This window comes from Sander lucioperca, chromosome 1, assembly GCF_008315115.2.
Source record: "Sander lucioperca isolate FBNREF2018 chromosome 1, SLUC_FBN_1.2, whole genome shotgun sequence".
Lineage (NCBI taxonomy): Eukaryota > Metazoa > Chordata > Actinopteri > Perciformes > Percidae > Sander > Sander lucioperca.
Window position 1 is genome coordinate 43,605,815 of NC_050173.1, and position 109,851 is coordinate 43,715,665.

Consider the following 109,851-nt stretch of genomic DNA (forward strand, 5'->3'; position numbering starts at 1 on the left):
AGTATAATAGTATGTCATAAAAAGTCATAGTATAGCAAGTTATAAAAATGTCAAAAAAGTCATAGTATAGTATGTCATAAAATGCCATAGTATAGTAAGTTATAAAAATGTAAAAAAATCATAGTATAGTATGTCATAAAAGTCATAAAAAGTCATAGTATAACATGTCATTAAGAAGTCATAAAAAGTCCTAGCATCATATGTCATTAAAATGTCATAAAATAGTATGTCATAAAAAAGTCATAGTATAGTACATCATAAAAGTAATATATGTCATAAAAAGTCATAGTATAGTAAGTCATAAAAATATCTTAAAAAGTCATAGTATAGTATGTCAAAAGAAGTCATAAAAAGTCATAGTATAGTATGTCAAAAGAAGTCATAAAAAGTCATAGTATAGTATGTCATAAAAATGTCATAAAAAGTCATATTATAGTATGTCATAAAAATGTCATATATTGTATGTCATAAAAAGTCATCCTATAGCATGTCAAAAGAAGTCATAAAAAGTCATAGTATAGTAAGTCATAAAAATATCTTAAAAAGTCATAGTATAATATGTCATAAGAAGTCAGAAAAAGTCATAGTATAGTATGTCGTAAAAAGTCATAGTATAGTATTCCATAAAAATTCCATATATTGTATGTTATAAAAAGTCATAGTATAGTATGTCATAAAACTGTCATACAGTTATAGTATAGTATGTCATTAAAATGTCATTAAAAAAGTCATAGCATAGTATGTCATACATTTTTTTATAAAAATGCATACTATAGTATGTCATAAAAAAGTCATAGTATAGTACGTCATAAAAGTAATATATGTTATAAAAAGTCATAGTATAGTTTGTCACAAAAATGTCGTACAGTTATAGTATATTATGTCATAGAAATGTCATAAAAAGTCCTAGTATGTCATAAAAAGTCATAGTATAGTATGTCATAAGAAGTAAGAAAAAGTCATAGTATAGTATGTCATAAAGAAATCATAGTATAGTACACCATAAAATAATAACAACAAATGTTATAGTATAGTATGATATAAGAAAGTTAATTAAAAAAAACTCATAGTATGTCATAGACCATTTCAAAAAGAAAGTCATAGCTGTGACGGCCCCCCTGTTGTGGATTTGCTGCTGATATGTTGTCTCTCACTCTTCAGGGCTGCAGAGTCATCATCAGCAGCATGGGACACACCTGGGCCCTGGTGAGCCCCACGCATATACGACGAAGCAGTAGCCGGTCTTTGTGGGCAGTCCCACCATCTTTGTTTTGTTTCAACAACACCCATACACAGCACATTTTCACTCATCCACTCACTACACTATTGACTTAACAGATTTCTCCCATCCATTTGTTCACTTTGTTTGGACTATTTTTGGTAAATAATAAATCACTTTTTTGTGCTAGTATACCTGTGTGTCTCCCATTTGTTGGTCCAGCCTAAGAGATATGATGTGTCATTAAAAAGTCATACATTTCATAGTATAGTATGTCTAAAAAATGTCATAAAAAGTCATAGTATAGTATATCATAGTATACTATGTCATAAAATGTCATATTATAGTATGTCATTAAAAAAAAGTCATAGTAAAGAAAACAAATAAGTCATAGTAAGTATGTCATAGTACATGTCATAAAAAATCATAGTATGCCATAAAAAGTCATGGTTTAGTATGTCATAAAAAGTAATAAAAAAGTCATATTTCATATCATATATATTTTAATCATCCATAATCCATGTCAATACTTAATTTCATACGCTACTCGGCTAATGCGTCAAACCGTGTCTCCCTGACAAGCGTCTGTGAGGTTAGGAATAACAACTTGTAAAAGACTGTAATGGATTTACATTCTGTCATCAATGCTACTGCTGCTAGCTAAAGTTAGAGATTTTGGTGGACAACTCGGCAGTTCAATGTGGAAGTGAGATGGAAAAGATATTTAGTTTTATGTGTGCACTTTTCTTGTGCGGCCCTCAATCATATGCTGGCTCCCTAAACTGGCACTCAGTCATCAAAACTTTGAGAACCCCTGCATTAAATTGAACAAAAGTTAAGTTGCACAAAGTGACGCAAACTGAGCCTGGCAGCTTCTAAATGGCAGATTCCTCACAGCCATGCAGAGTCCTCTTAGCAACAGACAAAACCAGACTCCATTCAAATTCTGCACACACTCTCATCTGCTCTTATGGCACCATCAGACACTCAGATCATCCTTTCACTGGAGTGACTCGAGGACAGAGAGCGCTGAGGCACATGTTCTCCGTCATCCACGATCAATGCAGGAGAGCAGGAACCATCAGGGCTTTATGACTTCTGACCGTAATATTAGAAATCAAGCTATTTAAATTTATTTAAGTCAGTTTGGATAAGTTCTCAACTGAATGCCTTGAATATTTATCCGGCAAAATATGTATACCTCCACCTGCTTTTTCCACTAATTAAATGACCAGGTGAAACTATATTCTCCTATTTAATTAATTTGTTAAAATGTCATTGATTAATCTTTCTTTATTTTTAATGGCTTATATTGGTAAGAAGGTAGGAAATATCACAGCTGTTTTTAAGTCATTTGAGACAAGCCAAATCACAAGTTTCACAAGTCAAAATTGCTATTAAAATGTAAATATTTAAGGTCTTAATGCTGACCATTAGAATGATTTGGCATTCGAACATTTTCCTTTTCTGCATTGTTGTTATTTTTAGTTTCTTTGATGCATAATTACTGTAAATAGTCAAGCTGTCTGATACGGTTTTATTTTATAATTGTCCCATTTTATTGTTCCAAGAATGTATCCGGTCAAAACTTGTGAAACTAATGATTTTGCTTTCAAGTTATTTTTGGAAATCTAATTTAGAGGTCTCAAGTCTCACAGCAATCAAAGTTCAAGTCAGGCCTTAAGTCTTCATTTAGGGGTGTGTGATATGGATTAAATATATTTTATGACTGTAAATCTTATTTTAAATAGCAATATCAATATATGTCATGAAATACGTAGTATAGGATAGTAGTATTAGTATTTCCTGGAAATTCAATTAAAAAACGTTCAGATAAAATAATGGGATTGGATTTTGGGCAATCCAGTGAATTAAAACCGACAAATCCAATATTGCCATTAATAATCAATCATTGATTTCCAACATTGTCAACAGTGGGCTAATACACTCAGAAATATAAATTAGAAAATGTACATACGTATAGTATAAATGGTGTAGCCACACTCAACACACAGGCTTTAAATTGGACTTGAGTCAAAGGTCTATACAGATCTGAGTACAAAAATCAACAGACCATGTAAATATTTCACTATACGCAGCGACAAGAGTACTGCTGTGTTTTTGGCTCTATAGTTGAATTTGAAAATAGAAAAGTCTTGAACATTTTAGCAGTCCTCAAATGACTTTCTAGAGCCAATGTTAAACTTCAATATTCCGCATATTGATATCTGTGTTGTAATTCTGATTGTTAACTTGTGGGTTTTAATCCATAATATACAATATATATATATATATATATAATTTTAACACTTTAGTAGTAAAAATCTGGCATATCACCCATGAGATAACAGTGAAATACAATGTGTGTTTTTAAGCAGGAGCTTGAGGAACTGCGTGTGTGTTTGTGTGTGTGTGTGTGTGTGTGTGTGTGTGTGTGTGTGTACAATATAAACAAATATGCTCGTTTTTCAGCTAAACAGAGGAAAACAGCCCCAGGCTCAGGAAACAGACACCACTGTGTGTGTTCTGCATTGCTATACTTGTGAGGAAACAGATGTCCTCATAAGCAAATACTAAAAATAAAACGTAAATCATCTAAAATAAGGGCATTTATGTAGTTTTAACTGTTAAAATTAAATTATATTTTAGTTATATTTTGGGAGAAGACAAAGAAAACATTCAGTAATCATGAATATCAGTGCTGAAGTGTTCATACTTTATAAATGTTCAATTTCAATTTTATTTGTAAGGGACAATGTGCAATTAAAACATAAATGTAACCATTTGATGCATTGCACCAGGGTTAGCCTTAGGCTAATTTACATCTGCAGTCCCACAGGAAGCACAATGTGTGTGTGTGTGTGTGTGTGTGTGTGTGTGTGTGTGTGTGTGTATGTGTGTGTGTGTGTGTGTGTGTGTGTGTGTGTGTGTGTGTGTAGCAGTCAGTCACAACAGCCTGTTAAAAAGCAGCAGTTTGTTTTATGAGCAGTTGAACTACCTGTTGGATCGGTGTTGGTTTCTGTCGAGCTCGTTGTGCAGACTGTTCCCACAATCAGAGTGTTTTCACTCCAGGCTCTTTGGCAGGATACCTCATCCCCTTTCTTCCACCTTCTTCAGTCTCTTCACACATGTACACACACAGTTCAGGATTTCTTTCCTGTAAAATGAGAAACTGAAGCCCCTCTCACTCTCTCGCTCCACTTTTTCAGTCTGATTTTGAAATATTTTTGTTCCTCTACAGCACGATTTGTACAATAAAAACAACAAATATCTAATACTCCAGCTACTTTGAACAACTTTATCTGGTTGAGTCGGCCTAAATAAAGGCAGCCTTAGAGTAGAACATTTTGTCAAACTACCTCAGACTTTTGTACCCAGTTTCCCCTCAACTTTGCTTCTTTTATTTTTGCTCATATGAAATACTATCTCACATCAACTAAAAACTATATACTGGCCTGTTTTCTCTTCTTTGATGGATGTTTGGCAGCTCAAGAAAGAAGTGATGGTTTCTTTGGTTCTGAAGAACTGACAGCAAAACCTGACCTTTTAGATGAACTTTTAAACTCCTTTAACTCCACCTTAGCTGCTTGAAATATCTCTGAATCATATCACAGATATGTACAGATACATACTGCATACCTCCGCCAGGGCTGAAATATCCTCTAAATTTCCATTTAAACATTTAAGATGTTTGATTTAGTTTTTCTTTTGTTTTTTGTGGCACTCAGCCCCAAGACGACTGATTTCTACTGAAGATGTAGTTCCTCAAAAACAGGTCAAAAATACACTGTAGTTTTTAGCAAGCGTTACTCAAATGGGAAGAAATAGTGCATTTGTTGGGGACTATTTTCAGCAACGGATTAGTACACATTTAGGGCCTCTAGTGAGTACTAGAGTACTAGAAAATGCTTGTCAGCAGGACAAATCCATTGTTAGTTTTAATCTCTTCATAGAATTTCTCAACAGTAGGAAAAATACAGAACATCTTTTTGAGGTGTAAAGCTCCATCAGGCTGCTGAGATCACATCCTTTTTTACAAAGAGTGATCACAGTGAAAAAGGGACAATGTAATGACATCACCTGTCATTTGTTTAGCCCATGATGCCATTCAGCTCAGTCGGCTCACATGTCTACCTTCCCCTGCCTCCCCCCCTCTACTAGTGGAAATGTTCCACATTTGTCCCTGGAAGTTCCTGGATAGCGGCAGCTGATTCCAGCAGCATCTATTGTAATCCCATCGCGTCCTTGCATCTTTTATAGTCCCGTTAATGGATTAGCATCCAGCTCTGCTCCCTGCGGACAGACATACATGTAAACAAGACCTAAAAACAAAAGCGCACTGTCCCCCAACACCCCCTACTCTATCTACACCATTGTATAACTCGGCTTCCTCTGTATATTTGGACCCCAGATGTACGGTAGCCTCAAAGCACACTCAAAAGTCATTTTAAGTTATAATAACATTATCTTTATTTCTGTAAACATGGCGGATATATTGGCAACAACACACAAACACCTTCACATTCCGTACAGTAAGTTAAAATAGCTTCATAGATACAAAAAGAGAGAATGACACATGGAGAGGGGAAGTGTATGAGGAAATAGGGGTAGGGTCAGTTTGTCCAGGAGAAACAAGATCAGCACACAGAGCTTCAGGCAGATTCTTCTTCAGTCTCAGTCCAACACTGATCCGAGTTCAGCCGGAAGACCCTCCGCCTGCCTCCACTGTGCATTACGTAGCTTGAACCATTTCTGGAGGACACAAATAAACAAAAAGGAAAAAAATTACAAACACACCCATGGGAGGTGTTAGAAACAGGTGACAGGAGGTTTTTGTTCAGAGACAAACTGAAACACGAGAGCGATGAGGTGACTGTTCCGGCTGACAGGATACAGTCATGACATAAATATTCCTGAGAAGTTACACAGGTGGAGTTCTTGTAATGTTAGGAATGATATGAACAACTATTTTCAGTTCATTAACTGTAGCGATGTTTCCTTTCTGAATTTCATTATCTTTCATAATCACATTACAGTCACATTTCATGGTGCATGTAAGAGTGGTCACTGACTCATGCAGACACAGCAGTGACCCTGAGGCTGAAGTTGTATCAGGAAAAACCACAAAAGACAAATGTTTCCATCCAATTTTAACAGACTGCTCCACCATTAACTGCTCCTCTGAGACTCTGGCCAGATGATGACTGCGCTGAGTGCCTCGACACACACCCGTGACCCGGCACATTGCTGTATTGCGGTTTGTGTTGTCAAGGGATACACAACAATGCTCACATCATCACGATAACGGCAAGGGGAAAGGGAGGGATTGGGGACGGCGGCCTTAAGACACGAGAGCCTGGCTGGCTTTGTGAGACGTGCGTCTGGCAGGAGGGATGGTTTCCACATTTTGCACTAAAAACACATGAGATTCCCATTTGGAGTCTTCTGGGTTTTCACTTAAGACTAAATCAATTGGCTGTTCATGTGTGTTTTGGGATTTCTTATCCTTGTAGCTCATTTCTATGATGCAGGACATAAATTTGGGGGGAAACGTTACTACAGTTTATCATTACATATTTCTCAATTAAAGAAGATTCAGGCTATAAAGATTTAGTCTTAAAAAAGGCAAGTTTCCCTCCCAGGTTTTGAATGGAAGACAATTTATTTTGTACTTTGTTTTGTTTCTGGTCCTTTTCAAAAGCGCAAAATGATCTTTGAATGTCTTGTAAAAGCATTATGCCACTTTAGAAAAATAATACGATTTATAATGCTGCTGATGCATACAATGGTACTTGTCATTTTTTTCCAATTGGCTAGCCCTGGGTTAAGAAAGGAAGAAAAAGAAAGCTAGAAAAAAAAACTACATCAGCTGAAAATGAAGTCAGGTCTTTTGATGAGGGGCCAGACCTTTACCTCACCCTGGACCAGGCCTCCCCTGTCAGGTTGGCCCAGCACCTCCCACCTTTTGTATATGATGAATGGAAAGTGCAGTTTTAGTTGATAACATTTTTCATAGCTGCTCTGCAGACAGAAAAAGCTGCATTATAAACCTCAGTGGATGGAGCCAAATAATGAAACACCTCTGCTGTTCTAATGAAGATGGGGCTTGGCAGCAATTGTGGTTAGCCAAATAAATAAGTGGGTATCTTTTTTAGTTTGTAGTAAATTCCCTATTTGTTTTGCTGAGCTGTAGCAGAGTGATACGTCCTGATAGCTGCATGTAGGTTTGTTGCCAGGAAGAAAACACAGGCTATAAATCTTCACACAACCACCATGATGAAGGTACCCACTCCGACTGCTGAGGCCTCATTAGCTACTTGGCTTCGGCTAACTTTAGAATGCATTTTTGCAAATAGAGGACTGGATTTTGGTAGTTATTTTAGAGGGGGGCATTTTACAGAAAGTATGGTCACGAATGAATACAACTACCAGTAACCCTTTCAATGTAAATATATGGGCATGGGAGTATCATATCAAGAAAGATTTGAGAAAATCAGACCCCCATCCTTTAAAGGGGTACTACACACTAACAATGTTAAACACAGATATCAGTTTACTTGTCATAAGAAGTACTCAAATGACATCACACTATTGAACAGTAGGATCCAGGGTTTTTGGATCCTACTGTTTAATTCTTTTTCATCTGTCTCTCAAGTTACCCTACCTTATGGAACTGCACTACTAATTCATGAATTGAATTCCCCTTTAAGCATTAAGGCTGGGCTGCACATACATGAATGTTTATGGGGGTAGGAGACATTTGCATGTTTCTTTTATAGTTGTATGTACAGCTGGAATCCCTACACAGGATGTGTTTTGTCGCTGTTTTAAAGTGCCCATATTATGAAAAAATCACTTTTTCTGGGATTTGGGGTGTTATGTTGTGTCTCTGGTGCTTCCACACACATACAAACTTTGAAAAAAATCCATCCATGCTGTTTAGAGTGAGATACGGTTTCTGAATGTGTCCTGCCTTCAGTCTCTGGGTGAGCTGTTCAAAATCGGCACGGCTTGTGACGTCACAAGCCGAAACGAGCAGGCTAACCGCAACCATTAGCTCGTAGCGTTAGCATGCTAACGCTAACGCTAGCATGCTACCTCGTTCTCAGTAGCAAAGCACTGCTACAACACACACAAGTTCACCATAATCTACAAAAGAACTACTTCCATGTGCGCCCTCATTTAGAAGTCCCCCAGCTAATCCTGCCTTGTAACTGACCAAAGTTGTAGAAACAGCCTTTCTTTTACTGTCTATGGAGCTAGCTAGCTGACATGATCTACATCTGAGCTACTGGGCATGTGCAGTGCAATCAAAGATATTACAGAAGAAGAAGAAGAAAAGAGGTCTCACTCTGTAGCTAAAACAGAGACCAGCTGAAAAGAGGATCTGCAGCAGTGAGAGAGAGCACTGCAGTACAACAAAAATATGGTGTTTTTTGAAAATTAAACCATGTAAACCTATTCTGGTACAACCTTAAAATACAATTATGAACATGAAAATGAGCATAATATGGCTGCTTTAAAGTCTTTCATCTTACACACATCTGACACAGGGGCGATTCTAGGATCAGACCTTTAGGGGGGCTCAGCCCCTAATGAGAATGTGACACGGATATAGTGCCATGCAAAAATAAAAAAAACTGTTAAATCAGTAATTTCATTAGCCGATAATCTCTGAGCTAGCTACTGAACAACGTCAGCTAACGTTGTTAGACACTATGGTGGAACTAAACCTGACACGTCACAAGTCACAGTAATGACAACCAATTTGACACGATGTTCTAACATTCAGCAATTTTAGTTGCTTACGTTTCAATTTGGGTTCTAATCTGCACCATGAAATTACCAACTTCTTCTCTGGGGACTACCAACGATTAAACTTCACAATCGCACTCCTGCTCTCCCTCTGACGATCAGATAGAGCAAGACTCAGCCAAAGGAGGGAGTCTGGCACAACCACCTCCGATTGGCCAACACTATGTTTCTGTTAACCCTTTCCTTGACTGGGTTACAGGTGCATAGCATCAGCGACAGCCACACAGGATATTAAACCTGTTTCAAGCCCTTTGAACCTGTAATTGTTTTTCCTCTGTCACTAACAGACACGTTTGCAAACTCTAACTTGAAGCACTAAAATGTATTATTATAATTTTCATAAGATGAAATTGAGCCCCACTAAATAGGGTCTGAAATCGCCAATGATCTGACATAACAGACAGGCTTTAAATCAAGTGCAGCTGACTATACCGGCCACCTAACAGCTTGCTTTTCACTCACTCTTTATGCACATAACTGCAACCCAAAGCATCTTTTCAGGCTTCAAGTATTTTCTTCCGACATGTGTAACTACAGAGCTTTTGCTACGCAGCCGGCATAGACAAGATATAAAAGCCTGCATACAAAATACTTCATCTGATGCTGGTGCAGGTTTTCTGTGCCTGTGTAACTAACTCCAGCCCTGAGGATCTCATCTAGAGGAACTGGTTTCTGGAGTCAAAGTGGAAAAACAAGTTGCAATCATGAGTCAGATGTACATAAGTTATTGACATTAAAATGTGGGCACTGTTAGAGCCAATTATGTAAAGAACACACGTTCCATAACATGTGAGATCTGAACATGTCTGCCAACCTCTCGACAACAAATAGGAGCAGACATTTGCCTATGATGTTACGTCAACTCAAATGACATAATTTACATGTAGGGTTTTTCCTCCTAGTGAATACAGCTAAGCAAATAGTTGTGTTGTTCCTCTGCCAAAATCCTGAACAGGAATACCAACTGACAATTGTTATTCAAAAATGAGACATTCACCATTTACCCTCATTATGGGCAACAACTCGGAGGGCTTTTACAATGATCTATCTATCTATCTATCTATCTATCTATCTATCGGAGGAATGCTACTGGAGGTGCTTCAGTGCACTTCCAACATGTTGTTATCGGCGCTCTGAAGCTTCACATCTGGCTCCTGATGTGACAGCTGCAGAGACTTTACAGTGAGACATTCCTCAGATACAGGGATGGTGGGAGTGTTCACATGTGGGAGAGGGGTGGTGGAGATTAAATACCTAAGTAACAATGTGATGGTTTATGTAATTGTCAGTTGTTGTGTAGTGGCCCTTTCCTGCTGGAGTGGATGTTATGTTTCTGGTTTGATTTGAATAATGATGTGTTTATTTATAAGCTCTAGAGCTGGAATGATCAGTCGATGATTTGATTAATTGATAGACAGAACATTTTGATAATCGTTTGTCACTGGGAAAAATCCAAACATTGTCTTGTTTAAGTTTCTCAGTTTGAAATATTTTCTGTTTTTCCTCATCTTAACAATATAATAGATTGAATATTTTTTTAATTGTTTTGGACTAAACTAGACATTTGATGACATCACATTGGGCTCCAAGATAAAAAAAATTTTTTTAAATGTTATATAGATGAAACGATTCATTAATGTCATGTCACATGAACCCTAACCCTAATTTGTCATGACAAAAACCGAATGACACTTAATGAGAGAAGCGTTATGTCATAAACGTTTATGACTTGTTTATAATGTTTATGACACGTTCATGACAGTGTCATGTCACTCTTATGTAGATACCTTCAAGTAAAGTGTAACTGAAAATATTTGTTGCAGCCCTAATAAGCTTTACCTTTGGCTTCTCCACATCCTACAACGAAAAACAAAATTGAAATATATTTTTCCTCAAAGCCGGACATTTTTCATGCTTTAGAAAAAAAAGAGTCTGAGCATGTTTTGCTGATGAAGATGTGGTTGAAAGCTCTGAAAAAAAGAGATAGTGAGCAGACCTTGAGTTACGAATATTTTGGGTCAAGAGTGTACTTTCACGTGTTTTGTAATCTTTTTGCCAATCAAATCTGTACCTCGCAACTACCAATTATCTTCATCGACTGTTAATCTGCCAATGAATTGATTTGTTTGGTCTACAAAATGTCAGAAAAAAAGTGTAAACTGTCCATCACAATGTCCCAAAACCCAAGGTGATGTCTTTAAATTGTTTGTCCGGAACTCAAGACAAAGAAATGCAAAAACCAAGGAATGTTTAGGGCATTTTTTATTGGGGGCAAGGTTCCATAAACTATTAATTGATGATCAGAATAATTGACTGGTCAATGAATTGAGTTCCTGCTGCATATTATGAGCTTAACAAACACTTAACCACGTGTTTGAAGTTATTTTCTCTCCTGATACATCAAAAGCAGCTCAGATTTTTTTAAAAACACGTTGACCACATCCGACCAAATATGAAAGCAGCATAAACACATAAGAATGAACCCCGAGCTGAAACAGCGGCAGGAAACTCGACTCGGACATGACTTCATCAGGAAAAACAACAATCAATGGGGCGCCGCTGCCTCTGTGGTCAGTGTTACTGTTTACACTCAAATGAGGATTATTTCATCAGACTGTGACATTTGAACAGATATATTAGCCAGGATCCCACTGAGCACTGTCCACAGACCTGCTCCATTCACTGCTAGTCAAGCAGCTCCAGGTTCAACGTCACAGTTGTTTTGCTTTTAGAAAAACTTGTTCTTGCAGACAAATATACACGTGTACATATTGTTTATCTCCCTTTAGCAGTTTGGGGTTAATTCCTCAGAAGACACCTGACTGAGACACTGATAGTGATGCTGACAACACTCAAAACTTCCTCGACACTAACTAGTGATACTATAAAGTCAAGTTTCCTGAGGCTAAATCGCATGTTGTTGTTTTCCTGTCTGTGCTGGTAATTTAAAGTGCTCATATTATGCTTTTTGGCTTTTTCCCTTTCTTTTATTGTGTTCTATATCTTTTTTGTGCATGCAATAGGTTTACAAAGTGAAAAAGCCCAAAGTCCACCCCAAAGGGACTTACCATCTCCAACAGAAAACACTCTTCACAAACTGCTCCAAACAGCTCTGTTGTAGTCCAGCCTTTACTTCAGAGACAAACGTGGTCACTTTGTAACACGTTACAATGCTCGCCTAGCTGCTAGCATGGCACGCCCTCATACTCTGCTTCTGACTGACTAGTAGTCCTTACCTAGCTACTGCACATGTGCGACTCCCAACGAAGATGGAATAGAAGAGAGATGTCTCACTCTGTAGCTAAAACAGAGAGCTCAACACACAGGGTGAAAAGAGGAGCTGCAGCAATGTGCAGTACAACAAATATATGGTGTTTTTTGAAAATTAAACCATGTAAACCTAATCTGATATAACCTCTAAATACAATTATGAACCTGAAAATGAGCATAATATGAGCACTTTAAGTAAAACCTCTCAAATTTGTAGAGATGCAAAGTAACAACATACATTAACTAAAGTACTATAGTTCAGTACAGTTTTGAGGCACTTCACTCAAGTATTTTTTGGCAACATTACATATGTTCCACTATATTTCATATTACTCCTCTGCTAGTTACTTTGCAGATTAAAGTCATAAAAGATGATGTATTGCTTTTGAACTACTCATTGGTTACTCATATATAGATGCACTTCACCGGAATCTGCATTACTGCGCTTACAAAACTGCACATCAACAATTTAACACACTGACAGGGAATCTGTCATTTAGTATTTTAAGTGTGTTGCTCACTTAAGTGCACACATAGCAGACAGAGAGTCAGTCTATGGTAATACGTGATATTAATAATTATTATTGTATTCATGACACATATGGAAGGTCCATAGTACATTAAAAACAAATAGGCTACAAGTCCTTAAAAGACTATAAGGGCTACCACAGAGAATCACCCTAAAATTATAAATGATTCCATGAGAAATCACAATTAATTGGGGTACAAACTAATCTTACTTTGAAGCATCAGACATGGTATCAGCCTCTATAAAAAATATTACAACGATCTATTGGAGTCTAGGCTGTTCAATGATCTCAATATTTCTAGAAATAAAAATAGAAATATATATAATAATAATAATAATAATAATAATTAAAGAGAGGTGCCAGTTCACCTCCTGGGCACTGCCAAGGTGCTCTTGAGCAAGGCACCGAACCCCCCCTCCCAACTGCTCGGGGCGCCTGTCCAGTAGTCGCAGCCCACTCACTCTGACATCTCTCCATTTGTGCATGTATAGGAACTGAGCATATGTGTGTATTTCAGGCCTGTGTGTTCGTGTGTTCTAACAAAAGAGTGAAAAAAATTGTAATCCCCCCCATGGGGATCAATAAAGTATAAATTATTATTATAAATTAAATGATTCATATGTTTCGGCTACCATTTGCTCAGGACAACATAATACATAGCCTACATTTCAGCATACAAACCTACAAATCTAGACTTTTACAAAAAGTATTGGAAACACAAGAGAGAGAGAGAGAGAGAGAGAGAGAGAGAGAGAGATTGACATGTTATGTTACTCACTTGTGTTTCCTCCTCTGACAGCCCGCACTCCGCAGCGATCAACATGAGCGTCGTCCCGTCCGGATACTTGCTGACTTTTTTGAAACTGTCCTCCAGCACTTTGATCTGTTCCTCCGACAGCTTCATACACTCCATCGCTTTAGAAGTCATATTCCTATTTTCCCTTCTGCTCTCCAGTCTTTTTTTTTTAAAACCGTTTCAAGCTTTAGCCCTGGTTGGTCGGGAGCTCCGGAGCGAGATGTGCGCACAGCTGGACGCGCAGAGGAGAAGAGAGGCACCGCGCTGCGGAGATGGAGAGGCGTGGAGCGGCGAGGGCACTCTTGGCAGTTCGGCGGGAGTGTGCGAATGAAGTGGAGGCAGTGTGTGTGTGTGTGTTGGTGGGTGTGCATGTGTGGAGCTTTTACTACTGTCAACAGAGGCTACGTCATGAGGCCATTCCCACCAGCAGATCCCTCCCATAAAAAAACACAACTGCCCCAAACGACATTCCTTAAATGAAAATGATGGGAATATTTGGCTATAGCATCACCACAGCAACAACCAGGAACCAATTAACTTGATTGGTCTGCAGTGTTATCACAAGGAAGTACCATGAAGTGAAGTATTGTTACTGGAAACCAGCTACTGATGTACTTTTCAAGAGATATTAAAGGATACTTTAAAAATAAATATATTATATTATCCTATTACATAACAAACAACAAACAGTGAAATTAAAGCCACTATGTGGAAACTTTCTTCTGTTCTGCCACTGGGGGGCGCCACAGTTGAAACGTTTCTAAATTCTAGTTGTGTTATAGGCTATTTTTATGTTGCCACTTAGATTAAATACAATTTGAATTCATGTGAAACAGATTTTAACGGGCTACTGAAGTCATAAATCAATATTTAAAGGAGCAGTTTACCATTTTGGAAAATAGGCCTATAGCTATTTGCTTGCTGAGAGTTAGCCTAAAGATTCTAAGCAAGGGGGGAGACAGCTAGTCTGGTTCTCCAAAGTTAAAAAATCTGTCAACGCCTCTAAATGCTTACTAATCAACACTTTTTACTAAGCTGTGGTCGGACAAGCCCTGTTTGGGGGAGGGGTTTAGCTAACAGTTAATTACAACACGTAAGTCCCTCTAAAACCACACAATTGCCTTTTTTACCTATCTTTTTGTGTACAGGTTAAACAACCAAAGATAAGGCGTGTTAATAAATGAAATTTTGAGATGTTGGTAGGCTGATTTTTTTTTTTACTTTGGACAAAGCCAGGCTAGCGGTTTACCCCTGCTTCCAGTTTTTATGCTAAGCTAGCTCTCACTCTGTAAATACAAACAGAGAGTGGTATCAATCTTCTCTTCTGACACTCAGCAAGAAATCAAGTAGGCCTAAGTGGGTTTCCCAAAAATGTCCAACTATAAAGCATTATAAGACAGTTATGAAAATGCTAACACTTCATAAGATACAATGAATGCCTTAAAGAAGAATACATGTCACTAGAAACTTACAACTGGATAAGTACACACACAAATATTATGCAACAAAAGACAATACAAGTCATACTGGTTTGCTATTAACTTACTGTACTGTAGCAGGCTATTACAGCTACATATACATAGACCTGTATGGTTCCTATATTACATTTAGAATCATTTTTTATTTTTAAATGAGAACAAGGCTACCAGACTAAAAAGATCAATCTCAATCTTAAATATACTCCTAAAGCAATGACGAATATTAAGACATGTTATACAGTAAATGTACCATAACGCAAACTAAAAGTTGCCTAAAGACATAAATCATTAAATTACTCAGTTATTAAATACAACAGGCATTGTTTGTGTAAAAAAAGGAATATTACGGTGATTTTTTTCAGCTTAATCTCTCCGTTTATGTTCATAAATCTTATCCACTCGTTACTGAACATGTTGTCTGACTCGAGGATACTATGGTTGGCACCTGTTCAAGTATGACTAAAAGATAAGATTCTCCTTTTAAATCATAAGCCTCCTCACTCTCATACATACACACACAAACACACCCTTTAAATGCTTTTTCTCCCTAGAATGTCATGCAATTTTCACTGTGCTGTGCTGTAATGAGTGGAATATTTACAGGACTGAGGCTCACTTTGATCAGATAAATGCAGACTGTTCTGGTGAGTCTGCCACAAAGGAAACATACTGACCAAGCATGTTGAATTTCATGTGGTAGAAACAGTAAATACGGGCCTGATAATGCTCCTCAACACATACACACAGTTCCTTTTGATGCTATCTTTGGATTTTGATTAGACCGATAATTATGTGGTACTCTCACTGAAAGCTCGACATGAGCGACTGCAAAGCTTGCTGGGTGATTTCCTCTTGCCTGGATTTTGGTGGCAAATAATATCTCGCTTACACAAATCTCACCGGTAATACAGACAGCAAGCTAGGGCTAGTCAAAACTATATTTAGCTTTATTTAATCCTTTAATGCCATAGTCATATTTGCACTGTTGTGTAAAATCTACTGTATTTTACATGTAAGCTCGGTCTTTGTGGGTGTTTTGAGGCACGTTCAACATGTTTGAAACTGTTTGTTTTCGTGTTTTCTCCTTAAGTTTGATTGGAAAAAAAAAAATTCCTGTCCAGTGCAGGACTGTTCCTGTTAACAGAGTTGTGGGATTGTTTATTTGTAATGAAAACATAATCTGAGCCAGTTTGAGGAAATGACCCCAAAATGCAAACATTTATAGGGAGACAGATGTTGCTGGTATCTGATAACCAACAGGTCCTCAGGCATGAAAAGCTGAGAAGAACAAAATAAAGGGTGACACCAAAAAAGAAAACAGGATATAAGGCCTGGAAGTGGAATCTAAAATCTCAATGAACCTTTTACCACTCACTGCTCTGCTCACAGGACATTATGTTGAGCTTTGAAGGACTGCTGGTACTTGGAAAAGCATGCTAATGGATATGAATATGATTATAGGCATCAACAATTTAATGAATTGTTAATAACATTAATTTAACTCATCAAGTCATGACCCAAAGAACGAGATCCAGGGTACAAGCGGCCGAAATGGGTTTCCTCAGGAGGGTGGCTGGCGTCTCCCTTAGAGATAGGGTGAGAAGCTCAGTCATCCGTGAGGAGCTCGGAGTAGAGCCGCTGCTCCTTCGCGTCGAAAGGAGCCAGTTGAGGTGGTTAGGGCATCTGGTAAGGATGCCCCCTGGGCGCCTCCCTAGGGAGGTGTTCCAGGCACGTCCAGCTGGGAGGAGGCCTCGGGGAAGACCCAGGACTAGGTGGAGGGATTATATCTCCAACCTGGCCTGGGAACGCCTCGGGATCCCCCAGTCGGAGCTGGTTAATGTGGCTCGGGAAAGGGAAGTTTGGGGTCCCCTGCTGGAGCTGCTACCCCCGCGACCCGCTACCGGATAAGCGGAAGAAGATGGATGGATGGATGGATTAATTTAACTCTCTTATTGGTCTTATTCAAAACAAACGCCCTGGCATAAAAATAATCGGTTACACTTTACTTGAAGGTATCTACATAAGAGTGACATGACGCTGTCATGAACGTGTCATAAACATTATAAACAAGTCATAAATGTTTATGACATAACACTTCTGTCATTACGTGTCATTCGTTTTTTGTCATGACAAGTTATGGTTAGGGTTAGAGTTAGGGTTCATGTGTCATGACAGTGTCATGTCACTCTTATATAGAGTCTAACAGCGTAATAAATCCCTGAAAACATTGCCAAAATGATCTAAAAGGGTCTAACAATCGTCAATTGAGAGGTTTACGAAATCTCACTATAAATATATGACTTTTTTTTTTAAGATTATTTTTTGGGGCTTTTTCCCTTTATTATAGTGACAGTGGATAGATGTGAAAGGGGGAGAGAGATGGGGGATGACAGGAAGCAAAGGGCCGCAGGTCGGGTTTGAACCCGGGCCGCTGCAGGACTCAGCCAACATGGGGTGAACGCTCTTACTGGGTGAGCTAGAGGCCGCCCAATGACATTTAACTTTTTAATAAACAGTAGACCAAACAAAATGAACTGTAAGCATGTGATCGCACCAGTACAAACCAGAACAGTTTATGTATATTTATTACTGGTTTTCTATGTTTGATTTTCAATGAAACAACACAAAATACTAAACGGGTTAGCAGCAAAAAAGGTGCCAGATGTCGGACAATCCACAAGCATGTGAACACAGAAATAAATATTTTAGGCAGCTCAGATGATCACCAAAATGAAATCATCTGATGCTTTGGCTAACCACCATGTGTCCCATTTTTAGGTATTTGAAGGAGGGACAACTTTAGACCTCCTAAAAACTTAACAACTATAAAGTGTTGTCTCACACTAGAGAGACGTGGAAATTGTTTCTAACACACAGAGGATGATTGTTATCCTTGCCTAGCAATACAGCACATGGTGATTCTGCTGATAACAAGCTGTCAGTTTATGACAGACAAACATAATATAGTTCTGTGGGATACAGTGGAAAACGTCCCGTACGTACGGCTAACACTACTGCCGATCGTCCAGGTCGCATTCAATGATAAGAAAGGTAAATCCTATCAGGGTGATCCAAAGTTCACCCTGAGGGCCTGATGGGAAGCGTGACCATATGGGCTCTCATTTGTAAATGATTTCACTGTTTGAACAAGTCGTTAAATGTTGATTTTAGAACCAGGGTGGCTCCCAGTGCGATCAATTCCACCTGTTGCAGGACTACCTGAACGTATCCAAAAGTCATTTAAAATAAAAGGGAAAGACAATAAGACAAGGGGAATGTGCATGCAAGCAAAGGGTCAGAAAAAGTAAAATTATTTTATGTTTTGTTATTTATTAGGTTTTGTATTCTATCTTTTATTTTGGTTTACTATTTTGTACTGTTTTCCAGTGTAATATTATGTATAGGGTAATATTTTTTTGTGCCTACTTGTGTAATTACTTACAGACCAAAATACATTTCAAATCATCAAATTGAATATTGAAAACTATCATATAAATGTGACAAAGAAAAAAGCATATGAACCAAGTCATTGTAACTGTAACAAAAACAAAATAAAAAGGAAAGATTTACTTTGACTTTACTTGAATCTAGCTTCATACATTTCACTGATTGTATTCAACAATCATATAGGCTACTTATATAATTAATATTAAAACATAATGACAGCGTTCTTCCTTTCTTCTGACTAAAAATGACAGAAAAGTGAGAGTTTTAGCGCTTGTATCCAACAGGAGGAGTTTATTTTGGCAACAGTTAGCATTCTGCGGTGTTTGAAGGTAACGTTGTGTCCATAAAACCCTGAATCTTTAGATAAATAACCACAGATAATCTGACAGACTGCTGACACAGTAAAGAGGTCGGTATACCCGCGACTGGTGTGGGATAACAGGGCTTATAAAGAGCCCGAAATAGAGAAACACCATGATAACAGTGAGTGGCTGTGAATCCACAGCGAGAGTAAAAATATCACAGGTCACGGCCCTTTATTTCCAGCCAGCTGCAGGAAATAGTACAAATCAATTGTGAGCCAATGTTTCTCTGCTCTGATGGTCAGCAGCCTCATTATCGCCTGTACGTTAGAGAAACACGTTCGTAACGCTGAAATGATGCTTCTGCAGATACATTTAGATAGTACAAACACAAGTGGTCTTCTAGCAGAGCATAGGAAACGAAAATCCTCTTCAATAATAATTTTGCTCATCTTGATATTATCCCGTTTTTTTATGTTGATAAATCCAAATTCTTTCACGTTTGTTTTACTGATGCAGTGGTTCGTTTACACTGTCACTGGGGTGGAGCCCATTTCCGTTTCCTGAATTCTTTTTTGTTTTCAGTTACATTGTGGTTTGCTTAACACGACACAAATATTAAAGAAACAACGATATCTGATCAGATGTACTGGACAACAATGAGAAAATGTTTAGATGAGGATGTGACTCGCAGCTTTCCAACAGAAATCATCAGGAAAACAAAAAATGACATAAAACACAAACAGCGATGCAATGAAAATACCACAAAATGTCAACTGACTTTACTTCACTAGCATAAATGAGTAGAGATGTTCCGATAGCGATACCAGTATCAGAAAAGCCTCCGATACTGGCTAAAATGCTGGCATTGGTATCGGAAAGTACTGGAGTCTACGCATCGATCCGATACCATGTCATTTATCCGAAGAAAATCTACTTTAAAGTACATTATTTATGTTCTTTTTCTGTTATGACTGTCAAACTGAATAATAATAGAAAGTTATATGGTGTTCACGGTTTGTGTTTGTTCATGTTTCACAAAAAATTTAACCCAAGCCAGGCCGAACAACAAAGATAGAAATCCTATCACATCTATACAGGGATAGTAGTATACAGCTGTTAGCCGTTAACATAGTAAAATATATATGACACACTGGTATCGGATGAGTACTCGGTATCAGCTGATACGCAAGTTCAGGTATTGGAATCGGTATCAGGAAGGAAAAAATGGTATCGGACCATCTCTTTAAATTAGTGGAAAAAGATCTCAAAATCACCTTCCTTCTGAACAAACAGAGTAAGTCTATTTCAAACACTGGTACACTGCTGTGGAAGAAACTGTCCTAAACAACTTTGAAATGCTTTAATAATACTTTATCTGCAGGACAGTTTGCTCTTTGCATCTTCCAGCTACCATATCTTTCTAACACAATCTACTTCGTAGTGACAGTATTCCCAGCGACAGCGAGTAGTCTCAATCCCAAACTGTCCAGATAAGTCGGAAACACTCTGCACTGTATTTAGAACAGTCCGGTCTTCACTCAATAACTTGGTCGTGTATAAGAAACACTCTATAGGTTGTCCACTTTGTTCTGTATCTTTCTCTACTTTGTCGACACCTTTCCAGCTGAATTTACTTCAGACAGACGTTAGCTGTGTCCCACATACTGCCATTTGCCCGATGAAGGTCTAGTACGGAAACGTTGACAGCTATTAAATTTATCTTTCCAAGTTAGACAGTGTGCAGGAGTTTCTTTGCAGCACTATCTGGTTCAAAAACAGCCTCCTGTTCCCTCAGGATGTGATTTCTGTTGGGAAAATAAAACAACCCTGAGGTAATCGCACTCGTGACAAAGTCTGAATCATGAGGATCCCGTGTGGCGTTCCTGCAGCCAGACATGGGATCATATCTCCTCACAGTCTGTAGGTGAGACGGATTATTGCGCCATGCAGGCACATAGTAAAGTGTTGTTTTTACACATAATTACAGGTACACGTGTCAAAAGTCCCGTCACGGGAGCCCCTGTGATTTCTCACAGCCAGACTCACGACTCGGATACAGATGCTCTGTCACATACACAGCTGTTGGCTTCTGAGTCAGAGGCTGATGTCATGATATCAGATTGAACTACATTAGCACATACAAGTCGTATCCTGATCTTTTGCACATCACTCAACATTTTTGCACATCCTGCACTAATCCACACAGCCTCTTTTTTCTTAATGTTAAATACTTAAATGTATGCGTTTTTTGTTTCTGTATTCATTGTTAGTTTATTTCATATTGATGTTTAAAGCTATAGTGCGTAGTTTCCCATGAGGATTTCTGAGTAATGACAACAAAACTGCGTCCACATGATTCAAGCCTTCCGTGACCGTGCACCCCCACCCCTCCTCCACGCATTTGCAAGTAGCCAAGGAGGACAGGGAGGATTAAAAAAACATGATGGACTCTTCAGAAGAGGTCATTATCTTCGCTCGAGCTTCTGCGCGGGAAAGTCGCCGGACGCCACAATCTTCTGAACATAGTCATACTGAGAAATACAGAGAGAGTTGCGTGGAACTGATAGTCTTAATTAACTTTGTAGCAACTCATTTGGCAATGGCTTGAATGTCACGGACGTTCATTAATATCAAAAAGTTACGCACTGAAGCTTTAATATGTTTAACAACCAAAGCAAATTCAGTAATAAATCCATTTCTGATACAATCTACTTGTGGATGTTCCTGCAAGAAAAAAATACTTTAAACAATTTTCAAAGTATTGCTAACAAGTCTTCTGATTATAAACTGCCAATTTGATAGATCTAAAATCATTCCATTGCATAATTGTTGGTATTATTATATCAACATAATTCTTTGGGCATTTATTAGATGAATAAGTGACGATAACTAGTTTGATCCAAGGTGATACTGTTACTACTGATACTAGGACTATTTATTTAAATTTAAGCACAATAACAGTTCAGGGCATTGACATTTTTTCCATCTGGGTGGGGTTAAAAGTTTAAAGGAGTTTTGGTAAAAGGATCTATACAGTTAATCATTTCAAATGGTCACTTTAATAAAAATGTATACTGTCACAAATCCATAAATAGATTGTTCTCCAGAGACCCAAAAAAAGAAAAGAAAAAGAGGCTTCTAAAGCCAAGAGGATGTTTAACCACACTGAAGAAAAGGAGGAGGATTTTCTGGGTTTTGTGTTCAGAAAAGGAGCCTCATCCTCCTCACGAGACAGTAAACCCATGGAGAATCGGAGATGCACGGTAGGTTACTATTATTACATCTGTGTCCTGTGGGAAACAGGGAAAACAGATCTCTGGTCCGTCTCACCAGCCGTGTCCTCCCTCACCGTTTAACCCTCGTACTGTAATTCACAGGGACTTGTTTTCATTAAAGAGAGGCCGTGAATCAGGACCGACGCATGGAAGAGAGAGTTCATTATTGGCCGAGGATCGTGGTCGGCACATGGCCCTTCAAGTCTCACCCACTCCCTTGTCAAACAAAAACATCTGGGAATGAAGAATCTAATTCACATTGACCTGGGAGATGCGGATACAAGGCTGAATGCTGACTATAGGCTGCTAAGAGAAACAGACATGTGCAGTTTGTGTGGTGTTGGAGGCAAATCATCTTTTTGGGGCGCCTGGGTAGCTCGCCTCATAGAGCGCACGCCCATATACAGAGGTTTACTCCTCGACGCAGCGGCCGCGGGTTCGACTCCAACCTGTGGCCCTTTGCTGCATGTCGTTCCCCCTCTCCCCTTTCATGTCTTCAGCTGTCCTATGAATAAAGGCCTAAAATGCCCAAAAAATCATCTTCAAAAATAAAATCATCTTTATGGCCGAATGAAGTCTGAGCAGATTGGACCAAACCAGGTTTTCAGATTTTAATGTATAAGATTGCATAGCTGACCAGGAAATTTAGGATTTTTAAAGATTAGTAGATAGTTTAGATTAGTTGGCTATATAGAAATACAATGCTAGAACAAGAACTGCTAAAGCCGTGTTCAGTATGAAAACAGCAGAGGGTACATAACTATTGCACCAAACTTCATCCAAATGTTTTTCACCAAAGTTTTGGGTCCAAAGGTGCTCGCTAATGCTTCCACATTAGGACAGAAGCTTGGAATCTGACCACCAACCCTTCGACTGATGGCCAATTTGCTCTACCACCTGATACTAGGAGGCATGATTTTACTACCCTGGAAAGTTTGACAGAACCAAAATGAGTGATGTGTCCAGATGAGCGCAGCCTAAATGTCTTAGCAAATTTTAAACGATCTGGGTCAGGGATCTTCAACAGGGGGTCCGGGGCCCCTAGGGGATCCTCAGAGTCAGTGCAGGGGGGCCTCCAAATTATTGTTAATTTTTGAATTTTTTTTTCAAAAATTAATAAGTCTTAACATGAATCCAACATATTATTAGCAAACATAAATCCCCACTGCTAACTGGCATATAGGTAAGGTAGTCACTAAGGCCATCCACATACACAGTTCATCCTAAGGATTCACTGTGCCACCGGCATACCATCGGTTTTCTTTACCCAAACAGGCTTACAACACCATGTGTGGATATATTTTTAGCATGGTTTTCCCCCACTGGGATGGGAACTCTTAACCATGGGAGTAGAAGAGCCATGCTGAACCCATATAGGAACATGGATGGAGACAGAGAGATTTCTATCAGGATATATTATATTCTGTTCTTCTCCGACACTCCTTCATAGAGGAAGTGCTAAAGATGTTTTTAACAGCCAGAAAGGGAAGCCAAGACTTGACGGCAGGAAACGACTTCCTGAGTCGGTTTGGGGATCCAACCAATACAGAGGAAGCAAGAAGCTTTAAATAAGGGCAGCATAAAGGCCAGGATCTCTTACGTAACTGGGTGGATTTATACGTTCCACACCAAACACAGGGGGCCCTCAGTAGGCAACGGACTTCTCTGGGGAAGGGGTTGGAGTCTGTACAAGTAACTGAACTTCAAAAACAAGGCAGTTAAACCAGTGGTTTGTCCATTTAGGCAGCACTGAAAAGATGTACTGTACATTCTCAGTATTTGACACATTTGTTCTACTCAAGCTCTGCTTTGGGGATAGTACAGAATGTTAAGAACAATAAAAGATAGAAAAAACTATTGTTTGAATCTGCACACAACAAGTAGGCCTGAGACAACATTTAGTCGCCCTGGCAGCATTCCCACTCTCTGAAGTCGTTCTGCATGTGTTTCAATTTGAGGATTTGGGCCCGGGGAGGAAAATATAAACTCAGCTGGTCTTCTCCTTTTCTTTTCTTCTGACAGCTGAAAAGCTCCATCAGGAGGCGGAGGTTTCAGCAGAGGGCTGGCGTGTCGCTGCGTCAAGCTGCAGGAAAGCTGAACAAACAACCGTGTTTGTTCATCACAAAGGGGCGCGGTGATAAAGAGACGTGATGAGAGCTCAACACATTAACGATGCTTTGAAATACAGGTGTTATGAAACGATTGTTTGTGCTCATGGAAACGTTGACTCGTGCAGTTCAAATCATGTTTGAGCCGCAAGTAATGAACTCTACAGAATTAATCTTGAAAAAGGATATGGTTCCCTGTCATCAAGACAAAACATGCAACCACATTTGAGTAAACCACCTTTCTGCGTTTTCTACTGTATGAACGCTGTAGGAGAAGCGAGAATTACATGATGTCCTCTTCTGGCCCCAGACTCAAATATTTTTCCTCACTAACTACAAAAAGAAATTCTCTCTCTATTTTGACTGCAGCCCGCGACTATCTGATGTACATCCGGTGCAACAATACCCCATTGTTTGCATACAGGACGGACACAGAAACTGCTTTTGAGTAAAGCCAAGAGTAGACTCCCATAGAAACTGCAGAGCAGTGTATCACTGGCAGATAACCTCAGAGAGCACAAGACTGGAGCTGCGTATGTGTATAACACCGTTTGTATTTTAGACAGGGGAGAAAGGAAGATGTGGAGGGGAGGCAGGGGGCTTATCTTTTAACGGCTGGCTCAGATCAAAACTAAACATACTGTATGCAGAAACCGCCCCACTGCTGCTTTCAACATGGTCAAATGTTCCAACGGCTGGAAAATTAACTTTTTTTTTTTCTATATAAATAAACCACAGATAGAGATTTGTTGCAGATGTTGAGGTTTTGTTGAGTTGACTCTAGTGACATTAATATACAAATACATGTCACTATGCTACTCTTTAGTCCTGGTTGATACAATACCATAATGTAATAATTTCTGACACGTTTCATGAAAGCTTAGATATTTGCAGCGATTTGCACACTTTGTAAAAAAGCCTGGTGCCAAATAGCCTTTTTTGTGGTATGTAATAAATGAACCAAAAAACTTACTAACTTATCTTATCTAATAAGTGGTGCCATATTCAGATAGTTCTTGACAAACGTGTCAAAGGTTTGGTAGTTTCCTTTGGTTAAATTACAATCTGGACTTTATGCCAGAATAGAAAGGTTATTTTAAGGTTTGTCTTAATGTGCTTCCAAAAATATTTCATTCAACAAAACAGTCTACCAGTGGCACATTACGAGCTGAAGTCAAGGCTGCGTTCATGACAGATGGAAGTTGCTGTATATCAACATCACAGTCATACCGTGCGTTCACGGACATCGGAAAAACATTTTTTCCAGTGAAAACGTCATCATTCACGTCACTTCCTGTGGGAATCAGAGGTGGGAAACTCGGGCTAGATTTTGCTAACCGAGTTTCCCAGTTGGTGACGCGTTGTTGACAACTGACGTTTGATGTAGGCGACTTTGGTTCACTGAAAATATTTCAATGACAATAAACTGTTTATTGTGGACAAACGCCTCTGCCAAGAAACATAACATGTTTCAAATTATTCATAAATAGGCCTATGTATAAAAAAACACCTTATCTGTGTCCTTTCCCGATCGTTGTCCTGCAGATAACACAAACACCTGTCCATGTGCTGTTTCTATGCTCGTATAAGAAAACAGCAGCAAATCTTTTGTTATTGTGGCCTCCATGTTTTCACACACCTGATGCTCTAGACTACGCCCAACAGTCGGTGGCCGTCATGCAACAATTTGTTATGCCAAACGCCAATATAACAGAGGAAGAAGAACACGCATCCTGACCGATCCCGACCATGTGAACACTGACAGTCGGAAAAACAACGTAATCACAGGGGGTAGTACCTGATATTCCCAGGTGGCATGAACGCAGCAATAGTTACAACTGAGAAACTCAGAATGTTTTTAGGTAAAACCTCACATCCGACTTTGCACTTAATAAAACAGCTATGCCTGAAAAAGCAAACAAATATTTGCCCTAAAGTCAGCGAAAGACAAAAAGGTACCTAAACCCAAATTTGATGGATATAGAGCTGTATTCAGTACACAGCATATTTTAACCATCACACAACCAACATACAACTGTCCTAAGCAAGTTGTAAACATCGGACTATTTCCAACCTTTCCACATGATGTGAAACACTTAACATATTACACATTTAAACCCCAAATTACATTAGATAAAAGGACGTTATGGATGTAATCTACTTCTGCTCTCACTGTGGATTTTACAATTTCACTCCATTTAGTTCCTACAGGAATCATAGCAGAGTAAATGAGGTAAAATGTACAGCCAGATGGGGAAACTGTGACTAGCCTTGATCATGAATGTATCAAAGAAGGTCTGTAGTAAGAAGGAAAGTTGGACCAGAGTTGTGGCTGAGGTGGGTGAAGGGGGGGGGGGGGGGAGGACTCATTGGAAGTGGGTGTGTGAAGGGTTGCACCAGTCCAAACTGGAGTTTAAATATATCTGGCAGAACAGCACTCACTTGTTTGTTGGGTGAAAAAAGAAAGAGACAGAGACTCCTAAATGAGCGCTGGATCAATGTGCTGTTGACTTTAACGGTAACGGATTTGAAAAGCAAAGAAAACCTCTGAGCTTGATTTGTTAAGGCCTGTGCACATGTATCCGAGTGTGAGAGGAACGGCATCTGGCATCACAAGTCAAATTACTTTCAGATATGTAAAACATGAAGAGTATGTAAAATACTGCTGCTTTGAAGTGCTTGAAATTACTTTTCCAACACACTTTTCCAGCTGGATGTTCTCATACTTTTAGACTATACCACGTTTTCAGGTTTTTCAAAAACGAAAACTAAGAATGTGCAACTTTATGCCTTTTGCCAAGCTGGCACCGAACGCATGATCGGATAAAATATTTGAGGTAAAGGGTGCAGTTTTCCATGAGAACAACAGCAGTCCAGAGCAGACCATGTGGGAGCCAGATATGTTTGCAAATGGAGCAGAGACCAGTTCACTGACTGTTTGTGTGTTTACTACAGGCGATTAGCTTCAGAGTATTTTACAGCGCCTTCTTAAGCAGCTCGACTCAGTTAAAGAAAACAAACTTAATTCTCAGACAGAGGTCATCAACAGAAGACTGTAAACTACTGGAGGTTTTGCTGTTGAGTTTAACAAAAAACACAAACCAAGTGTGGGAAAGATTTTCAAATATGTGCATTCACCATACTACAGTGTTTTTCGATGCATACTCTACAGTCTCATGGGTATAACTTATGTTTCAGATATGTTCCCGCCCTTTCAAGAAATAAAACATTAGAAAAAAATGTAAAGATACTGAATATACATATCTGCAGCTTTAACAAAATATAATTTGATATATGACTACATTGTTGAGCTGTAGCTCGAGTCTAAAAGATTTGCTGATGGATTGATCCAAGATATAATCTTCCCTCTTAAAGTTTTACTTCTTTAATTGGTCTGAAATGTAACCAGAGAAGAGCTGAGCATAGTTTAACACAATGTGCATTTTAAAAAGTGAGGATATATAGTTGTGCGCACTCATTGTTGAAAAATGCACAAAAGATGCAAGTCTCTAGTGTGGGCTGTAGGTAAAAGATGCACCATCACTTCTGTAAACACATATCTTCAAACTGGACTTTTGATGAAATATTATGTAATTTTTTTCTTGCACCTTTCAGCACCATCTGTCTTTTATATTTATACGCTGTATTTTACGAATCTGTTAGGGTTTCCAGGAAATAAGTATGGAATTTGGTACTTGAATTAATATACTTACCTGTAGACCAATTTCACATTTTTCATGTTCAGCTAGCAAGTTACTATTTACGGATGCTATTACAAGTTTGTTTACATCAGTAATATATCTCATTTGATCTGTAAATAGAGTTATTTTGATGAGAAATACAGACATCCTTTTTCCTTCAAAAGTCAAACTTTTCAAATACATACAGTATGTCATTTACGAAGTCAAAAAGTCTTCCTAGTTGAGGCCTCATGCTGCTGTAAAATGTGTGTAGGAGTCATACGATCTATAGAGATGTAAAATGACTGATAATGTAAACGTGTTGAAACATGAGAACAATTCGTCAAAGGTCCAGAAAAGGCACGATGTCTGAGAACCATGATGTTACATCAACCCGTGAGGTAGTTTGTGCATTGAAACTGTTGGGACACGGAGTGTTTTAAAACACATGAAAGATCAGTATAATATATCCTGGTCACTATGTCTGATGGCACCGTCACACGAAACAAGCAAAGTTCTGTTTTTGTTTTTTATTTAATAAGCTGGTTCATAAATTATCGCACATAAAAGATTCTTTTTCAATAGTTACAAAGTGGATAGCAACTTCAGTTAGCGCCTGGAAAAAATAAAACAAATTAAAAGAAGTTTATTGACAGTGGGGGGGTGGGGGACTTTTTTTTTTTTAAAGATTGATCTAATCAGGAGTTCACACAGTGGAGGAGAGAAGGAGGAGCCAACAGGGGGGTTTCAACATCCAACCACTGTCGAAGTATATTCCCGTTACAGACGGATGGCGTCTGTGCTCAGACTAGCAGCAAACAGAACAGTGACATGCGTTTCGTATCTCATGCCGAAAAACAACAAAAAAGGAATTCTTGATTCTGTTTTCCAGTGTATTCAAAATAGTCTTAAAATAAAACTGAGGGAGTAAGGAGGGGAATAAATTATAAAATAATAATAATAAAAAAGACAGCACTAGCTACATGTGAGGCTCACGAAAACAAATCTAACTAAAGACTTGTTTAAGTGGCATCTTCTTGGCTCGACTTTCCCCTTCTTATCTCGGGAGTGAGAGGTTTGACGAGAGGGTTAAAACGGGAGGGGTTTGACGGTGGTTAAGAGGCAGCGATGAGACACTGGAGGTGGAACAAATCCCTGTTCTTCATTTTATTTAATTCTCTTTATTCTTTTCTATAACTATCACCCTTCCTCCCCTTCTGATGGTCAAATCCCGGCTGACCGATGAGCTTGGAGGGTGGATTTGTTTAATGAGACTGTTTGGAGGAACGGGAGGTAAGCCACCCCGCTAAAACTAGTCTGAAGGAGTTTAGTTTTCACTCTACGAGGCCGGAATCCATTCACGCTCTGGTTTGTTGATTCTAGCGGCCAAAGTTTCTCTCTGTATCATGGGAGCCTACTTGGACATTGCCTGAATGTGCTGCAGGAATTCATGGTAGGAAGAAGCCGACTCAGACTGATCCTCCACCAGGTACTGGAAGAAAGTAGCTTTAGCCGAGGTATCGTCCCTGCAGCAGAACAAAGAGAAACAAAGACGAGAGTGTTAAGATGGATAGCAGCAATAAAGTTTTTTTTTTTTATTATGGATTCTATGCAAGGCTGGGTATTGTGTGAACATTTTCCATTGTAGTGCAAACTTCTCAAATGTTAACACAAGAATAACCGGTAAACCTTTTTAAAATGTTAAAATGTTGGATTTAAAAAGGTTTTCTTTCTGCTGCAATTACAGTGTTTTTATTCCATACAGTATATGAAGTTCAAAGTCAAAACTCTGTACCTTGTACTGTTGGAGGAAAACTTCTCGTTTCAGTTATAATGTAACTATATACATTTTGTAGACCACCTCAAGAAATCTCATCCAATTTATCACATTTGTCAATTTGACAGAGCGATGCAAACATCCTTAGTCTGTTTGCACTGACATCATCCACCCTCCACAACAACACTGTGGTGTAAACATGTGGTGGAGCAACAATGCAGTGCCACAGAGGCGAGAGAGCGAGGGAACAGAAACAATGGGTCCCCTGTGGAAGACTTTACAGCCGCTGTCAATCAATGACCTCACTGCTTACTATGTGTTTACACTGGAAATATATTTTCTGTCAACCTCAGACCGAACTCTGCTGGGAGAATGATTCCACTCATTCCAGACACAAAACTGGTCCCACCCTGTTTCTGTGTGGTGCCAGTCAAGTCCTATTGGTGTGGATGGGACACTGAAGTATGGCTGCAACTACTTATTAGTTTCATACAGATTCGTCTGTTGGGGGCGTCTTGGTGGCTTGATGGTTAATAGGATACAAACCATGACATAAACTGTAACTGCAACGTCTCCAGTTCAATTCCAGCAAGGAACCTTTGGTGTATCTCATCCCCCTCTTTCTCACCACCCCTTGATTAATCTGTTGGCTAGTTTCGATTTAATAGTTTAAAAGAAACATGTCAGAGCAAAAGAGGCCGTCTTTAAGATAGCTGGTTTTGTTTGACAAATAGTCCCAAACACAGATATATTCAATTTGCAATGGTATAAAACAGAAAAGCAGCAAATCCTTTTTTTTTTTTTTGAGAAGCTGGAACCAGAAAATATTAGATTTTTTTAGCAATAATCTCAATCTGGGGGCAGTTTTTCAGGTCTTTATTTGTATAGGACAGTTTTAGACTTGAAAGGGGAGAGAGAAGGGAAATGACACGCAGCAAAGGGCTGCAGATTGGAGTCGAACCCGTGGCCGCTGCGTCGAGGAGTAAACCTCTATATACGGGCGCCACCTGGTAGAGCGGGATTAGGTAGACTCTATTTGTCCATTGTTTATTTCTAAAGAAACACGACAACGTATAAAAGGCTCCATTACCTTGTATCTCACGTTATGGCTCCGTAGCAGACGTTTTTGTAAAAATAGGCTAATGATTGTGTCATAACCACGCGACTTACTGTCGCACAGTAGAGGAATTACCGTATAGTACAGGAGAAGCATGCAGGCAGTTTCGTCTCACAGGCGCCCAATCTTGAAGATTTTCATTTAAAATAATATCTATTAAGTCACTATCACAGAATGAGGTAATGTAATGGTGACTGAGCCTATGGCCCACTGATGAAAGCCCTTGCAGTGCAGTATTACCAACAGGATGTCTTTTTGCGACAATCAAGGGGGAAAAAAAATACACAAGCGGTACACAGTTAGTGATGCGTTTTCCATCACCCAGCAGTGATTGGTCCGCCAGTGAGGGTAGCCAGGGCTAACGCAATAGACTTGCTCATCAACTGCCAATTGACTGACATCATACATTGTTTGGATCTCTGGGAAGTGAGATCCAAAAACCCAGCTGTAATGACTGCTTATTGCTATAGCTAAAGAGAACCAAACTGAGATCTTTCAGATTGGAACTTTGATCATTAGTCAATTTCACAACGATGCTATCTTTAAATGTATTGAATGGTATTCAGTGCTAGTTTACAGCCTAAACCATCCTGCCCAAGAAACACCACTACAGGCTGACCATGACCTCTGACCTCAATAGGCTGTAATCTCTGCTTTGGGCTGGATCATTTTTTCATATTTGAGTATCTCGGTATGGTGGCCATTTAGCATTAAACATTTTGGTTGTACATTAATTTTGGGTGGAGTGAAGAACTAAGTAGGCATTGTTTGGCTGCTTCAGGGCTCACACAAAGAACAGCAGAATATCTCTTTGGGTTCTTAATTGCACTCCTCAATTTGAAAAATGGTCACAAATTTGTGCCTTCTGATATTGGCCCCTCCTAATTTCTGGCAGCTGGTAACTTGGTGGAAGAGGAAGTGAAACCCATTTGGCTGTTACGTTATTTTGAGGTCAACTGTCAAAACATTTAAAAATGTAAATAAAAGAAGAAAAAGCCTCTCAGACTTTCTAGAATCCAGCATCTGGATGTTAGAAGATACGTGAGTGTCAGTTAAAGTCAGATGGTAATCCAGATGTGAAGCAGTGCTTACTTGACGACGTGTATCATGGAGCTGAACGCTCGGTTGTCCTGCAGCCAGTCGAGAAACGCTCGCACTCTCTTAGACAGAGGAGTCCCCAGCTCGGGAATGTGACTCTGGGAATTATAGAGAGAAACAACATTGTTTTCACTGCTGTGTGTCTCAGATGGGAAAACAGATTATGTAGATTCACTTAAGTCATCTCGGCTACACAACATGGTTAACAGAAATATGCCTGTGGTTTTAAATGTGGGGTTGGTAGGTGGCTCTTGGATGCATCGACCCCTTTCTAGAAAAACACAACAGGCAGCATAAACAAGTGCTGACGGTTGCTTTGTTCTGGATGTCCCCATCACGCCCACAGTGTGGTAATGATAGAGCTTTCTTGTTAAAATGCACGAGTTGTTTTCCTCTTACAACAAAGAGAATAGCAGTGCTATTTTACTGTGAAGCAAATCTGTGAGTCATTTTCTAGGGGAAATATGTAGAATGCTACATTGCATCATTCATGCAGCAACTGGGCGGTGGTGAGTAAAACAATACCACCATTTCCCTAATCATAGTTCCCGACATGTTGGATACAAATGCATCACTGTTTGCCTACTTTTTAAATGATGGACTGCTCGTTTTGAAAGGACAGCTGCTTGTATACAGTTACAGTCTCACTGACCATGTTGGTGGGTATTGAAGCGTAGTTGGGGCAGCCCAGAACATCTCGGATGAACAAATCGTGGCAGCATTTGCCGATCCACAGATAAAAGGTCTGCAAAGAGAGAAACAGTCAGTCACAGAGTATCTACTCTTCCTGACACACAGATTAAAGCCCCTAAAAGCTTTGTTTCAAATTTCTCCATATTATATCAACATATTCATGACTATATAAGCAACAATAAAAGTTAAAAAGGCTCAGAAAAACATCTTAAGGTATTGTTTAAGAGCTGTTAGACACTCAAAAACTCTTGATTAGTGGACGAAAATGTATGTAGGATGTATTGCTCATAGTAAAAAGTTGATTGAGAAATTAGTTTTAAAATGAAATCAATAGTTGTAGCACCTCATTTCTTTCTTTTTTGACACATTTCTACTACTACTACTACTGACCAGGAATAAAACTGCTCATAACGTTATATTTTATATTCATTGTCTTTAGATGAATGATTCAGTTTCCTCCCTGTTCCTTATTTTTGTCAGGGTGGAAAACCACTTACATTAAAGCATGGGACACTAAACTTAACAAAAACTGGGCTGTAACGCTGCTGTTGCTACTTTAAAAAGGTGCTCTAAGCGATGTCACGTGTTTTTTTAGACTACAACATTTTTTGTCACATACAATAAACATCTCCTCACTATCCGCTAGCTGCCTGTCCCCTGAACACACTGTAAAAAAAAAAACGCGGTCTCTGTAGACAGCCCAGGCTCCACAAACGCCAACAAAAACAAATTGTGCCAACCTGCACCACCAAACATAAGTCTTCAAACGTTACAGCCAATGACCGACAAGAAGGATTTGAAGGGTGGGGGTTGGGGGGTTGGGGGGTTAGTGCGCAGAACCACGGAAGGGAGGGAGAGGGGACGGGATGAGGAGGAGGGTGGGGCGAGCTAGCCTCTGTTTGTTTGAAAATACTTCAAACGTCAACAAGAAGTGCCGTCACCCAACATCGCTTAGAGCACCTTTAAGGCTTATAATGGCACAATAAATGTCCACACACAGCACTCATCCTTCCTATAGGCCAAAATAACACTGCACTTGTCTTTAATTTACTTGAATGGATTTGAAATGATGTTTACACTTATCTACACTTTTTGAAGGAAACAAGACAACTAGAGAGCTTTAGAGAACTAGAAAAAACTGAGGAGAAGTAAACATGATCTCGGACATTCTGTGAAAAACCCTTGAAGAACCACATCCCTGCAGAGTGGGTTATGAATAAATTATACTGAAAGCTTACGTTGCCACAGTCCATGAGGAAAGCTCCATCTCTGCTTAGCGTCTCAGCAGACAGGTGGAGCAGATGAGGTTGGGGTATAACTGTGTTGTTCAGATGGAGCGCCCCCTGCAGGTGGGACACAAAAAGGTGCAATGGATTAGAGATGGAGGACACTCAAGATCCATTTATTTTGGTTTAAATTTCATTTAAAAGTCACTCAGGTACAGTGAGGGAATGCACACTCACAGCTTCAAAAATCTATAAGTAATATTGTCATTTGAAAATAAATTCCCAATTCATTTAAATAATAAATATCCGCTTACTATTTATGCAGCCTGATGTCGGCAAAATATTTTAAACCGTTCTCAAACTTTGAATTAATAAACTGAATAGTCACTAGGGGTGGGAATCACCAGAGGCCTCACGATACGATATCATCGCGATACTTATGTCACGCTACGATATTATTGCGATTTTAAACTTATTGCAATATTCTGCGATTATATTGCAATTTATTACCTTTTTTCCAACTTCACATTTTTCCCAATTTCAAATGCTGTCCCCAAAACTTTGTTAACATCTGTTTTTATCATGGCCGGGTTAGCTCAGTTGGTAGAGCAGGCGCACATATATAGAAGTTTACTCCTCGACGCAGCGGCCGCGGGTTCAACTCCGACGTGCGGCCCTTTGCTGCATGTCATTCCCCCCTCTCTCCCCTTTCATGACTTCATCTGTCCTGTGGAATTAAAGGCCTAAAATGCCCCAAAAAAATAATCTTAAAAAAAATAAATAAAAACATCTGTTTTATCTAAAAAAGATAAATCTGTTGTTTGTTCATCACACTTCAAGTTTATTGCTGCAAAATGGGATTGTCAAGCAGACAAACTGACCAACACATATATATTAACCCTTGTGTTGTCTTCCCTTCAACCTTGAAAAAAATCACTTTTTTTTCCACATTTTTGACGCCTTTTTTTCACAATTTGGGTTTGCTTTTTCCAACGTTTTAAATTTTAAAATTTTCCTTCTACACATTTTCAGCGCTTATTTATACATCCCATATTTTCTGATATAAAACAAAAATTCGATTCTTGGCGTCTGATACCGATACAGTATTGCCACAGAAAATATTGCGATACTATGCTGTATCGATTTTTTCGATTGTCCGTGTCCTACCTGGTCAGAAATGTTGTCGAGCCGGTACAGGTCAGGATGAACCATTCGCATCAGCTGCTGCAGCGGCTGCGTCTTGAACTCACACATGGCAAACACCCGCTCGTCCAGCCGCGTGCTGGTGCCTGTCCGCAAAGCTTTCTGTAAAACAGAAATGGAAATCTTTTTAATGTGTGTATTAATCTTTATTTCTTCTTTCAGTTATTTATTTTGAATTTTTATTTTGCTATTTTCTTGTTTTCAAGCCTTGACATTCACCTCACACTTGGGACCTGCCCCGGTACAACAGTTTTCTAATCAGTTTCTGGTACTGCAGGTTCTAACTGTTGGACAAAATGGAGTTCAAATCTCGTTTACTGCCCCCGAGTTGATTTTCAGCCACTGGTGGATTCAAACATCTGCTAATGTTTTGATTAGATTCATTAAGCACTTAGAAATACTAATTGAATATCATTACACTGTAATAAAGGTGGATTAAGCAGTGACAGTAAACAGTTGACGCTAAATGGCAACTCATCTGTAATTTTACATGCATCAGGAAACAGGGATTTAAATGTTTATGGTGTAAACTGATGTGGTCAGACCCATAGGGGTATTTGTCTGAGATGACGCAAAGACTGTGAGAGTGTGTCTGAATGTGGACACACCCTGGATGTATGAATGAACAAGTCCTGGGTGGATGAATACAGTCATTGAACATATAGGGAGTCTGTATGACTGTAAACTCAGCTTTTACTATGCGATTGTGTGTATGTGTGTGTGTGTGTGTGTGTGTGTGTGTGTGTACACAGGAGGGGTAGTGATTATGTAACAGCAGTTCATATTTTAGGATGCGTAACTGACGTAGGGGTGGATTATTGGGCGTTAGTATGGAATGTGTGTGTGTTTCAGACAGTTTTATGTGTGTGGCTCTGTGGGTGTTTTTAGTCGTATGTGTAATGACGAGTGTATGTGCTGATGCCTGTCTAGCAGCCACACCTGTTTGAGCAGAGCGAGGATGTAAATGGGGAAGAGGCACAAGGCAGCAGGAAAGACAAGGCCGGACTGCTGCAGGTTCGACACGTTGCTCTTGTAGGCGCTCGCCAGATCCACCACCGCGTTCGTCAGGGCATCCCGAGCATCTGTCAGGCTGGACGTTATTGACCGGTCGATAGCTGAAACGTGGAAAAAGATTAGATGGAGACGTGTCTAACAGCAAACAGTATGACATGTTAGTGCATTTCTCAAAAGGCTGTGAAATGCCTGCAACTCAAGAGGAGGACCGAGTTTAATGTTTTTACAAATTTAAACTACAATGACATTAAACCGTTGCTTTCTATTGCATGGAGATTTTTTTCTACTTTCTACTTACCAGGGTTTCCCGCAGCACTTTGCAGTTTAGGCGGCCGCCTAAGCAAGACGTGACAACCCTGCTTACTTTTCTATAGATTCTCCATAATTTCCATTTTTATCCCCTGTTGTGTTTATTTTCATGTGGACAAAAAAGTTAAAGCAATGTATTTAAGAAAAATGTGACAGCTGGTGGCTTACTCACCCATGTCGGCTAGCAGACATGTGATGGCCTGAACATCAGCTCCGGCATACACGTCACTCAGTTGGTTGACCACCGGCAGACACAGAGTATGGACCCGGATTCGCCTTTTTCCTACCGGTATAGATGGATGAATAATCAGAGACGGTAATACTATTTGCATATAGCATCATCAACAAAACCACAAGCTCCTACTGTTGGCTGCTGGAGCAGGTAAGGTTTTTACTCATAAAAGTATTGTGTAGCGGTAAACAGTTCACTGACCCACACAGTGTTCCTCACCATGATCCAAGTGTGTGTGTGTGTGTGTGTGTGTGTGTGTGTGTGTGTGTGTGTGTGATTTTGTGTACCTTTACTGGAGGTGTAGAGCAGAGCAGCCTGGAAGCAGGCCAGAGACGAGTCTGCCAGTGAGTCGTCAATAGACATCTGGACAGCGAAGGCAGAATCCGGGTTGACATTGGCCAGGGACAGCAGGTCGGTGGAGCGCACAAAGAAGTTCCCGTGAAACGTATGGATGGATAAACCTGAGGACGATCAGAGCATGAGGGAAGAGACAAAAACTAGGTTTGAAAAATGTATGCAAAACAAGTAAAGCAGACAACCTGTAATGGAAAAATATAGCACACGTTCAGTTGTAAAGAAGGCAAAAATGTCTGACTCCGGTGACCCCGTTACCTTTAGTGCATCGTATTCTCATGACCGCCTCAAAGCCGATCTTCCTGGTGAGGTAGCGGTCCAGATCCTTCTGGAACTTCTCCAGTTGTGCCGGGTTGTGGATGTAATGGAAGGAGGGGTAGTAAAAGATGCTGCCCGCTGAATACTTGGAGATACATGCTGAAGAACAGGAAGAAGGAGAGAAGTATTTAATTATAATGCAAGTACCAGAAATAAAATAAAATCCCCTATACACTGAAACATTTAAACATGTCTGGTTACCATGTTAAAGGTAGCATTAAGCGTTTAAAAGGAATACTCTCTGGACTCTCTGGAGTCTTTGGAGTATCCAGTGCTCGCTTTCTGTAGGCTTTAAAAGGTGGATTTGAAAAGTTTCTAGCTTGCTCCCCTTGAGGACAGCAGGGGATACAACAGATACCGGTCCTCTATTTGAACCCATTGTTATTGCTGTGAATAAAAACTGACTGCAGCTGCAGCTGCCTTCATGTGCGAAGGAGGAAGCTACCAACTTTTCAGATCCACCTTTCAAGCCCAAAGTCATCGTTTGATACTCAAATGATAGATTTGTGACGAAATTTGTGACAAAGTGAAGGAAAACTTTGACCCAGTAAACCAGTTAAGATATTTAACTTTGAATCGAAGTGTTGGGGTTAGCAGATAGACAAACTTCCCTAGTCCCATGGGCCTTTTGTGGCTGTGACACAGACACTGAATTGAAATGTTGGGTGTTCTTACCTAGCGAAGCGAGGTCAGCGTACTGGGAGCTGAGCAGGAAAAGATCCACCCCAATTTGTTGCCCTGAGCAGTCCAGTGCGAGTTTCTTATAGAAGTCTGTGGCTGGGGCAAGGTGCTGAACTCCCTGAAAAGATACAGACTAATTACAAAAAGAAATCCTCTTGTTCTGTGTTCTGCTCTGTAAAGGAAGAAATTGCCACCAACAGCTTTAGGGAGTTCCAGGGAGTTTTTTTTTTCCCTCAAAGTCTCCTGTGCTATTAGATCATTTTTATTTCGATTAAAGTGGCCACTAAATGATGAATGATATGGAAAGGATGCAGACTGAGTTAAGAGTATATTGTCTTTTATTTCCATGTTTTTTTTTCAGCCCAAAATCCTCCTGAAAGCGCAGAAGTTAACAAAAATCACTTTTCCCTGAGAAAGAAAGCACATCTGTTCTTGCTGTAACTTTTTGGCAGTTTATTCAGATCAAACACAAAACACAGATGATGAAGATCAATAAATCACAGTCCTGGGATGGCAAAAACACAGACTTCAGCTCAGCATCCTCCATGAGTGCTCTCTCTCTGAACTGCAACGTGAGATCCAATTATGACGTTGGGGCTGGTAATAAAAGTGAGTTGTGGCAGGAATATAAACGTAACAGCACTGACAATGCCAAAACAATAAGTATAAATCCACACAGCAGGGGGTGTGGAAGAATCATTCTCTTGCTATATTTCATCGGTCATATGGTTTGTTTTAGGCCTCATAAATCACAGAGTACGCAGCACTACCGCTTTCTATTTTGAAAAATGAAGATGGCTTGTAAAAAAGGTAAAAACAATGGTGGTAAAAAAAAAATTCTAAAAAAACATGCTAAAAAGCAGTAACCACAGAAACTCAAACTTTATCACCAGTACATCCAAATAAAAAGAAAGACTTAAAGGTGCTCTAAGCGATGTCATGCGTTTTTTACGGCTACAACATTTTTTGTCACATACAGCAAACATCTCCTCACTATCCGCTAGCTGCCTGTCCCCTGAACACACTGTAAAAAAACACGTCTCTGTAGACAGCCCAGGCTCCACAAACGGCAACAAAAACAAACTGCGCCAACCTGCACCACGAAACATAACAGTCTTCAGGGGGGGTAGTGCGCAGAAGCACGGAAGGGAGGGGCGAGCTAGCCTCGTTTTGTTTGAAAATACTTTGAACGTCAACAAGAAGTGCCGTCACCCAGCATCGCTTAGAGCACCTTTAATTGTCAGGATGTGCTCACAAAACCATAAAGTGCTCCTCATTGGTACCTTAGTGCTCGAGCGCTGGTTGGGGTCTTCCCTCGACTTCAGCGAACCGGCACCGAGCGTCGGCAGCTGCGTCTGAAACACTGTGACGCGGCCCCCGGTGGGCGACATGAGCTTGAAAGCTGCTTGTAATGCCGGGCCGAGGGCGCTGTGGGTCTCCTTGGTCTGGCTGAACATGCCCGGCAGTGACGTCAGAAGGTCCTTCACCAGCTGGAGGAGGGGAGGGAAGGAGGAAGAAATACAATTGAGAGAGAGAGAGAGAGAGCAAAAGAGAGAGAGAGAGAGAGAGAGAGAGAGAGAGAGAGAGAGAGAGAGAGAGAGAGAGAGAGAGAGAGAGAGAGAATTGAGGACATAATGAGAGAATGGGAAGAGAGAGAATTGAGGACATAATGAGAGAATAATGAGAGAATGGGAAGAAAAGAGTATGACTGTGGCTATTTATGTTAAAAACAAAGAGTGTACCTCCTTGCTCTCCTTCAGGTTCACCATTAGACTGTCATGAGACGGTATGAAGATGTCTGAAAGAAAAAAAAAAGAAAATTACAGCAGAAACATGTATGGCAATTTGTCGTAAGACCAGCAGAATCACAGTGGTGCAAATCCGATATTTTACTAAACATTATTTGATGAAGATGTGGAAAGTGTCTTGCACTAAATTAAAGACATTATTAAAATCATTAAGGAAATCCTTAGGTGAAGGATAAATCATTAAAATGTATAATTCATAAACTAGTCAGCAACACAGTAAAAATCAATGTTAATCATCTTTTTTCTTCATACCCTGAGATAACTTGCTCGACTGTTGGTGAGTCCAATATGTAAATAAAATATAATTGGAAATAGTTACATATCTTAGTGATAAAATCTAAATGATTAATTCTTTTTTTTTTTTAAATGAAATCAAAGAATGAAAAGACTTTCATACTAAGGTAAAGATCAACTAAAAAAAATGTGCATCTGAGGAGCTTTCCAACCTCTTGACTACTTAACTCGTCCTATACACCTTGTTTATTCCTTGATTCCTTGACTGTTAGTGATTAAAAAACAAACGAGTATGCAAACTAAAGCCTGATTTCAGTGAGAAGATGTACCGTCTATGTCCGATACCACCAGCATCTGTGGCTGGGACAGTCCCTCCTGGAGGTTGTAGAAGTGGACGGTGTTGTCGAAGGTGAGAAAGCCCACTCTGGTGCGTGTATCCCCAGGCAACCTGAAGCACATAACAACCCTTTGTCAGAATTGGTTCAGATGCGAAAACCCTAACAAAACTTTAACACACATTTAAACGTTTAATGTATGGATTATCGACAACACGCACTTATCCAGGTTGTCCATAAGTGATTCACAGAAGAACTTAAGGTAGCCTGATTCCACAGCATTGTGAGACACATCGAGAACAAACAGGTAGGCCGCTGGCTGAGGGGGCCGCAGCTGGTCACACAAGAGGTAAAACATACACACATGATTAGTGCGGATGGATGTGAAAATATATGTATTGTTGCATGTCCAATTTGAAGTCTGTAAGATGTAAGAGTTCGTTTTTATTCCAGTGAAGTGTCACTCTCTTTTCCTGCTTCTCTTTTAAATTAAAGTTCATACAGTAGGAAAGCCCTTTGCCTCAGATGTTATAGCACCGAGACAAACACTGCCCTCTAGTGGGCAAACAATCCCACTACATGAACATTCACAACACAAGAACAATCAAAAGTTTCAGGACAGAAGAGACAACTTACCATGTAGTCTGAGGAGGCGATGAACTCCACAGTGGCGTTTTGGACCTCTGGTCTCTTATGGGGCTCGCCATACGACCTGGTGACTGGATTGTACATAAACTCATCTGGAACTGAATAAGAAAGATAAAAAGAGCAGGTATGACATGTGCAAAACTATGTGGGACACAAAATTATGAAGGTATAGAATAATTATAGGACTGGGCGCAAAAATGCATTTCTAAACCCGGAATAACTCATGATTGCATTCATACCATCATTGACCCGATAACAGAGGTTGCACTTCCACCTGCGCTGGTCCAGGAAGGTGACAAACGGATTGATGTAGGTGCGACAGGAGCGACAGCGCACTATTGTGTTCGACGTGATCACCGGTAACTGCTGCAGAGTGAGGAAGAAAGAAAAAAAAAGGGAGAGAGAAAAATGGAGTAAACACTGAGGGAAAAGTACACATGTGACTTGGGAGCTGAACATTTTACAATTTGTGCTTCTTTTCAAGTTTGGTGGTGACCTTTTGCCGAACATTCCTCTACTCATGCCTCGGCAGACGACTGAAGAGCAGCTTTGTTTCTGTTTCTTGGGGGATGTGGTTGAACGAATCTTTGGATCTGTAGTCTTTGTATTCTGTGTCTGATGTTTCTACGACTGTGTTCTCAAGGACTTCTCCTGCTGATGTAGCAGGGTCACCTGAGAATCTTCTACATTTTTCCTTAGAATATAGACCATTTATTCTTCAGCATACCCCGGCGGCTACACTCTATAATTGTTACACAAATTTCCCCAAGAAAAAACAAACTTGTGTGAGGTTGTCCAGCACAGATGATAAAGTGGTAGTAAACCAGTCCCTCGTGAAAAACGTGATTATGCGATCGCATAATTCAATGCATAATCAGCCAAAGTCCGCATATTTACAGGGGCCGCATTTTTTCAAATACACCGCACTTTCGCCACATAAATTGCCGATTTCCGCGCAAAATATGCAGGGCTTGCATGATTTCATAATCCCCGCATTTTCGTTGCAAAAAAAAAATCACATATATCTTAGCAGAAAGTTGAAAAATGTTGCGTTTACTTCACACAAGAGCAGCCATTTTCCCGTTGCCATGGGAACATTATGAAGTGATGTAATTACGCGACGTGAACATCATCGAAAAGCTGAAAACCCCGCGATGAAGCCACGATGAAACCGCAGTTTTTGCAAGTTCCCGCAATTTCATCGCATAAAACTGCATAAAAATCCCGCATATTCCATCGCATTTTTTAAGAAAACGTGCCGCATAATCAACGATTTTTGCCCGCAACAAATACAAAAAAAACCAGCATTTTTCTGGAAGGACTGGTAAACCAAGCACATTTGTTTGGGAACTAAAGCAGAGCATATTCATAGCCATTTTGGGGGCATTTTAGCCTTTAATAGACAGGACAGCTGTAGACAGGAAAGGAGGGAGAGAGAGGGGGAAGACATGCGGCAAATGGCAGCAGGTCGGACTCGAACCCTGAGCCGCTGCGTCAAGGACTGGATATGGGCGCCTGATCTACCAGGTGAGCTACCCAGGCGCCCCCATTTTTGTTTTTAATAAATAATCAGTGGTGCCCGGATTTAGAGGTGAATGGTGGAACTGTAGAGGAGAACAAATGTCTGTTTTTATAATGCAAACAAATTATCCCAAGCACAGAATTGTGCAGTGTAAAACTGGCAAGTGGTGTAGTGTGAAACCATGGCATTACAGTCATCATCTACTGTACTATGAAAGCAGTAGCATTGGAGCAGCTGTTTCACAGTCCATTGGAGACTATGGATGCATTTGGCAGTTTCAAGGTTGTGAATCTTTTTTTACTGCATGAATATAAATAGAGGCAAACTCATATTTTATTCAGTGAGTCCCTAGCAAATGGACTTAAAATATATTTGACCCTATTACAACTTTTTCCAGCCACTGTTGCTGCTTGAGTGAACAAAGTTTCCAGCCACAACTATTTGGCTGGCGTTAACTTCCTACTTGTTTCTCACGTGACATCAGTGCATCTCTGTTCTCCGTCACTTCATACCTTCCGACACCACATTAGGAACACCTCTATAAATACACTCGCATATCTTCCTGCACCTCATCATCATCATCATCATCATCATCATCATCATTCTCCTCCTCCTGCCTTGTCCTGCTGTCACTGTCTACAACAGACGGTTCAGTATGTTATTAGTGGACAAAGACTACTAAGTTTGACATAATATATATATCATGTTATGTTTCCCCAGTCTTCAGTTAGTGAAATAAGTTAAGAAAGTTTTGAATGCAGCATGTTGGGCCAGTTCTGACACCAAAGTAATGACTGCTGTCACCAAAGTTTGTAATAATACCCTGAGCCTTCATATAATAATAATAATAATAATAATAATAATAATAATAATAATAATAATAATAATACATGTTTTTAAGATTGTTTCAAAATTTGGCAACTTAAACTCAAAATCCTAAAATAGCCCCATTAGCCATACCTTAAAAAGGTCACATTTTATGCAATATGCACTATTTTTCATGGCTTTTCAACATAAAATGTGACCACAATAATATGAGAAAAGACCATCCTCTCTCCTTCTTTCATGCTCCATCTAGGAGGAAATGTGTCTATCAAAAAGACGTTGCATCTGCCTCTCTTTGTGAAGACCCAAGGGGCTTGTTTAGCATAGTACCACCTCCAGTTAGGGGACCATCCCCGCCCACTGAATACCTAGTTAATCAACCTCAGTGACCGCCATTGTTATAGAAAGATTAAAGATTTGCATGGGACATGGGGGGGGGGGTTTAAGCCATCAGATCATACCTGTAAGTCCCTGAAGGGGTGGAGGAGGAGGCCCAGAGGGAGCCTGGCTTTGTTGAGTAAAGCCTGGTTCTGGGGGATGCTGCTCAGGGTACACCTGAATGTCCTGATCAGCAGAGACAAACGAGGAGAGAGAACGCGTATTAGATAACACATCCACAGATTACAATATGACAGAGTGAGAGATTTACAGAAATAGTATTGAGTACTTGAGAAAAGGTACCTCCAAATAAACAAATATGAACTATGAGCAAAAATGTAATTTTTGTTAAGTTTTTTTTTTTTAAATATTTTTTGGGGCTTTTTTCAGAGTGACAGTGGATAGACAGGAAAGGTGGGAGAGAGATGGGGGATGACACGCAGCAAAGGGCCACAGGTCGGATTCGAAACCCGGGCCTCATCCTACATGGGGCGCACGCTCTTACTGGGTGAGCTAACTTGACTTTACTTACTGTGGACTACAGTTGACCTTCTTGAGGTCGGGGCTGAGGTTGGGTTCGGGGGCTTCAAGGGGCCTGGGGGGCAGCAGGCTCCTCTCCAGCAGCAGGTTGATCGGACTCAGGGCCTCCACCTCCAGCTCTGGCACCCCACTCAGCCCCCCCAGGGCCGCAGACAGCTGGGACAGGTTCGGGAATGGCTGCGGAGGAGGGAGAGAGACATAACACATTTTTTTTTTTTTTTTTTTAAATGAATCAGAACTGGTGTGTCAATATGGCCATCTGGCGAATATACAGTAAGTCCAATATTTACTCACAGCAAGAATCACATAGAAGTAGTACATGGCTTCTAATAGGCCAAACCACATGTGCCACATGTCAGCAAACTTTCGTCTTTCCCACAAAGTGTCTGATTGGTTCTGTTGTTTCTCCAACTGAGGAGCAACAGCCGACCTCTAAATCACTTAACAAAGTTTAGGATGTGGTTGAAAATTCAGAGATCTGGAACCAGGCTGGTGAAAACGCTTTTCACTTGCAACTAATACCAATACAAGTACTTGGGCACCATTTTAGATGATAAATTGAACTTTGACACCAAAACAGACTATATATGTAAAAAAGCTAATCAGAGACGGTTTCTTTTAAGGAAGTTGAAGGGGTTTAATGTCAACAGATCACTTCTGAAAACTTTTTATTCATCCTTTGTTGAGTCGATTTTAACCTTTGCTATGATCTGCTGGTTTGGCAATTTGAGTGTAATCAACAAAAACAGACTGGGAAAAACTGTAAACATACGTCGGAAAATAATTGGCACTGACCTCAACAGCATTGGGTATGTGTATGAGGCCAGAGCCACACAGAGGGCAACGGCCATTTTGGCTAACATCACTCACCCACTACACTCTGAGTTTTGCCTCCTACCATCAGGAAGGAGGTATACCTTTCGGAAACGCGCCAGGTCTAACAGATACCTGAGATCATTTGTACCATCAGCTGTTGGGTTTCTCAACAACCTATAGGTTGTCTGCCATCCCTGACCATGTCACAGCACATATTTTTTTCATTTATTTGCATATAGTGTATGTGTATTTATGCTCTTATCTATTTATTATCTCATGTTTTTATGTGTTTTTGTGTGAATGTGTATGTGTTGGCTACCTGTTGTGAACCAAATTGCCCCTTGGGGACATTAAAGGCATTTCAACTTCAACTAAGAAATAACCGCATCAACAATAAGACAAAAAATAAAAACAAAAACATAGCTATCTATTTTTTTACTCTCTGGCCTCACCTGGGAGTACTGCTGGTAGCTTGACTGGCCATATGGGTCACGGGAGGGGGAAGAGTCAGTGTGGGAGGCCGGTCCCTGGGGATAGTCTGGCTGCATGCTGGGGTAACCATAGCTTCCATAGGGCGCGGCCTGGTTGGTCATATCGTTGGAGGGCGGCATAGAATCTAGACAGAAGAGTTCAGCATTCAACCTGATTACGACAGCGCGAAGGTCAGTGTAGCTGCATTTTGGAATAATGGTATTTATGCGGGAAATGTGTGCGTGTCCCATTTTCATCCCAGGCTTTTACATAAATCGTAAAGTGCATCTCATTATCCTTTCGCTGCAGAAAAATATCACCCCCACATACCTCTTCTACATACGAACATATTCTCTTGTCAAACTTAATTCAATTCTTGGGCTCATCATTTACCCTGGCTGCTTGTAGTGTTACCAAATGTAATGGCGGTGTAATGTATTGTTGGGGGTCACTGTTACTCTCTATAAGAGCAGCAACTTTATGAAATCACAAAAAAGACCCTGGTAAGCAGTTTTGGAACATGGTATATTAGTGTGTAAGCCTATTTAGATGAACAGTATGTTTGTGATCAAAACATACCTGGATAGCTGCCCCCTTCCAGGGAATCATAGCTGTTGGGCACCGGAGAGGCACTGCCAGTAGTGGAGGAGGAAGTGTCGCCACCTGAGAGAGGCAGAGACAAAGAGTGAAACACAGAAAGAATTAAAAACTGAAATAAAAAGCAAAGACTGGTTGAGAGGACTGAAGGATGATATAGTTAAACAAGGACCCACAGGGATAGCAAAATAAAAAGTGCACAACAAAGAGTAATAAAATCAAACAAACAAAAAGTAAGACAAGAGCAAAGAAAAGTTAAAAAGATAAAAATGGGAAGATACAAAACAGGGATGGCCTGAGTGACTGAAAGACAACTGTAAATTACGTCAAAAAGAATGAAGGAATGAGGGTCACGATAAAAAATAATGAAAAAAGAAGAGGAAAAGAAAAAAGGGGAAACATCAGAGGGAATGAAAAGGAGCTTTTTTTTGTTTGGCCATGAAGCGTGCTGTGTTTGGACTCCCTCAGGCCTCAGAAAACATGATGAAAAGATGCACTAAGTCTTGAACAAGCAGGCGTACAGGCCTCTGAAAAATATGGGAGGATAGAAACATGAGAATACCAAAAGATTACAAAGATGATGTGATGGCTACAGAAATGCAGTGAGTATCATCTCGCTCTCTTTCTACAACTCTCAATTCTCTTATTTGCCATTTTGTACTACCTCCTTCTGATTCAGTCCATCCTCTTCATTCACACATTTTCTGTCCTTCTCCCTTCTATGATCTCTAATGCACACTTTATAACATGCATGACTTTCATGCTACAAAATGTAGCAATTAGCCAGCAAAAGGTGGGGAACAAGACGTTCAGCTGATGTAAACTAGGGCTGCAAAGATTAAATCGATTACTTGTCAACCATTAAATAAATTCATTCATTCATTCATTCATTTATTCAACTATTTTGATAATCTACTATTGTTTTGAGTCATTTTTAATTTTTTTTATTCAAATCAATTACAAATTCTCTGATTCCAGCTTCTCAAATGTGTTTAATATGTTCGGGTTTCTTTTCTCATCTATGACAGTAAACTGAATATCTTTGAGTTGTGGACAAAAGACATTTGAGGACAACGTCTTGGGCTTTTGGAAACACTGATCGACATTTTTAACCATTTTACAGACCAAAGAAGTAATCGATTGATCGAGAAAACAATCAACAGATTAATCGACAATAAAAATAATCATTAGTTGCAGCCCTAACGTAAAAAAATGCAATTATTAAAGCTATAGTGCGTAGATTCTTTCGCCCCCATGTAGAATTCTAATTCTAATGACAACAAACCCCCAGCCTTCTGTGATCGCGCCCGCACCCCCCACCCCTCCTCCATGCAGTTGCTAGTAGCCAAGGAGGATGCCTAACAACCCATAGAGATAAAAAAAAAAGAGGCAAGACATTGATTAGTGGGGTCTATTAGTGTATTAATGGCCCTTATTCCAAACTCAACAGTTCCTTTAGATGGGGCATCATGGTGGCCAATTTGATACATGAGACAAATACAATAAATTCACAACATCCTGGTTTGAGACGTCCTCCCACTACTCTCTGTGGTCACACTTCCTGTATGATTCTCTACTTAACTGTACCCGATCAACTAAAGGCAAAAATATTCTTAAGACAAATAAGTATTGTGGATGCATTGCATTATGGTCTATTGCACCCACTGTTTTTCCTCTCATGTCCAATAATGAACAGGTTTTCCAGAATATTTCAAAGAACCCATTAATCCATGTGGGCCAAAAGGAGGGATCAGCAGCAGCCAACAAGACACGACAGGCTTCTGGCAGAGAGCTCATTGGATGGGACAGGATCCAATTATCGCCAACTAAATTGGACCAGCAGACAACTGGATTATCTTCTCTGGAGGAGGAGGACACCAACACAGCTTAGCCTTCTTCCTTCTCCTCTGAGATTCTTCTCCTCCTCTTCTCCTTTCTTCTGTCAGCTCATAGGTTAAAGGGTTATGTAGCCAAGGGTTATAAGAGTTAAGATAAATCTGTTCATTGTAGGTGTTGCTTTGCAGCAGACAGAGCTTTCCATTTCCCTTTTCCTTCTAACCCTCAACTGTTGTCTTAATACTTTTGCTTGATTTTATAACTTTGCTTGCCCTCAGGCTGTTGCCACCTCTGGTTACTGATAATTAAAGCTCCTTTCACACTGTGGCCGACAGTGTCTCCTTTCTAATCTGGTGTGATCTGATTATCAAGAATCAGTGTGAACAGGGGAAAAAAAGCTGCATAGTCTCTAAGACCCCGTTTAAACTTGGTTTTAAAAAGCGTCGTGGGTAAACGGATCACAAGTGGACAACGCTAAATACAAGTGTAAACGACCACCAAATGCTAACTGTAGGAGCCATTTATATCCACTTTTTTTGGTTAGGTTAATTTAGTTAATTTTTATTTTAGCCACTTGGGGGAGTATTGCATTGGGTGTGGTATGTCACTGTGAATTAGGTATATCTGCAGGTGTGGCAATCAGCGAGGGCAAGGTGTGGATGGCGGGGAACACACGGCTCTTTCCGTAGCTGAGCGAGCACCCACTCCATCGACAATAAGCCACAGCACTTTAGTAATCACCACTGGGTGAAGTACTATTTTATGTGAAATACCCTTTTTCTACTTTTATAATAAACGGGAACACCACCCAAAGAGAACTAATGCCTGGACCTAAGATCTTTTTGCTACGCGTTGAGAACAACATGCCATCCATACCGAGGCTTATAGGATAGCTTCAACACTAACGCCTCTCCCGACAAGGACTTAACCGGTAAACATGTCATCAATGCAGGACATGGTGACAGCGTGCCAACGCTCTCTAACTTGCCATTTAATTGTTGTGCGACAGTCCATTGTTTTGCCCGATGGAAGATGTGTTGAATTCTGCTGAACCGACACATCCGCTACATGACTGGCGAGACTGTGGACGCAGTAATAACTAATAGCACAGGGCCTTTTGACCTTCTAGCTAAAGTGACGTAGGCATCAACGAAATCTGAACGCAATTGGTCAGCTGGAGACGCCTGATAGACACAGGTGTGAAATGCGATATGTCTCAGCTGTCTACATGTGTTTGGATGACCGAAAGGCATTTTAGAATCAATTGTAAACAGGGCCATATGTGTTACAACACGTGCTTGAACAATCACTGCCATGACAACAGGTGCATCTTATGTCATTCACTTAAAACAACTCATTATTTTTGCACAAGTGGCAGGGTGACTCAGCAGGTCTGACTAAGAGGACACAAGAAGACAAAGAAAGCAAAACACTGCATGTGACTTCAATGAGACTGCTCTACCTAAAACTATTATTAATTTTACAAGCAAAACTGGCATCCATCTGCTGACTCCAGCTTTTCTATGTTATATATAATCGTAAACTGAATCTATTAGAGTTCAGTTGGTCAGTTTATCACACAAAACAAGCAACTTAAAGATGTTGACAAACTTTGTTGTTTGAATACATTTGCCATAAAGTAATCAGTATAGAAAAGATGTTCTTATTAATATCATAATTCTAATCCAGATATGAACAACTGGTATTTTGTTGCAGCAGACAACCTGTAAGAGACCTGGGATAATTGAAGAGATAACGAGGGGAGTAGCTGAAAGCAAAAACAAGCTTCTCTTTTCATTAAGAGGTGTAAAAGTGTGCTAGCTGTGCCAGTGTGCTCTCTCTCAGGGGAAGCAGGCAAGTCAGCTAACATGTACACAGAGATCCTGCACCTGCTGGCAGGGGAGTGGCTATATTTGAAAACTTGTTAACCTCTGGCTGACGACACAGCTCCTGAGGGATAGTCATCAGCAGAACACCCGAGTGCCACATAACACACATAGTATGAGAGTGTACAGTACAGTATTATGTGGTCCAGATACTTAAGTCAAATACGTTAATTTTTCCACACAGAATACTTAATTATCTCTCTAAATCCCATAAAATAATTAAGTTCAGCCATATTGATTGTAAATATACTAAGAACACCTCAGAACAACTACGTTTCAAAACTCTTCTAATCCAACTCCATTCCATGAGGTTCACCACTACCTGAGTTCTAGAGCTGTACGAGGAGCAGAAGTAAGCACACAACATATTCATTTACTTTTTCCATCAGCAAACCACAGTTGGACAACTCCTTCTACTGCATGACATTTAAGACAAGCAGAAACTAAAGATAATACAGTTTAAAGATAAACCGAAATGCTGACCCACTTACCTCTCCCCTTTCTGAGAGACAACATTTCATGTCAGTTTTCGGTGATGGAGCAACAGAGCAGGGTACACACAGATTTAAAAGATGATTCGGTGTCAGTACTGATGACTGTCAGGGGGAAAGATGGTAAGTACTGGGTGAACTTTGGAAGGCTGATGAGGAGGCAGCAGGAATAAGAGGGGAGGGAAATAGCTGATTAGCCTATTAGCAAGGGGAAGGTATGGATGATGAGCTGCATACTGATTAAACGTGTTGGTACGTAGAGCAGAAGCGACACAGAAGAGGAGAGCAGTAGCGGTCAAAAGGTGACGTTGCATGGGTAGGGGATGGAAAAGCACCAATGGTAAAAATGATGAGTACAATAAGGGGGTACAAAAGGTTTATGGACATGGGGATGTTTAGGACAGAGCCGGATGAGTTCACGGGGATGGAGAAAGTGATAATGAATGGGTTGAGGCGAGATAAAAGCTAAAGCAGACCTGCTTCCTCATCATCCTCCTCCTCCTCATCATCATCATCATCATCATCCTCAGAGCTGCATGATGAGGGGGCCGCGGCTGGGCCTGAGGTGGTGGCAGAGGCAGAGCTAGCTCCACTATTAGCAACATATCCATACTGCATGCCTGTTGGAAGGGGGGAGTGGGAAAGGTACATGAGAAAACTTTCAAGACTGAGGCAGGGTGGCGGAGATCAGGCAGTAAACTTAATTCCATGTGCTGTTGCTAAGGCAATTGACTAACTTCTACCAATCACTGTTCAAAGTAGCTGGTGTTTTCCCCATTTACTACCCAACTACCGGTGAGACCAATACTGATGATCTTTGCTTTCATGCATAAGAATTATTGACCCCCCCCCCCCAGAAAAGTTGAAATGGGCAAAGATATTTTTAATTTTCTGGCGATGAGGAGGAGGAACTTGTTTTGTAAAAACAGGGTTGCTTAGCGTGTCGCTCAACATTATCTCTATATCGAAGTCGACATGAAACTACTAACATTTCAGAATCAACTTAAACCTTACATGTAGACACAATTAAGTGTAAAGTAGGCATCTAATCTCTTTCAGTGTGTTAAACTGACTGGAGCACTTGCAGATGTGTTAATGCACGTGGGACTTTATTTCCCCCAAAGGCAAATGTTACTCTCAGTCTGTGGATCGCCCAACAAGCTTCACCGAACATTTACCCCATAGCACACATTTTACTGTCCACAGAGTGAAAAAATATGATGAAAGGTTATGGTTATTGCACTTTTAAACCTCTTAAGATGTAATTTCTTTCTTTGTAGTGAGACTATGCAAAGCTTCAAAGTCAATTTCTATTTGCAACCCCCGTTATGATTAAATGCAGGTGCAGCTGGTGCTGAGAATCCTTTGGTCTTAACCTGCTAAGCTGAGAGTGGAAAGAATCACAGATCACACAGCAGCTGGCTGGTAAGTTCCAACCTGAAACCCTCATATTTGTATAATACTCACAACTGCCCATCTGAAAATGTGTGTGTGTGTGTGTGTGTGTGTGTGTGAGAGTGTGTGTGTGTGTGTGTGTGTGTGTGTCTGGAAATTAGGGCTGCACAATAAAATATTACATGTCATTTAGCTGACACTTTTCATCCAAAGCGACTTACAATTGCTATATATGTCAGAGGCCACACGCCTCTGGAGCAACTAGGGGTTAAGTGTCTTGCTCAGGGACACATTGGTTGATTGGTGGGAATCGAACCCAGGTCTCCCACACCAAAGGCATGTGTCATATCCACTGCGCCATCAACACCCAGTTGATAGGTTTTTATCGTCATCAGGATATCAACGTGCACAATAAAATGTTTGAAACTTTTAATGGTGTTAGTTTAATGTTTAAGTTCAATGTTTAATTTGGTTAATGTGTTTTTTGTATCTAAACAGGCTAAGTGTTATATTTTAGCTGTATAAACAGCAGCAGAAAATTCTACATTTTAACATCCCTTTATCGCAAGTTATATCGTTATCGCGATATTTCAACGTTATCACATAATGCATAATTTCCTCATATCATACAGCCCTATTGGAAATGTACCACGTAATCTGCCGCACACACAAAGTGCAGCTGTGAATATGTAAAATATTCATACATACAGCAGAATTTTAAACATTCCAACTGTAAATCTAAACGTATGCTCGTGGAAGACTTTGCACCAGAAAAGACAAAAGCCAGGCACCGGAGCACAGCAAAACCAAGAGCTGTTTTTTTTTTTTGTTTGTTTTTTTTTGTTTGTTTTTTTACACACACCAAAGTAAAGCAGCAGTTTGGAAAAAATTAGAGAGTATTCACTTTTCACACAATTTCCAACCAAAATACAAATGAAAGTACACCTGAAACTAATGCATTGGGGTGGTGTTTCTTCTGCAAGCAGTGAAACAAAAAACAGGAAACATGTTTCATGTTGACATCAACTATAAAAAGGGTTTTTGGCCTCAACAATTTGACCAAATTCACAAAAGATAACTTTAAGCTACTTAAAGTAGGACTGGGCGATATGGAGAAAATCAAATATCACGATATTTTTGACCAAATACCTCGATATCAATACCGCAACGATACTGTAGTGTTGACTATTGGTGCTTTCACAAAATATTTACACAATGAGATTTTTGATAAATAATCATCAGTAATGTGGATATAATGACTAAGCGGGTAAAGCCAAATAATAGAACAGTTACAACAGTCTGGAACGTTCAGAAAACGACGTAACTTTACTGTAACGCAGCCTTTAAAACCAGGAAAAGACAACACTTATGTCATATCACGATATTACGATATCCAAACTCTAAGACGATATCTAGTCTCATATCACGATATTGATATATTGCCCAGCTCTAATTTAAAGTAAACATCTGCAACTCATATTTTGTCTAGAAATTTGACACAATGGCAGTTTGTCAACTTCCAACTTTGTACATACATCTATGGAGGCACATTGGTAACGTTTCTTAGTTTAATCATTCAAAACCCTAATTTTACAGGCTGCCATTCATCAGTATCAGCAGCACTGAAGTGCAGTATCATTTTTGTGCATGTGTTGTGTCAGAGTCTCAAAACATAACCTAAAATTTTAATAATGTTACCTTGGTGGTGGCCCGGCGAGGAATGGACCGAAGTGGAGGGGGTTCCTGAGGGCGGTCGGTCTGCGCCACCACTGCTGTGAATGACCCCGCCGTAGGAGTCATAGCTCAGAGACGCCCGATGGCTCTGGTCATAGTGTTGGTGGACTGTGATTTGGGCGGCAGCAAAGAAAAACAAAAACGCAAAGACGAAAAGGTTAGGAAATTTCAAACAGGAGAATGGAGGTCTGCGTAACCAAAGATCTAATGTGTGAATGAAGACTGACACTCAGGAAATACAAGAACTTTAGCATAAAAAGCAGTCACCGCCATTAGTCAAATACTCATTAAACATTAACTTCTGGGTGCTGGCAGTCTCCTCAAATCTACAACTAACTTTCTATGGTTATGTTGCACTTTAGGATTAGGGTTCAGTAAATCATTTTTCACACTTATATTGTCTGATACAAATGTGGATTTTTGTAGGAGTCTTAGCACAAACACGTTATGCCTTTTAGCCATGCCTACTCAAGATAAGTGAGAAAAACGTAAAAAACTATGACAACTTTTGTTCTGTAGCTAATTTTAAAGCTATATTAAGTGACAGACACCTGTCACCTAGACAAAACAAACGCGAAAATTGCTAGTGTTGGCAGTATTCTACTGATACCAATACTGCTTTTTAAACCCGATAATGACCAATACACCTAGTATGCACAACACCAAATGCATATAGTACTCTGGACTAAAACTATAGTTTTAAGGAATGTCTCTTTCCCGCATGCAGCTGATCAGCCCCAGCCTAAATTAACCATTCACACATACCTGTGCTTCCTTGACCATTAACTGTCGGTGCCAGCTGACTAGGAGGAGCCACACTGTACCCAGGCTGCACTGCTGTTGTGGAGGCAGGCCAAGAGGGGCTGTACTGATGTAGGGGTGCACCCATCTGGGTGGGCATGACTCCATGCTTCGAGGTGCTCTGGGAGGAACTCAGGGTGCCGTACTGGCTACTTCCTGGGGTAGACGGGTACGAAACAATTGGGTAGATGGGGCCAGGGCCGCCAGATGGTGCAGGCACCAAACTGGGCTGCTGCTGCTGCTGTTGTTGAGAGTGCTGTGTTGGGGGAGTGGGGTATGACTGCTGTCCATAGTAGGATCCTGGAGTGGTATATGGTGGGTGATGCTGCTGCTGGAATGGCTGTTGGTTGTAGTGGACATTTGATGGTGGTGATGCTGAAGAGGGGAGAGTGGCATACGGCTGAGAAGGAGGAGCAGAGCTTGAGGGAGCACTGTATGGGGAGGGTGCTACATGATGCTGAGAGAGGTGGTGCTGCTGCGGCTTCTGCTGTTGTTGCTGATGATGGATGCTCTGGTAGTAGTTAGCACTGTGGGCACTGTTCGTTATGGGTGTTTTGTTAGGAACAGGAGTAGATTGGGCAGGGATGGTGGAGCAGTTCTGTTGTTGAGGTGGTGCTCCATAGCAGCCTGTAGATGGATGCATGGATTGGTATGTCTGTGTTGGACCTGAGAAGAGAGAGGGGGTGGTCAAGTGCACGTACAATTAGCTTAGTGTAAAAAAAAAAAAAAATGTTCTACTTCCACCAAAGCTCACAAATAAAAGTACCGAACAGATGTTATCATTAGCTGCAAACAACAAGCTTCATCCGCAGCCGTTTGTTCAACAGTGAGGGGTAATACCCGGTTTGCTTTCTGAATATGCATCCCTGACAGCACAGCCATCAATGCAGACTACATTATTTCAGTGTAAATGTAATCGACCGGTTGTTTATCAGAGCTTCAATATAAAGGCGAAATTAGAAAGCAATGGTCGGTCACACCGTTATTTTATTGCTAACATTTACAGTACCGTTGTATCTTAGCTTAAAAGCTCATGTTCGCCGCTAGCTATCTCTTTGGGGTTTAAGGTTAACGTTAGCTAGCTCTTAAGTTAGCTAATGTTAGCAGCTGATTAGCTTTACCTAAAACCATCAGTTTTTGCAGTTAACACGTCACCGTAATGTATAGTTAATGGTACTGTCCTGAATAATACAAGAGAACAATTGTGCAAAAAATAAAAAAGCGCCTGACAAACATAACATCTCATAGGGTTAGCATGCTAACGCTGGCGAGCTGGCTAATCGCATCACCCGGCCGCATTACCATTCTGGTAGGGGGGCGCAGCTCCACCGTTTGGCGTTGAGTTCTGGCCATAGCTGACGTAGCTGTTCTGGTTTGTGAACCCCGGCGCAGACATCGCTCGGTCCTCCCGTCCTTATGCCCACAGATACACGGCTGGGTAAATACACATGAGCAGCACTGTCCCAAAGCCTGGCTTCACCCCAGAGATGCGGCAAAGAGGTTGCTGCTGGTCAGTGAAGACCCGAGCAGCCTGGCCAGGTCTTCTCGGCTCGGCTGAGAGCTGAAGCTTCCAGAGTCGCGATGTTGAGGGGCTTAACTGACTCCTGGTTGCGGTCCTTCCACTCCCTCTTGTGGATGTTCTATATGTACAGTAAAAATACTTTGTAACGTGTGGTGGAAGTTTTTCGATGCAGCAGGTGTAGATGTTTTAAAATAGGAAGGTGAAACAAAGTAAGGACAGTCGAAGACTAAACCAAGTTAGGTGTTTGTATTTTATTAAATATATTTGCAAATATAGGAGTAACACGATTTCACAAAAGGCACAGCAGCCCCGTGTGGAAAAGTGTCTTCAATGAGTGAACAGAAACACTGAGCTTAAATACATCTTCAGAGTGACAGCACACACGCACTTGGCTTAACATGACTCTGCATTTCTCACAGGCAATCTGATACACAGAGAAACAATCTCAAACACAGGAGACATCTTGAAGCCATTTCGCCTCTACCCCCCCTGTACATCTCCACTGGCATGGGAGAACTGAATCTGCACATAGAGATAGTGTACTGTGACCTTGTACCTTTATCGGTCTAAACAAAGGCTGTACGCATTCGTCTCCAGACTTCGTGTACGCAGTCTACATGTGGGAATGAGATAAACTCCCTTCCAGCATTGTGAGAGAAACAGATAAAGAAATAAAACAAGAATATTAAGAATCATGCTTAAATGTAATTTTTGCCATTAATCCAATTAATTGTACATTATTGTATATGCCTATAGGGTTGGAGTTATTTATATATGATTATCCCTGACCATCGCACATATTGTGAACTTTTGCACACCCTGCATAAAACGTACAACCTTAAAGTTATATTGTACATACTTGTTAGTGTCTTTTACATATTTGAATGTAATATTTCTATTCTATATTAATGTTCTTAACGGTTACAGTACTTTGCTCTATTGTTTATTCCATTTTCATGTTTATTGTAGGCTATGCACCAAACACGCCAAGACAAATTCTATGCAAGTGAAAATACATCCCATTCTGATTATAGTATGACTCGACAAGTAGCAACATTACCTAGACTCTTTATTTCTGCACATATGTATTTGCAAAGATAATTGCACAAATAGTGTAGAAGGCCTAAAAGTAGGATATACATTGTATGCAGCTTTTGAATTTCCTTTCTTGTTTTATTTCACTGTAAACTGTTTTTTTAATTATCTTTCTTACCTTCATTACCTGTTTCCTATGATTAGACTAGAAATCAATATGTCTAGTTCAGATGAAACATTATACTACACCAAGGCTTCTATATTAATAACTGAAAAATTATGTAAAACTTTATATAAAAATTATGCTAAAATCCCTCATTGGGAGACCTGTCGAAATTAAGACTTACCAATACACTTATCATTACTCGTGGCCTGCTTTTGCATGGTTTCATATTGATACGTGTTTATACTCGTATACGTTGAGGTGAATTCTTTCAAAAATGGGTCATCCTGAGTAAGGCACACAGATGTGTTTAAGCCAAACCTGCAGTCTCAGTAACCTGCTTTGATCAGAGATTACATGGTTTAGAGAGCACAAGATAACTGCTATAAATTGTGTTTTTGGTATTTTTGTATCTATGCTTTTTTTTGCAGCATAACTTTAAACTACTTAAATTTAAAATTGAATGTGAAACCATGCAATTTCTCTCACACACACACACACACACACACACACACACACACACACAAGTTAATATCTCCTGAAACAGAGTGATGAGCTATCCCAGTTTCATGAATAAAATGTTCATGTAATACAAATCTTATATCAAATTCATGGATGTCTTTAGAATAAAACTTCTTAGAAACAGTAAATCTGACTTAATTTCCCACATTCATATTTAAAAAAAAAAAATCATGACTTTAAAAATACACTGGGCACCTTCCGCTAATTCTAGTTGTACATTGTGGTCAACCCCTGACAGGCAGGATTTTTCATGTGGCTGCAAGCACTAATGTCCAATCGTTAGCACTCTGTCGCTACACATCCCGAGGGATTCTGGGACGCCCTTCAGTGCACTCGCATTCCTCTTTGTGATGTGGAACGGTGGGGGATGACTCGCTCTGAGCATGTCCTTTGGTTTGGCAGGTGGGGCAGCAGGCGGTGCATCCGTCCCGTCTGCAGCCGGGACAGGACAGAACCAGCTGACAGCACAACTTGGTGGAACAGAGTTTGTACTGGTCCCAGGGACAGCCGCAGTACCTGCAGTCTGAACAGACACAGAATTACTTAAATTTGACATAACTTTAAACACAACGACTAACATTAGATAACAACTAAATGTTAGTGTTTCTAAATGGTTTCGGATGCTGTGCTGTTGACAATTTCTTTCTATTATCCGTTATGCTGATGATGGCCTTTGTGCACAAACTAACCTGAGATGATGTCATCGTTGGAGGAGATGGTGTAGCGTTCATCAAACACAAAAAGTTTCCCTCGATAGAAACCCTCTGGGAATCTCTCCAGATACTTGTGGATTCCCCCTTTCAGCTGGTAAACCTCTTTACACACATCCTACAGGTTGACAAACAATTCCAATGTAGATTGCAAATCTTGTAAACAATCGGTCTCTGGTCCTTACAACTACAATTAAAAAATGATGTCACATTTTCCTTAAAAAGGTGCAGTAGGTAAGACTTATAAAACTAACTTTCTGTCAAATTTCCTGAAACTGACCCTATGTTCCAGTAGAACTACATGAAGCAGGTCATTTAAAAATAAATCCAGCTCCTCTGGTACCACCTACAGCCTGTAGTGTGATTTGCAAAAATCCACCGCTCCCTGTTCAGATGCACCAATCAGGGCCAGGGGGGGCGGGTGTCTAACGGCGTGTCAATCACTGCTCATGGACACGCATTCATTCTCCCTTGTGGGGGGAGGGGCTTAGGAGACCGTTTTGGGCTTTAGCAGAAAGGGGGGAGGGACTGAGTCGATGTTCAAATTTTTTGGCTAAGTCCTGGATTTTTGCAGTCCTACCTACGGCACCGTTAACTATTTGCTTTAAGTAACAGTTGATCCAAGTACACAAGTAGACAACAACTAAACAGATCACCCCCCCCCCCCGTGGAAAATCAGCTGCCTGCAAAATGGGAGTTACTGCATGACAAGCCAGTTCCATAAGCTGCTTCACATTTAAAAAGAGTCCCAATGGCATTCTTTAGTTCACATCAAACACAAGTCAACTTACTTTGGAGCGGAGGTATGCAGAGCCGCGCTCACAGCGGATCCCTCCTGTGCAGTACATCAAGACCTTCTTGTCTCTGAACAGTTCAAGGTTTTGGTCGACGTAGTCGGGGAAGTAGCTGAACTTACGGATGCTCGGGGCCAGACACTGAGTAAACTGCCCCTGAAGTAATACAATAAATCACTGTTTAGAATGCCACTGAATCTCATAGGAATTAAGGAATTCATTTAAATAAACAGTCCATCAGAAAATGCTATCATTTTCTACTTAATGCAAAGTTAGTGAAAAATACACTTCAATATCAGTGGTACCTTAGGGGTCTGGCGTTCTCACTGTAAATAGTTAAATACAGTATTTGTTTAAGGCAGCTGGTGGAGATATGGCACAAATGAACAAATGATCAGATGTACAATCTATATAGCATGTAGAACCTGTGCAAGTCAATGTTTTTAGAGGGAAATTGATATATTACTTACAATTTTACTCTCGTAAAAATTGCGGCAGTCCAGGAGGACGGTGTCATTGCATAAGTCCCCTTTAGCCAACAGAGCCTGTACTTCTTTATGAAACTCCTCCGGTTCCAGATGATCCCCTGAGAGGTAAAACAGCAATAAAAAAAAAAACTTTGTGATATTAATAGTAAACCACATTCCAAGCAGTAACAACATAAAAACACCTGAGCAATTCTACCAATGTATGTATATGAAGAATACAACAAACTGAGTTATAGGCATTAGTATATTATAGGCACGGTTAACAGTGGTAGGATTTTTTTTTTTTTTTTTTTACTGTAAACATAGTATTGTTGTTGTTAACACAAACTATACCTGCCAGTTGGTAGGAAACAACATCAGGATCCATTCCCATTGGGACAATTTCCTTATAGACCCCGACCCTCAGGTCTTTAAAACACCCTGCGCCGCCATCACTTGTCTAAACACACACACACACACACACACACACACACACTTCATTTCAATAAAGTATCTAGTAAAAATAAATGTTTTATGTTCAATGTCATGAATGATGATTATTTAATGTAATGCTAATAATTCCTCTGAAAACATAGGCTTAAAACTTACCGTATGCTATGGCCACCCAGTCAGGGTTCAACATTATCACCATCTACCAGCCAAATGCTGGTAAAATATGCAAGTGGCTGGTAGATTTGCTTCGCTCACCAGCCAAAAAAACAAACACAACGGTAATCTATTGAATGGTTGCTAAAATTTGAACATTCACTAGCCATTTGGCTGGTGGACAAAAAAGTTAATTTTTAACCCTGCACCCAGTGGAACACAAAACAGAATGAACATTTTCGTGCTGAGTGCCGTGTAGAAAAGGTATAACAGTTTTCTGCCGTGTAGAAAACTGTTATACCTTTTCTACACGGCAGAAAACTGTTCATGTTAGAATATACAGAAATGATTTTTGTTTTATAAAACAAAAAGCATTTCTGCATTTCTGTGTATTCTATCATCCAACATGAGTTGGAGTCTGACCTTAAAGTCCTCCTTGTCCATCTTGAAGAGAGGGTGTGAACGCATTGCGTCGATGTAAACATCAGTGGCCATATTGGTGCCGCCAATTGTTCCATTGATGCCTTCAGTCGCCACCCTCACCTGAAGAAGATGATCATGACGTATTTTATTTTATTTATTTTAAAGTGCCCATATTATGAAAAAATCACTTTTTCTGGGATTTGGGGTGTTATGTTGTGTCTCTGGTGCTTCCACACACATACAAACTTTGAAAAAAATCCACCCATGCTGTTTAGAGTGAGATACGGTTTCTGAATGTGTCCTGCCTTCAGTCTCTGGGTGAGCTGTTCAAAATCGGCACGGCTTGTGACATCACAAGCCGAAACGAGCAGGCTAACCGCATCCATTAGCTCGTAGCGTTAGCATGCTAACGCTATGGCTAACGCTAGCATGCTAACGCTAGCATGCTACCTCGTTCTCAATAGCAAAGCACTGCTACAACACACACAAGTTCACCATAATCTACAAAAGAACTACTTACATGTGCGCCCTCATTTAGAAGTCTCCCAGCTAATCCTGCCTTGTAACTGACCGAAGTTGTAGAAACAGCCTTTCTTTTACTGTCTATGGAGCTAGCTAGCTGACATGATCTACATCTGAGCTACTGGGCATGTGTAGTGCAATCAAAGATAGTACAGAAGAAGAAGAAGAAAAGAGGTCTCACTCTGTAGCTAAAACAGAGACCAGCTGAAAAGAGGATCTGCAGCAGTGAGAGAGAGCGGTGCAGTACAACACAAATATGGTGTTTTTTGAAAATTAAACCATGTAAACCTATTCTGGTACAACCTTAAAATACAATTATGAACCTGAAAATGAGCATAATATGGCTGCTTTAAGGGGACAGTTACATTTATTTAAATGTTCTTTTCTTCTTACAATTATAAAAACATGTTTCTTTATCTTGTTCCCAATGGAAACAATGTGTAGTCTCCCAGCTGGAGGTAGGATAAGAGAATTTATTTACCTTGCCCGTTAGGTGGAGCTTCTCACACAAAGCTTTCTGCCAAGCACAGATAACATGTGGATCCTCCACTTGACAGTAGCGATAATAGAGAAGAACCTTGCCTGGACCACTGAAAAGAAGAATTACATAAGGCGACATCAGTATGTATTTAATAAAATCTGAAATTATAATCAATATTTTATAAATGACATGTGTTAATACAATTCTAAGATGATTTTCTTTTCTAAACCGGCAACTGAAACCAGGCAGGAGAATCCAAATGTGACCAGTACTTTTGAAGTTGCTCCTCAGAGATGTGACTAGTTTCAGGTATCCATGCAGAAATGTCCACCGGCTCGGCCTCACGCTCATTCGTCTGCTGTGTTTCAGGTTCTTCTTCTTCCAACTGGCTTAACAAATGCTCATATGCGGCATGTGTGAGCTGCTGTATTTCAGTATCATGAGTCCAGGCCACATGTTTGTGAATGGCAGAGTGTTCCTTGAAAGTCTGGCCACAGCAGCACCAAGATGTGCTTTCTCCTTCCTGACTGCCCTCCCTCTTGGACGCCACAAAGGCAGCAAATGACTGTCGAGAAGAAAATGTGTGAAGTGCTTTTAATGTAGCACAGTCAAATCCTTTTTTTTAAATAAAAACTGTATTATCAAAATGTGTTTTAACAGTAGAAATAGCCCAACCTTGTCAGTACGCTCTGGTAGACTATGTTGTCTGACTATAGTCAGTAACATGCGTTTCTAAATGACGGCAAATATATTTTCGGCATATTAATAAATCAATGTATTCCAGCAAGCCGACATACATGTTACAATAATCGTCAGTCTTATTTTATTGGTTTATTTGATAGGGACCATGTATATTTATGAACATTGTTGTATAAAAACATCATATGCCAGAATTAGTTAAAATACTTAAAAATACTTTCCATCTGCAGTCTATATCGGCCCAGCTGATTTATCGGTCGGAACTTTGTGTACAATTTATTAATTAAATATATTGTTTTTATGTCCTTTAGCATAATGTAGACTGTAGAGACTAGAAAATGATAATTTTTAGAAGATTTGCATTGCTTATATATATATATATATATATATATATATATATATATATATATATATATATATATATAGCTACAGCTGTAGCTACCTGAACACACACTGAAACACAACCGTGTACTCAGCTGTGTTCACTCATCTGGTAACGTCACATGCGGTAAATAAAAAATAAAAAAAAGTTCAGTGTTCCTGTTGTCACTCACCTTCCTCCTGCAGAGGCTGTAGCACCTTCTTTGTGAGGCAGACAGTTGTTTCTCCTGTTTCAGACCATTACATGTCGAAGTGTCCAGATCCCAGTCCATGAACTCTAAACAAGGGGCATCATCCGCTGCCATGTTTTAAGGCTCTTTTATCAACTTAACTAGGAAACGCTTTGTCGTCTGAACATATATGAGTTATACGTCGCCAGGATATTCAATGTTGACCTAATCTTGGCAAACATTAAATATAAAGTCTTAAACATGCCAATACATTTAACATAGCTACCTAACTGTCACCAAGCGTGCAGCAAAAAAAGGCACTGAACATCGGACGAAAAAGGAAAGTACACTTTCCGGTTGGAAAAAAAAAAAAAAAAATCCTAGGATGGCGATGGCATAACCCGCCCTACTCTCCCTCTGATTGGCTAGCACTCGCTGTCTGCTCTGGTTGACTAAGTTTGGGCAAGAGTAGTGGGATTGGTTAAAGTTAGGGTAAAATGGGCAGGTTAAACCAATCAGAGGTAAAGTCAGGCAGAGTTGGGCGGGACATGCCTTCGCCATCCTAGGGGAAAAAAATACTCGTTTCCGGTTGCCTCTGATGTGCCTCACTTGAATCTGACCGCTATTATTTTTCTGCACTAATCTAGCAGCGGCCCGGCTGAATGATCTAGAAGCTTGTTTAGCCGACTTATTATTTTGTTTCATAATAATTTCTCGTTGAATTACCTTACATCTTAACGAAGCGGAGTGAAAGATGTCTAGGAGACGACACAGCGACAGCGAAAATGAGGGTTAGTGGACGTTACATGTGTTTAGCTAATTCAGACGGTTAGGCTAACGAGTGGCGGCTAGCTAACGTTAGCGTGTTTCTGTTAACGTTAATCTTTTGCTTGGTGCAATCACGCTGATGCTGATTGTTAATTTATTCACAAGGCCAGGGTTTAGTCTTGCCATCGTTAACGTTAGCCAAAAAGTGCAAAACACTCAATATTTGTTTTCGCAATCGTGGCTTGAAAGCGACAAGATTGAACAAACTGTAACGTTAACGTTACTGCTAGCTAACGTTACTGTGCTAGCTGCCCTTAACCAGTGTAGCTAACGTTAGTATGGGGGCGGCAACCAATACAAATACCTCCAGTGAGAGTCTTCTATAAGGTTATCTGCGATTCACGCACGTCGGGCTAATTAAAACTGTAGCTACATACTGATTATCAATCAATATTTATTTTTTCAAAAATACTGAATCAAACATAGCCCGTGATGCAGCGTAATAGCGTTTTCCGGTTAATAATACAGGGTCAGCAGATAGCCCTGATGACCTATTGTCTCGGCTCTTATTATGTACATTTGGTTAAGTGCCCCTCTAAGGGGAGCTTAGTTAAAAATCAAAATTTAAAACCGGGCTGTATTACTATATCCACATCTCATGTGTTAATTCGTTTTTAGGGTGGATTTTCCCATCAAGGCAGCCCTTGAGTTATTCCCTCAGCTAATGTTTCTCATTCCACTCAATCTGTGCTTATTTTGTTCATTTACTCTTCCAGGAGGTCAGGCACATAAAAGGAGGAGAACGTCTGAGCCCATTGAAATTGAAGACCGCCTGGAGTCACTGATATGTCGTGTAGGGGAGAAGGTAAAAGGACAACTTTGGAAATGTACTTCTTGCTCAGTCTATTGAGTCCTACATCAACCATGTTCTGCTCTGTCTCACTCTGATCCAAATAGTACACTGCTTTAGCCTGGTTGACACCAGACCCTTCTCAGTTGTAACTGAGAGCGGGTCTGGGCAAGCTTCATTCACAGCCCATTTCCAAAGGGGCGTCACCAATTGACGCCGCTCAAATGCCTCTGGGCGCAATTGGATAGTCCTTCAGCCAATCAGACCAAAGATCCGGGTGACGTAGCAGCGACAGCGGCATCAACGGGTTGCTGTGCTTCGGTGGCCGTCATGTTGAATGTAAACAAAAAGCTGCTCGCCGTCGCTGCGCTATCATCATTGTGTAAAGCCCGCCTCAACGGTTGTGATTGGTGCCTCGATTTGGAAAAATTGGAAATGGGCTTGAATGGGCTCTTGGCCAGACGGGCTTGCAGAGCAAATCTCAAATTTGCCGGAAGTTCGTCAGGGTTTTCCCAGGCTAACACTGCTTTACTTCTGAAAGCAATCGCCAGAACTTTTTTTGATAGCGTTTGCCGTAGTTCAGTATACTGTAGTCCCGTGCAAACCAACTCAAATGCTTCATTTTTTCTCTCCACAGAGTACATCGTCCCTGGAGAGCAACTTGGAGGGCCTTGCAGGCGTGTTGGAGGCTGACCTTCCAAACTACAAAAACAAAATCCTGCGCATTTTATGTGCTGTGTAAGTTCATACCCGTTCTCGCCCTTTTACTGTTGGAACGATCACTTGTTTTGCGTGGCCGTTTTTTTCAAGGAGTTGTCTTTTGTTGACAGTGCTCGCCTCCTACCTGAGAAGCTGACAGTGTATACGACTTTAGTTGGCCTCTTGAACGCCAGGAACTACAACTTTGGGGGCGAGTTTGTGGAGGCCATGATCAGACAACTCAAGGAGACACTGAAAAACAACTTGTACAATGAAGCTGTTTACTTGGTAATGTGACTTTTCATAAGCACCTAAAATGATGCTTACGTCTTTCTTCTTTTCTTTTTTTAAACATCGTGTCTTCTTTTTGTAGGTGCGTTTTCTGTCTGACTTGGTTAACTGCCATGTGATTGCTGCTCCTTCAATGGTGGCCATGTTTGAAAACTTTGTCAGTGTTACCCAAGAGGAAGATGTACCACAGGTAGGTAGAAATGGGTGAGGTGGAATCAGCATGCCATTACGTTGACTACACTTAAGTAATAAAGGAATCAACACACTTTACTTATTAATTGTAAATCCAGTCATGGCGCTGAATGATAGGGGTGACGATAGGTGTTTTGAAGCTATTTCTATCACACAAAAATGTTAAAAACTCGTAGATTTTCACTACCGAGTTATGCATTAATAGCTAAACTCTTTAGATTTAGAGTTTAATGCAAAGACAATCCTTGACTTAAACACCAGCTTACTTTAGAGGTGGGTGACCATGCTCAACACATTACTATTATCATTATTATGGGAATCACCATGCTTTTCAGCAGGTTTTGGCTGCAATCCTGGTTTTTGTTGAGGTTGAAAATGAGCAATGTGTGATTTTGTAAGTGGCCTTGTGTGTGTTTTTCCCCAGGTTCGGTCGGACTGGTTTGTGTATGTGGTGCTGTCCTGTCTGCCGTGGGTCGGTAAGGAGCTTTACGAGAAGAAGGACGTTGAAATGGACCGACTACTCAGCCAGATCGAAGGCTACCTCAAGTAAGATGTCTCCTTGCTTTCTTGCTCATTAGTCTCAGCTCAGTGTTTCCCACAGATCCGAAAGCAATTTGTGGCGGGGGTGTAAGAGTAAAACAAAAAATGACATAATAATAAGTTTATTTGATTCACAGCTGCTATATAGTGTTTTGACCTCGACAACTCAACTGCATTTTACCACAAACTTGCGACTAGTTAACTTTCTAAAGCAGGCGCAATCGCTTGTTTGCTAAGAGTCGGGTCGGTGATTGTGAATGTGTGATTGTGTAAAGGTGTTCACGAGATAGATACCGACCTTTTAGTGAACTTGTGAATTTCGCCAGTCGTCTTCTCTCCTTTATGGAGACAGACGCTGTGGGCTCGATGGTGTTTTAAGCCTCCAATGTCCCCTTACAGGCAGCTAACCCTCACCTTAACACGAACATAACTTCTTTGACATAACCATTGCCGCGCTGCCTGGAAGGCGACGTTGGGGGCTAAAAACACCAAACACCGTGTGTGTGTGTGTGTGTCACAAGTGACAGAGAGACGGAGGAGAGCAGGGAAAGGAAATGCAGAAGAACGTGTTTTAAATAGCGTTTAAAAAAAAAATAATTAAATAACGAAACGCAATGTGCGGCGGCTGGTGTTGATAGTGAGGCGCACCGCCACACGTTAGTCTATGTGTGGGAAACACTGCAGCTCTTGTCTGTGTCTTTTAGGTTTTTTTGCTGAAACTCTTGCTATTTGTCAAATCATGTTATTTGTTCTGTCAGGCTGCTCCTTCTTAATGTCACACCTGTCTTTTATTTTTAGGCGGCGAGTAAAGACACACGTCCCCATGCTGCAGGTGTGGACAGCAGAGAAGCCCCACCCACAAGAGGAGGTGAGCGACCTATGGAAGCACTACAGTTCTCCTTTTTCATTGTTAAGATGTGAAGCACATTCTCGTGAAGTTCACGTTGAAGTGAAGTCCTAAGATCACTTCAGTTTCAGCCATTTATCTCTAAATATTGCGTCTTCTTCGGTACGATTCTTTCCACGGGTCTCTTTTGTAACCCACCTGAATGGCCTGTTTAAGTTGACCCCCCCTTTCTCTCTGTGTCCTTCCCTCAGTACCTGGACTGCCTTTGGGCCCAGATTCAGAAGCTAAAGAAAGACCGCTGGCAGGAGCGCCACATCCTTCGTCCATACATCGCCTTTGACAGCGTGCTCTGTGAGGCCCTGCAACACAACCTGCCCCCCTTCACTCCACCGGGCCACATGCCCGACGCCCAGTACCCCATGCCCCGGGTTGTCTTCCGTATGTTCGACTACACCGACGCCCCGGAGGTATTTCAACTCTTGGCTGTGAAAAACACACGTGCCAATTTGTTACAGATTTCTATTGAATTAGGTGTATGATGTACATGAACGATGAATGGGAAAGCGTGTCCAAACTTTTGACTGGTTCTGTATAATCCCAGTAAGCTAAATATAAGATAATTAAATGCATTTTAGGCCTCTTGAAATTTAGTTTTTGTAATGCTTTAAAAAGGTCTGAGTTTAATGGGACACATTTGAGTTTTTCATTTTCCGTTGTGCCTAAAAAAAAAACCCGTCTGTCCTCTTTATCCTCAGGGTCCCGTTATGCCCGGCAGTCATTCTGTGGAGAGATTTGTCATAGAAGAAAACCTGCACTGTATCATCAAGACCCACTGGAGAGAGAGGAAAACATGGTGGGTAACACGCTCCACCACGTTTCAGTTTTGTCAGGTCTGACTGTGCAACTCCAATGTTTTAACGCTTCTGATATTTATTTATTTTTACCTTTTAGTGCTGCCCAGTTACTTAGCTATCCAGGGAAAAATAAGATCCCGCTCAACTATCACATCGTGGAGGTACACCTGTTATTTATTTTTATTTTTTTTACAAGCTACGTGCTGAGGAAAATGAAAGGCTGTTTCAAAATATGCTTCTTTTTTTTTCAGGTGATCTTTGGAGAACTTTTCCAGCTGCCATCTCCCCCTCACATCGACGTCATGTACACCACGCTGCTTATTGAACTGTGCAAACTGCAGCCCGGATCATTGCCACAAGTTGTATCCTTGACCGTTTGCATCACTGCGGTTTATGTTAAAACCATTTTCTGACAACCCCCGTAACTTCTGAACTCTCCTCGTGAGGCTACATGGTTGTCACGCTGGTGTGTTTCAAGCTGCCGCAGAAAAATCACACAGAGTTTTCCCCCAGTGTATTGCAAGCCGGTGGCCCAGGCCTAAGTTGCCCCCCCCCCACCACCACCAGAGCCCGTTTTTCTCCCATCCCGGAATGCTGTGTGGACTAGCCAGACCCTCCTCTGCTCGGCAAGCGCGTTGATGGTCGAGACTAGCGCTGACCTAATGTAGGGCCCTATGGAGTCTGTCTTTAAGCTTTTATGAAATTCGTTATTTCGTGATTCCGTCCATTATTTGGTATCACTGAAACTATTGGGAATGCTGCCATCAGTCTGGGACTGGCCCCAGCCGGGCCTTTGTCAAAAAAAAAAAAACTTGCCACCGGGCCTAACAACTTCTCGGGGGGTGAGGGGTGGGGGGGCGGGGACCCTGATCACATAATGACATTGCACACCCACTAAACCAGTGTTTCTCAAATGGGGGTAAGTGTACCCCTAGGGGTACTTTGGAGTACTGCAGGGGGTACGTGACATTTTTGCAAAAATGCTAATTTAAAAACATGTCATGCATAATTCCTAAAATAATTATACTATAATAATGAATGAATTAAGAGATGGATTCTTAACATTTTGAAAATGTAGCATTTAAATGTTTTTTGTTTAAAAAAAGGTTGTTGTTTAGTGAATCTATCACTACCTCTTTATATAGACTTATTTTTTTTCTACCAAAAATGTTTTGCGCTGGTCAGGGGGTACTTGGCTTAAAAAAGCAATTCAAAGGGGGGTACAATATTGAAAAAAAGTTTGAGAAACACTGCACTACACAGATCTCTGAACAGTGTCAGCGATGGAGTGGACAAAATTCATATTTTAGTTAATTATATATATATTTTTTTCACATTATTATCTTGATATTTACTTGATGTTACATTTTTCTAAAGTACTCAAAAACATTTAGTCAGTGGTTAAACAATTTATCATTAAGACAAATGTTTCTGACTATATAATGACAAACTTTTTTCAAAGTACTCCACAGGGTGTTGAACAGAAAGAACCCATATTTTTTTCACTTTAAAAGAGACTTTAACTTAACCCCTGCCTGTTAGTTGGCCCAAGCCACTGAGATGCTGTACATGAGACTGGACACCATGAACAGCAGCTGCGTAGACCGGTAATTCAGTTGCACATTTCCTTTCACTGGATGGGTGAAAATTGTAACTGAAGTAGTTCCTGTCTTTTGATTTAACACCGTCATGTCGTCTCTTTCCATTTCCTTCATATTTGTAGACTAATCAACTGGTTTTCTCATCATTTGAGCAACTTCCAGTTTCGATGGAGCTGGGATGACTGGTGAGTGATCCTGTGACGGGACAGAGAGAGCTTTTATAGCGCCTGTTTATTGTTTTACACCGTTGACGGTATGATCGTGTGTCTTCTATAATAATAAAGGTCTGACTGCTTGACCATGGATCTAGAGAAGCCCAAGCCCAAGTTTGTCAAAGAGGTTCTGGAGAAGAGTATGAGGTATTTTTGCATGTTTTCTACAAGATGAAATGCTTTCAAATGTGAATTTTCCTTCTCGTTAAAGGTACTGTAGGTAGGATTGTGAAGATCCAGGACTTAGCCAAAGAATTTGAACATCGACAACTTCTCAGTCCCTCCCCCCTTTCTGCTAAAGCCCAAAACTGTCTCTCACCTACTGCACCTTTAACTTGAAGTGAATTTATAAAAAAGTATTTTCTGTAATTAGTGGAGCTTTAAAGCAACACTAGAGAACTTTTCCCGCTTCGGTCCCCCTACAGGTTGGAAGTGGAATTGTCCATTACATTACATTATGCAAGTTTGCCAGATCGGGTAGCGGATCTGTAGTTCGAATGAACTGGACAATGTAATGTAATGGACAATTCCGCTTCCAACCTGTAGGGGAACCGATGCGGGAAAAGTTCTCTAGTGTTGCTTTAATGCATTTCCCCTCTGAAGAAGTCGAAAATTACTTGTTTTCCGTCATTAATTCTTAAAATGAAATATTTTAGTTGATCCTTTAATCTGGAAAGTGTCTCCTTGAACTAAAGTCATCCGTTTGCTCTTTGTCCCTGCAGACTTTCATACCATCAGCGGATAGTGGACATCGTCCCTCCAACCTTCTCAGCACTCATCCCAGCCGAACCCATCTTTAGTTACAAATACGAAGACGAGAGCGCTTGTAAGAACGCTTAAAATATATATATTTTTTTTTTACTCAACAGCAGGCCCAAACAGAATCTGCAGATTTGGTCAGCGGTGATCCAAAATGAAAATCTGCAGGACTGTGCTTCTGTTTGTGGTGAAGATGTTAACATTGAGTTCAATTTATATAAAAAAATAAAATAAAATCTAAATCTGCGTCCGCAGATTCCGTCTGGCCCTGCAAATAGTAGTCTATATCCACGTTGTTTTGCTGCAGGGTAAATCCAGACAGCTAGCTAGACTATCTGTCCAATCTGAGTTTTCTGTCGCACAACTTAAACAACTTTTGAATGTACACACGTTCCACCAAAACAAGTTCCTTCCCGAGGCTATTTTGCAGCGGCTCCGTCCGGCACTTAGCGACGCCCATGATGATTGTGATTGGTTTAAAGAAATGCCAATATCATCATATCATCATCATTATCACGCCGGATGCATGTATTGTCCAATCTGAGTTTTCTCTCACACGACTAAAACAACTTTTGAACGTACACGTTCCACCAAAACAAGTTCCTTCCCGAGGCTATTTTGCAGCGGCTCTTGGCGGAGCTTAGCACCGCCCAAGACGATTCTGATTGGTTTAAAGAAATGGCAATAAACCAGAGGACGTTCTTCTCCCATCCCGGAATGCTGTGTGGACTAGCCAGACCCTCCTCCGCAGCGCTGTGGAGGAAGGTCTGTCAATGCGAGACTATGCAGACAGTAGTATAATCTGCTAAACCCTGCCCAGGAAAGAATTTCCCAGCATTAAATAACATTTAAAGTATTTTTGTTTTCCTCTTGTCAGCCTTGAATGGTTCCAAAGATCTGTCTGTAACTGGCATATAAGTTTAGACCTGAATACCTGACAGAATGTCTCACTTGCGTCACAGCTTCGTTACCCGGTTACCCAGCATCCGTCACTGTTGGAAACGCCATTAAGAACCGAGCGTCCAACGAAGAGATCCTAACCATCCTCAAAGAAGTGCCCAACCCCAACCAAGAAGACGATGATGGTTAGTTTCTTATTTTATTTTTGCGTTATTGTAATTTTTTCATTCAAGGTAGTTTTCACATTTTTTTCTGTGCACTCTCTCCTTCCAGATGAGGGCGAGAGCTTCAACCCTCTGAAGGTGGACGTCTTCCTGCAGACTCTGCTCCATCTGGCAGCCAAATCCTTCAGCCACTCCTTCAGCGCCCTCGGCAAGTAAGTTTGCCCACCATGTGATTTAAGCCAAGGCTTATTTTTGCCTCTCCTATAATCTCCATAGAATCACCCAGAAATCCAACAAAGCTAAATTAAACTAAATACTTGAGTACAATTCTAGAAATATTTACATTTTTCAATCAATAAGAACTGTTGGAAATATCTAAAGGAACTGAACTCTGGAAAGAAAAAAACCATCTGAATTGACTGGGTGTTTTTCAAAAAAACCTCTGATGTTGTAAAAGTTGCCCCAACAGGATCCAGCAGTCGTATGCTAACCCCGAGTACGTTTCACAATCACGTTTTTGTTTTGCGTGAATCCCGTCCTGCTGTCCTCACGTGCATCTGATCTCTCCAGGTTCCATGAAATCCTGAAGGCCCTGACGGAGAGCGACGAGGGGAAGCTGCACATCCTCAAGGTGGTTTATGACGTGTGGAGAAATCACCCGCAGGTACAAACAACAACACAACGTTTTTTTCTTCTTAAATTAAGAGTGGAAAAGGTTCAAACCCGAAAAAAACATTCAATCAGTGATAGAGAGTTACAGTGTGGATGTTTAGTATTTAGAAATGGATAGAAATGTATAAATCGTGTGGCGTTGGCCGTTTGGTTAGCCCTCGTGTTGTCTTCCCCCGCCGACCGTGCACTTGTTGTCCTCTCAGGTCAAAATAGAAAATTAACACTTCTAAGATTTTTAGAGTTAACATATTGTGTGTTTTTGGCTGCATTGCTGATTGATTGATTGATTATTTGTTGTTATAAAACGACAACACCACACCGGATCTAGCTAGACCGGAAACAAAACGGGGTGTGAGTCCGAGACCCGGTGCTAATACGGCACCGGTGCCTTAACGACCGTTATCTACCGGACCGAATAGCAACGCGGATTTCGGTGCCTTATTAAGGTGCCACTTAAATGCCTGTGCTTCTCTCTGATGCTCCGAAAACGGAAGTTAGAGGGAACTGAAACATCGCCACACAGGACACTAGTCAACACTACACTTAGCAGCAGCTGGAGTAAACACGGTTAAAATGCGACTAAAAAAGAATAAGAAAAAGTATTTCACTGGAGAGGATTCTAACACCAGACTGTAGCTGCCAGCCTCGTGGTGCATTCAAAGTTATTGTAAAATACCCTTTTCACATCCAGTGGTTGTTTTCGCCATTTTGTGCTCCTTATTTTTTTATTTTATTTTTTTAGATCAACTTTTTATTTTTATATTTTTGAACATACAGAAGAGACAAATACAATTGAACAAGGTGCTAATTTAAAAAAAAAGAAAGAAAAAGACTTAACTATGACATTAATGCAATTAATCGCGATTTAAATATTTTAATCGTTTGACAGCACTAATATATATATATATATATATATCTATATATATATATATATATATATATATATATATATATATACACACATACATACATACATACATACATACATACATACATACACACACACACACACACACACACACACACACAAAAGAAACAAACGGGACCGAAAAGGTGTAGGTGAAGCCTGAGCTTATTACACCTGCCCTTTTTAAATGAATTCTATTCTTTCATACGAAGATGAAAGTTACAGAAACTAAGTATACACTATATAACCCAGTACGACACCAACAATCCCCTACGTTTTGTGTACCTTCTGGTATTCACACTTCTGTTTTATAGTTGTTAATCAGCTTATGTTTAGATCATTTTTTTAATCGGCCGATTGTGTTACACATTTTCATGTCACACAGATGATCGCAGTGTTGGTGGACAAAATGATTCGGACGCAGATCGTGGACTGCGCTGCTGTGGCCAACTGGCTCTTCTCTCAGGATATGGCTCACGAGTTCACCAGGTGGGGAGGGAAATGGAGTTTTGCCAACGATTTTTCTTTTGTGTGCCTCTCTCTGCCTGCCTCTGTAAAATAAAAACAATGTTATCCTCCTCTAGACTTTTCATCTGGGAGATTCTTCACTCGACCATCCGGAAGATGGACAAACACGTCCAGAAGATCCAGCAGGAGTTGGAGGAGGCCAAGGACAAACTGGAGAAACAGCAGCATAAGAGGGTAACTTCATCCATCCCATTATGTCCGTCCTTTTACATTAACGAGTGAGAATGAGCATTAAATGAATGGAGTTGGTTTAGTTTAGTTCATTTTGAACATTGTTAAAAAATAAGAAGATAAAAAATAAATAACAATATGAATACCAAAACCAACAAAAACAGAATACACAGCAAACATATCTTTCAAGATTAATGTAAAGGATTCCCGTGTTCAAAATTGAGTAGGAAGAATTTAAAAAACAAAAAGAACTTTTCTGGTCCTACCGCCTTTTTCTACTTTTGAACTTGTATGCAAACAATTAAATTCTTCACTTATTTCTATATGTATACATACACAAACATGCATATATACTAGAGGTGTGAAACTGATCGTTCGATTACGATTATCATGTCTTCGATTCCATATCTCGATGCATCACGATGCATCAAATACAGTTCTCTATTAAAGCCATATAGGATATTTAATTCAAAAACAAAACATTCTGCAGTGCTCTAATACTAAATAAATTGGATACATAAAACTACAGCACTGAGCACATGGCACTTCCTGAATGTGCAAAACATAACAGAATATGTAAACAAGAATGTCGTTAGGCCTACATTAACTTGTAAACGAAAGTCGATTATCGATGCAGCATCGTCCACGATTCGATGCGTCGATTATTTCATTCAACACCTCTAATATATACATACTTACACGCACATATACACATGCGTACACAAGTTTAAGGTTTAAAGTAGGAAGGGTTTAATGTTTGTGTGTGCGTTTGTTCCCCAGCAGAAGGACAGCGGGGACGACGAGGACATGGACAAGAACAGCGAGGACGAGGAGGGCCAGTTGGAGGAGCAGATCGAGAGGCTACAGGAGAAGGTGGAGTCGGCTCAGAGCGAACAGAAGAACCTCTTCCTCGTCATCTTCCAGGTGCTGAAGGGCCGCCGGGGAACTCTGAGATCTTTAGACATTACGGGCCCTATTTTAACTATCTAAGCGCACGGCGTGAAACACATGGCGCAGGTGCAAAAAAGGGTCCGTGCGGCGGGCGCATGGTTCAAAAGGGTTGTACTTAGTGTCTTCATTAATCATAGGTGTGTTTTGGGCGTAATATGCAATAAACCAATCAGAGACAGAGTATCAACTCCCATTCCCTTTAAAAGCCAGGCGTGTTTGGACCTTTTACAAACTATTGCTATTATGATGGAGGATTTGCACCGTAATATTTTTATTTGTAATATTTTGTGTGTGTGTGTGTGTGTGTGTGTGTGTGTGTGTGTGTGTGTGTGTGTGTGTGTGTGTGTGTGTGTGTGTGTGTGTGTGTGTGTGTGTGTGACAAGCATAGTGTGCGCGCGCTGTACTCGAGCCTAGGGGCATTTTACTAATGCGCTGTTAAAATAATCAAATGCTGCGCTACTGACTTTAGACCAGGTTTTTGTTGGTCAATGGTGTGACCACTTTCTGCTGCCTCAAGATAGCAATACGCCAAGAATGCACCTGAACACTCCTCCCTGTAAGACCAGTACGCCCATGGGCGCACAGATGGCCGCAGGTGCATTTGCTATTTAAACGACGCGGTCTTAAACTAGCAAAGACACTTGCTTGGGGCTTTGCGCCGGGTGCAAGATAGGGCCCCGTCTGTCCGAAGCAACTTACAGTTGCTATACAGTATATATTAGAGGTTGACAACTATACAGTATATATTAGAGGTTGACAACTATACAGTATATATTAGAGGTTGACAGCTATACAGTATATATTAGAGGTTGACAACTATACAGTATATATTAGAGGTTGACAGCTATACAGTATATATTAGAGGTTGACAACTATACAGTATATATTAGAGGTTGACAGCTATACAGTATATATTAGAGGTTGACAGCTATACAGTATATATTAGAGGTTGACAACTATACAGTATATATTAGAGGTTGACAGCTATACAGTATATATTAGAGGTTGACAACTATACAGTATATATTAGAGGTTGACAACTATACAGTATATATTAGAGGTTGACAGCTATACAGTATATATTAGAGGTTGACAACTATACAGTATATATTAGAGGTTGACAGCTATACAGTATATATTAGAGGTTGACAACTATACAGTATATATTAGAGGTTGACAGCTATACAGTATATATTAGAGGTTGACAGCTATACAGTATATATTAGAGCTATACAGTATATATTAGAGGTTGACAACTATACAGTATATATTAGAGGTTGACAACTATACAGTATATATTAGAGGTTGACAGCTATACAGTATATATTAGAGCTATACAGTATATATTAGAGGTTGACAGCTATACAGTATATATTAGAGCTATACAGTATATATTAGAGGTTGACAGCTATACAGTATATATTAGAGGTTGACAACTATACAGTATATATTAGAGGTTGACAACTATACAGTATATATTAGAGCTATACAGTATATATTAGAGGTTGACAACTATACAGTATATATTAGAGCTATACAGTATATATTAGAGGTTGACAGCTATACAGTATATATTAGAGCTATACAGTATATATTAGAGGTTGACAACTATACAGTATATATTAGAGCTATACAGTATATATTAGAGCTATACAGTATATATTAGAGGTTGACAACTATACAGTATATATTAGAGCTATACAGTATATATTAGAGGTTGACAACTATACAGTATATATTAGAGCTATACAGTATATATTAGAGGTTGACAACTATACAGTATATATTAGAGGTTGACAGCTATACAGTATATATTAGAGGTTGACAACTATACAGTATATATTAGAGGTTGACAACTATACAGTATATATTAGAGGTTGACAACTATACAGTATATATTAGAGGTTGACAGCTATACAGTATATATTAGAGCTATACAGTATATATTAGAGGTTGACAACTATACAGTATATATTAGAGCTATACAGTATATATTAGAGGTTGACAACTATACAGTATATATTAGAGGTTGACAGCTATACCGTATATATTAGAGCTATACAGTATATATTAGAGGTTGACAGCTATACAGTATATATTAGAGGTTGACAGCTATACAGTATATATTAGAGGTTGACAACTATACAGTATATATTAGAGGTTGACAACTATACAGTATATATTAGAGCTATACAGTATATATTAGAGGTTGACAACTATACAGTATATATTAGAGCTATACAGTATATATTAGAGGTTGACAGCTATACAGTATATATTAGAGGTTGACAGCTATACAGTATATATTAGAGGTTGACAGCTATACAGTATATATTAGAGGTTGACAACTATACAGTATAAGAGGTTGACAGCTATACAGTATATATTAGAGGTTGACAGCTATACAGTATATATTAGAGGTTGACAACTATACAGTATATATTAGAGGTTGACAACTATACAGTATATATTAGAGGTTGACAACTATACAGTATATATTAGAGCTATACAGTATATATTAGAGGTTGACAACTATACAGTATATATTAGAGCTATACAGTATATATTAGAGGTTGACAGCTATACAGTATATATTAGAGGTTGACAGCTATACAGTATATATTAGAGCTATACAGTATATATTAGAGGTTGACAGCTATACAGTATATATTAGAGCTATACAGTATATATTAGAGCTATACAGTATATATTAGAGGTTGACAACTATACAGTATATATTAGAGGTTGACAGCTATACAGTATATATTAGAGGTTGACAGCTATACAGTATATATTAGAGGTTGACAGCTATACAGTATATATTAGAGGTTGACAGCTATACAGTATATATTAGAGGCCACACGCCTCTGGAGCAACTAGGGGTTAAGTGTCACTAGGGGTTAGGCCTTGTTAAGTCTTGATGTATCGCAGTGGAATCAAAGTCATTTTCTGAACTTACCAGACTGTTCTAGCTGTTCTCTTATTTGCCTTTACCCACTTAGTCATTATATCCACGTTACTGATGATTATTTATCACAAAGCTCAATAATTGTCAACCCTACAATATCTTTGCAATATCGTATTTGGTCAAAAATAGCGTGATATTTGATTTTCTCCATATCGTCCTGCCCTAGTTCTGAGCAGAACTCACACGTGAATATGCAGAACAGAGAAAGAAAGTGGATAGAAACGCACAACAATCTTTGCTGTTTTTCTAGTAATTCTATACATTTCTTTGGATGGGAACGTGACTATAGACGAGAGGGACGTTATCCGAGTCGAACTTTATAACTCAGGCTGATGAGATGGACCCATTATTCCGTATACAGGCCCCTGTTTGGTGCAGCTTTACCATACATTTTCGTGCGCTCGTTTGAATGTCGTTCTTTTCCCTCCCACAGCGCTTCATCATGCTGTTGACGGAGCACCTGGTTCGCTGTGAGACGGGCAGCGTCGACATCACCACGCCCTGGTACAAGAACTGTGTTGGGCGGCTGCAGCAGGTGTTTCTCATGGTAAAACATTACACACACGCGCACGCCAGGGGCGGGAATCTTCACCGATCTCACGATTCAATTCGATTACGATTATCCTGTCGAACGATTTGAATCGATTCGATATCACGACGCGTCACCTCCTCAATATTATTATATATTGCTACACATGGTTTTCATCAACAAATTCAAGCAGTCAGATATATCTGAACTCTTTATAGATAGATAGATAGATAGATAGATAGATAGATAGATAGATAGATAGATGGAAAATCAACAAGTAACATCAGTAGGCTATAATCGATTATGGTCTGTCACTGCATCGATGCAGAATGGTCCACCCCTAGTCTATATCCTCAACGTTCCACTTCCGGTATTAGTCCGTTGCCATCGGAAATTCCGCCAAATTTCACTCTTTTCGGCCAGATGTCCTCCTGCTTTCTCTGTGTTGGAATTTTAAACTGCAGTGGATTTCTGAGGACTATGGTTAACTGCTCCTCAGATCTCTGCAGGGTAAATCCAGACAGCTAGCTAGACTATCTGTCCAATCTGAGTTTTCTGTCACACGACTAAAACAAGCTTTGAACGTACACATGTTCCACCAAAACAAGTTCCTTCCAAACGCCCATCCCGGAATGCTATGTGGACTAGCCTAAAGCGAGACTACAACGCCCCTAACACACACAGACTGCACTAACACATTGTGTGTGTGTGTGTGTGTGTGTGTGTGTGTGTGTGTGTGTGTGTGTGTGTGTGTGTGTGTTCGTTCGTTCTCTGCATAATGTGATGTCCTTTCTTGTTCCACAGCACCATGTTACCATCCAGCAGTACATGGGAACCCTGGAGAACCTGCTGTTCACCGCCGAGCTCGATCCCCACATCCTGGCCGTGTACCAACAGTTCTGTGCCCTCCAACTCTGAGACACACACACATATACACACACACACACACACACGTAATTGGACGGAATGTGTACTTGTGTTCACACAGTACCTGTGCTAAACCTACACATTAGAAACTACTAGCTCTTGCATCAAGAATCTCCTCATTACAGTTCTTTTTTTTAATTTTACATCTGTTTTGTGTTTGGTGCCATGTGACATGTTAGTTTTGTGCGACTTCAACGGAGGATGTCTTTCAAAAGTAAGATTTCAAACAAGATTTTGACAAATCCTCTGTCACTAATTTGCTGTAATGTTCCTTTATTTGTTTTATTTTTGCTTGATTTTTAATTCCGTTTTATTTTTACATCCTGCTCGTATTCTTATGAATGGGTCTTTTTAAAACTGTCCGAACTGTCTGAGTCCAGACGGAGCTGGAGAAGTGATCGTAGGAGACTGGGCTTCAGGTCGGCTCTGATTTGATTCTGATCGATCAGGAGAGCGCTCTACTTTTTATATTTGTGTTATGTGGAACTTGGAAAGGATTAAAACTCTGCAGTCTTTATCCGCCTGCTTGTTTGTGTCATGTCGTATTCTTCACCTCAGCCGCTAACTGCCACTCATCAATGTTAAACATGGCATCCAAATGTGTCAATCCCACCAACATATACAGAATCAGCACTGAATTAATTCCCTTTATTGCACAAAACCCACAACCGTATAAGCAATTTTACAAATAAAATCCATTAACAAGTAGTTAAATGCTGTTATTAGACTTATTATAGCCACAACACAATGACAGTCACACTTCAATTAACCCACATGATTCAAGGTACAATTGTATTAAGTTTGGTTCATCTGCTCATTAATACAGTTGATAACTAACAGGAGTATCGGGTAGTCGGTCTGAGATCCAGAGAACCTGCAGGAAAACCTGACTAGCATGTCAAGTTTATACATTTTATTAAGAGTATGTCAGTAAACAGTACATTTTCTAGTGGTATTAGTACAGTGGGTTAAGATACAAATGTGCTGCTGATGATGTGACTATACATTGAGTTATTTTGAACAGTTCCATGTGGAGTCTGACAGCAGAAACTGTTCCAGTGATCCAAAACGGTCAGTGTAACGCTTATCAGTTCAATTTTCTAAGCACAAACGGACATTTGGAAAAACAGAAAAATGGGTTCCAATATCCAATTTTTCATTTTTTTTTCCGCCTTGACAAACTAAAAAATTGGATCTTTAAACTGTTTTTCCAATTTTCTGTTTTTATTCAGAGGATCAGAAATTTAGAAAATTACAAAATTGCATCTGCGCTCCAGTTATTCAATACTGCAATGGTATTCTCTCCCTCGTTCCGCCTAGCTACGCCCCCCCCACTCGAAACCATCAGTTGCAAGCACCTCTGACCCCAAAGTCTATCAGTTTTTAGGTTTTTTTTGGGTCCATATGCAGTTAATGACCTGCATATTACGCAAAGTAGAGGAAGAGAATACCATTGCAGTATTGAATACTTGGAGCTCAGATGCAATTTTGTAATTTTCTAAATTTCTGATCCTCTGAATAAAAAACAGAAAATTGGAAAAACAGTTTAAAGATCCAATTTTTTAATTTGTCAAGGTGGAAAAAATGAAAAATAGGATATTTGAACCCATTTTTCTGTTTTTCCAAACGTCTGTTTGTGCTTAGAAAATTGAACTGATAAGTGTTACACTGACCCAAAACATCAACAGTAAACATCAGGTTTGGTTGTCAGTCCCTGAGAGTCAAAGAGAAACCAGTTTTTCTCTACACAGTGGCAGAAAATAGACACGAATGCAATGCAGCTTCAAGTGTTTTGAGTAGTTCATGTATGTGTTCAGTGACTGCTGGGAGAAATCCTGGGAATTGCAACAAAACACTGATGCATTCAGGAAACGTAGTTAAACCGTATTAGAAGATCTACGTGTGCATTTTTCCTTGGAAATTAGCATTTTTCCAGAGCAGGAAATGTAATGAGCTGCAACTTGTTTTGGTTTAAATACATTTTCTCCCCTATTACAACAATCAAAGCTAGGTTTTGTTAAAAGATGACTTTGTCTCAAGGCAAAGTGAGAAACCAAATATCATCTCATACACATGATCACTACAGGAATGGTTTGCTTCCATTCAGAGAACCTTTTTCCCAGCTCACTGGGATAAATAGAACAAAGTGGCCAGAAAACTATTTACACAGACTTCCTCCCTACAAACTACGTTTTCGTGTAAAAAAAAAAAGTAAAACATAATGCAATTGGCTGAGTTTATTGATGTGGATATAATATTCTGAGGTTTTAATTTAACTGTCGGTAGCAAAAGAATTAATGTAGAATCTGTAAAAGTTTGGCCCCAATGTTGTACAAAAGAATCAATGGTTGAATGTCTTGATAAAAAGAAGAAAAAAATAAGTATGAATCTGAGGTTACCAAAACCATAAACCTTTCTACTTTGTTTCATACCAAAGAAAAACTCCCTGTATAATTCCCTGAGTGTCTCTCTCGTCCCGAGCCTCTCAGCATGTTCACTTCTCCACACTCGGAACGCTTTCAGAGACTGTCGAGACGCTGCATTCTTTGGTCCCGTAAGTGGCCTTTTCTTCGGCCAGCAGTCGTCTGTATGGTGTGTGGAAGAAGATCACGAAGCAGCATGCGAAGAAACTTATCAGTCCTGCCATCACGAGCATCGGCACTGAGGGCGAGAAATGTCCAGATTAAGTTACAACTTTAGTTCCCAGGAACTCAACATGCCTAATAGCCCAAGTTTGATAGTAGTAGTTTGATAGTAAAGTGAATGTCCTGGAGGATGTGTGGCGGCCTGCATAAAGCATCTTATAAACAGAGTAACCCCATTAGTGAGATGTAATGTAAGCTGTAAAATGTAAAGAAAAAGCTTTCTTTTTAAAACCACTGGTACATTTGTTCAACTTCTTCTGTCAAACCCACTCGCAATAAACATGTTATGTTCTTATTGTGGCTATCAATGATTGACCAAAGTGCATGAAAAACACTTGAGAGACTGACTATGGGGGGAAAATCTAAATAAAATAAATGAAAGAATAATGAAAGAATGCATATGGTATATGGAGATAAAGTCATAAATATGTGAACTTTGCTACATCACAAAAACGTTCTTGTTTTTTATCTTTGCATTGAATGGATAAGGCTGCAAATTCACACAAGTGGAAGGAGTCTCTGCTCCCTGCCTTTAGAGCAGGGATCTTCAACAGGGGGTCCAGGGCCTCTAGGGGGTCCTCAGAGTCAGTGCAGGGGGGCCTCCAAATTATTATTAATTTTTGATTTTTTTTTTTTTTTTTTCAAAAATTAAGAAGTCTTAACATGAATCCAACATATTATTAGCAAACATAAATCCCCACTGCTAACTGGTGTATAGGTAAGGTAGATACTAAGGTAGTCATCCACATACACAGTTCATCCTAAGGATTCACTGTGCCACATGTATGTTTAACATTAAAACACGATTTATAAAAGCAATTAGCAAATATTTTATATTATTATATTATATATTTATTAACAATTATTAGGCTATTTTAAAAGCTTAGTATTCTATGCAAAAAAGGTATGTGTAAAGTCTTTAGGCCCCCTCACATGTTATTGTAGGCCCAGTTTAATATGCAACTTCATTTTATACAATATATGTAGTAGGGGGTCCCTGCTCCGTCTCTTTCAGTTAAGAGGTCCTTGGCTTAAAAAATGTTGAAGACTCCTGCTTTATGCGTGTTTTACAGTAGCCGCAGCCAAGCTGGCGCACGCCATCGTGACGTCAAAATGACGTAGATCTTGCCGGCGCGCGACAAAGCGGAAGCAGGAAGCATGGACGAGCTCCTGGGCAACCGGATGCCAGGACTCTCAGAGTGACTGCAAGTCTCTCTGGTAAACTTCCTGGGTTAAGATGAGTTTGTTTAGGGTGAATGAAAGGCTTGATCCGACCAAGTAGGTCATCCAATCAAATCAAAGCATTGACGTCAATGCTGCTGCCAGTTCTGCCGTTGTTTACCTTTTTCTTCTTCTTCTAGTCCGTAGAAAGAGCAACGTCTGTAGCCTTTCCTCATTAGCACCACCGCTGTTCAGGAGAAGACTGCAACTAGTGTCGCGACCGCTAGTGCAGGTATAAATAGTTACGGCCAGCTGGGCTGCGGTTACTGTAAAACAGGCTTTAGAGGCACTAACATGCAAGTTTCACCTACATAGTTTGTACTTTAATACCCAGAAATTTTCAAGTTGAGCTCTAAAGACTCGGCGCGTCGGGTTTGATTCCCACCGAGGTTGCCGCCTTTTTTTTTTCCGATGCTCATGGCGGTGTAACATTTTGTGACCTACCCTTCCAGCTCAGGACTACACCCCCGCAGGTCGACAGAGGAGAGTCTGTGAGCCGTTTGGTTAAAGCCTGAAGGAGGAGAATGTAGAGAACAGACTGAACCTGTCTGGTAGGATCACAAGGAAACAAGTCAGGATTAATATGAAGTAGTATGTATATCAAGTCCAGGAACTAATCACTGTTTTTTCCCCTTCAAAATAGATACCAAAAAGACAGGTGGACATTTGTTTTACTTCAAGCTGCTGTCAATGATTTTCCTTGAGCAGAAACCCAGACGTGTGGGGATAACATCCGGGTAGAAATGGCTTTAAACTCCACATTATTTTCTATTATAATACCAATCTGCCATACTATATACTGTGTGTATGTTTTGCTCAGACAGTAGTACCCCGATACGAAGATGAGTCCGGCTGATGTGGCTTCTCCAACGGGATATGAACACTCCACAGACAGCTCCATGGCCACCGGGTAAATGGAGAAACCGAAAAAGCCCAAAAGAGAGCAGACGGCGGCCACGGCGGCTTTCTGATGCGGAATCAGACACACCTGAGAGGAGGAGAGCAGCTCTGAATATCACAGTATCAGCAGGCCAAAATATAAATTATGAAATCAAATGTTGCATTCGTCTTTCCTACAAAGCTTCTGTGAACCTTTGCTACCTAATAGCATCCACCTCAACGTTAAGATATACATAATAGATGAATGTAATTTTCATGTAGTAAACAAGTGTTGCCATTTGGCTGCTCAGTATTACTAATCCAGCTTTACTTCATTCATTTGTTCATTAAAGTATTTCCATTTGTTACTTTAAACCTGGTAGCGCTTTGTTTTCACAGTATGTTTGAAATACGGAAGAAAACTTTAGAAGAGCTGGTTAGTTTGCATGAGCAGCAACAGCCACCACGAAAAAGATACTAGTGCCTCCATCGACAGAAAAATCAAAATGAAAAAACGTGTTTGACTGAATGATCTCTGGAGGCTCAGAAACACCGCAGCAAAGAGCAGCAGCAATAACCACAGGAAACATGGTTCTTGTGGATTCCCACAATCATTTAAGATATGTTATAATTAGTAGTGTTCGTAAACCTCGTTTGTCTATTTTCACATCCAGGATTACTGGTTCTGCTTCCTCGAATTGAAACGTGAGCTGCCACAAAAAAACCAAACATGGTTAAACTTAAGATTAACCACAAACACAATAAAAACAATGTACGTGTAATATGTTGCACATCCTTATTTGGGAGACTACATTTTACTGTCACTTGTTGCACTGCTTAATATTACTGGGCCCTATCTTGCACCCGGCGCAGCACAGCGCAAACCCTGACGCAAGTGTCTTTACAGCGTTATTATGGAACCCGCGCAGCTTCTAGGCAAGACCCGCCCTTCAATAGCATTCACGCACTACTATTGGCCAGGCGTCCATGCTTACGCAAAGGTAACGCAACCTGATTTGTTCAGGTCCTATCCCCTGACCAATCGGCTATCCTAACCTTAACCACTCGTGGCCGGGTTGGGATCAGTGGGTAGAGCAGGCGCACATATACTTAGAGGTACCTGTGACGATTTCCTGCATGTCTTCCCACTCTCTCTCTCCCCTTTCTCACCTAGCTGTCCTGTCAAATAAAGGCAGAAAAGCCCCCAAAAAAAGAAGAATCTAACCTTAACCTCTCGACGTCAATGCCTAACCCCAACCAATCAAGCTGCTTCGTAGGGCCGGACATGCCTAGTTACGTGGGATCCATAATAACGCGTCTTTGCTAGTTTAAGACCGACGCAGTTGTCAATTTCCCGCCCAGCGCCCACGTCGTTTAAATAGCAAATGCACCTGCGGCCATCTGTGCGCCTATGGGCGTGCTGGTCTTACAGGGAGGTGTGTTCAGGTGCATTCTTGGCGTATTGCTATCTTGAGGCAGCGGAAAGTGGTCGCACCATTGACCAACAAAAACCTGGTCTAACGTCAATAGCGCAGCATTTTATTGTTATTTTAACAGCAAATTAGTAAAATGCGCCTAGGCTCGAGCACAGCGCGCGCACACTATGCTTGTTACACACACACACACACACACACACACACACACACAAAAGATTAAAAATAATCGTAGGGGCGACCTCTAGCTCACCCAGTAAAAGCGTGCGCCCCATATAGGCTGAGACCTTTGCAGCGGCCCGGGTTCGAATCCGACCTGCGGCACTTTGCTGCGTGTCATCCCCCATCTCTCTCCCACCTTTCCTGTCTATCCACTGTCACTTTGAAATAAAATGGAAAAAAGCCCCAAAAAAATAATCTGGTAAACTACAGCCTCGTGGTGCATTTGAAGTAAATGTCCTTTTCCCATCTGGTGGTTCAGGCACCGTTAATTATGTATGCGATTCATTTCGATTAATTAATCACAGAGTATGTAATTAATTAGATTACATTTTTTAATCAATTGACAGCCCTAATAAAAATATTACAATGTGAAATAGTATTAGGATATGATCTGCCCGCGCGCGTTCACTCACACAAGCAGATCAGTTTCTTCTCCTGAAAATCTCTCCTTCCTGCTTCGCAAATCCTCCATCATAATAGCAATGCTCCAAGGTCCAAACGCGCCTGGCTTTTAAAGGGGATGGGAGATGATCTCTGATTGGTTTATTGCATGTTACGCCCAACACACACCTATGAATTAATAAAGACACTAAGTACAACCTTTTTGAACCATGTGCCCGGCGCACGGACCCTTTTTTCCGCCGTTAAACTAGCAGAAGTTGATTCATAGGGGCGACCTCTAGCTCACCCAGTAAGAGCGTGCGTCCCATGTAGGCTGAGACCTTTGGGTTCGAATCCGACCTGTGGCCCTTTGCTGCGTGTCATCCCCCATCTCTCTCCCACCTTTCCTATCTATCCACTGTCACTTTGAAATAAAATGGAAAAAAGACCCCAAAAAATAATCTTTAAAAAAAAGTTGATTGGTACACGCCCTAAACGCATCTGTGCTAGACGCTTCACGCCGTGCGCTTAGATCGTTAAAATAGGGCCCACTGTTTTTTATGGTCTTTTGTAGCCGTTTCTTCTTTGGTCGTTCTTTTTTAATATGCTTATTATTCTAGAATAATATAATATGCTTATTCTAATATGTATATGCATATGCTTTTTTCCCTTATTGTACTCACTAGATCACTTTAAGGAATACAACGTTGTTTCCCTGATTACTGTACATGGAGAGAATGACAACAAAGATCTACCTTCAACACTGAACCTTGACGATGCGTTGGGATATTTCTATATCCGTGTAGATTATTTTCCTTTAACTTGACAAAGTTGCTTCCTCTCTACTGTATATACATCCAGGGTTTCTGGGAGGGGAAAAAACTAACTTATGTTGTTGGTGTCCTCTGGGTAACCTCGCATGGTGAATTTATTTATACTGACTTAACTGAACTGCTGCATTCGCATCACAATAAAGTATAGTAACGTCATTGATGAACATCAAACACTGTGACATTGTTGGCATTCCCTTTGTTTGTTCACCCATCAAAGTCTGTCACACATTGTAGACGCGCACTTATATCATCTTCAAAATAAAAAATACTGTACAAAAAAAGAAGAATCTAACCTTAACCTCTCGAGGTCAATGCCTAACCCCAACCAATCAAGCTGCTTCGTAGGGCCGGACTTGCCTAGTTACGTGGGATCCATAACAACGCATCTTTGCTAGTTTAAGACCGACGCAATTTCCTGCCCAGCGGCCACGTCGTTTAAATCTAAATAGCAAATGCACTTGCAGCCATCTGTGCGCCCATAGGCGTACTGGTCCTACAGGGAGGAGTGTTCAGGTGCATTCTTGCCGTATTGCTATCTTGAGGCAGTGGAAAGTGATCGCGCCATTGACCAACAAAAAACCTGGTCTAAAGTCAATAGCGCAGCATTTCATTGCTATTTTAACCCTTGTGTTGTCTTCCCTTCAACCATGAAAAAAACACTTTTTTTCTGACATTTTTGACGCCTTTTTTTCACAATTTGTTTTTGCTTTTTCCAATGTTTTAAATTTTTCTTCTACACATTTTCAGCGCTTATTTCTACGTCCCATATTTTCTGATATAAAACAAAAATTTAAAATGGGTCAATGTGACCCGAGGTCAACACAAGGGCATTAGTAAAATGCCCCTAGGCTTGTGCACAGCACGCGCACACTATGCTTGTTATGCACACAGCACACACACACAAAAGATTAAAAATAAAAATTAGGGCTGTCAAAATAACGTCTTAATTTCGATCAATTAATCTGAGAAAAAAATAACGCGTTAAAAAAAATAACGCAGATTAATCTATTCCATACTGACGTTTGACCAGGAGCCGTTCTAGCCACCACTCGACTGTAAAATGAAGGAGGGAGACGAGAATGTGCTGCCTGGATCATTAATTGGAACATTTATTTGTAAAAATCTTCTTTCTGCCAACCCTAGCTACCGAAATCTGGTGCCACTGATATGTCTGCGCTCTTCTCTCTGATGCTCTGAAACAGACACAAACACCTGAACGTGACGCTAGTTAACACTATACTCGACAGCAGCTAATGTTAGCCTACAGCTAGCTAGTTAACACTATACTCGACAGCAGCTAACATTAGCCTACCACTAGCTAGTTAACACTATACTCGACAGCAGCTAACGTTAGCCTACCACTAGCTAGTTAACACTATACTCGACAGCAGCTAACATTAGCCTACCGCTAGCTAGTTACTGGATTAAACACGGTTAAAATTCTGACAGCTAACGCTAAACGGTGTAAAGTTTGACTGTTTTACTGTAGAGGATTCAACACCGGGATGTAACAATCTGCAGCTACCGTCGGAGAAACAACACAGACGGTGCGTTCAATGAAACTGGTAAACTACAGCCTCTGGTGCATTTGAAGTTATTGTAAATGTCCTTTTCCCATCTGGTGGTTCAGGCACCGTTAATTATGTATGCGATTCATTTCGATTAATTAATCACAGAGTATGTAATTAATTAGATTACATTTTTAATCAATTGACAGCCCTAATAAAAATATTACAATGTGAAATAGTATTAGGATATGATCTGCCCGCGCGCGTTCACTCACACAAGCAGATCAGTTTCTTCTCCTGAAAATCTCTCCTTCCTGCTTCGCAAATCCTCCATCATAATAGCAATGCTCCAAGGTCCAAACGCGCCTGGCTTTTAAAGGGGATGGGAGATGATCTCTGATTGGTTTATTGCATGTTACGCCCAACACACACCTATGAATTAATAAAGACACTAAGTACAACCTTTTTGAACCATGTGCCCGGCGCACGGACCCTTTTTTCCGCCGTTAAACTAGCAGAAGTTGATTCATAGGGGCGACCTCTAGCTCACCCAGTAAGAGCGTGCGTCCCATGTAGGCTGAGACCTTTGGGTTCGAATCCGACCTGCGGCCCTTTGCTGCGTGTCATCCCCCATCTCTCTCCCACCTTTCCTATCTATCCACTGTCACTTTGAAATAAAATGGAAAAAAGACCCCAAAAAATAATCTTTAAAAAAAAAGTTGATTGGTACACGCCCTAAACGCATCTGTGCTAGACGCTTCACGCCGTGCGCTTAGATCGTTAAAATAGGGCCCACTGTTTTTTATGGTCTTTTGTAGCCGTTTCTTCTTTGGTCGTTCTTTTTTAATATGCTTATTATTCTAGAATAATATAATATGCTTATTCTAATATGTATATGCATATGCTTTTTTCCCTTATTGTACTCACTAGATCACTTTAAGGAATACAACGTTGTTTCCCTGATTACTGTACATGGAGAGAATGACAACAAAGATCTACCTTCAACACTGAACCTTGACGATGCGTTGGGATATTTCTATATCCGTGTAGATTATTTTCCTTTAACTTGACAAAGTTGCTTCCTCTCTACTGTATATACATCCAGGGTTTCTGGGAGGGGAAAAAACTAACTTATGTTGTTGGTGTCCTCTGGGTAACCTCGCATGGTGAATTTATTTATACTGACTTAACTGAACTGCTGCATTCGCATCACAATAAAGTATAGTAACGTCATTGATGAACATCAAACACTGTGACATTGTTGGCATTCCCTTTGTTTGTTCACCCATCAAAGTCTGTCACACATTGTAGACGCGCACTTATATCATCTTCAAAATAAAAAATACTGTACAAAAAAAAAATCTCCCTGTGAAATCTAGCTGAAAGTTTGCTGGAATGTAGAGGTTTGTGTATTATTAATGTTTATTTCTGTACATGTAGAGTTACCAAGAGGTACGATTTTAAGGGCAGGTTCTGAAAGCAATATGACAGTTCTAAGTTACTTTAAACTAAGACAACCTTATTAACCAAAAAAACGACCTACTTTTTAAATAACTGTACAGAGTTAATGAACTAATATCCATCTCAAACGCTCTCACATCTTGCCAGTGCCTTTTCTCCTGCCCACTCTCCTTTAAATAAACTAGAAATACAAGATGTGGAGCTTCAAACTATTCCTGTCTGTTGTTCTCACCACTGAGAAGGCGATGGATGAAAGAGCGGTGAGGCTCAGGTAGATCTTTGTGGCTTCCGTGAACTTCTTGGTCTTGTCGACGTAGAGACCGAGAGCACCGGCACCCACGATGCCAAACACGATGAAGAGAGCGCCACAAACGCCAGCAAAGTCCTGCAGCAATGAGAGGTCACAGGTTTATCGTTAAAGTCTGCATCCAGTATGTAAAAGGTTTTTAAGGGTTTGTTTTCTTTCCTTTTGTTCCATCAGTTACTTAAAGGGTAACTGCCGTTTTTTTCAACCTGGACCCTATTTTCCTATGTTTTTGTGTCTAAGTGACTGATGGGAACAACAGTCTTTGACATTGGTCCAGTATTAAGCGAGATCGCTGCAGTCAGCAGCGGTGAAACAAGCTACAATTTAAGTTAATAGGTGTCTCACATTATGGAAAGGATCCATTTAGAGATAGACCTTTAAAACTGATTTGAGACCTTTTTTGTTCAACCAGAAATAGCTCTCAAGTCGCTTGCGCTAAACCCACCAGACTCCATTTAAAAAAGCAAGACTTTTAGCGTGTATAGAGCCAACATATTTTCACATCTAAATCTGTAAACTATGTGTTTATTTCAACCAAAACTAGAGTTGTGATGGTTGGAAAAGTGGAAAGACGACCCAAAACGGCTTTTCATAGTATCATTTCGTTTCTGTCGACTTTGATTGAATTGTATTTTACGATGCTAAAATGACATTTATTTACATGGTGTCTGGTGGGTTTAGGGAACACGATTTCGCAGGTGTTTTTATGTTTAAAAAAGGATCTTACTCTTTAACAGAAAGGTCAGCCCCCTTAGAAATCCTTTCCATAATGCTGTCAGACACTTAGAATATTAATCTGAGCCTGTCAGTGGCAAAACGAGCACTTTTGTGAAGGTAAATACAAGCTGGACAATTGCCCTATTAACTTACATTTTAGCTTGTTTCGCCTCTGCCGACTGCAGCGATCTCGCTTAATACTGGCCCAATGTCAAAGATTATTGTTCTCATCAGTCACTTAGACACAAAAACATAGGAAAATAGGGTCCAGGTTGAATAAAAAACGGTAGTTACCCTTTAAGATCCATTTTGCACTCTCAATACCTATACTTGTGCATTTATAAAGCAAATAACCAATTTATTTACTGCTCAATAGTCTTCCCAATTTTCCCACTTACACAGTTTACTGACACACAATTCATTACTGTGTAATGGATTTAGACTGTAAATCCACTAACATTTATTATCAAATATGATGTCTGGTGTTGCTTTTATTGCTCATTTGATACCAATTGGCCCAATTAATACCAAATTGTTCCTCATGGAAATTAATATGGTGTCTTACATTGGTGTATCCTTGCACACACAGGATCTGTTGCAGCAGCGTGGAGATGCAGGTGAAAACAGCGACGCCCGAACCGAAGCACAGCAGCAGGACGAGGTAGGCTTTGTTCCTCAGTAACTAGAGGAAACGGACACAAGGATTTGTAACAGAAACCTTACGGGAAAATAAGGTCAACGCAGCAACAGCATTCAACCAGGGAAACCAAATATCAGCACGCACAGAGACCATAAAATTAGCAAGAAAGCTGAACATAAATCAAATAAAGTGTTAATCTAGGTAAATCTATTTGGTCTGTAAAAAGTGATGGATGTTTCCAGATGGTCTGGGTAATCATTTTACTGTTCACCTTCGCTTTGTTTGTTTAAAACCTGACTATCTGACCATGCATGATTCTTGCCCCGTAAAACATATTTCTGGCAATGCCGCATTGTTGCCAGATCTTAGCAATTAACTTGTTCAAAGTTATTAAGATCTGCCTGGTGCAGACTCAAGTTGGATTCTGAGTCGGTGGCTTGACCTGCACGTTTGTCTTTTCTACCCTCCTGTGTCCTCACCAGTTTGATCCCCTGTACGAACGGCTCCGAGTCGGAGGACTCGGCACTGGCTGACGGCGGCGTGGGGGGGGAGCTGCTCCGTATCCCCACCGTTGCTAGGAAACAGGTGACGCATGCCGGGGCCGCGTAGGCAATCAGCTAGAAGGAGGGATGAAACACACATAATGTGATGATAAATGGATGTTAGCACCTGAAATCAAAGACAATCATTAGCAGGTGAGGAGCCACAGAGCCCGGCAGCTTTCTGTATTACCAGCTGCAATCCCACAATGCCCTCTGGGAATCCTCCGATTGTAGGCCAACTGGTGTCTTTTTTTTCTTTTCTTTTTGACAGTTTGGCCTTTACTGGGCAGTTCACAGTAGACAGTGACAGGAAACATGGGACACCTCATTTCAACAGGCATTCATATCTAAAGGCTGTGCTATATTTGCTCAACATTTTGATTTTGCATTCATAACGACTTGCGTATTCACACAAATTGTTAATAAATGCTTGAGCAGTTGTTCAGGTTGGTCAATGGATTTCTCATTAAAGCTGCAACAACTGATGTTTTTTGCCCACAGAAACATGGCCCTAACATTTTTTTCAAATAATTCAGTAGAGTTGTTTTGGCTGACTTGTTAGCAAACAGTTGCATTTATTTGGAGTGGTGTTTGTCTCCATCTAATGAATATAACTCCAAAATCCCTTCTCCTTCTAGCTCTGGTTTGGTCTCCAATAGTCTCGCTTTGCCAGACCTTCCTCCACAGCGCTGCGGAGGAGGGTCTGGCTAGTCCACACAGCATTCTGGGAAGGGAGAAAAACGTGCTCTGGTTTATTGCCATTTCTTTAAACCAATCAGAATCGTCTTGGGCGGTGCTAAGCTCCGCCAAGAGCCGCTGCAAAATAGCCTCGGGAAGGAACTTGTTTTGGTGGAACGTGTACGTTCAAAAGTTGTTTTAGTCGTGTGAGAGAAAACTCAGATTGGACAATACATGCATCCGGCGGAATTTCGTGCGGCACCCGGAAGTGGAACATCAAGGATATAGACTAGGTCTCCAACAACTCCCCAGGAAAGAAATCTGACTCTAATCTGCTAAATGATACACTTTCTTCACCAGCTACCTGCTAACCTTAAAAAAATACTGATACTGTGGCCGGTTAGCTCGGTTGGTGGAGCGGGTGCACATATGCAGAGGTTTGTTCCCTGATGCAGAAGGTCCAGGGTTCGAATCCAACCTGTGATGCTTTTCCTGCATGTCTTCCCCCCCTCTCTCTCCCCTTTCATATCTCAGCTTTCCTATCCAATAAAGGCAGAAATGCGCAAAAATTCAAAAATAAATACTGCTACTGATACTTCACTCTGGTTGTTGGTCTGCTTGTTTAATATGCATCTAGCTGACTGAGAGTAGACAACCGTTGCTCATTCACCACTTCTCCCACCTTTTCCTTAAAGGTGAAAAGTGGTGCGAGGTATAATTGGCGACTGTAAATTCCTAGAGTCCCACACAGGGCAGGAAATGCTTTTGTCCATTTTCCACAGGTGCACACCAATTCCACAATTCATGAGCCAACCTTTTGAGGTCACAATCCTATGGTTCAACTGGCCTTTAATGATGGAAATGTTCAGCCAGCTTCTAAACAGCATCATAACACTACAACTGAAACCTGACCACCTCATCAGTGGATTTTTGGAAGACTTTTTCTTAGTTCAGCTCACCAGGGTTGGAACCTGTGTAGCTGTTTTAACCATCATGGGAGAGATGATGTTAGCCAGCAGGAGGCCCAGTGGATTGGCTGAGGAGGGAAAAGAGAAGTGTAATTAAAAAGGTTATTCTGGTTGTTAAGAATCAACATTGTTCCCTGTTTCGGTCGTCCCCGACCTTTTAAGTTTCCGGGACGACATGGAATATATGAAAACTATATCTTCAAGAAATATCTCATATTACTCATATCTTTAAAGTATAACAATTACAATTAAAATATATTGTATTACACTGGTTATTTATCTTTGGACGAATCTTTCAGTTTGCTGACATGCAGAAATGTAAGTGCTTCCCCGCACTTTACAGCACGTGCTGAAACTAATTCAGTTCCTACTTTTTTTTGTTACACAGCACTAAATCTGGGCCAACATGTTATGAGGCCCTAACACTAATGGAAAATATAATTTAACATGTAAAAATGAATATCAGTAATGATAAACAGTAAATCACTCACACATGGAGGCGATCGTGTTAGCTGTGGCACGCTGGTGGTCAGGGAACCAGAGAGCAGCCAGCTTGGTGGGGGCAAAAACGATGAGGGGCTGAGCGATGGCACCAAGGGTCTGACCCACCATCACTGCAGAAAACGGGATTGTATACCGCTCTTCCTCAGATTTCCCAAAGAAGCGCACCAGGCCTCCGAACATGTTCAGCCAGGCTCCCAGAATCAGCTGCAAAGTCAACATGGTCAAAAGGTCAACACATGCTGTTACGGATTTAAGAAGTAATCTACACTCCATCCCTCCGTCGTTGGTACTAACAGCTTATGTTTCTGCACTTCTCAGTGTTTGTTTTTTTCTGTTGATGAGGTTGACGTTTCTGTAGCTGGTGCTTGTGTCTGTTTTAGTTTGGTCACTGTTGATGTCGCTCCTCATGTTTTCTACAGGTATTCATCTGTTTACTCCAAACAAAATAGGCAACTGCTTCATCCTTTCCCAGGAAAGAGGCCCTAGACTTAATGTGTTCACAAAAATGCGCGTGTATGTCTACGCCGTATTGACAATGAGGACATACAGTACGTCATGGTAGCTTGTTGTCACGTGACGATTTGGGAGGCGTCTGAGCCCGCCCACCATTTTGGGATCCTACGCTATCGGTTGCCACGGGCAACAGTGCAAAAGCGACACAGAGACGGAGCAGGAAAGACGGCTCGAAGAATTAGCATCACGGCGAACAGGTTGGGTTTAGGAAAAGAAGAACGGGACGATTGGGTTTAGGAAAACAATAACGGGGTTGGGTTTAGTAAAAGAAGAAAGCTACGGTTGGGTTTAGGAAACGTGACACGCGGGACACGCTCCCCGGTCTCCTGGGTGAAAGTCCTGTGTTTGACCCATCCACCAACCCGACCAACCTCGCTACACAGATTTTCGGACTTTCATACTACTCACTACGGCGTAAATTGACACGCAATCGCAAGGTAATGTAAGTCAATGGAGGCCAAACGGCGTTGATAAACACACTAAAAAGCGATTATGAGTCTTGATAACATGCCAAAATGGCATACAAATTGGCGTGTCATACATACGCCACTTATTGAGATCAGTCTGGGCAGAGAAACAATAACTTAAATAAATTGTCACAGGTTTACAGTATTACACCAAACCGATTCTATACCCAGATCTTAGAAAAATGTATCCATCATTTATCAAATCTTTTGCAGTTAATATTATTTTGTAGCTGTATTTATCTCGTTAAAATCATTTCAAGTTTGAATGTCATATTGTAATTTTTTGTGTGCATTTACAATGCTCAAACAATAAACTGTATGGCCACCACCATGTAGACAATGTGTCCAACTCTATTTACACCATTTCCATTAATATCTTCTCCTCAAGGCCCTGGAGGGTTTCTTTCCTCCACACTTCTAAAATTTAATTTGCCACTTGGTTACAGCTGTGTGTTGCTGTCATAAAAAAAAAAAAAAAAAACTAACCACAGATCCGAAAGTTTGAATTGAAGATACAGAAGAGTATCAACTCATTTCCTGTAATACGCAGGTCCATTATAGTGTATCAAGCAAAATGGCTGTAGTCTACAGTACAAATTACACAAGAGCCCCCGGTGACGCCTCAGTTTTCAGAGTGAAGCTCATACCGTGATCCGTAGCCCGAGGGTGTCCATCATCCATGTTGTCCCAAAGCTGAGCGGTATGGCCACCACCATGTAAACCAGTGACAACAAGTTGATTTCCTCCAGAGTGACGTTCAGATATTTGGCAGACTCGTCTGCTACTGGTGCAAAGGTCAGCCATATCTGGGAAGACACACAAAGAGATTTATTCAAAAAGGAGGTCTGTAATTTGAGGATTGGATATACAGCTGGGCGATATGGGGAAAACTGGATATCACGATATTCTTTACTAAATACATCGATGTTGATATTGTGACGCTATTGCTGGGTTGACTATTGGTGCTTTCACAAAATATTAACACACAGAGACTTGTGATAAATAATCATCAGTAATGTTGCTATAATGACTAAGTGGGTAGCCAGAACAGTCTGTGAAAAGTACATCACTTTACTGTAATGCAGCCTTTAAAACCAGGAAAAGACTACACATTTTCTATTAAAATTACATTATTTGGGTGGGCGCCTTTGGATATGAAGTACTGTACTTTCAAATTCCTTTAACATCCTCAGTATTCTACAGAAAGCTTAATCTAGGAGGCCCAAATTATATGAATTCAGAATATGTTTTCCTTTCCTTAATCTTTTACAGACACAACAATAACAGAAATAATGTTCCAATATAGCAACTAAACATTACAATATGCTTTATAGACAAATACAAAAATTAAATATCTCAAAAGGATAAAAAAAAAAAAAAAACTTAAGAAAATGTAACTGATGACAAAGTGGCAGCGTAGCTACTGGTCACATCTGTCTGTGCTTTAAATATAAATGGTCAGTAAAATCTTAAAATTTGGAATACATGGTCTCTCTCTTTAACCCTCTTCCCATCAACCATCAACTTTTTTGCGCTTTTTCTGACATTTTTGTTGGGTTTTTTTTCCAACGTTTTTTTTTTTTTTAATTATTAATGGCCAATAAACCTAAAAAATTTAATTTCCTGCTTTTGTTGTCGTTTCTTCCGGGGTTTTTGTCACTTTTTTTCAACGGCTTTTTGTCGCTTTTTCCCGACATTCTTCACGTGTTTTTCAACGTTTTGTTGCTTTTTCCGAATTATGAATTATTTTGACTAATAGTTAAGATCTGAGGATGTGGATGGATAATTACAGACATGTCAAAGTTTAGTCAGGATACTTTTTTGAAACAATTTAAAAAAAATGTTTAAATGCCATAACATTTTATAAAACAACCAACATTCCATGAAAGTAATCATTCATTTTACCTGAAGAACATTGTATGGTATCCATGTTATTTTTAGGCAATTTGGTTGAAAGAAACCCAAGTTGCTGATATTAAAAACTTTGAAAACGGGTCAAATTTGACTCGAGGAAAACACAAGGGTTAATAAATCCTTGATAAGAGTGGCGTTTCACTGAAACCACACCAGGCAGGATATAAGCCTGAATACCCTTTTGTAAATCTGCTGTGAGTAAAGGTTTGAGTTGACCCCAGTCAACATTTCAAAATAAATGTCAACTCAGTACCAAAAAAAAAAAAAAAAAAAGGTATAACTGGATGCTTATTTTAGCAGGATGCCAAAACTGAACTTTCTGTTTTTGCTTTTTCGTGGTTTCAGTTGATTTGGGCCACACAAATTTATTTATTTCAGCAGCAAATCCATGAAATTAGTGTACAACAGACATACCACTTTCATATTGCTAATTACATTGTTTTAAAAGTAGATACTAGATGAAAAGAAGAAAGGAAAGGATGTCTACAGTCTTTTATTCTTTTATACTTTTTTTCATGTTCAATAATTTTAAGAGTAAGTCATTTATGTTAATTATATGTGATATAAGAACTGATCACACACACTGGTTATGCAGTGTAAAAGGTCATATGGTTTGATCTCTGGATCAACTCTTTAATTTACAACTGTCACAAGAGCATATTTACCCCAGGTTCTTTAGTTTTATTTTCTTAGTGGTCAATCACCAGTTGCATTTTAGTGATCAGAAGTAGTCATGGACACAAAGAGGAAATGGCAAGACTTGCTCAGCTCATGTGAGGAAAAAATGGTTTCTATGATTCATCCCGGCTCGTTCTGCTCTGATATGACACCAGTTAACATGCATGCCTTTCTGCCGATGGACATACAACACAGGTCATGTTCATGCTACTGGAAGAACTGGGTGAAAGGGACAATCCTGCCATGAAAAGCTGAAGAGGTAAAAAAAAAAAAAAGATGTCCATACTTGATACTACAATTTCACTACATTTTAGAGGGAATTGTTGTACTTTTCACTAGAAATACCAGATCCAGAACAAACAGACTAAAAAACAGTTTTTCTCCTCAGGCAGTTAAATGCACACACACTCCCCCTCTCCATCTCCTCCCTCTATAAGACTTATGTGCAATAAACCCCGAGTCTGTAGTGCAATAACCTCATTTTTTTATAAGTGCAATAACCTTGTATATGTTAATAGTGCCACCTTATCATGTTTATTTATCTTGATTTTTATATTTCAGTACTCAAATTGTGCCATTTTATATTGTTGTTTGTTATTCTAATATTTGACTATTTAAATTTGGCTATTTTATATTTCTGTCTGTTATTTATACTGTCAGACTAAGAGCTGCTAAACTGTGTTTCGTTGTTGTGAAACAATGACAATAAAGATTCTATTCTACTATTGTATGGCTACTTTTCAGATCAAGCTACGTAAAACATATCGGTTTATAAAATATGCATTGTTGTAGAATAAACTACCCAGCAGTTTAAGTTGTTAAGCTTGACAACATCATAATGCTGCTTATACGTTAATAAAACAGTATTAATATTTCAATGATAAATAGCACTCTGAATTGGGACATTTTGCCTTTGGGACTTCTACTTTTGATACGTTAGGTATATTTTGCTGTGTAAACTGTAGATTTTGAATGCAGGAATACGTTGTTTTTTTCACCGTGGCATTGTAAAAGATCGATCTTAATACCTCTTCCACCACTGGGGTTTTTTTCAGAATTTAAATGAATGTAGAAAGGATTTGAGTGTAAATTGGTTTAATGTAAAAACGGTCTTCACAGCAACACAACACAATAATGACATCCTTGTTATTAGAAATAGGTACAGAGTTTGCATTTGTCTGCAGAAAAGTTGTCCATTTTACTTAAAGACTTTCAAAACATTTTTGGATATTGGATATTTACATGTCCTTACTGTCTGCTTGCTGTAGTAACCTTATCTCCTAAACGTCATGTAAACAAAAAGTCTGGTTTCTGTTACTGGGGGAGGAGAAACCAGTAATACAGCTACATTTCTGCAGGAGAAACTTGACTTCTTGGCCATGTATTGGCATAACTGGGTGTCTAACTTCCTTTAACTGGTGTGCTGCGGTGCATATGCATGACAAAAAGGACCAAAACTATGCAGAGTTAACATAAGCTGGTTATTTGATTTGAACACACAATGCCAGTCCTGTCCCTTACAGGGTGAAATGCTTGGAATTTTACATTTTCACACATTCCTCCTTTTCTTATTCTAGAGATCTGTTCTGTTTAAAGAGAAAAGAGTTTACTGTCAAAAAGATCAGGTTGTCGGACTGTCCAGTGATGCTTTTAGTCTCGCTTTGCCAGACCTTCCTCCACAGTGCTGCGGAGGAGGGTCTGCGTAGTCTACACAGCATTCCAGGATGGGAGAAAAACGTGCTCTGGTTTATTGGCATTTCTTTAAACCAATCACAATCACCTTAGGCGGTGCTAAGCAACTGACAGATCAACGGTGCCTCTTCAAAATAGCCTCGGGAAGGAACTTGTTTTGGTGGAACGTGTACGTTCAAAGGTTGTTTTAGTCGTGCAACAGAAAACTCAGATTAGACAGATAGTCTAGCTAGCTGTCTGGATTTACCCTGCAGTAGGGCTGCTCAATTATGGAAAAAAATATAATCCTGATTATTTCGGTCAATACTGAAATCACGATAATGTAACACGATTACTCGTTGACTTTTGGAAACATGTTGCAATTATTGAACTTAAAAAATAGTGGAAAAAATTAAATAAATCAACAGTAAAAAAACACACAATTGTAAAATTTGCCTTAATACTTTTCCTATTTAAACTTTATTTTTTCATTCAGAACACAAGAGAAAATAAGAGTTTACTTGCAAAACGTAATGAGCTAAATAATTGTTTTTCTCGACTATTCTGTTTTTGTGATCGTTAGGAGCCTAAATCATAATCACGATTAAATTTCGCTTAATTGCACAGCCCTACCCTGCAGAGATCTGAGGAGCAGTTAACCATAGTCCTCATAAGACCAGAGTTTAAAATTCCAACACAAAGAAAGCAGAAGGTAACGGACAACCGGCCGAAAAGAGTGACATTGAACGGAATTTCCTGCCGCACCGAGCAATCCCGGGAGTGGAACGTCGTGGATAGAGACTACATGATGCTTCACACACCTCTGGTGGTCTGCTTGGATGCATCTTGGCTTGTAAAACATAACAATATTGTTTCATTATGACATCAGCATGTCTCTGGTTTCCACTAGTCGAGTTTCATATTGTATTGAAACTGCAATGCTTCATGCAGATGCAGACACGTAAAAAGATCCAGTATCAGCTGTTAGGCCTTATTATATACAGTATATATCAACGTAATCCATTGGAAAAGGACATGATTCACAGTCAAACCCAATACAAGTGCAAGATAATAATTTGATTTGTGGTTATTATTGTTTTAAAATGTTCGGATCATTATTTTCATTACAGTGGCATATATTAAGTCATGATAATAAATGATGATAGATAAATACATTATAAAAGAAAAGTCCTTGACTTTTAATGTGGTACAAACAAATACACTTTCTTTCTATACAAAACGTACTGATGTTCAATACCTTTTGCTGTTTCGCCACCACAAGAGTTTGATTTAAATTTCATTCAAATAAAAAGGCCTTTTCTACATGACGCTGTGGTAAGACACTAAGATACAATGTTAGTATGAGACTGTAAAAAAAAAATTAACGAGACAAAAGTCAATGACCCACCATCGTTTTTTGTGAATCCTACCCTGTCTATCTGGCTCATCAGCTGTTATTTGCATCCCATTTTACATCCTGAATGGCTCTCTGCCAGCTGAGCATCTTTTGTGAGTGGGAACACCAGCCCCGAGGAAACAATAGCTCCCATAGAGAGGACGAGACCCATGGGAGCTGGAAATAGGCGAGGGAGGGCTCAGTTAGCATGACTGAGATTGGCACATTTGCCTCCAGGCACAGTCTGCTTTTCAACGACAACATCCCTGCGGAATAATATCAAGTTCTACCAAACATAGGGAGGCATCACATGTCATCTACCCACACTGTTCACAACCACACCTGCCATTTAACTCGAGAAAAGAATCTCAGATATCTGAGAAAAGGACAACAAGCTCTATATTTCCTTATGTTTAACCCTTGTGTTGTCCTCGGGTCAAATTTGACCCGTTTTCAAAGTTTTTATATCAGAAATATGGGTTTCTTTGAACCAAAATGCCCAAAAATAACATGGATGCATGGATGTATCTTTTACTTTTATTGAATTTTGGGTGTTTTATTCAATTTTATAAACATGTTTAATAAATGGTTTTAAAACAGTATCGTGACCAAACTTTGACATAAACCAGTCTGTGATTCACTCAACATCCTTTGAATCTTAACTATTTGTCAAAATAATTCATAGTGTCTGCTTTTTTAACTCAAAAACTAGGTATAATGTCATAAATTAGGTTTACTGTATAGATGGTCCGATACCATTTCCACCTTCCTGATACCGATTCTGATACCTGAACTTGCGTATCGGCCGATACCGAGTACCGATCCGATACCAGTGTGTCATATATTTTATTATATTTTAACAACTGTATACTACTATCCCTGTATGGATGTGATATTATTTCTATCTTTGTTGTCGGTCTGGCTCAGGTTAAACTCTTTGTGAAACATGAACAAACACAAACAATGAACGCCACAGAACTTTCTTTTTTTTTATCCAGTTTGACAGTCAGTTATAACGGAAAAAGAACATAAATAAACCACTTTAACGTAAATTTTCTTTAGGGCTTTATTACGTGGTATCGGATCAATGCATAATGTGGTGGGTGGTGGTGATGGCGCAGTGGATATGACACATGACTTTGGTGTGGGAGATCCTGGTTCAATTCCCACTGCGATAATCAACCAATGTCTCTGAACAAGACACTTAATCCATAGTTGCTCCAGAGGTGTGCGATCTCTGATATATAGCAATTGTAAGTCGCTTTGGATAAAAGTGTCAGCTAAATGACATGTAATGCATTTAACTCCAGTACTTCCCGATACCGGTATCAGCGGTGATACCGAACTCTAGTTTACTGACCATGAATTTCAAAATAAAACGTTGAAAAAAGTGACAAAACGTTTTAAAAAGTGTCAAAAGCATAAAAAAGAGCCAAAAACGCTGGAAAAAGCACCAGAAATTCAAATTCACTTTTGACCTGGATGGACAACAAGTCCATGGTCGACGGGAAGACAACACAAGGGTTAGGGGTAAAATGTGGTAACACAGCTTTGTGCATGAAAGAGATAAAGCTATATTGTTGTTGTTTTTGTTTTTGGCAGAAACTGTCTTCCATACTTTTAGTGTTCAAAAAAACGTATGAGTTTTTCAAAAGTATCTTTTGATTCGTGGTCTTTTCGACCATAAAGAAAACACTTTTTAATGGGAGATTGGTGTATTCATTCCTTTTATTAAAACTGATAATTTTAGGAGGCAAGCAAATGTTACTGCATATTGACCCAAGATATCAACTTGGTATCGGCCATTAAAATAAAATGACTAAAAAAAAAACGTACTTTTTATTGGAAACACAAGCTGCGTTTGGTTATTAACCGATAGGTAACGTTAACGTTAATGTTTAGCTAACTCACCGTAGCGTTGGAGCAGTTTAACAGACACAGCACCAGCAGAACAAACCACCTCCTCTTGTAAACTTTAAAAGACAAAAGTTTCTTCAGTTCTTGGTTTGGTGTGTTCGGAACATCAGAGGAAACCGTCTGAACTTCGGCACCATCCTCCATTATGTATTGACGGTGTTGACAAGTTAACCTGTTAAACTGGGTAACGTTAGCTAGTAGCTTTAGCTAATACTACAAGTAAGTTACACATTTCCGAGGCATTGTAAAGTTTATGTTGGCGGACACTGGGTCGGTAAAGTCACGAGTGACCACTTAGGAAGAAGTAGACATAACACCGCTTCATGTTTCAGTAACGCCGCCGGGAGCAGTGTACCGGTAGTTGTAGTTGTACTGTACCAAAGATTTTCTATGAACAAGATAATGAACCACTCTGTCGTTAAAACAAAGGCCCGGGACATACACGTTTATAGTTGTCTACAACTGTAACAGTCGAGCCCCCTATTTTTGATTTCAGGGACATTATATCTCACATACAAAATATCAAGGATGACACAATAAAGACAGACTATAGGTCATTGGTTTGAGAGAGTACGGATACAGGACATACATACATACATACATAGATAGATAAGATAGATACGACAGACAGACAGACAGACAGATAGATAGATAGATAGATAGATAAATAGATAGATATATAGATAGATAGATAGATACCGGAAGAGCCTGGGATCAAACCGCCAAACTTGTGGTTGAGGTTGACAAAGTACAAACATATTTGCATTAAAATATACTTAACGTACCAAAAGCAAAAGTAGGCTATAGTCATTGTGCAGAAGTGTCCATTTTTAGAATCATATTCATCATATTTTTGGGTTATTGATGCATTCATGTGTTTATCACTTTAGTGTTGGTCGGAAAGGTGAGCTAATTTTAATTATTTTATATAGGCTATGGCTACCCAGTGATCAATAAAGTTTCAGCTACATCTAGAGTTATACTTTATTTGCTGATCATTTTGTATTATTAATTTAATCTGCAAAGTAACTAAACTTATTAAATAAATGTATAGTGAGGCAAAAAGTCCTACAACATTTCCACAAATGTAGTGGTGTAGAAGTACAAAGTAGCAGAAAATGTAAAGACTAAAGTAAAGTATAAATATCTCAATATGTACTTTAGGCCATCAACATTGACCTATAGGCCTAGAGAGGTCAAAGGTGATTCCCTGTTGTTGCTTTATGTGTTTTAATATCAAACTAAGCGCTACAATGAAATAAGATAAAGTAAAAACAAGTATTAAATAATGATCCCAAAAGTGAGTAGTGGTGGCTCAGGGATCATAAATCACTGCCAGTTACAATCACGCACTCTTATTTTGACAAATGACACCTGCTATACTGAACTCTCATGTTTTATAGCATACATTTGTGTATATTGTCACAAACCGGCTCAACGCATGTGACAAAGAAGGGAGACCAGACAGGTTAAAGTGCCAATTAAATGTTTATTGTTAAAGAAACAAGATTAACTACTAACAAAAGAGTCATAACATGTGTGGAATCAATGGTATCAGTAGTGTAAATGGTGTGTGTGTGTGAGTGAAAGATGTGTGGATAAATGACATCTGTAGCAAAGGAGATCAAACAAACCCAAACCAGAAGATGTGGAGCCTAGGCGAATGAGAAGGCAGAGACAGAACAATGAGACATGACTTGTACAAATAGTCTTGGTTGAGGCCTACCCAGGTGTCCACCAATTAACTAACGACCCTTCCCATACTGCCAGCTCAGCCAGGAAAGCCAGAGAAGCCAACAGCAGGCAGAAATGAGAGAGGTCGTAACAATATGCTCTCCCATTTATTATCTTAAATCGGGATATGTATTCATTCTGCTATGTGGTTTTGATAATCTGAGTGGTTAGTAATGTCTAAAACTATTTTAGGCTATATAAACAAACTTCTAACTCTTATATCTGATGAGCCTTAAAAATATTTGGGTTTTTGCACTTCATTAGGAGTAGGAGTCCTTGTTTGTTGTCCTCCTACTGGGGGATTTTCTTTCTTGTAACTGACAACAGGAACAGAGTGAGAGATCTTCACTTCAACTTCTTTGAGTGCACAGAGCAGAGCATGACAACACACTCCTCCCACAACACACAAAAGAGTGACAGAAACTCCAAAAGGGGGAGTGTCTGACATTCTTTTGTGTTTTGCTTTGCTTCTTAGGAAAGTTCCCTTGCAATTGCAACCCACTGTCTTTAGATCCTCGATTTGGATAAGGAAAAACTCCAACAAACAAAAAAGTCTTTAAGGGGTAAAAAAAAAGGGAAGAAACATCAGGAAGAGCAACTGTTCCCTCTCCTTGAACGGACAGACCGTAGACTGTAAAAATAGTTTTATACAGTCTATGGGACAGATATGCAATAGATTTTCTGTCTACGGAATATTTAACATAATAAAATTACTGTATAGACAATCCAAATGACAAAAAAATAGACATGTAAACATATATGAATAATAATAATTAAAAAAAAGCATTGGTATCAACTCTCAGATAATTTAAGAGCGCTCCACAGGTCTCCCAAACAGTAAGGACTGATCAAACGTGATACTGACACGCCAAACCCAATGGACCAGCGGGTGTATTACACGCTTAGGCGTGATACTGGGTTGCAACAGAAGCAAAGGCTGACATAAATGCATGTTGATACACACAACTCTTCATCAATACCCCATCACGACAAAGTGTAAACAGGATTTTAGAATTCTTCAATTTTATTAGAGAGAAACAACTGAAATATCACATTGTCATAAGTATTAAGAGCCTTTAACTGAGTAGTTGAAGCACCTTTGGCAGTGATTACAGGCTCCAGCCTTCTTGGCTGTGACGCTACAAGCTTTGCACTCTTCTGCTATCAGTCTCTGCAGATCCTCTCAAGCTCTATTCAGGTTGGATGGGAACGTTGGTGGACAGATATTTTCAGGTCTCTCCAGAGTTCGATTGGGTTCAGGTGTGGCTTGGCTGGGCCACTCATGGGCCTTTCTTTTTGATGTTGCCTTTCTTTAAATAATTGTTAATTTCTTATACTGCACAGTAACTTTTATAATTGTATTTTATTTGTTTTAAAAAAAATAATTATCGTTTTTAACTGCTCTTTAATGTTTGATGTAAAGCACTTTGAATTGCCCTGTTGCTGACATGTGCTACAAATAAAGCTGCCTTGCCTTGCCTATAGATGTTGAAGAGAGCTGGACCAAAGCCCGTCTACAGAAAGCCTTTCCACTCCCCATTCAGCCCTATTGTACCGGTTTTGGTTGCAGTTCCACCAGAGTTCCACTGGGGGTGATCGCGGTCCAGGGCAAAATGAATGGGACTCTATGGAGCTAGACGGCTAAATTTGTCTCTTTTGCCTGATTGTCGTTGAGAAATCTCAGATTTGATTGTAGTTTTTGCAAGTTCAACATGGATTATAGGTCGAAAATTGAATGAACAAGTACTTATGGCCTTTCGATTTCTTACAGGTTGAGTCGTTGCCCATAACACGCTAGCATTCTGCTAATGAATGCTGATTGACTAGAGATCCCGCTTGACGGCATCCGAAGCGGAGCCAGAATGTCAGAGTGAATATTTCAGCGTGGTCTTTAAAACATTAGCAGACCTCTTTCTAGCACGTGTATTGACAGGGAGAGCCTGACCTGTTTGCTGTGGTGTCGATGCCTCGAGAAAACAAAGGAAGTGACTCAGTGCTTGCCGTAAAGCAGAATCTCTGGCCGTATATGTGTATGACGTCATTGACATTTTAAAAGGCTTTTTAGAACAAAAAAGCCACTTTAACAAAATCTAACACCCAGCAGTGTGTATTTTTTTTGCCTCCCCTTTCGAATGCAACATTCAAATTACTAGACAAAAAATTGTATCCTGAGAAAAGTGGATTTTGAGGAGTATAGCTCCATAGAGTCCCATTCATTCTGCGCTGGCCTGTGAGCGTCCCCTATATGGAACTAGAGTGGAACTGCAACCAGTTCAGAAGCCGGAAGTATCAAGAGAGTGGAACTTCTTCCCTTATTAGAAATTCTTTGGCTGGACCAAGAATGGAGCCCTGTGGAACTCCTGTCATTGCTGTTTGTTTAGATTTGCATGAACCTACTGACACAAAACAGTCTCTATCCTGCAGACAGGATTTAAACCAGTTAAGGGCTGTACCAGTGAGTCCGACCCATTTTTCCAGTCTGTCCAGCAGTATCTGGAAAATGTCATTTTAGTATAAGGCAGCCACCTAACAAAATGTGGAGAAAAGTGAAGGGGTCTGAATTAGGCCTGCACGATTCGGGGGAAAATATGAATCACAATTTTTTAGCTTAGAATTGATATCACGATTCTCTGCCACGATTTTTTTCTCACAAAGTGTAATGTTTATTACACACATGAACCATGACAAAACAAAATAAATTGGCAGTACCAAACATAGATTTTTTTGCCACCTATAGCACATTGCGCATCACCACAAACCTGTAAACATAGAGGCTTCAACGAATAAAGAAAATTAAGCACATACTGGCCATTTAAGTACAGTAGGCTACCAAAAATAGTGACATATAACACATTGAACTAAATATGGCCCTGATACAGGCTCTATCTGAACTCCTTGAACATGTCTTAACATAATTAAAACATGTCAATGTCAAATGCTTTCAATAAATTAATTTAAGGAGAAAAAGAAAAGAAAAAAAGAAAAAAGAAAATCAAAGTCATTTAAAAATTAAATCGCAAACGGGTGAATCGAGATTGCGATTTTATAACGATTTATCATGCAGGCCTAGTCTGAATACTTTGTGCATGCACTAGACAGCAAGCTTTTTCAAATGCATAGGTTGACACCTGAGTTCTGTTTGGAAAAAGCAGTTAACACATGCTGTTAATCATATATTTTATATTTCACAATCAAGTTATAGGGCAATGGACTCGTTATCACTCAAAAGGGTTAATATATCCTCCTTTAAGATTTTTATAAAGAATTTACCAAACAGGTTATCTGATATTGTTACCAGAGGAAAATATCTTAAATGCTTTAGTATATTGAAGCATAATACATGATACACTGACTGAGAGGAAGTCTTACATTAAGCTGTGATCTCTAATGTGTTGCAGCCATGGTTGCAGCTATGACACGCCCCCCTTTAGAGGCCTTTTATTGGCTGATTCACCAGTTCTTGGAATTGACTCAGACTTGATTAAATTAATCCATCCACAGCCACGGAAGGTTCAAATTGAGTTACTGTACATCCTGCACAAAGAATAAAAATATGCTGTATTATGGTGAAGAGCTACATCTAGTGAAGAAGAACAAAAACATGGCTGCAGCGTGAGGCTGCGTGATGGTCAGCAGATGTTGGCTTGTGGTTGTGCTGAAAACAGAAATTCTGGCAAGTGCGGCTACTTTTTGTTTCAACAGAATAATTTCCAGTTAGGAGCGTGCAGCGTGCCATATTTCATGACAATAATTCCACCACAGTCCCACCCACACTCTTACCCTAACTACAACCACACCAAATATTTACCTAACCCCAACCATCCCCAATCTTAACCCCACCATAGCAATTTTTCTACTTAATACCTAGACTAAACCATCACAAGGCTTATATTCAAACATAATCAGTTTAATTTATTAGATAATTATAGCATTTCTGGTAATAAACTTGGTGGGAGCAAAGAAAGAAAGAAAGAAATTGCACTGTTTGTATTGACATCTTCATCCATTGAGTGTAGAAAGCTTTTGAAAGCATGAAAGGTTAGTTTTTAGGGGAAGTTTAAAGTTGTATGATTTTAAAATCAACTTTCCACAAGGTAATGTTTCCTACTTGATATTGAGTTGGATTATAGCAATTGATGTTAAGCTACAATTCCACTGCTCATGCTTTATGCTCTTTCCTACATTGTACTACATGTACAACAATTTCCCTCGGGATAAATAAAGTTCTATCTTATCTTATCCTTAAATTTCCATGTCTTGTTGTCTCTGTGTAACAAGTGACAAAGGCAAATTAAAAAGGGCAACGTATCAGCACAGTAGGCTGAAACTAATACAGAATAAAAACCACTGCTGTGAAGAATTATCTGTTGCACCTAATAATGACTTTAAAGAACATTATCTACAGTTGAGGGACATTATAACAGCAATATCTGACCATGTCAATGACATCTAATACAGTCTTCTTCAACTTTTAATGTTGATTTTCTAAAGTTAATTTTGTCTCTCACATCCCTTGTTCCATTACCATTTCCCCCACACCTGTTCCCACTTCCCTCATCTGCACCTTCACCTGTATCTGAACCTGCCTGCCTGCCTGCCTGTAAGCCTTTATACGACTCCACATTTTGAAATAGCAGGTGCAGTTCAATGATTTGTCGCCTTGATCTGCATTTGGGTCCGATCCCTATTCCCTGTAGTAACCGCATTGTAACCTTTTTTTTTTTTTTTTATAGGTTTGTCAGAGTGCCATTTGTTGATATGGTTACCAGATGATGAATCCTAATGATGATCCCCTGATGTGTCTTCCAGTGCCACCAGCATTTTTGTCACATAGATGCACCTGTGTTTTTTTTTTTTTTTAAATTGCTTACAATTTATATAACTGGTACCCATCGGTGGTCTCTGGCAGGGGTGAAACAAATAAAAAGGGGGGGCCAATAGCATGCGGTGGGGTGCCAGCATGCAGAATCTTTTTTTTTTTTTTTTTTACATAGGGCAGCCTATATGGCACTGCATCACATTTTTTCCACTAGAAGTGCACTCTAGAGGGAACTTCATCGCGTTTTTTTGTAAGGGCACCCTAGACCTTTTTTTTTTTTCAAACTAGGTCCACCAGTACTGGTACCCTTGCACTTTCATACTGTGTATATAGATATATAGTTTTGTTCTGTTTAACCTCTTATTTTAGAGAATGTGCGACATGCACCTACAACACCAAAACAAATTCCTTGTATGTGTAAAAAAACGTACTTTGCAATAAAGCTTTTCTGATTCTGATTCATGTGTTGCACATGGATTTATTTGCACTTTCCTACATATAATCTTTTTACATTGTATTTCACTGTTAGGGTCCTATTCCTTTTTATTGTGTGATCTTTGACACATGGATGAATTAAGTTCTGACTTCTTTAAAATCTTATCTTACTTAGTTGACAAAAGTCCTACCACAAGGTCCTTTGGCATTTAACTCTGGAGCTTTTGATCGTCTCAAATCTTCCTCAGCAGATGAGGTTTGCTCATGAAACAGTTGTAAGT

The 109,851-nt window shown here is 39.9% G+C and overlaps 6 protein-coding genes across 11 annotated transcripts in view; 2 read left to right on the plus strand and 4 right to left on the minus strand.

Annotated features, from left to right (window-relative positions):
* Positions 1-1,387, plus strand: part of LOC116062494 — a 19,250-nt gene extending 17,863 nt beyond the window's left edge. The window contains exon 9 of the mRNA XM_031317194.2: positions 1,162-1,387. The gene's annotated coding sequence lies outside the window, so the exon portion shown is untranslated. The remainder of the gene's footprint in view (positions 1-1,161) is intronic.
* A 4,277-nt stretch (positions 1,388-5,664) lies between these two features.
* On the minus strand, positions 5,665-13,997 carry hopx (HOP homeobox). Its single transcript, XM_031317239.2, has 2 exons — positions 13,613-13,997; positions 5,665-5,971 (listed from the first exon to the last, which is right to left on the minus strand). Exons 1-2 carry the CDS (start codon positions 13,760-13,762, stop codon positions 5,894-5,896), a joined length of 228 nt encoding a protein of 75 aa, XP_031173099.1. The 5' UTR covers positions 13,763-13,997; the 3' UTR covers positions 5,665-5,893.
* Positions 13,998-28,438: 14,441 nt separating this feature from the next.
* On the minus strand, positions 28,439-55,865 carry sec24b (SEC24 homolog B, COPII coat complex component). Of its 2 annotated transcripts, XM_031317150.2 has the most exons (24): positions 55,565-55,865; positions 54,227-54,928; positions 53,426-53,569; positions 50,809-50,952; positions 46,102-46,185; positions 45,504-45,667; positions 44,228-44,412; positions 43,779-43,881; positions 41,210-41,336; positions 40,959-41,068; positions 40,544-40,656; positions 40,317-40,435; positions 39,688-39,743; positions 39,229-39,435; positions 37,940-38,063; positions 37,205-37,363; positions 36,880-37,053; positions 36,533-36,643; positions 35,977-36,152; positions 35,002-35,139; positions 33,847-33,951; positions 32,568-32,660; positions 31,910-32,013; positions 28,439-29,449 (listed from the first exon to the last, which is right to left on the minus strand). In XM_031317150.2, exons 1-24 carry the CDS (start codon positions 55,656-55,658, stop codon positions 29,338-29,340), a joined length of 3,648 nt encoding a protein of 1,215 aa, XP_031173010.1. In that variant the 5' UTR covers positions 55,659-55,865; the 3' UTR covers positions 28,439-29,337. The 2 variants fall into 2 exon arrangements, with proteins under 2 accessions (XP_031173010.1, XP_035860553.1); XM_036004660.1 differs by lacking the exon at positions 50,809-50,952.
* An 849-nt stretch (positions 55,866-56,714) lies between these two features.
* LOC116062470 (thiosulfate sulfurtransferase/rhodanese-like domain-containing protein 2) lies at positions 56,715-63,115 on the minus strand. Of its 2 annotated transcripts, XM_031317152.2 has the most exons (9): positions 62,761-63,112; positions 61,780-62,072; positions 61,508-61,616; positions 60,505-60,624; positions 59,830-59,935; positions 59,479-59,594; positions 59,006-59,164; positions 58,194-58,332; positions 56,841-58,027 (listed from the first exon to the last, which is right to left on the minus strand). In XM_031317152.2, exons 1-9 carry the CDS (start codon positions 62,890-62,892, stop codon positions 57,798-57,800), a joined length of 1,404 nt encoding a protein of 467 aa, XP_031173012.1. In that variant the 5' UTR covers positions 62,893-63,112; the 3' UTR covers positions 56,841-57,797. The 2 variants fall into 2 exon arrangements, with proteins under 2 accessions (XP_035860589.1, XP_031173012.1); XM_036004696.1 differs by lacking the exon at positions 58,194-58,332 and having other exon boundaries at positions 56,715-58,027; positions 62,761-63,115.
* A 168-nt stretch (positions 63,116-63,283) lies between these two features.
* Positions 63,284-79,608, plus strand: LOC116062479 (nuclear cap-binding protein subunit 1). 2 transcript variants are annotated; one of them, XM_031317160.2, is made up of 23 exons: positions 63,284-63,548; positions 64,302-64,390; positions 65,013-65,113; positions 65,206-65,362; positions 65,448-65,555; positions 65,982-66,103; positions 66,896-66,965; positions 67,196-67,411; positions 67,700-67,797; positions 67,896-67,959; positions 68,050-68,160; positions 69,341-69,405; positions 69,522-69,584; positions 69,684-69,758; positions 70,334-70,437; positions 71,333-71,455; positions 71,544-71,646; positions 72,005-72,098; positions 73,399-73,502; positions 73,598-73,715; positions 74,493-74,636; positions 78,065-78,178; positions 78,965-79,608. In XM_031317160.2, the coding sequence occupies exons 1-23, from the start codon at positions 63,512-63,514 to the stop codon at positions 79,076-79,078; spliced, it is 2,394 nt and encodes a 797-aa protein (XP_031173020.1). In that variant the 5' UTR covers positions 63,284-63,511; the 3' UTR covers positions 79,079-79,608. The 2 variants fall into 2 exon arrangements, with proteins under 2 accessions (XP_031173020.1, XP_031173021.1); XM_031317161.2 differs by having other exon boundaries at positions 74,496-74,636.
* A 1,555-nt stretch (positions 79,609-81,163) lies between these two features.
* On the minus strand, positions 81,164-102,962 carry slc49a3 (solute carrier family 49 member 3). Of its 3 annotated transcripts, XM_036004689.1 has the most exons (11): positions 102,577-102,961; positions 95,654-95,812; positions 94,014-94,230; positions 93,514-93,590; positions 91,814-91,951; positions 91,260-91,376; positions 89,903-90,055; positions 83,784-83,941; positions 83,398-83,501; positions 81,555-81,748; positions 81,164-81,514 (listed from the first exon to the last, which is right to left on the minus strand). In XM_036004689.1, exons 1-10 carry the CDS (start codon positions 102,724-102,726, stop codon positions 81,582-81,584), a joined length of 1,440 nt encoding a protein of 479 aa, XP_035860582.1. In that variant the 5' UTR covers positions 102,727-102,961; the 3' UTR covers positions 81,164-81,514; positions 81,555-81,581. The 3 variants fall into 3 exon arrangements, 2 of the variants coding, with proteins under 2 accessions (XP_035860582.1, XP_031173022.1); XM_031317162.2 differs by having other exon boundaries at positions 81,207-81,748; positions 102,577-102,960; XR_004108009.2 differs by lacking the exon at positions 81,164-81,514 and having other exon boundaries at positions 81,733-81,748; positions 83,398-83,464; positions 102,577-102,962.
* Between the last annotated feature and the right edge of the window lie 6,889 nt (positions 102,963-109,851).

What these genes read in the sequence shown, in the direction of transcription:
- slc49a3 (XM_036004689.1), bottom strand. Translation starts at nt 102,726, where the DNA reads ATGGAGGATGGTGCCGAAGTTCAGACGGTTTCCTCTGATGTTCCGAAC. An exon ending in CCCTCGGGCTACGGATCACG is followed by an intron (nt 94,231 to 95,653) that starts GTATGAGCTTCA and finishes TTGACTTTGCAG; the next exon opens with CTGATTCTGGGAGCCTGGCT. An exon ending in TGTAGTCCTGAGCTGGAAGG is followed by an intron (nt 81,749 to 83,397) that starts GTAGGTCACAAA and finishes TCTCGCCCTCAG; the next exon opens with TGCCGATGCTCGTGATGGCA.
- hopx (XM_031317239.2), bottom strand. Translation starts at nt 13,762, where the DNA reads ATGACTTCTAAAGCGATGGAGTGTATGAAGCTGTCGGAGGAACAGATC. An exon ending in TGTCAGAGGAGGAAACACAA is followed by an intron (nt 5,972 to 13,612) that starts GTGAGTAACATA and finishes TGTGTCCTCCAG; the next exon opens with AAATGGTTCAAGCTACGTAA.
- sec24b (XM_031317150.2), bottom strand. Translation starts at nt 55,658, where the DNA reads ATGTCTGCGCCGGGGTTCACAAACCAGAACAGCTACGTCAGCTATGGC. An exon ending in GCTACCAGCAGTACTCCCAG is followed by an intron (nt 44,413 to 45,503) that starts GTGAGGCCAGAG and finishes CCTCCTCCGCAG; the next exon opens with CCATTCCCGAACCTGTCCCA. An exon ending in TCGCCTCCTCAGACTACATG is followed by an intron (nt 40,657 to 40,958) that starts GTAAGTTGTCTC and finishes TTGTGTGACCAG; the next exon opens with CTGCGGCCCCCTCAGCCAGC.
- LOC116062470 (XM_031317152.2), bottom strand. Translation starts at nt 62,892, where the DNA reads ATGGCAGCGGATGATGCCCCTTGTTTAGAGTTCATGGACTGGGATCTG. An exon ending in ATTTTTACGAGAGTAAAATT is followed by an intron (nt 59,165 to 59,478) that starts GTAAGTAATATA and finishes GTATTACTTCAG; the next exon opens with GGGCAGTTTACTCAGTGTCT. An exon ending in CTGCATACCTCCGCTCCAAA is followed by an intron (nt 58,333 to 59,005) that starts GTAAGTTGACTT and finishes GTCAACCTGTAG; the next exon opens with GATGTGTGTAAAGAGGTTTA.
- LOC116062479 (XM_031317160.2), top strand. Translation starts at nt 63,512, where the DNA reads ATGTCTAGGAGACGACACAGCGACAGCGAAAATGAGG. An exon ending in TATGTCGTGTAGGGGAGAAG is followed by an intron (nt 64,391 to 65,012) that starts GTAAAAGGACAA and finishes TTCTCTCCACAG; the next exon opens with AGTACATCGTCCCTGGAGAG. An exon ending in CTGCGCATTTTATGTGCTGT is followed by an intron (nt 65,114 to 65,205) that starts GTAAGTTCATAC and finishes TTTTGTTGACAG; the next exon opens with TGCTCGCCTCCTACCTGAGA.